The 104,461-nt window shown below is 41.1% G+C and overlaps 1 protein-coding gene and 1 long non-coding RNA gene across 4 annotated transcripts in view; one reads left to right on the top strand and one right to left on the bottom strand.

Moving 5' to 3' along the window:
* LOC139014561 (uncharacterized) overlaps positions 1-249 on the bottom strand; it is a 3,628-nt gene extending 3,379 nt beyond the window's left edge. Inside the window, exon 1 of the long non-coding RNA XR_011472243.1 lies at positions 158-249. This is a non-coding gene — a long non-coding RNA (uncharacterized lncRNA). The remainder of the gene's footprint in view (positions 1-157) is intronic.
* Positions 250-960: 711 nt separating this feature from the next.
* On the top strand, positions 961-85,328 carry RBL1 (RB transcriptional corepressor like 1). Of its 3 annotated transcripts, XM_070420279.1 has the most exons (22): positions 961-1,254; positions 5,700-5,833; positions 17,736-17,936; positions 18,307-18,371; positions 18,475-18,603; positions 18,711-18,871; positions 21,046-21,095; positions 21,880-22,066; positions 24,007-24,173; positions 28,931-29,043; positions 29,454-29,557; positions 34,937-35,074; positions 39,446-39,610; positions 43,932-44,064; positions 50,922-51,188; positions 51,967-52,178; positions 62,476-62,652; positions 65,010-65,081; positions 67,130-67,220; positions 78,926-79,074; positions 81,237-81,401; positions 82,867-85,328. In XM_070420279.1, exons 1-22 carry the CDS (start codon positions 1,099-1,101, stop codon positions 83,035-83,037), a joined length of 3,207 nt encoding a protein of 1,068 aa, XP_070276380.1. In that variant the 5' UTR covers positions 961-1,098; the 3' UTR covers positions 83,038-85,328. The 3 variants fall into 3 exon arrangements, with proteins under 3 accessions (XP_070276380.1, XP_070276381.1, XP_070276382.1); XM_070420280.1 differs by lacking the exon at positions 34,937-35,074; XM_070420281.1 differs by lacking the exons at positions 961-1,254; positions 5,700-5,833; positions 18,307-18,371; positions 18,475-18,603 and having other exon boundaries at positions 17,806-17,936.
* The last annotated feature ends 19,133 nt before the right edge of the window (positions 85,329-104,461 follow it).

Raw genomic sequence — 104,461 nt, 5'->3', positions numbered from 1 at the left:
AGGCCATGGAAAGGAAGTTTGGAGACTATTTTAAAGGCAAGAGGAATCTTTTGAAGGATTTTTAGTGAAGGAATGACATGCGGTCGCCAACTGGTGGTCCGCGGACCGCTGGGGGTCCGTGAGGTCCCAAAGGCTGGCGACCACAGCTCTGATTTACCTTTTCAAAGCTCACTCTGGTGCCTCCTGAAGCAGGGGTTTCAGTGGAGCAGAAGGTACGTCTCGATGCCAGTGCCATGCCTTCGGGTTTATGCTCAGGCATCCCTCAGCCTAGAATGACTGTACTGAGACGGTTCCCAGGGTCCAGGGAGCTGAAAAGAGGCCCCCTCACTGCATCTCTCTGAATCCAGGTCAAGCCTTGTTTAGCGATCAGGAAGATATGGGGAGCTGTCCCCTAAGATCCTTGCTTCACCAACAATTCAGTCATTAAAACGGCATGCTCACTCACCTGGCGCAGGAGACACTGAGGAGCGCCCCACAAGGTCCTCCCACCAACCCCTCCATCCCCTCCATCCCATCCCCCCGTCCGCTGTCAAGGGACCACTTTTTTCTGTTCCCTCCACCATCTCCTAACTCAAGAGGCAAGTCTCAGATTATGTTTGGCGCCGCGGAGCAGTGACACACCAGGCCCGAGCGTAGGCGGGACAGAGGAGCCTTCTCCCTAAGGTGATCGAGGCCACCTCGCAACAGACAGCCCAGCCACACCCAGGCCGGAGAGCCGCCGAGCCAAGGGCGACGCCGCCGGCTTCAGGGCAGTATATGGACTACAACTCCCAGCAGACTCTGCGCGCAAAGTGCTGATCCCTCCGCTTCCAATTTGCCCAGCCCGCTGCGCCCACCGTTGCCCGCCAAGAGCCAAGTCCAGGTTTGTATTCAGGACCCGAGGTCCATCTTCTTATCATATTTCCGAAGAGGGACCGCTTGGAGCCCTGGAGGAGAAACGGACTTCTTTGAGGAGAAACGCGGAGGCAGACCATCGAAGAGACGCCGCTCTGCAGCTGCGATTTTCGCGCGCTTTGGCGCAGGGGGTTGTGGGTAGCGCGCTCAGAAGGGAGCCAAAAGAGGGGGTTTGTGATCGTGCCGCCCGCAGGGCCTGCGAAGATGTTGGAAGACGAGTCCCACGCCGAGGGGGCGGCGGTGGTCGCCGCGGCCGGGGAGGCGCTGCAGGCCTTGTGCCAGGAGCTGAACCTGGACGAGGGAAGCGCGGCCGAAGCCCTGGACGACTTCACCGCCATCCGGGGCAACTACAGCCTAGAGGTGAGCGGCGGCAGGTGGGCTGCCGGATCCCACCCGCGCCAGGCCCCACCCCGGCTCCGCCCCCACCCCCACCCTTCCCTCTGGGGCGGTGGGAGTTTCCCCACCCAGAAGGGTCGCCGCCCAGCCGGGCGCCGCCGAGTGCGAAATTGGAAGGAAGGGCGAGTATAGATCATTCCGTCCATTTTTCATTTGAGGCGGGAAAGTGAAGTTCGGAAAAGGAGCAGTTTGCCCAAGGTCACAAGTTCCTCAGAGAATCCCTCGACTCCAGACCAGACTTCCCTCCACCCCGCCAAACTCTACAAACTTCCGGGCACTGCCCTTACATCTATTAAAAATCAATACGATAGTGATAAAAGCTAAAATGAATTGTGTGCCAAGACATGACTGCCCAGCGCTTTAAATCTCACTTAGTTCTCGCTACAACCCCTTGAGCACCTTCTGTGACCCCCTTTCCGCGGGGGCGAAGCTGAGCCCCAAGAGCTTAAGGCACTTCGTTGCCTCAGGTCACACCCGGGGTTGGCGGTGGAGCCAGACTGCGGAGTCGGAGCCTTTTAGCCTGGCCACCCTTCCGCCTCCCGAGGGCGGGGTATGGGTTGCTCGCTCAGCAGTCAGATCAAAGGCGATGTCCATACAAGCCCTCTCTCAGCTCCAGGTCCCTCCTCTCCCAGACGGGGACACTTAGATTGTCCTGATGCGTTAGCACCGTGTCTCTGGCTGTCATTATAGATGATAGAAAATAGAATAAATGTAGGCTGTCATTATTCGGTTTTCCCCCAGCCATTCTTGCATTTAATCCTCACAACAGCCCAGTGAGCATGGCAAAGCAGTATTATACCTGCTTTCCAGGTAATACCAAGGCCCAGAGGATTGCCTTGCCCTGGATCATTCTAATTATTATAGGAACTCGGGTAAGCACAGGCTCTGTAGAGGCGGTAGAATTGTGGTGGAATGTGTTTCAATAATTAATTACTCCAGTGGCTTGGCATTCAAAGGTTCTCAGGACCCAAGGGGCCTGGACTCACCCATAGAGTGCTCCACTGACTCACTAGCCAGTGGAATCATTAATTGTGCTGCATTGAAAGGCATGGAGTTGGGAATTTGCAGTTGAGTGTAAGTGTCTGTATATAAGGGCAAAGCACCCAAGAGTGACTCTTGTATGTCTCCAGGGTAGGACTGGATAGACTGGGTAAAGGACATACCCAGTATGCATCTGTGGGAAGCATGCCTGGAAAGCTGAGGAAAGAATAAGAAAGTAAGGGATATTATGAATTATGGCCTCCCAATGAAAACAAACTGATATTTTAAAATATTTTTTATTGATTTCAGAGAGGAAGGGGGAGGGAGAGAGAATCATTGATCGGCTGCTTCCTACATGCCCCCCACTGGGGATCAAGCTTTCAACCCCAGTAACCAGGAATTGAATCTGGACCTCCTGGTTCATCAGTTGATGCTCAAACATGGAGGTACACCAGCCAGGCAACAAACTGATTTTTAAAAGCCTGAGAAAGCATTTCTGACATATCAGGTCCTCATTTGGTCATAGTGAATAAGCATTTACTGAGTGCCAAGTCTAGGCCATAGTCTAGGCCAGTGATGGCAAACCTATGACACGCGTGTCAGAGGTGACACGCAAACTCATTTTTTTGGTTGATTTTTCTTTGTTAAATGGCATTTAAATATATAAAATAAATATCAAAAATATAAGTCTTTGTTTTACTATGGTTGCAAATATCAAAAAATTTCTGTATGTGACACGGCACCAGAGTTAAGTTAGGGTTTTTCAAAATGCTGACACGCTGAGCTCAAAAGGTTCGCCATCACTGGTCTAGGCATTAAACTAGGCACCTCTTTCAGATTCTTGAATATGCCAAGTGTTCCCACTTACGTGCTTTCTCCATTCCATTCCCTCTACCGGAAAACTTTCCCCTCACCCCCTATCCCAGGGAAAATTGAAGAGCTAGATTTCCAATTAAGGCAGAGTTGATCAAGACAATCTTAAATGCTTGATTTAGAAAGCATAGATGTGTGAATTAAGATTTCCTTTCTTTTTATTAAGATTTTCTGATTTTTTTTTCTACCCAAAGTGTTTTATTTTCTTCTGTCTTTGTTTTTGGTGAAAGGCTCTTGAAGTAGGCATTTTCATATATCTGCTGCTTCCTAAGAACCCCTCTCCCCAGGCATACTTCTCTAATCTACCTACTCGTAACAAACTCCTACTTACATTTTCCTCTATCATTTCTTCTTATAGCATAGTAGAGGCCCGATGCATGAAATTCGTGCATGGAGGCAGAGGGAGGTCCCTCAGCTCTGCCTACGCCCACTCGCAGTCCAGGAGCCCTCGGAGGATGTCCTTAGGGCTGCCACAGAGGATGTCCTTAGCACTCCTGCATTGAGCGTCTGCCCCCTGGTGGTCAGTGCACGTCATAGCGATTGGTTGTTCCACAGTTCAGCTGATTTGCATATTAGCCTTTTATTATATAGGACTAGAGGCCTGGTGCATGAAATTCGTGCACGGGGGCGGGGGGCGACCCTCAGCCCAGCCTGCACCCTCTCCAGTCTGGGACCCCTTGGGGGATGTCCTTCTCACAATCTGGGACCACTGGCTCCTAACTGCTCGCTTGCCTGCCTGATAGCCCCTCACAGCCCCCCCTGCCAGCCTGGTCGCCCCATGCAGTCTGCTGTTTGGTCATTTGGTTGCCCCACACTGCCCCCCACTGCCGGCCTAGTTGCCCCATGCAGCCTGCTGTTCGGTCGTTTGGTCGTCCCTCACTAACCCCCCTGCCGGCCTGGTCCCCCCACGCAGCCTGCTGTTCGGTCATTACTGTGAGGATGTCCTGACCAATTTGCATATTACCCTTTTATTAGTATAGATATCTCACCAGTTACAGATAATAGTGTTTGTTCTTCTTAGCTCTAGACTTGGAGTTCCATGAGGTCAGAAACCATCTTTGTATTTCTAAAACCTAGCATCAAGGACTCAAAATAGATAATATAGGTGACTTTATTTTTTAAAGGAAAAAACTCAAAGCAATAATTCTGGTACTTAAATTTTTTTATCTTAATGGTGTTTTCATATAGTAGTCTGTATCCAAAGGCTCTATAACACTTTCTATTCCCACATAATTCATTAGTTAAGTCTTTAAAAAATATTCAACCTTAAGCTTACCTTCCTCTCTTTTTTTTTTTTACCTCCCTTTTTTAATGCCTTGAACAAATAAGACTTTTTACTACTTTAGGGTAGGAACACTGGATTTTAGCTTTATTTGTGGCCACTCATTTCTTCCCACCCCTTTTGGATTATTGCAAGAAATCTATCAGTCTTTTCATCCTTCTAGAGCAGAAGTGAGGAACTTTTTTTTTTTTTTTGCTAAAGGGCCATTTGGATATTTATAGCATCATCTGCAGGCCATACAAAATTATCAAGTTAAAAATTAGCCTGCTATATTTAGTCAAACTTTTAATTAACTCACCCCTCATGCCTTGGCAGGGCCAGACTAAATGATTTTGCGGGGCTTATACAGCCTGAGGCCAGACATTCCCCACCCCCTGTTCTCCAGTCTGGTCTTAAAGAAGATCTGCAAAGCAGTGAATAGCAACAGTAGTATGCCAATGGACATGGACAACAGGGGGATGAGAGCATGAGTGTGTTGGGGGGGAGGTTGGGGGTTAATGGAGGGGATGAGGACACATTTGTAATACCTTAACGAATAAAGAATTTTAAAAAAACAAACAAAAAAATACAGTAGTATGTTGTGCTTTGAAATTTGTGTCTACCTCTTAACTTGAATTTCACATAGAGATCATCAATGAAATCATGAAGTGATTCTAGTTTGAATATATGTCAAGTCTACCTCAGAGAATTGTGTTGAATTATCAAATGCCATCTTTTTTGTAGCGTTATAAATTGAGATATCTGCTAAAATAGAGAGCCATACTTACTATTTTAAAGATTGGGTAAATAATTCCCCCAATTTTTACCTTACAAAAATGACAGTCTCCTTTATGTTGTTCAAGATAGATGTTTTTATGTGTGATTCCCTTGTCATCTTTCTACTGTTCTTTCCTTTCTCTGCCAAACTAGATAAAAAATGGTGGAAAGGAATTTTGGCATCATCAAGGCCATGACCGGTGTTTTAAAATCGAGAAAGCTAGTGCTGAGAAATTTTAAGACAACTCTTTCAGTAATATTATATTTGAGTATAAGTGAGAGATCTAGCTTTGGATTAATACTGATTTAGCATGTTATGCAGGACTGAAAATAAGAAGTTTTACACCTACTATTGCAGCTAACTAAGCTTTGTGACCTTAGGCTAATAATTCCTTTCTCTGGCCTGTTATATACAGAATGAATATTAGACTAGATAATTCAAAGATCTCTTCTGGTTCTAGAGTTCAAGCATTTTAACATAATAAATTCATTTTGCTACTTGTCTTTTGCCTGCCAGGGAGAAGTTATACACTGGTTGGCATGTTCATTATATGTTGCATGCCGCAAAAGCATTATTCCCACAGTTGGAAAGGGTATCATGGAAGGAAATTGTGTTTCACTTACCAGAATACTACGTTCAGCTAAATTAAGGTAAAGCGCTTTGATTTTTCAAACCTTGTTTTATAAGTCCTAAATTGGATTTTAGCATTTAATTTCTCTTTATTTTAAAACATTTAATTTCATTCTTTTTTTTAAAAAGTCATTGTTTTGTAAGCTTGTTATCATATTGATATTCTTTCCCAGTTCTCCTTTGTATTTCAAATCTTTGGCTTGATTCTTGCGATCCTCTAGTTTGCTGTTGGAACTCTGCTTAATATTCTTTATTTCAGTCAGTGTATACTTAATTTCTAGTTGGTCCTTTTCATACCCTCGATGGTCTCACTAGATTTCTTGAGGATCTCACTACATTTATCGGCGGTCTCACCTGTCTTTTTGAGGGTCTTATTAAATTTGTCGGCGGTTTCTAGAAAGTTCTTGAAAAACCTTAAAAGTGTGGTTTTGAACTCTATATCCAATAGTTTGCTTTCCTCCATTTCTGTCATTTGTGTCCTGTTTCTTTGTCTCCGCATTTTGGCTGCTTCCCTGTGTTGATAGAGTGGCTTTCTGTGCTAGATGTCCTATAGGGCCCAGTGGCTCAGCCTCCCCAATTACCTGAGGTGGACACTCTTGGTCCACCCCCTTGTGAGCTTTGTGCACAGTCTTGTTGTAGTTAAGCCTTGATTGTTGTAGGTATTACTGGGAGGAATTGACCTCCAGGGCAATTGGCTGTGAGAATCAGCTGTGTCTGCAGTGGGAGAACTTCTGTGCTGGAGACATCCATCCAGGGCAAGACTTGCTTCAGTGGGGCTTTGGTGCTCACTGAGTCTGCCCTCTGAGTGTGTCCTTTATGGGTCTGAGGAGCTGCAATTTGGATGGTCCCACTCTGACCACCAGGGACACTGGCTCCTGGATCTCTAAGGAGGTGCTAATTTAGCCTCTGCCTGAGGCTATCCAGCAGGAGCCAGGTGTGAAGCAATGCAAGTTACCTGGGGCCTTTGGCCAGCTGCAATTTGTTAGGTAATTTTCAGATTGCAAAGGGCCAGGCCTTTCATATGCAAAAGCCTCCGTGGGTGGCTTGCAGCTTGGGCGGGGTAAGCAGCTATGGCTGCCCTCAGAGGCCCTGCTTCTCAGTGTCCTGGCAATCGCTGCAAGCACCTCTGAGAGAAAGCCGCCCTTGAGTTCCCACCGATGCCATTCAGTCCAGTTTCTCCCGTATGAGTCTGGGTCCCCAGAGACTCGCCTGGAACTGGAGTTCAGAGCTTGAGACTCCCTCCCGATTGAAAAAGACAACCGTGTCCTCAGCCACCAGCCCTCTCCGCATGCGCCTCCGTACCTCTGTACTTCCGCACCACACCTCCTCTGAGTCTCGGTATGCTTTTCTCTTTCCTTCTAGTTGTAGAATTTCCACTCAGCCAGCCTTCCTGTGGTTTTGGATGATGTCCGTTCTGTCTTTTAGTTGTATTCTTGAAGTGGTTGTGTGAGGCAGCAATCTCCGGTGTTTACCTATGCCGCCATCTTGGTTTTCCTTCCCAGTTCTCCTTCCACTGCCTTTCTTCCTCAAATTCTTACTTCAACTAAGGCCTATGTGCTAAATCTTTTTTTCCCTATAATTTTTTCATTAATTTTTAAAATTAATTTCAAGCGCAAAGAATACCCATGTACGCTTGATCCAGATTCACCTATTATTAATATTTGCTTTATTATTTGATCTTTTTCTCTTAAATAATATTTTTTCCTCAAGCATTTCAAATTAAGTTGTGTACATTATAGCCCTTTACACCTAAATACTTGAATATGTGTTTACTGAAATAACTATAATACAGTTAACTCCAGCAAAGTTAACATTGATACAATAATTTTATATAATCTGTCATCTCTATTCTAGTTTTATTAGTTAAGCCAATAATTTTTCTTTATAGCATTTTTTTTCTTTAGGTACAATCTCCAATCTAGAATCAAACATTACATTCACTTATATCTCTTTAATTTCCTTTAATCAGCCTTTGTCTTTTATGACTTGACATTATTCTTTGCATAATCCAAAGAATCATAAATCATGCCAAAGCCAGTTGTCTTGCCAACACCAAAGTGAGTTCTGAATCCAAACACAAAGATGACATCTGGTGTGGTCTTAAACATTTTGGCTAGTTTTTCCCGAATTTCTGCCTTGGGTACTATTGCCTTCCCAGGGTGAAGGACTTCGATGACCATTTGCTTCTGTTGAAGTAGTCTGTTGGTCATGAACTTTCCAGTCCAGATAGCCACTGTGTCATTCATGATGAAGGTTCATCTTCAAGCAGCCACAGAGGGAAAAAGAGTGGTTTTTTAAATGTAGGCTGATCATTTTAAAAAGTTTTAAATCTCACATTCTTTTTTTTTTTTAATTCTCACCTGAGGATATATTTTTTTAATTGATTTTAGAGAGAGAGAAAGGGAGAGAGAAAAAAACATCAATGTGAGAGAGAAACATGGATCAGTTACTTCCTGTATGTGCCCCGACTGGGGATCAAACCCACAGCCTAGGTATGTGCCCTGACCTGAAATTGAACCGACAGCCTTTCTGGATATGGGATGATGCTCCAACCAGCTGAGCCATCCAGCTGAGACAAGTGTCACATTCTTTTCTTTTCTTTTCTTTTCTTTTCTTTTCTTTTCTTTTCTTTTCTTTTCTTTTCTTTTCTTTTCTTTTTATTGATTTCAGAGAGGAATGGAGAGGGAGAAAGAGATAGAAACATCAATGATGAGAATCATTGCTTGGCTGCCTCCTGCACACCAGCCACCTGGGACCAAGCCCACAACCCAGGCATATGCTCTGACTGGAAATTGAACCATGACCTCTGGTTCATAGGTCAATGCTCAACCACTGAGTCACTCCAGCCAAACAAGCATCACATTCTTAATTGCTAAAAAGACAGTAGACCAACATAATCATGTTCATTTAGAAAAATGAAAAAGAATTGCAAGTGTTATTTGCATTGATTTGTAATACTTTGGGCTATTGTCCAAATTTCAACTTTAAATGGTTATGTAGATCTTTATAGTCATGGGAAAATACCCATCAAATATTGTTAATAAATAATACTGCAAAACACTATACAGTGGAACCTCAGTTCTCATACTTAATTTGTTCTGGAAGGCTGTTCAAGAAGCCATTTGTTCAAAAACTGAATCTTTTTTTTCCATTAGAAATAATGTAAATTGTAGTAATCTATTCCAGACCCCTAAATTATTCCCTGTTTTAACCTTTGTTAAAGGCAATACATGTCTAATGTACTGTTTAATCTATAAACAAACAATTCTTGCCCTGGCCAGTGTAGCTAGATGGTTAGACTTGCAGTGGTTCTCAACCTTCCTAATGCCGCGACCCTTTAATATAGTTTCTCATGTTGTGGTGACCCCCAACCATAAAATTATTTTATTTTATTTTATTTTTTAAATATATTTTATTGTTTTTTTACAGAGAGGAAGGGAGAGAGATAGGGAGTTAGAAACATCGATGAGAGAGAAACATCAATCAGCTGCCTCCTGCACATCTCCCACTGGGGATGTGCCTGCAACCCAGGTACATGCCCTTGACCGGAATCGAACCCGGGACCTTTCAGTCCACAGGCCGGCGCTCTATCCACTGAGCCAAACCTGTTTCGGCCATAAAATTATTTTTGTTGCTACTTCATAACTATAATTTTGCTACTGTTATGAATCGTAATGTAAATATCTGATATGCTATATGTGTTTTCCAATGGTCGCGACCCACAGGTTGAGAACCGCTGGGTTAGAGCATCAGCCTGCACACTGAAGGTACCTGGTTTGCAGGTTTGATCCCTGCCCTGTGGGGATTTGACCAATCCATGTGTCTCTTTCACGTTGATTTCTCTCTCTCTCTCTCTCTCTCTCTCTCTCTCTCTCTCTCTCCCTCTCTCTCCCCCTCCCCCCCTTCTTCCTCCCTCCTTTCTACTCTAAGAAAGTCAATGGAAAAGATATCCTTGGGTGAGGATTAACAAAACAAAACAAAAAAACCCAGCGTGGCTTAGTGGTTGAGCCTCAACCTATGAACCAGGAGATCACTGTTTGATTCCTGGTCAGGGCACATGCCAGGGTTGTCAGCTTCATCCCCAGTGCAAGAGGCAGCCAGTCAGTGATTCTGATCATTGATGTGTCTCTCTTTCTCTCCCTTTCCCTTCCTCTCTGAAAGCAATAAAAGTATATATTTTTAAAAAGTCAAGCACTCCACATCTTTTCTTAAAGTTATCAAACCACCTCTTACAAAGCCTTAAAACTAATCACTTTCAGCACTGGTTCCAGGGGTGCAGCATCTTTGCTTTTTCACATATCATTTCCTCCAAAATACTGTCACAGGCTAAGGGCTTTTCATTTATCCAAATCAACAACAGTTTTTCTACCTCTTCAATTGCCTGTGATCATTGTTTTGTGAGCACTTTCACACCCTTAGCAGCATCAGCACACCTGATGGTGTCTTTATGCTTTAAAATTGTGCTAATGGTCCGTTTCATTAGCAACAAAAGCAAAAAAAAAAAAAAAAAAAAAAGCAAAAATTCACAGCACAATTTCCTGAGAGGTTAATAACATGAGGTTTAGCATTCTCTTATTTGTGGCCTGAGAGAGGCTTTTTGCCATGCTGATGCATCAACGTGAAAGGGTCATCAGGTCAAGAATGAGTTTTGTTAGAAAACAGACATTTTTTCCATGAACTTTGTTGAGAACTGAATTGTTCGAGAACTGAGGTTTGACTATAAATATAGATGCACATGTGAAACTAGAAAATTCTTATTGAGTATTTATCTGTGTGCCAGGAACCACTTATGTTCTAAGGGTTTGCATGTCTTTAACCATTTAATCTTCACAGTTAATCCCATGAAATCTTAAACTGAGTCACCAAGAGGTTAAATTACTTCCAAGTCCATGCTATATTACACATGTATCTACACACAAATATTATATTAGTATGTCTCTGTTTTGAACTTTATTTATATTCAGCTTCAGTTTGCAAAAAAACTTAAAGCACCCTATCCGGTTTTGCTCAGTGGATAGAGCATCGGCCTGCGGACTGAAGAGACCCAGGTTCAGTTCTGGTCAAGGGCATGTACCTTGGTTGCCGGCACATCCCCAGTAGGAGGTGTGCAGGAAGCAGCTGATCAATGTTTTCTCTCATCGATGTTACTAACTCTCTACCCTCTCTCTTCCTCTCTGTAAAAAATCAATAAAATGTATTTTTTTAAAAAATAAAACTTAAAGCAACTTCCAACTTTAAAAAAGTTTCATGTAAAAGTTTATTTTCCTATTAAGTGTAGTATTAAAAAGTAGTATCTGTTGTGCAATTTAAATTTTTTAAATATATTTTTATTGATTTCAGAGAGGTAGGGAGAAGAAGACAGAGATAGAAACATCAGTGATGAGAAAGAATCATTGATCAGCTGCCTCCTGCATGCCCCCTATGGGGATCGAGCCCACAACCTGGGCATGTGCCCTGACTGGTAATCATACCCAGGATCCTTCAGTTCACAGGTCGTCGCTTTATCTACTGAGCCAAACCGACTAGGCTAACTTGTGATTTACTTTTTTTAACTTGTGATTTAAACCAAGATTATTTTCATTTATTATTTTGATATTGTAGTAGAACCAGAATGAAATTTAGTTCATGAAAAATTAATTTTTATACATTTTAATTGGAACATTGATGATGTTAATTTTTTACAATGTAATATTTTTTATCTTTTGAGTGCTATTAAAATTCAGTATTGTGCTGCTATTGGGATATATGAGCCATATTTTTTATCTCTGCTCTATAAATTTGTTTTTCTTGTTTGTGGGTGATGAAATACACATAACGAAATCTAACTTTTTAAAAGTTTTTTGTTTTTTTTTTTTAAGAGAGAGGAACATCGATGTGAGAGAGAAATCGATCAGTTGCTTCCCATAGGCGCCCCAACCAGGGATTGAACCTGCAACCTGGGTATGTGCTCTGATGGGGAATAGAACATGCCACTTTTTAAAAAATATATATTTTTATTGATTTCAGAGAGGAAGGAGGAAGGATAGATAGAAACATCAATGATGAGAGTATCATTGATTGACTGCCTCCTGCATGCTCCCCACTGGGGACCTAGCCCACGACCTGGGCATATGCAAACCCAGGACCCTCAGTCCGCAGGCCGACGCTCTATCCACTGAGCCAAACCAGCTAGGGCGAACATGCCACCTTTTGGTGTACAGGACAACACTCCAACCAACTGAGTCATAGTGGCCAGGGCATAATTCATCATTTTAACCACTTTTATTTTTCCTTTAAAAAACCACTCCATGGCCTTGCAACAGTGCCAGGCTTCAGTTTCATTTTTTTAATCCTTATCCAAGGATATGTTTATTGATTTTTAGAGAGAGGAAAGGAGAGAAGGAGAAACATTGATGTGAGAGAGAAATGTTGATCAGCCGCCTCCCTTATGTGCCCCAACTGGGGATCAAACCTGCAACCTAGCTAGGCATGTGCCCTGACCAGGAATCAAACCTGCAGTCTTCTGGTTTATGGGATGATACTCCAAACAACCGAGCAACCAGCCCTGGCAGGGCCCATTTTAACCACTTTAAGTGTAGAGTTCAGTGGCAATAAATGCATTTTTATTGTTGTGCAAACATCTCCAGAACTTTTTCACCTTCCCAAACTGAAACTTCATAACAATTAAACAATATCTTCTTTCCTCTCCTGCTAACCCTGGGTAACCTCCATTCTACTTCCTGTCTCTGTGAATTTGACTATTCTAAATATCTACACCAGGGGTCCTCAAACTACAGCCCACGGGCCACATGCAAATACAAATATTGTATTTGTTCCCGTTTTTTTTTACTTCAAAATAAGATATGTGCAGTGTGCATAGGAATTTGTTCATAGTTTTTTTTTAAACTATAGTCTGGCCCTCCAACAGTCTGAGGGACAGTGAACTGGTCCCCTGTTTAAAAAGTTTGAGGACCCCTGATCTACACTAATAAAAGACAAACATGCAAATTGACCATACCTTCACTATGCCTTAAGCCATGCCCACCAGCCAATCAGCAACTATAGGCAAATTAACCCAGCCAAGATGGCGGCCGTGGCCACGGAGCTGGAGCAAGCAGGAGGCTTGTGTTGCCCCTGGCGATGGAGGAAGCCAAGCTTCCCGCCCCGCCCTGGCCGGCTCTGAGCTCCCCTCAAGGCTACAAAGTTTCAATTATAGAAGGTAAATAAATCCCAGAATAAAAAAAAAAAAAAAAAAAAAAAAAAAGAGAGGCTGGGAGCTTCCTTTGCTGGGCGGCTTGGCCAGTCTGAAAAAGGCCCTCAGCCCCTCACCCAGACTGGCCAGGCACCCCAGTGGGGACCTCCCACCCTAAAGGGGGTGTGGCCAGCCTGCAAACAGCCATCAGCCCCTCACCCAGGCTGGCCAAACCTCCATGGGGTGAGGGTCCCCCCTGGGGGGAGGGCTTGACCAGCCTGCAAACAGCCATCAACCCTTCACCCAGGTTAGCCAGGCATCCCAATGGGAACCCCCACCCTGAAGGGGGTGTGACCAGCTGCAAACAGCCATCAGCCCCTCATCCAGGCTGGCCAGCCACCCCAGTGGGGACCCCCACCTTGAAGGGGGTGTGACTAGCCTGCAAACACCCATCAGCCCCTCACCCAGGCTGGCAAGGCACTTCAGCGGGACCCCCAACCTGATCTGGGACACCCTTCAGGGCAAACCAGCTGGCCCCCACCCGTGCACCAGGCCTCTATCCTATCTAATAATAGACAAACATGGTAATTGACCATACCTTCACTATGCCTCCCATTGGCTAATCAGCGAGATATTCAAATTAACCCAACCAAGATGGCGGCCGGCAGCCACACAGCTGAAGCGAGCAGGAGGCTTGCTTGCTCCAGTGATGGAGGAAGCCAAGGTTCCCCGCCTACCACGGCCCGGCTCTGAGCTCCAAAAGCAACAAAGTTTCAATTATAGAAGCTAAACAAACCCCAGATACCTGCTTTCAGCAGGCCGTGGCCTCAGAGCTGGAGCAAGCAGGAGCCCGGCTCTCAGCTCCAGTTACGGCAACAAAGTTTCAATTATAGAAGGTAAATAAATCCCAGAATAAAAAAAGAAAAGAAAAAAAGGAGAGGCTGGTAGCTTCAGTCGCCGGCCAGCCTGAAAACGGCCCTCAGTCCCTCACCCAGACTGGCCAGGCACCCAAGCGGGACCCCCACTCTGATCCGGGACACCCTTCAGGGCAAACCAGCCGGCCCCCACCCGTGCACCAGGCCTCTATCCTATATAGTAAAAGGATAATATGCAAACTGACCCTAACAGCAGAACAACTGGGAATGACTGGTCACTATGACACACACTGACCACCAGGGGGCAGATACTCAATGCAGGAGCTGTCCCCTGGTGGTCAGTGCACTCCCACAGGGGGAGCTCTGCTCAGCCACAAGCCAGGCTGATGGCTGGCAGTACAGCGGTGGTGGCGGGAGCCTCTCCCGCATCCTCAGCAGCACTAAGTATGTCCGACTACAGCTTAGGTCTGCTCCCTGCTGGTAAGTGGACATCCCCCGAGGGCTGCCGGGCTGCCAGAGGGATGTCTGACTGCCAGCTTGGGCCCGATCCCCCAGGGAGCAGGCCTAAGCCAGCAGGTGGACACCCTTCGAGGGGTCCCAGACTGCAAGAAGGCACAGGCCGGGCTGAGGGACCCCCCGAGTGCACAGATTTTTGTGCACCGGGCCTCTATTCTCATATAAATGAAATCAAACAGTATTTGCCCTTTTGTCACCAGCTTATTTCACTTGGCATAACACCTTTAAGGAAGGATACAGCATATGAATACTTAGCATAATGTCTTTAAGAAAATGACTGATTTAAAAGCTAGGGCTGACCTATATATATTTTTCTCTTTTTAAAAAATTAAATTTATTGCAATAATACTGGTTAATAACATAAATTTTAGGTGTAAAACTTTGTAATACGGTATCTGTATACTCTATTGTGTGCTCACCACCTCGAGCCTAGTCTCTTTGTCACCGTAATATCTGACCTTCTTTACCCTCTTTCTTCTCCCCCCACCTCCTTTCCCCTCTGGTAACCAGCATTCTGTTGTCTGTATCTATAACTTTGGTTTTTTTGTTTGTCTGTTGCTTTTTGTTTTATATCCCACATATGAGTTGAAACTATATATAGTTCTTGTCCTTTTCTGACTTATTTCACTTAGCATAATACACTCAAACTTATTTTTTCTAATGAACCTGGAATAGCTTATTCTAGAAAGTAAGGAAGTGCTCAAAAAAAAATGTTTGGGACATATCCAAGGGACATAGGAGCTAATTTGAAAATGTTTCCAGTAGTAGCCAAACCTGGGATAATTTGAGCATCAAAATGAATAGGGACAGTTATGAATTATAATTAACTGAATGAATTTTATACTGATGATAAATAGGGGAGAAGGGAAAGCTCCTTTTTATATTAGAATGCCAATTAATAAATGTAGAAGAAATTATAGAGTTGGGGCAGGGGGAATCACCATTTCACAAATTCATAGTAATGATTGGGGGAAAAATTTTCAATGGGTGCTAAAACTAGGGAATAGAAGTTTGATGAGAAGCAGAATATTTACATAATTCCAAAGATTCTCCTCAGTTACTAATTACAAAGGGAAAGATAGTATCTTGGAGGTGGAAAACTGGGCAGATCCTACCTAAGTCAAGTACAGAGTTATCAATAATAACCTATGGATATGGTCCACTGAGAAGGATATGACATCACTTGTGCAGTACTCTGTCAAAAATACATGGCCTAAATCTAATGGGAGCATGAAACAAACCCAAATTACAGACATACTACAAGGTAAGATCAGTAAAATGATAACAATGTTTAAGTTTTTTGGTTTGTTTTTTTTTTAAACATTTTGTTGTACTTTGTTCCAGGTTAGAACAGCCCTTTGGGGGATAGGAATAAATACAATAGATTTATAAGGGGATGTATTAGTCAAGGCTCTTGTTTATAAAAAAACACACCTATCAATTCTGGCTAATTTGAGGAGAAAAGAAATTTACTAAAAGGATATTGGATAGTTGACAAAGTCTTGAGAATATCTGACAGAGTCTTAAGGATGACTTAAAACATTAAACTTGGAAAGAACAAAAGGAGGCTGACTACACAGCCAAAGAGCTTATCACAGGATACATCTAATAGGGAGTGATACAGTTTGCATGGCCAGCAGTGCCATCCCTGGACATTGATACAGTATTTGCTCCTAAGAGCTGAATATTGTTATTGATCCTACTATAAGAATTTACCACTTCCTCACTTCTCTGTACCACCAGGTCCTGATTCAAAATCCCAAACATATATCAAATCAAGGACCTCAGGTTTTGTGCCTTCACCCTAACTTCCAATGAAGCTGATGTATCTTGTAGAAGGCAAAACTCAAAAGTGGGGAATTACCCTAGCTGGTTTGGCTCAGTGGATAAAGTGTCGGCCTGCAGACTGAAGGGTCCCAGGTTCCATTCCAGTCAAGGACACATGCCTGGGTTGCAGGCTTGATCCCCAGTAGGGGGCATGCAAGACCAGCCGATCAATGATTCTCATTATTGATGTTTCTATCTCTCCCTCTCCCTTCCTCTCTGAAATCAATAGAAATATTTTTTTTTTTTAAAAAAAGGGGGAATTCCTCAGACAAGGAAAGGATTTCTTTCACATGCTGAGCATACCACATTTCCAAAAACAAAGTCCTCCATAAAGGACTAATTTGTCAGTCAAAATATTTAGTAATCTGTCAATTTTATTTCACTACTCTTGTTAAGAATCATTTAAAGAGACTCTTAGAGTCTCAGATTTCAATCAGTGGGAGGGGAGTTTGAATATCTGTGGACAATTAGCTGATGATGTCTTTCATCACCTTTTTAAAAAAATTTTTTACAATATATTTATTGATATCAGAGAGGAAGAGAGAGAAACATCAGTGATGAGAGAGAATCATTGATCAGCTGCCTCCTGCATGCCCCCTACTGGGGCTTCCATCACCTTTTTAAAAAAATTACAAGTATTGCCCAGTTGGTGTGGCTCAGTGGTTGAGCGTTGACCTATGAACCAGGAGGTCAGGGTTCAATTTCAATCCAGGTACATGCCTGGGTTGTGGGCTAGATCCCCCGTGAGGGGGCGTGCAGGAGGCAGCTGATCAAGGACTCTCATCATTGATGTTTCTATCTTTCCCTCTCTTTTCCTCTCTCTCTAAAATCAATAAAAACATATTTCAAAAATTACAAGTGCCATTCCATATATATATGTGTATGTGTGTGTGTACATATATATATAATAGATACATATATATACACACACACACAGTTAAATGCACTTTAACACTACAGATTTTTGATCTAAGACCATGCTAACATAGACATAAGAAATGTCCCCATAATTGAATAAGCCAGAAAAGAAAAGTAATAATCTATTAAGTTATTTTCTAGGTATGTACTACCTTCTTAGTTTATATTTAATGGTGGAACCACACATTGGAACATAAACACTTGAATTTTATTCTGAACCTGTAACTGTCTGATACTTTGTGATCAACTTCTAGAATCCACAACTTGGGATATTCTGTCTTTCCTCAAACTAATTTTGTAAACTCATCAATCTGTTGACTAACATTAATTTATATTTGGCTTATTGTCTAGGTGCAGTAGGTAGATAGGAGTTGTCACTCCCTGTATAGTAGAAGATATGGTATATAATGACCACTTATTCAAAATCTAAATTCCCATGATGATTCTGGGAACCAAAATAATTTCATAGCACTTGGGGAGTGAGGTTTTTTGCCTTTTTTTTTTTTTTTAAATAAATTCAGGCTGTTTAATAAAGATTCGTAGGCATAAATAGAAGTTTTCTTTTCCGTCCATTATATGGACTCATTTTAAAGTTGTTTTTTTCTATTTGTTTAGTTTAATACAGTTTTTTAGTAAAATGAAGAAGTGGATGGACATGTCAAACCTGCCACAAGAATTTCGTGAACGTATAGAAAGATTAGAAAGAAATTTTGAGGTGTCTACTGTAATTTTCAAAAAATTTGAGCCAATATTTTTGGATATATTTCAAAATCCATATGAAGAGCCACCAAAGTTACCACGAAGCAGGAAGCAGAGGTGAGACCCTTAATCCTTACATCATTGACATAAAAAGTATGATATAAAGTCATTAGGGCTATTTGCATTTTTAAAACTCTACTTTTAAAACTTAAGTTTCTATTAAAATCCATTTATAATTACCCATATCTGGAAATTCAGGGTAATAATTTCACTTACTTTTTTATGTTCTGATTATTTTATGCATATTGGAAAGACTTATTTAAGTTTGTTTAAATTAAGCAGAGATTGTCCTTTGTGAGTGGAATTTTATATGTAATTTAACTTTATTATTTGTTATTTATATTTACTGTTTCAGTTTAAATGGCAGCTGTGGAGTGATATTTAGCAAGTTAGTAATATAAAAAGTACATTTCCCCCCTTTTTTTAGGAGGAGTCCTTGCAGTGTTAAGGATCTCTTTAATTTCTGTTGGACACTCTTTGTTTATGCTAAGGGTAAGGTGATACTTTTCAGTGGTTTTACATTTCTTCTGTGGGAACTTGTTGCTATTTGATATTAGAGGTTTCTGGGTTTTGTGTGTCTCTTTTTCTTACAAAGGTAATTTTCGTATGATTGGAGATGATTTAGTAAACTCTTATCATTTACTTCTGTGCTGCTTGGATCTGATTTTTGCCAATGCCATTATATGCCCAAATAGAGGAGATTTGCTAAATCCATCATTTAAAGGTAAGACTTTATTTATTTTTGAAAACCGATTATCAGTTTTTAGAAAAAGTTTTAAAAACTGGCCATATTCTTTCCCCCCTGTTGCTTTTCATACCCTGTCATACTAGGATTGCCATCTGATTTCCATACTGCTGACTTCAGGGCTCCTGAAGAGCCTCCCTGCATCATTGCTGTACTGTGTGACCTGCATGATGGACTTCTAGTAGAAGCAAAAGGAATAAAGGAGCACTACTTTAAGCCGTATATTTCAAAACTCTTTGACAGGAAGGTACTGTACTTATTAAATGACCGAGATTTTTAGGAGTTAGCAGCAGTAACCTCAAAGGAAGAAATAATGTTTTAAAGATTCAGAGTCAAGATTTCCAGGTTTCAGTCTCTGCCATGTTGCAAAATTGGCCTATAATGTGAGGAACAGCCATGACCAATTATGTATACTATCAAGTAAAAATACACTGTCAGAGGTAACTATAGGAGGGTCTGATGAAAAATTATGAAAAACAGGAGGTCAGAGTAAGCTAATTTACTGCCACAATTTGAATAATTCCTATTTACTAGAGGTAGGATGCATATAACAACTATAGCTTTAATTCTTTACAAATAGAGCAGAAAATCCTGTATAGTTTTGTAGACACTTGCAGACTATATGTGTGCATTCTAGTTTGTTTTCCTCAAGAATTTACCTAGCTATTTCTATATTGTGAAGTGGCTTATTCCTTTAGGACTCAATTTTTCATTTCCTGAATATTCAGCCTTTTAATCCAGCTAGACCTTGAGTTTTCTCTTTAGTGAAAAAGGTAGTTTGGATTAGGTTATCATGTGGTTCCTCTCTGCCAATATTATGAGATTTTTCTTCAAGCATAAAGTCTTTCCTAACTGGATTCTTTGTCTCTTACACATACTTTTGTACTTAGTTTTATATTTCCTAAAATATGTATGTGTGTGTGTGTGTGTGTGTGTGTGTGTATCATGACTCTATATGTATGTTAAACATCTTCAGTAAACTTCTAAGGAAACTCAAAAGTTATGTCTGTTGTACTCTGCAGAAGCAGCACACTAGCGGCCTCTGAGTATGATGATTGTACGTCTTGGTTTCTTTGGATTATTTGGCTTTGGGCTGTTGTCTTAGCACAGGGGTGGGAAACCTTTTTTCTGCCAAGGGCCATTTGGATATTTTTAACATCATTTGAGGGCCATACAAAATTATCAGTTTAAAAATTAGCCTGCTGTATTTGGTCAACCATTTAATTAAATCACCCCTAATGCATTGGCAAGGCCAAATCAAATGATTTCCCACCCCTGTTTTGCATCATTATTATAGCATCTCCTTTCACCCTAAAAGTATCCTAGTTTGGACAATGGTCCTCCTGTCCATGGGCCACAGGTATTTTGCTTGGTCTTTGTAGGGTGTTATTTATTTCATTTTGTTTTGTTCAATTTTTAATTTCCAGATAAAGACCTTATATATAAAAACCTTTCAAAAATCAGAAGCTATAGCAATATTGGTTTGGAATTTCTACATGACTTTACATGGGTAACTGTTGTCAAGCTAGATGATGGTCACTTCTTTGAAGATGGGAAATACCCTTTCTGCTCTCATCATTTATGTGTATTGACCCCTGACCCTTAGGGCATTTGAGTTTACAACTCCTGATGTGTAGTAATCTTAAGTAGTGTGAATACACAAAAGTATTAACAACAGTATAGTTTTCCTCTCACCAATGATAGTACATATGTTTCCTTTGAATCTTTTGCTTGCCTAACACATTCAATATATGTTAGTTTACTTTCACCATAGACGAGTGTTTAAAATTGGATAGCTTTCATCAGAATAACTATGAAAATTTGCTAAAAATGCTGCCTCAGCCCAGGCCTTGAGGTCCATCAGTTTGCATTTTAAACAAGTTCTCTAAAATGATTCGTATATCACTAAAATTTGGAAACCTCTGCTTAAGACTGATTTTAAAGTATTTTCAAAACTGACTTTAGCCTGGTTGGTGTGGCTCAGTTGGTTGAGTGTCAGTCATCTTATGCACCAAGAGGTCACTCACTGGTTTGATTCCTGGTCAGGGCACATGCCTGGGTTGTGGGTTCAATCCCCAGTAGGGGGTGTGTAGGAGGCAGCTGATAAATGTTTCTATCTCATCAATGTTTCTATCTCCCTTCCTCTCTCTGAAACCAATAAAAACGTATTAAAATAATAGTAAATTTTTAAAGGCAATTTTCTTTTTAAAGAAGAAAAAAACCTTGACTTTAAATGGTTTTTAATATTTTATTTGCATGCTGATTTAGTTTTACTGGTCTGAAATAAATATTTAGTAATTTTGTTTTGTGTTTGTATGATTTATGACAACTGCCAATGTGAAAATTTAGATAAATATTGTTTTTATGTGTGTGCTAATATGCTCAATTATATGATGTCACATAATGACTTTTTCCTCCTAGATTTTAAAAGGAGAATGCCTCCTGGACTTTTCCAATTTTACTGATAATAGGTAAGTATCTACCACTAATGGTATCTAATATAGTATAGGCTGTCAATAATAATTTGTTGCAATTTATTAAGTGAAACATTATATTCAAGTTCCTACTGTTCTAGTGACATTGAGTGGGTGTTGTCACCAAGCCTTGTTGTCTTTATATTTATTTTGGGGAACCATTGGTACTTGACAGCTACTGTCCAGAGAAAGTCATAAACAGGCCCAATGTCTTCTGTATTTGAGTTTTTATTAATCAAATGTTGGCAAATTCAGAATGTGCTTATATTTCAAAGCCATTATTGCCTTAGAATCTTAATTAGGTTCAACTAGTTTTCAGATTAAGTATATATTCTCTTTCACTCACCTTTCAAAGTAATTTATTGCTGTGTATGTGAATGTGAAGAATGGTCATCAGGTAGGAGCCTCTGATATCATTAGATGAGCAGACTTAATAAAAATAAGAAGTCACCCTCGCCAGTGTGGCTCAGTTGGGTAGGCATTGTCATGCACCAAGGGATTGCTGGTTGATTCCTGATCAGGGCACAAGCCCAGATTGCAGGCTTGATCCCCAGTAGGGGTGGTGCAGGTGGCAGCTGATAGATGTCTCGCTCTCGCATCAGTGTTTCTCTCTCTAAAAATCAGTAAAAAAATATATTTTTAAAAAAGTAACAACACTAGAAAGTCATCAGCTTTTCCATACTGTGGAGTCTAAATCTATCTTCAAATCAAGATAAACCCATTGTGTTTTATTCTGTTACTTGGTTTTATTCTTGCAGCTTAAAGTAATTTTTTTTTTCAGCAAAGCAGTGAACAAGGAGTATGAAGAATATGTTTTAACTGTTGGTGATTTTGATGAACGGATCTTTTTGGGAGCAGATGCAGATGAGGAGATTGGAACTCCTCGAAAGTTCGCTGGTGACACCCCATTAGGGAAACTGACAGCACAGGCTAATGTGGAATATAACCTTCAACAACACTTTGAAAAAGTAATATAACCTAGACTGGCCTCAGTCTTGAATGATCTTTTTCTTTCTGTGTATGATTCTACTAACAGCAGAAGCATCTTTCAAGCTAAATCTTGGGTTTCTTCTACTAATTCATATTTCCCATGAAAGCCTTAAAAGGTAATTTTTTAAAACTATGGCATTTAGTATTTTTACCACATTTCTTACTATTTTTCATATTTTGGATATATTTTCCCAGAATGCCTGGGTTTTACAGTAGAGAATGTATCTTGACATAAAGGATTTATGCTTTCTTCCTAATCTTTTTATCACTAGCCACTATTCTACTGCTTTAAAATTTAATTTGCTTTCCTACCCATGATAAACTATGTGCTCTTTCTGTGCTTCAGCTATAAAACTTTGGACTTGAGCCAGGACTGGTTTGGCTCAGTGGATAGAGCGTCGGCCTGCGGACTGAGAGGTCCCGGGTTCGATTCCGGTCAAGGGCATGTGCCTGGGTTGCGGGCACATCCCCCATGGGAGATGTGCAGGAGGCAGCTGGTCGATGTTTCTCTCCCATCGATGTTTCTGGCTATCTATCTCTCTCCCTTCCTCTCTGTAAAAAATCAATAAAATATATTAAAACAAACAAACAAACAAACAAACAAACAAAAAAAAACTTTGGACTTGATTATTAATAGCCAAGGCTTAATTCTGTTTATAATGGATTGGAGGATAAGGTTTAATGGAAAAGTCACTAGTCTAGAACACTGATTTTCAACCTTTTGTCTCATGGCACACATAAACTAATCAGTATAATTCTGTAGCACACCAAAGAAATAAATTATTTTGCCAATCTGATAAAAAAATTAGTTATACTTTTGATTTACCAAAAAATCCTATATAATAAAAGGGTAATATGCAAATTGACCCTAACAGTGCAACGACTGGTTGATAATAATGCGCACTGACCACCAGGGGGCAGACGCTTAATGCAAGAGCTGTCCCCTGGTGGTCAGTGCACTTCCACTGGGGGAGCTCTGCTCAGCCACAAGCCAAGCTGACGGCTGCTAGCGCAGCGGTGCTGGCAGGAGCCTCTCCCACCTCCTTGGCAGTTGGACATCCCCTGAGGGCTCCCGGGCTACCAGAGAGATGTCTGACTGCCAGCATAGGCCTGATCCCCCAGGGAGCGGGCCTAAGCCGGCAGGTGAACATCCCCCGAGGGGTCCCGGACTGCGAGAGGGAGTAGGCTGGGCTGAGGGACCCCTCCCCACCCCACCCCCGAGTGCACGAATTTTCGCACACCGGGCCTCTAGTAATAATAATAATTGCCTACCCTTTTTGCTCCAAAGTGGCTTTTTAAAAAAAAATCAGGTGCTTATACTTGTATATAAGGATTTCTGGTATAATTAAACAGTCAGATACAGCCTTTTGCAATGTGGCCAGTGAGTTGAACTCTGTTATATACCTATATATTTATGGTTCAAGGCAGGGCATTCACGCTGGACAGTATTTGTTGTGTTGGCTGTTGTCAGTTTTTTGGGGGGAGTGGCTGTTATAATTTTTTTAATTTGACAATCTAAAGGAAAAAAGATCAGTGTCCCTGACTAAATAGTCAGGTATTGCATGCTTTAAAAATTCTTGCAGCACACTGGTTGAAGATCAGCTCTGCCATTAACTTCATCAGCTTAAACAGGGTTTTTAACTTCTCTGTGCCTGTTGTCTCATAAGTAAAATGAAAATGTATATGTTATTTTTAAGTGAATGTTAGGAAGAAAAAATGAGATTATGCTTTGAAAAAGTGTTACTCAAATTTAAGGATGTTATTAACATGATATTGCTAAAAATTTGGTGGATAACCAGAAGAGGAGGGGAAAAAGTCTACTAAATTTGAATAGAGAAGATGATATACATACTAAATTAAATACATAATGACGGGGAAGGTAACTTTTTAACCTCACAGATTTTTCTTTTTTTGACAGAAAACATCATTTGCACCTTCAACCCCCCTGACAGGACGGCGATATTTACGAGAAAAAGAAGCTATCATTACTCCTGTTGCTTCAGCCACTCAAAGTGTGAGCCGGTTACAGAGTATTGTGACTGGGCTGAAAAATGCACCAAGTGAACAACTTATAAATATTTTTGAGTAAGTTCAATACTATTACTTTTCTAAATTAAATTAGATTTTGTATTCCATTTTGTATTCAGTATATTCAGAATTCTTAAGATAGTGGATATACATTGGGAAAGTTTTACCATACCATTTCAATCACAAAATATGTTGACCTAATATCAGAAAGAAGTACCTATTAAAAATTTCATATCAGTATTCATATTATTATAGACTTTTAAGGTTAGATATACCTGAAAGGTTATTTAGCTCTGACATTCCATTCTGGTAACTATCCCTAAGTTATACATTATTATTTTTCTTTTTACTTGACCTTAAATGGGTTCAAGCTAAATGTTTATCAAATGGAGGAATTACATATTGATGGTGCAGCCAGAAAATATATTTTTTTGCGATTGTTTAAAAAAAGACCATTATAAGAACCTGGTGGGATTCCTGAAGATAAAACCCAGGAAAGTTTGGGGCCACCCCTAAGAATGTAGCACCAGGAGTCTCTCACTTCTCACTCAGCTTCTAGCAATTCATTAAAATGACCATTTAAGTATCCTTACAAATTTATGCTCCTTCTTCTACTCCAGAAGTATGGAACAATGAGATAGCTTTCCTGATCAGCAGGAGGACACTGATAGCTGGGAAGTTTGATGCTCAGTGATAGCTTTGCTACCTCTGAATCCTAAAAACGACCCTGTCCTTCAAGAGCAACTGAAGCCCTTCAAAGATGCACTGATTGCCCTTTATCTCCTTGTGTTTATAATTCTCATACCTATCATCTGAATAGTGGTAACAAATGAGTAAACTAGAGGATTGCATGTATAATGCATCAGCAGAAATTATGTCTATGAAAGAAAAACAAGCACATTTGGAATAGGAAGTAAAAGGAGAAGTGAAAAAAAAGAAGTAAATCCCTCCCTTCCTCTCTGAAAGCAATAAAAATTAAAAAAAAATAATAATGAAGAAGTGAAACTATTGAATAACATGACTAAGGCTGAAAGACTGGGAACATTCTCAGACTTTGAAAAATACTACTTATATTCAAGGTCCTCCTGGACACCCAGATGAAAGGAAATAGAGATCTCACACTGGAAAAGATGCATTCCAGATCTAATAACAGGTCCTCCAGGTTCTAAAGGTGATTAGAGAACAGTTGGCTTTCCTGGAAGTCAAGGATTCTCAGGACTAGTGGAGAAGACTTAGAGACCAGGAAATCCTGGACAAAAAGGCCAGAACGGGGAGGAAAGAGGGAGAATAAGCATGCTAAGACCAGTACCACTCCCTGATCTTATTAGGCAGAACCCTTTTAGGATCAGGTGGGTTAGGACATCTGCTACCATCTCATTAAAAGGCCCTTCACCTCCAGACAAATCAGCACAACTGATTCCAAGATCCCTTTATGGTTCCTCCAAACGACCAGGTAGCCAAGCTTCCTCATGGTTTTCTCTCCCGGTCCTGGGTGCTGCTGCTAGGGCCTCTGCTTTCATGCTCAGACCTCTACCCACTCCATACCCCTGCATCACTATCATCCCCTAACCTGGACACCTTCCATTGGCTGTTCTAACTAGAGCCAGGCTAGGAGTTCATTGACATCCCCTCAACTAGTATCTTGCTAAACCAGTTTAATCCATTGAGTTCTAGAAATTTTATGGGTATTGACTTATGTGGGTTCATTAATTAAGAAACACTATTCTCAACCAACAAGAGGAATGACATAAAAAGAAAATTCATTCAGCATATGTTCATTGTGAACCTCCTGGAACTGGACTTGATAGCTAATAAGATAGCTATTGTGTCTGGCCTTACAGAGCTAATTGTCCTGAAAGACATAGAAATGTAAACAGACAATTATACAGTACAGCAGAGCTATATTGGAGGAAGAATAGGGCTCTATAGGTGCTTAGAGGAGATCAATATTTTTAAATCCCTTAGAATATTAAAAAGATAATTGATTTTGATTTGCATAGTTTACCTTCTTGTCTTCTTAGGCTCTAAATTACAGCTTTTTTTTCAAGTTTTATGGTGAGGTAAAGTGGAGCTTGGACAGTTCATTCAACACATTTGAATAAAAAAAACAAAACTTGTGGTTTTTTTTAATTTCCTGCTCATTTCAAGCAAAAATTTTTTTATCAGGGTGGCTGCAAAAAAAAAAAAAAAAAAAAAGAAAGAAAAGAAAGGAAGAGAGAAAAGAAAAACAGAATTTCATGAAAAAAATAAAACTGATAATTTTTTTATTCTAAAAAGTATTTTATGCTTTAATTATCCAGTGTAGGTCCTGGAGGAAAAAGACATATTTCAGTAGCACTAGAGATACTTTGTGTAGGTAAAGAAAGGGCTGAAACAATGAAAAAGGAGAAAAGTTAAGAAAAGGCAGACAAAAAAAGGAATAAGAGGGCTAGCACAAAGATGATGGCATAGGTAAATGTGGCATTCACCTTCTTCCACAACCACATCAAAATTACAACTAAACCACAGAACAACCATCATTCAGAACAGCCTGAAATCTAGCTGAACAGAAGCCCTACAACTAGAGAATTAAAGAAGGCACATTGAGATTCTCGGTGGGGCAGGGGCCAGAATGGGCTGGTCGGACATCCACATATGGCAGTTAAAAATCAGGAGGAATATCTTGGCAGTGGAACTACCCCAGTGAGGAGCAAAGGGTCCCACCCCCACATTAGACCCTCAGCTCAGTATTCCAGTGCCAGAAAGAGTAGTCCTCATAACTTCAGGCTGTAAAAGCCAGTGGGGATTGTGGCTGAGTGACAGAGGCTGCTGAAGTCCCAGGCAGTTCCTCTTGAAGGACCTGTGCACAGACTTACTCAGACTCACTGCCTCTGAGCTCCAGCACTGAGGCAGCAACTTGAAAGCATCCAAGGACATACAGAGAGGAACTAAATTGTCTGGCATCAGGACAAGAACTGAGGCCAGCCTTCTCCCAGACAAAATTGCTGGCAGAGGTCATTGTTCCTTGGCTGAGACCTCCCCTACCACAGAGCCAATAGGCAGGAGCCATATCTAAGTCTCCATCAACCTGACCAACACTGTTCACCAGTCCTGGTGATACCCCAAGGCCCCACCCCACCCAGTTTGCAGTCCCACCCAAGCTGTTTGCAGTGGATTTTCCATATGAATGGGCTGTCCTGGCTCAGGCTTCAGACTTTTCTAAAATCTCTCAAACAAGCAGCAGCTGGCCTCATCGTGCCCCATATCTCTGGATAAGTGGCCACAGGCCCAGCACTAGCAGCAGCTTTCCAAGGTTCAAAGCTTGGCCTCCTGGGCACCTCCAAGCCCAACACAAGTAGCACCTATCTGCAGATCATTCTGTAACTCATGTCGGGTGGCCCCAGGCAGGGCATAGGCAGCAGTTGACTTTGCACCTCCCAGGAGGCCCTAGAGCCAGTGTACCCGGTAGTCAGTTTCAGACCATGACAGTTTTCAACCCTACCACATCCACGAGCAACACACTCAAGGGGAGGACTTGGTGAGCACCAAAGCCCCATTGAAGCAAGTCCTGCCCCATAGGGGTGTCTCCTGCACAGCAGCTTTTCTGCTGTTGTCATAGCTGTTCCTCACAGCCAATTGGCCTGGGAGTCAACCCCTCCCAGTGACAACAATTAAGGCTCAACTACAACAGGACAGTGCACACAGCTCACGTAGAGGCTTACATAGAAGTCTCAGCTCAGGTGTCTAGTAAGGCTGAGCCACTGGGCCCTACAGGACACCTACTACACAAGGTCACTATACCAATTCCAGGAGACATAGCAGCTCTACCCAATACATAAAAACAAACACAGGGAAGCAGCCAAAATGCGGAGACAAAGAAACATGTTACAAATGAAAGAAATGGAAGCAAGCAAACTGCTGGATACAGAGTCAAGACAATGGTTATAAGATTACTCAAGGATCTTAATGAGAGCTTCAAGGGACTTAGTGAGATTCTCAAGGATCTTAGTGAGAATGTCAAAGACATGAAAAAGGGCCAGTCAGAAATTAACTAACTGAAATAAAGAATAATTTACAGGGATTCAACAGTAGAGTAGAGGATTCCAAGAATCAAATCAAGGATTTGGAATATGAGGAAGCAAAAACCGCCCAATCAGCAGAGCAAAAAGAAAAAAGAATCCAAAAATATGAAAGCAATTTAAGGAGCCTCAGGAACAACTTCAAATGTACTAATATTCGCATTATGGGGATGCCAGAAGGAGAAGAGAAAGAGCAAGATATTGAAAACCTACTTGAAGAAATAATGACAAAAACTTTCCCTACCTGGTGAAAGAAATAGTTTTGCCTTTTCTAGAATGTCATAAATATAAGCATAATATAGTGGCTGTTGATTCTTCTAATATTGAAATTCCTAAACATAATGTCAAATTATTTCATTTAGAGGCTGTAGACTTGTTTGAAATATGCTAGTTTACATATCTAAGTTGTAGGTCCTTGCTTTTTATCACTTTGAATATTTCTTGCCACTCCCTTCTGGCCTGCAAAGTTTCTGTTCAGAAATCAGCTGACAGTTGTAGGAATGCTTCCTTGTAGGTAACTAACTGATTTTCTCTTGATGCTTTTAAGACTATCTCTTTGTCTTTAACCTTTGGCATTTTAATTATAATGTGTCTTAGTGTGGGTCTCTTTGGATTCATCTTTTTTGGGACTCTAGGTTTACACCTGAGACTAGAACTTTGATCATGAAAAACCAAGCTAATTCTTAAAAGAAGAAATGTTGGTAGGCTGGGTTGTTCTTTTTTTTCTGGTAATTGAGTTCCTATTGTATTTTATAGATCTTGTATGCGTAATCCTATGGAAAATATTATGAAAATAGTGAAAGAAATAGGAGAGACTTTCTGTCAACACTATACTCAATCAACAGATGAACAACCAGGATCTCACATAGGTAAGAAGACAAAACTAAAGCAATAAAAATAGACAGATTGTCTCCCCCAAAAAAGTAGAAATTCAAGTTTTTCCTTCCCCGCTATTCTTTTTTTTTTTTTTTTGAGAGAGAGAGAGTGGAGGTGAGGGAGGAGGGTTGGGAAAGAGAGAAAAACATCAATGTGAGAGACACATTAATTGGCTGCCTCCCATTTGCACCCCAACCTGGGCCAGGGATCAAACCTGCAACTGAGGTACATGCCCTTGACCTGGAATTGAACCCCTGACTCTTTGGGCTGTGGCTCTAACAACTGAGAAACCAGCCAGGGTTCCCTGCTTTCTTAATTTATCAGATTTAAGTTTATATGTTTTGTTCTTTAGCCCTTAACAGCTATGTTTTATTAACAAATTTTCCCTTTTTTCCCCCCTAAGACTTTGCTGTAAACAGACTAAAGCTTGCAGAAATTTTGTATTATAAAATACTAGAGACTGTAATGGTTCAGGAAACACGAAGACTTCATGGAATGGACATGTCAGTAAGTAAATTGCCTCTCTCAGCCTCTAGCAAGGTCCATAAATCTTAAGCCTGGCCCGGCTGGCATGGCTCAGTGGTTGAGCATCCACCTATGATCCAGGAGATCCTGGATTCGATTCCTGGTCAGGGCACATGCTCAGATTGCAGGCTTGATCCCCAGTAGGGGACATGCAGGAGGCAGCCCATCAGTGATTCTCTCTCATCATCGATATTTCTATCTTTTCTCGTTTCCTTTCTGAAATCAATAAATATATATTTTAAAAAACATATATACTATATATATGTGTGTGTGTGTATATATGTGTGTGTGTGTGTGTGTGTGTGTGTGTGTGTGTATCTTAAGCCTGGAAGCAATGTGTTGTGAGGTTCTACAGTATAATTCATTGTGGAGGTCAGCGGTTAAGGTAAACTTAGCCAAGATGACATATTAGTTGGCCTTAGTTATCTTTGGCACATCAAGAGCTAGTCACATCTAGGAAGGAATGTGAAATGTCTAAAATTCGTCTTTGGTGCACCATCAGTATCCTTTCCATTCAGGTACTGTTTTTTTGTCCTTCATTTGCAGTTAGCTAATAATAAACCCCCTTCCCTCAAACATTAAAGCCAACTGATATTAAGGTATTTGTCCATACCTCCCAGGGATTTTAGAGGAATAAATTCTTGCATATTGGTTTTTTTTCTCTCTCTCTCTTTATCTGTTTTTGTTTTTTATTGATTTCAGAGAAGGAGGGAGAGGGAGAGAGAGATAGAAACATCAGTGACGAGAGAGAATCATTGATCGGCTACCTCCTGCATGCACCACACTGGGATTTGAGCCCAGAACCCGGGCATGTGTCCTGACCGGGAATTGAACCGTGACCATAGGTCAATGCTCAACCACTGAGCCACGCCAGCTATGCTGTACATCCCCATAATGTTTTTTAGACTCACATTTGATTGGCAGTTACATGTATTTAGAATTCTAGATTAACAGTCATTTTCCTTTGGCATTCAAGTCCAATGGCATTCTAATTCTCATTATTGGTATGTGTCCTGTGTTTACTTTCTGGAATATTAATATTCTGTTTTTGTTTTTGTTTGTTAATCCTCACCCAAGGATATTTTTCCTATTGATTTTTAGAGAGAGTAGAAGGGAGGATTGCAGGGAGGGAGGGGGAGAGAGAGAGAGAGAGAGAGAGAGAGAGAGAGAGAGAGAGATTGAGAAAGAAACATCGATGCCATAGAGACACATTGATTGGTTGCCTCTCACATGCACCCTGAGTGGGGCGCAAGATCAAACCTGCAACTCAAAAACAAAACAAAACCTGCAACCCAGATACATACCTTTGACTAGGAATTGAACCCACTACCCTTCATCTGTGGGCCGATGCTCTAACCACTGAGGACCCAGCCAGGGCAATATCCTCTCTCTCTTTTTTTTAAATTGATTTTACAGAGCGGAAGGGAGAGGATGTAGAGTTAGAAACATTGATGAGAGAGAAATATCAATCAGCTGCCTCCTGCACGTCCCCTACTGGGAATCGAGCCCACAACCAAGGTACATGCTCTTGACCAGAATCGAACCTAGGACCCTTCACTCCCTGGGCTGATGCTCTATCAACTGAGCCAAACTGGTTAGGGCAATATCCTCTTTTTATCACTGATGTACTGAAATTTATAATAAAGTGCTTTATTGTGTGTCTTTTCATTTATGTATTGGACATTCTTATAAAATTGTTCTTTTGTTGTTTTTTTAAATATATTTTAACTGATTTTAGAGAGTAAGGGTGTGGGAGAGAGAGATAGAAACATCAATGATGAGAGAATCATTGATTGACTGACTCGTACATGCCCCACACTGGGGATCGAGCTTGCAACCTGGGCATGTGCCCTGACTGGGAATCAATCCGTGACCTCCTGGTTCATAGGTAGACACTCAACAACTGAGCAAAATTGTTCTTTTAATCCCAAAAATATGTCCAGCAGTTTGGGGTCATTTTATTGCATTATTTCTTACATAATATATTGCCCACTGATTTATCTCACTGTAGATTTTATTTTTCAGATGAGGGATGTTCAGGATTATTTTTCTTCTCTTGTTTTTCTTTTACTTTAAAAAATATGTTTTATTGATTTTTAGAGAGAGAGGAAAGGAGAGGGAGAGAGAGATAGAAACATCGATTAGCTGCCTCCTGCATGCCCCCTACTGGGGATCAAGCCGGAAACCTAGGTATGTGGCCTGACTGGGAATCTAACCAGTGACCTCTTTGTGCTTGGAATGACATTCAACCAATTGAGCCACACCAGCTGTCTCTTCTCTTATTGTTATTTTGTTTTTTGTCTTTTTGTTATAATTGTAAGGATATTTATTCAACTTTTCATCATTCAATCCTAATAAAGTTTTTTATTTTAGCTATATTTTAATTTCTAAGATCTCTTTCTTTCTCTCTGAGGTTATTAATTTAGATTTCTTTGAAGTTGTGTTCTGTTGCTTGAATTGTCTGTTTCCTCTGTGTTTCTTTTCTGTTTATTTTGATCTTTGTCTTTCAATGGGAGGGTTTCCTCAAATGTTGGATCATTTTTAGATGTTTACTTTTACTTTTATTTGGATGAGGCACTAAAAATGAGACACTAATAAACCCTTGTGTTGAAAGACAGTTTGATTCAAAAGCTCTGTATGCAAGAGTGGGAATAAAAGTCCACCAGCCTTGCCCTAGCAATGTAGTTCAGTTGGTTGAGCATTGTCCCGAAAGTTTTGATTCCCAGTCAGGGCACATGCACAGATTATGGGTTCAGTCCACAGTCAGGGCATGTGCAGGAGGCAACTGATAGATGTTTCTCACATCGATGTTTCTCTCTCTCTCTCTCTCTCTCTCTCTCTCCCCCTCTTCTTTCCTCTCTCTCTAAAATCAATAAAAACATATTTTAAAAAATAAAAGCTCACCAACCTCAGGTGATTATGTAATATTACAGACCCTCAACTGTTTTGCTAATATTTTGGTTTCTCTAGAGAAATATCTGCTAATCTTTTGCCTCACAGTTGCTGTGGTTGAGCAGAACAAGGAAGGGAAACTTGATGTCACAATTTAGTCTGCAAACTTCTACCTAAAACCTCAATCTTCTATGCCTTGTGTTCTCAAGTTTCGATTCTCTACAGTTCAGTTCTACAGAAATAATTCTTAGGTTCTCTGTTGGGATAGACTAGAGGCCTGTCTTCTGACTCCTTAGAGTGGGGGTTGGGTAGGTATAGTTCTAACTACAACATCCATCCATGTTGGCCCCTTGCCCAACCACTGCTTTCTATTCTGCTCGTGCCTTTGGTTGCTTTGTTTCTTTTCAGGTTGCATAGAGCAAATTTGTTTTTAGTGTGTCTCTTCAGGCCCTTATGTTTGACCATTCTACTTTATTCTTAGTAATTTGTCATCCTTCCATCCACTTCTAGTCTTTATAAATATACTAGAGGCCCGGTGCACAAATTCATACATGGGTGGGGTCCGGCTGGCCCCACCCCCGGTTGGGTTGGGGGGGCCTATCTGGGGTGCAGCCAGCTGCGGGGAGAGGCCTGGAGAAGACCCACTGAGTTGGAGCTGAGCATGGACCCCAGGCTTCTCAGGGAGGACGGTCTCAGCAAGGAAACAGAAACCAGGAGAAGGCTCTGCAAACAGGCCCTGAGCTCCCTTTGGCCGGGCCGACTCAAAGCTGGTGTCTCTGTGTGTACATTAGACATAGCCCGGCACTCACCTTTGTCTGTTGGTCAAATCCATTGCATTGAAAAACTTGTTCTCCTTCTTCTCTTTGGGGCCTTACAACAAATACAGGCCAATTGGAAGACATGGGCCCCAGTGGCAGAGCCAGGCCCCACAATCACCCTGAATTTAGGCCTAAGACAACTGGGTAGCAATCTCCAGGGAACAGAACACACTATTTTAGAGTCTTAATTCTCCCCTAAAATGTGCCCAGCTGCTCCTCTTTAGCTGGGATAGACTGAACTAAGGAACCAAAGATCGAGTTTCCTTTGAGGTGGGATCCACCAGGAGCCAGCTGGTGGCAAGGCCTCTCACAGGCGGCTACCTTCCCCCTCAAGCTTGGTGTGCTCTGAGCCAGTCCGTTTCTGGTGGTCCTGGACCCTTGGCGGCAGGTCCACAGGGTTTCTCTCTGTCACCTTCCTGGCCTCCCGAGCAGTACCCTCCAGCCCAGCGCACCAGGCGGCTGTCGCTAGAGCCGGGACTCAGAGAGTGAAGGAGCTGGCCCACGCCGAGAAGGACCCGCAGGTGGCCAGGCTGTGCCCCCCACCTCACTTCTCAGTCTCGCTCACGTGGATTGAGCCAAAGCTTGCTGCCTAAGACAGGCGCCATGTGGGGAGAGTCACAGCGGGGAGAGGGGTGCCCTGACCTGCCAGCCTTGGTGATGTTCATCTCAATGCCCAGCTGATTGAATTCGTCCCACAAAGCCTTCATCTCAAGCTGCGTCCTCACGCTGGCCACCTTCGCATTCTTTACCAGTGCCTTGGCGGTGGGAGCACAGTTGGCCCCAGGGCCCTCGGGCTCTGCAGCAGCACTGGTGGCAGCAACCGGTCGTTCCACTGTAACAGTCGCTGGGCTTTTATTATATAGACTAGAGGCCCGAAATTCATGCAAGGGGCTCAGCCCTCGCAGCCTCAGCCCTCACAGCCCCTCACAGCCTTGGCCCTTGCAGCCCCTCGTAGCTTGGCCAGCCCTCATAGCCCTGGCTTTGTCCAGAAGGTCATCCGGATGGTTGTCCAGAATGTCATCTGGACGGTCGTTCAGCTGTTTGGTCTAATTAGCATATTAGCTCTTTATTATAGAGGATGGTTTGCAGTTACGATGTCTCCTAGTTTTCTACAGAATAGTTTCTGTTTCTTATTCTCTTTGTTGATTTGGAGTGATATTTAAAAGAAGGATGGCAATAAACAGCCTGTTTAAAACTAAAAACTGATGTTGAATCTTAAACTCAATGATGAAACAAGAATTTATCTTAGTAAAATAACTCTTTCTCTGAACTTTTTAAAGTCTTAGCCATGATATTATAATACCTTTGATTTTAGTTTTTTGATTAATAAGCCCTTTTGTTGACAAAACACTGGTAATAAAACCCATTAAAAAATTCTTAGTGCTTTTCTTTTAATGGGAATATTTACTATTTGGTTATTTGCTCAATTTTCAAAGCAGGTTGTGATGTATGCCTCATTTAAATATATCTACCATTGAGCAGGATTATATAAGAAAACTCTTTACCAGTTTGAGAATTCAAATTTTTATCTCTGATAATCTAGTATAATATAATGTGTACAAGTGATTTTTTCTTATTTCTATAGTCTTTATAGAATGACAAAAGCTAAACTTGTTAGAAATATTAAACTGTGGTCTTTCTCTTTTCCAAGGTTCTTTTAGAGCAAGATATATTCCATCGTTCCTTGATGGCCTGTTGTTTGGAAATTGTGCTCTTTGCTTATAGCTCACCTCGTACTTTTCCCTGGATTATTGAAGTTCTTAATTTACGGCCATTTTATTTTTATAAGGTGAGATGAAGACAGTTCTGTTTATGGTGTACCTCACATAGAATTCTATTATCTTAATGCTGAAGAAACAAGCTGTACTGATGTTTGGAAAATATTCCCAGAGGTATTCTGAAAACATATATTCCTTTTGGGTGGAATCAAGGACAAAAGGGAGAGAATGAAGGGTATATGTAAATTAAGCCAATCTCACAAGTTTGGTTTTGTTTCTGTCACTGGCGAACACAACCAGAAACTAAGTAGTTAACTTTGAATTTTCCATATTTATGAATGAAAATCATAATCCTGGGCTTCCTCTCAAGATGGCAGGGTAGTTAAATGCAGTACTCCCTTCCTCCCACAAGCACATGAAAATGACAACTGAAGTACAGAACAACCATCATTCAGAACCATGTGAAATCTAGCTGAACAGAAGTCCTATAACTAAGGATGTAAAAAAAGATGCCACATTAAGACTGGGAGGAGAGGCAGAGATGCAGCATCGGCTGGTCCTCACTCAGTGGCAGTTAAAAATCAGGAGGGATAGCTCTGCTGCAGAGGTTCCCAGCCCCACACCAGGTACCCCAGCCCAGGGTTCTAATGCTGGGAAGAGAAGTCCCCATAACTTTGGCTGTGAAAACCAGTCTGGATTCTGACTGAGTGAGATGGAGGGCTGCTGGAGTCCCAGGTGGTTCCTCTTAAATGGCCTATGTATGGACTTATTTGGATTCACCTCTCTGGATTCCATTGCTGGGGCAGCAGTTCAAAAAGCCCCAGGGACATATGGGGAAGAACTAAATTGTCTGGCTTTGGAATGATGGTTGGAAGGACGGCTTTCTTTCAAACAGAAGTGTTGTCAGAGGCCATTTTTCCTTTGCTGAACACTCCCCCCATACAGCCAGCAGACAGGCTCCATATCTGGGTCTTCATCAGCCTGGCTAACACTGTTCACCCCACTCTGTTGATTCCCTGAGACTTCACCCCATACAACTTTCAGATACACCAAAGCCATTTCCAGTGGCTTTTCCAAACAAATAGCCTGTTTGGGCTCATGCTGCAGATTCTCCTAAAATTTCTCAAAGGTTCATAAACCCCAAACAAGCAGTAGTCTGTCCTTGGCCTTCTCTGAACCTCTTGCTAAGTGTCCCTAGGCTAAGCACCAGCAGCACCAGTTGGCCTCGGTTCATAGCTTGGTCTCTCCCAGGCACCTTGAAGCCCAACAAGTAGCAGCCATCTGCAGATCGGTCTGTTAGCTCATGCCAGGTGACCCCAGGCAAGGCCCAGTGGCAGCTAATCTTGGCCTGCACCTTCTAGGAGGCCTCAGGGACAGTGCAATGAGTAGATAGCTTCAGGCCAGGCCAAAGCACCACCCAACCATGAGTGACACACGTAAGGAGAGGTATCAATGGACACCAGAGTCTTGCTGAAGTGAGTTTTGCTCCATAGGTTTGGCCCCTGCACAGCAACTCCTGCACTATAGTTACAGCCATTCTTGCAGCCAATCGGCCTTGAGGTAAATCCCTCCCTTTAACATGCCAACAGCAATCAGGCTCAATTACAACAGGAAGGTGCATACAGCCCATTGGGAAGGGTGAACCTAGAGCCCCCAGCTTGGGTAACCAAGAAGACTGTGCCATTGGACCCTATAGGACACATACTACATAAGGCCACTCTCCCAAGACTGGGAGACATAGCAGCTCTATCCAATACATAGAAACAAACACAGACAGCCAAGATGATGAGACAAAGAAACATGTCCCAAAACTCCAGAAAAAGAACTAAACAAAATGGAGATAAGCAATCTACCAGATCCAGAGTTAAAATCACTGGTTATAAGAATGCTCAATGAGCCCTAGCCAGTTTGACTCAGTGGATAGAGCATCAGCCTATAGACCAAGTGGTCCCAGGTTTGATTCTGGTCAAGGGCCCATGCCCGGGTTGCGGGCTCGATCCCAAGTAGGAGGTATGCAGGAGGCAGCCGATCAATGATTCTCATCATTGATGTTTCTGTCTCCCTCTCTCTTCTTCTCTGAAATCAATAAAAAATAAAAAATATTTTTCAAAAAAGAATGCTCAATGAATGTAGGGGAAGAGTAGATGAACTTAGAACTTCAACAAATAGATAGGAAACATAAAAATGGAGATAGAAAACATAAAAAAGAACCAGTCAGAAAAGAATATAATTTCTGAAATGAAGACTACAGTACATGGAATCAACAGGAGGGTAGATGAAGCAGAGAATCAAATTAGTATAAGGAAGCACAATACATCCGATTAGAATAGCAAAAAGAAAAAAGAATCCCAAAAAATTAGGATAGTTTAAGGAGCCTCTGGGGCTTCAAATGTACTAACAGTTAACCTCATGGGCATGCCAAAAAGAGAAGAGAAAGATCAAGGAATTGAAAGCCTATTTGAAAAAATGATTCCCTAACTGGTAAAGGGAATAGACATTTAAGTTCAGAAAGCATAGTAGCCCAAACAAGATGAACCCAAAGAGGCCCACAGCAGGACATCATAATTAAAATACCAAAGATAAAAGATAAAGAGAATCTTAAAAGCAGTTATCCATAAGGGAGCACCCATAGACTGTCAGCTGATTTCTAAATAGAAACTTTGCAGGCCCAGAGATTGTCACAAAATATTCAAAGTCATGAAAAGCAAGGATCTACATGCTTGCATCATGGTTGTGTATCAACCCATGAACCAAGAGGTCACACAGGTTAAATTCCCGGTAAGGGCACATGTCCTGGTTGCAGGCTCGATCCCCAGTGGGGGCTAGCAGGAAGCAGCCAGTTGATGTTTCTCTCTCATCAATATTTCTAACTATCCCTCTCTGTTCCTTTCTCTTAAAAAAATCAATAAAAACATCAATAAAAAAAAAGCAAGGACCTACAACCAAGATTATCCAACAAAGTTATCATTTGGAATGGAAGGGCAGATTAAGAGATTCTCCAACAAAAAAAAGCTAAAGGAGTTCTCCACCACCAAACCAGTATTACAAAAATGTTAAAGGGTCTTGTTTAAGAAGAAAAAATTTGAAAATATGAATAATAGAATGGCAATAAATACATAGCAACAATTAATATCAACAATTACTTTAATGCAGATAGATTAAATCCTTCAATAAAAAATATGGAGACTGAATGGATAATAAAACAAGACCATTTCGTATGCTATCTAAAAATGTAAATATTAAAATCACATTAAAATTCTAATGATAATCAGTATTAATACTCTTGTGTATATACTTACATTGTCCTAGATATTTACTCTTTTTTTTTTTTTCTTAATCCTCACCTGAGGATATTTTTTAGAGAGAGCAGAAAGAAGGTGGGGGGAGGGGAGAGAGAAACATGGATGTAAGAGAAACGTATTAATCGGTTGCCTCCTGCATGTGCCCCGACCCAGGGACAGGGATTGAATCTGCAACCCAGGAATGTGCCCTTGACCGGGAATTGAACCCTCCATCCTTTGGTGCGCAGGCCGATGCTCTAACAACTGTGCAACACTGGCCAATTTAATTTTGCTTTTCTCATCACCATTTATGCCCTCTTCCTCTTCCACCCACCCTCCTTTCCCCAGCAGTCACCACACTGCTGTTCATGTCCATGAGTTCTCTTCTTTTTCTTCTTCTTTGCTCAATCCCTCCATAGATATTTACTCTTATTAAAATGTAATTATAGTATATAAAAACAAAGTTCCTTCTAAATATATTATTCATTTTCTCCTTTTGAGCTATTAGGAAGAATAATATGAATTCAAAATAGCAGTAAATTCACAATAGCAATAGGCTGGGAACCCAAAACCTGACTTCTACCATTATTGGGCTGTTACCCAGTTTTCACCTATCATTGTCTTAATTTTCCATGTATAAAGAAAACATGAAAAACAAATATATGTGAAAATATTTTGAAGATCTTAAAAACAGCCCTGACTGGTGTGGCTTAGTTGGTTGAGCGTTGTCCCATGCACTGAGATGTCCCCAGTTCAATTGCTGGTCAGGGCACATGCCCAGGCTCCATTCCCAATAGGGGGCCTGCAGGAGGCAGCTGATCAGTGTTTCTCTCTCATACATGTTTCTCTCTCTCCCTTCCACTCTAAAATCATAAAATCAATAAAAACATTAACCAAAGAAATTATATGCATAATCAAAGGACACAGACAATAATGTGGTAAAGGCTTGGGGTGGGAGAAGGTGCAGGATAGAAGGGATCAATGGGCAATAAAGGGTACATCTGTATAACTTTCAATAACAATGATAAATTTAAAAAATCTACTTCAACGATATCCTTGATTTTATGTCATTAATAACAGAGCTATTCATACATGCAAGCCCACCCAGTCTAGAACTGATTGCTTGAGAGTTCATTATCTTCTCAATTTTCTTGTCACCAGGTTATTGAGGTGGTGATCCGCTCAGAAGAGGGACTGTCCAGGGACATGGTGAAACACCTGAACAGCATTGAAGAACAGATTTTGGAGAGTTTAGCATGGAATCACGATTCTGCACTGTGGGAGGCTCTCCAGGCTTCTGCAAACAAGGTTCCTACTTGTGAAGAAGTGAGTCAGGGCAAGGCTAATAATCCTCTCATTTTATAAAATAACTAGAGGCCCGATGCATGAAATTCGTGCAAGAGTAGGCCTTCCTTCCCCCAGCTGCCGGCACCAGCTTCCTCTGGCACCCGGGACTTGGGCTTCCCTGTAGCTGCCGGCAGGCACCTGGGACCTGGGCTTCCCTCATAGCCCCAGTTTCGTCCAGGAGGACGTCTGGTCTAATTAGCATATTATGCTTTTATTATTATAGACTAGAGGCCCAGTGCACAAAAGTTTGTGCACTTGGGGGATCCCTCAGCCCGGCCTATGCCCTCTCGCAATCTGGGACCCCTCCGAGGATGTCCACCTGCTGGCTTAGGCCTGCTCCCTGGGGGATCGGGCCCAAGCTGGCAGTCAGACATCCCTCTGGCAGCCCGGCAGCCCTCGGGGGATGTCCACTTACCAGCAGGTAGCAGACCTAAGCTGTAGTCAGACATCCTTAGTGCTGCTGAGGAGGCGGGAGAGGCTCCCGCCACCACCGCTGTGCTAGCAGCCATCAGCCTGGCTTGTGGCTGAGCAGAGCTCCCCCTGTGGGAGCGCACTGACCACCAGGGGACAGCTCCTGCATTGAGTATCTGCCCCCTGGTGGTCAGTGTGTGTCATAGTGACCAGTCATTCCCAGTCATTCTGCTGTTAGGGTCAATTTGTATATTACCCTTTTATTATATAGGATAGAGGCGTGGTGCACGGGTGGGGGCTGGCTGGTTTGCCCTGAAGGGTGTCCTGGATCAGGGTGGGGGTCCCACTTGGGTGCCTGGCCAGTCTGGGTGAGGGGCTGAGGGCCGTTTTCAGGCTGGCCAAGCCCCCCAGTGACGGAAGCTCCCAGCCTCTCCTTTTTTTCTTTTTTCTTTTATTCTGGGATTTATTTACCTTCTATAATTGAAACTTTGTAGCCTTGAGTGGAGCTCAGAGCTGGCCAGGGTGGGCGGGAAGCTTGGCTTCCTCCATTGTCAGGGGCAACCCAAGCTTCCTGCTTGCTCCAGCTCCGTGGCTGCCGGCCGCCATCTTGGTTGGGTTAATTTGCATATAGTCGCTCTGTTTGGCTGGTGGGTGTGGCTTAAGGCATAGTGAAGGTATGGTCAATTTGCATGTTTGTCTTTTATTAGTGTAGACTAGAGGCCCAGCACACGATTAAATCGTGAGGGTAGGGTCCCTAGGCCTAGCCTCCTGCGATCAGGGCCATCTTCTGCCCATTCACCAGTCCCCAGACCAAATGCTCCCTCCACCATTGGGCTGTCAGGCCGTTGAGATCACCAGCTCATCCCCAGCTACTCCGGGGCTCAGGCCTGCGGGAAAGTGGGCGCTGGAGACTTCACCTCCATGCACATGTGCCAGGCTGGCCACTGATGGAATGCAATGCCCGCTCGGGGCCATTCATGTGGGCACCGCCGCTGCTGCTGCTGCTGCTGCTGCGGCTTGAGGCATGCCCGCAACCTACCCGCCCTGGCGTGAGCGGCCCTGAGCAGGCAGCACATTCCGTCAGCAGCAGGCCCGGCACACGTGCATGGAGGTGAAGTTGCCGGTGTCCGCTTTCCCGCAGGCATGAGCCCCTGAACAGCTGGGGATGAGCTGGTGATCCCAACAGCCTGACAGCCAGCCCAGTCTTCCTGCCACCCACCCCGATTCCCCCGTTCACCATCGCTGATCCATCAGAGCCTGCGGGTGGGTGGAAGGGACCAACAAGTGGTCAATGCCACCTCATGGCAACCAGTTGTTTGGTCATTCCGGTCGTTAGGGACACTGGTTTATTATATATAGAGATAGCTTTATCCTATATAATAAAGAGGTAATATGCAAATTGACCATCACTCTAACACATAAGATGTCTGCCCCCATGTGAACACAAGATGGCCAGCAGGGGAGGGCAATTGGGGGGGACCAGTCCTGCAAGGGAGGGCAGTTGGTGGGGACCAGGCCAGCAGGGGAGGGCAGTTGGGAGGGACCAGTCCTGCAAGGGAGGGCAGTTGGGGGGGACCAGGCCAGCAGGGGAGGGCTGTTAGAGGCAACCAGGCCGGCAGAGGAGGGCAGTTAGGACCAATTGGGCCAGCAGGGGAGCAGTTAGGCATCGATCAGGCTGGCAGGGGAGTGGTTAGGGGTGATCAGGCTGGCAGGCAGGCAAGTGGTTGGGAGCCTGCAGTCCTGAATTGTGAAAGGGATGTCTGACTGCCCTCGAGGGGTCCCAGATTTGAGAGGGTGCAGGCAGGGCTGAGGGACACACATCCACCCCCATCCCCCCACATGAATTTTGTGCATCGGGCCTCTAGTTAAGATATAATTCACATACCATACATTCACCCATATAAAGTGTACAAGCCCATGGTTTTCAGTATGAGCATAGATATGTACAGGCATCACTATAGTAAGTTTTGGAACATATTTGTCACCTCAACAAGAAACCATGCCCTTTAGCTATCACTTCCTTACCCTCTTTCTTCCCCCCAGTTCTAAGCAACCAGTAATCTACTTTCATTTGCCTATTCTGGACAATTCATATAAATAGAATCATACAAGGAATATATCATATTTGTTTGTGAGTTGGCTTCTTTCACTTAGCACGTTTTCAAGGTTCATCCATGTTTACCTACCAGCAATTCATTTCTTTTTATGGTTTAATAATAGTCCATTGCATGGATATATCATTTATCAACTGATGGACATTTGGGTTGTTTCCATCTTTTGGCTGTTATGAATACTACTGCTATGAACAGTCATGCACAAGTTTTTGTGTGGACATACATTTTTATTTTTCTTGGGTATATGTGTAGGAGTAGAATTGCTGGGCCATATGGTAACTGTTTAAACTTTTGAACTGTCAGACTATTTTCCAAAGTGGCTGCACCATTTAACCTTCTCACCATCAGTGTATGAAGATTTCAGTTTCTCCACATCCAATCCAACCCACTTATCTGTCTTTTGTATTCTAACCATTCTAGTAGGCATGAAGTGATATGGTTTTTATTTGCATTCTTAATGATGGCTAATGATGTCCAATATCTTTTCATGTGTTTATTAACCATGTTATATCTTCCTTGGAGAAATATCTATTCAGATCCTTTGCCCATTTTTAAATTGGGTTATTTATCTTTTTATTATTGAGTTATAGGAATTCTTTATATATTGAAGATAGAACTCCCATATCCAACATAAGATTTGCAAAACTTTTTCCCATTCTTTTAGTTGTCTTCTTAACTTTCTTGATGAAATCCACTGGAATACAAAAGTTAATTTTGATGATGTCCAGTTTTTTTTTTCTATTGTTGCTTCTGCTTTTGGTATATCTAATAAACCATTAATTTCATCATTTTTAATTTTTCAAATGTACATGTAAAGAATTAAATACTTCTTATTAATAGTATTTAGAATACTAAGCTAAATCTTTGTGACTAATACATACAAATAACACATTTAACGTTTTTGTATCATGTGAGAAATTGAGATTTTTCTTTTATCTCTGTTATTCTTTTGTAACTCTTATCTTTTTATTCTTCTTTGCTTTTCTGTGTCTCCTGATTTAATCTTTTTAAAAAAATTTCAGCTCTTTATTGTTTAAAGTATTACATATGTCTCCTTTTTCCCCCATTGACCTCTCTCTGGCCGCTCCCCCCCGCCCCCCCCCCCCCCCCCCCCCGGAACATACCCTCACCCCCCTGCTGTCTTTGTCCATTGGTTATGCTTATATGCATGCATACAAGTCCTTTGGTTGATCTTTTACTCCCCCACTCCCCTGCCTTCCCTCTGAGGTTTGATGGTCTTTTCCCTAATCCCAAACTACTGAAGGAACTGTCCAAAACCAGGAAGAACTTAAAAGAAAATGTTTTCTTGAAAATCTCTCTTCCACGTATCTTTTGTCTTTTGCAGCACTGTGATTAATGGGGCAATCTTTAGTATTCATCAATATTTCCATTGTAGAATCCATTGGGAAAGTAAAAAGAAACGTTATGAATTTGAAAGAAATGGATTTGAGTTAATGCTCTTGCTCTATTACTTTGTAGCAGTGTGCCCTTGGGTAATCACATTTTGAGCCTCATTTTTCTCATCCCTAGGTGGAGAGTGATAGTGCCTACCTCATAGGTTTACTTCTAATTGTCGATAAACTTACATAGATAGATAAGATTAAATGTGATTAATTCTACACACAATTTAACAATATTAACTATTGAGCAATTTTGTGAAGAAAAAAGGAAAGAAATTACATAGTTAAAGAAAAGATTTTTCTCATTTTTTCTGTTACAAGTTTTCATCAGTAGGTTTATCTGTATGTAAAGCAAATGGTTTTTGTTTTCAACAGGTTATATTTCCAAATAACTTTGAAACAGGAAATGGGGGAAATGTACAGGGTCATCTTCCCATGATGCCAATGTCTCCTCTAATGCATCCAAGGGTCAAAGAAGTTCGGACAGACAGTGGGAGTCTTCGAAGGGGTAGGTTCAACATTAGTAAAATAATGAAAAATAACAAATAATTTTTTTCAGAGAAAATGTCATCTTATTAATATGTTTTTTATTTTTTCATCAGGATTTTAAAGAAGGATTAATGCTTATGTCAACCTCATAGTGTGGCTCGTTTTATACTTTTTAAAGTTAAAGTAATAAGATTTCCAACCTCATTTTGAATATAATTATTTTTCATAATTTCAGTGTCAGTTATTGTGAAAATATATCTTGGCCTTTTAATAAACACACGCCTTTTCTAAATGATGGTGGAAAACTATTTCTTTATAAGCTAAATACCTAATTTTTAAGTGTGACAAAAGTTATATTCTCTCTCTGTCTATGCATGTCTCTATGAGAGATAAGTATTTAAAGCAGAGCAGAGAACTCATTGGGATGCTAAAGTTTATCTAATGACTGACTTATTTATACTAAATTCTTAAAATAGTTCATTTGAACTTTACTAATAGGAAGATTTTAGTGCATCTTTCCTTATTTTCTTTTGTGATATAGCATACTGATGTGTACATTTTCTGGATTATGTAGCTCTTGCTTTATTTTTCCTTAAATCAGTTAAGAAAATCTTTTGACTACAGAATATCTCTGAACAAACCTCAGATGAACAAAGTATTCAGTGTACATAGTAAAATAGCTCAAGATCCATTTTTGAACTATAGTTTTTTATGTGTGTGTGGATGCATGCATGCATGCATGTGCTTTGCTATACATGTAGTGCAAGATTATAAAAATGTGCAAGCTGTGCATATAAAATCTCAAACAAGAGGAATAACTAGGATTGTTTTTTAATCTTTAAAAGTCTTGTCAAAACTTTAAAAATTCTCTATCAATTACTTGATTAGAGAAATGAACAAGTAAAAATATTTACTTAGTATGGTATAATTTAAAACATTAAAAAACATTGACAATAAAAGTGTTTTAAAGGATCATACCTCAACATAATAAAAGCCATATATGACAAGCCCACAGCCAACATCATACTCAATGGACAAAAACTAACATCAGGAACAGGAACAAGACAGGGATGCCCACTCTCACCACTTCTGTTCAACATAGTACTGGAAGTATTAGCCATTGCAATTAGACAAGAAGAAGAAATAAAAGGCATCCAAATTGGAAAAGAGGAAGTAAAACTGTCCTTATTTGCAGACGACATGATATTATACATACAAAACCCTAGAGACTCCATCAAAAAACTACTAGACTTAATACATGAATTTGGCAATGTAGCAGGATACAAAATTAACCCCAAAAAATCTGAGGCATTTCTATACACCAATAGTGAACTTTCAGAAAGAGAGATTAAAAAAAAACAATCCCATTTACCATCGCACCAAAAAAACTAAGCTACCTAGGAATAAACTTAACTAAAGAGGTAAAAGACCTCTACTCAGAAAACTACAGGACGTTGAAAAAAGAGATAGAGGAAGACATAAACAGATGGAAGAACATACCATGTTCATGGATTGGTAGAATCAACATCATTAAAATGTCCCTACTACCCAAACCAATCTATAAATTCAACGCACTTCCCATTAAAATACCAACGGCATACTTCACAGATCTAGAACGAACGCTCCAAAAATTCATCTGGAATAAAAAAAGACCCCGAATAGCTGCAGCGATCCTGAGAAAGAACAAAATAGGTGGGATCTCAATACCAGATATCAAGCTGTATTACAAAGCCACTGTTCTCAAAACTGCCTGGTACTGGCACAAGAACAGACATATAGATCAATGGAATAGAATAGAGAACCCAGAAATCAGCCCGAACCAATATGCTCAATTAATATTTGACAAAGGAGGCAAGAACATACAATGGAGCCAAGATAGCCTCTTCAATAAATGGTGTTGGGAAAATTGGACAGATACATGCAAGAAAATGAAACTAGACCACCAACTTATACCATAAACAAAAATAAACTCAAAATGGATAAAGGACTTAAATGTACGACAGGAAACCATAAAAATTCTAGAAGAATACAAAGGCAACAAAATCTCAGACATATGCGGAAGCAATTTCTTCACCGATACAGCTCCTAGGGAAACTAAAGAGAAAATGAACAAATGGGACTACATCAAAATAAAAAGCTTCTGCACAGCAAAAGAAACCATCAACAAAACAACAAGAAAACGCACCTCGTGGGAAAACATATTTGCCAATGTCATATCTGATAAGGGCCTAATCTCCAACATTTATAGGGAACTCATACAACTCAACAAAAGGAAAATAAACAATCCAGTCAAAAAATGGGCAAAGGATCTAAATAGACACCTTTCAAAAGAGGACATTCAGAAAGCCAAGAGACATATGAAAACATGCTCAAAGTCACTAATCATCCGAGAGATGCAAATCAAAACAACAACGAGGTACCATCTCACACCTCTCAGAATGGCTATCATCAACAAATTAACAAACGACAAGTGCTGGAGAGGATGTGGAGAAAAAGGAACACTCGTGCACTGCTGGTGGGAATGCAGACTGGTGCAGCCACTATGGAAGACAGTATGGAGTTTCCTCAAAAAACTAAAAATGGAACTCCCATTTGACCCCGTGATCCCACTTCTAGGAATATATCCCAAGAAACCAGAAACACCAATCAGAAAGGATATATGCACCCCTATGTTCATAGCAGCACAATTCACCATAGCTAAGATCTGGAAATAGCCTAAGTGCCCATCAGTAGATGAATGGATTAGAAAACTGGTACAGCTACAGGATGGAATACTATGCTGCTATAAAAAAGAAGGAACTCATACCATTTGCAACAGCATGGATGGAACTGGAGAGCATTATGCTAAGTGAAATAAGCCAGTCAATGAAGGAAAAATACCACATGATCTCACTCATTCATGGATAATAAAGACCATTATAAACTTATGAACAATAATAGATACAGAGGCAGAGCTGCCTCAAACAGATTGTCAAACTGCAGTGGGAAGGCCGGGGAGGGTTGGGGGGCAGGAGGGAAGGGGGTAAGAGATCAACCGAAGGACTTGTATGTATGCATATAAGCATAACCAATGGACATAAGACACTGGGGGGTAGGGGAGGCCAGGGGATTGTCAGTGGCGGGGAAAAAAAAGGAGACATATGTAATACTCTTTATAATACTTTAAGCAATAAAACAATAAAAAAAAACAATAAAGAATAAAGTAGACTTAAAAAAAATTAAAAAAAAAAGATAAAACCAAAAAAAAAAAAAAGTGTTTTATTTGTCTTTTTTTAAAACTTACAGAAAATAATTTAAACAGTGTTTGCTCCCTTCTCATACTGAGTGGAGCATCTATTTTGTGTCTTTTAAACTCATATTGGATCAGTTTTCAACATTTTATTTACTTATTTACTTTTGAGAATTTTTATAAGAGTTTATTTGAGCTGAAACTGAAGATAGTGCCAGGAAGCAAGATATCAAATGCTCCCAGCTTTCAACATTTTATTCTTTGTGCTTTCAATGCTGTGAAATATCTGAGTTTCTCTGATGTTAAATTTTTGCCATCATTACTTCCTGTTGTATATCATCTTTTTTGTAACAAAAACTTTTCTTTTATACCCATAAGTTTCATCTTTACAAAGTACTTCTAACTACATACGTAAATCTCTTGAACAGTGGCAGTGTCAACAATATTCCCAGAGTCAATTTTTCTTTTATAACTTTATTGACACTCTTATTTTAATTTCACTTTCAGCACTATCACTTTTTATTTATTTGTTGCACCTTCACCTTTTTTTTTTCCCCCTGATGATTCCCTCTTTCATTTGTCTGTTTATAAAATGTTGTGTGAGTTTACCACTGGGAGATAAGGAAGCATAACTTGGTATATGTTTTGTTGTCTGCATGAATTGGGTAACAGATATGCCCTGACCAATCACCGACAGACAAAGAAGTGACATGATTGATCACTGATCATGATGCACAGCTATTATTTATATAATGATTTATGGACTGAAGTTTTTAGTTTATACAGTTACTCACAGTTAATATACCTTTTCAACTGAAATTTGAAATTTGAACTGTTTTGCTAGAGCTGTTGTTAAACTGCATATTGGAACTATACAAAACATGAAGTGTGTGTGTGTCTGTCTATGAATGTATCTTTGACTATAATTTATATGTATATTATATATATAAGTGTGTGTGTGTGTGTGTGTATTTGCCACCCAGCTAGAAATCTGAGAAAATCATAAAGAATGGTCACCAAAATGTGATTCTTTCTATGTGTAGGGATTTTGAGTGAGTGTTACTTTATTCATTACAGTTTTTAGTGTTGTTTGATTTTTTTTCAGTGAATTTTTCAAATTGAGGTATAATTCACATGCCATAAAATTAACCCTTTAAAAGTATACAATTTAGTGGTTTTTAGACTATTCACCAGACTATACAACTATACCATTGTCTAATTCCAGAATGTTTTCATCACCCCCAAAAGAAATCCCATACCTTATATTAATCACTCTCCAGTTCTTTCTCCCCTAAGCCCTTGGAGCTACTTTTTATCTCTATGGATTTGCCTATTCTGGTCATTTCATATAAATGGAATTGTTTAATATGTGGTCTTTGTTATTGGCTTCCTTCAATTAGCATGTTTTCAAGATATATCTATGTTACAACATGTACCACCACTTCATCTTTATGACTGAATAATGTTTTATTGTGTGGACATTGTTTGTGTATTCATTAGTTGATGGACATTGCGATTATTTACACTTGTTGGCTGTTATGAATAATGCTGCTGTGAACATTCAGGTCATACATTATTTTTATGATTAGAGGAAAAAGTTATTTTCTTGTAAAGATTTAGGCATGAGAATCAAATAATAGAAAAGCCTTAGAAAACAATAATATTGAGCCTTATCTCTGGAGATATAAAAATATAAAACTTCTACTTCTAACATTTGGCTCCTTTAATATAGGCAGAAGAGGTATGCTATCATTTTCACATTTTGTTGTAAGGACCTATTTCAGGCCACTCTCTCCTACTAGACTTGATATGAGCTATATTGGACAGACACTCAATAAAAACCTAATAACATATTATTAAATTTTTATTGAGTGTCCTCTATAGCTTTCCCAGTGCTGTGTAAGGAAAAGATTATTTCAAGGGGTTTGCAGCTAACTTCATGGCTATAATGTGAGTCCTCCTTTGAAATGTCAGCTTTGAAAATTCCTAGTCAGATTCAAGGGCCGAGATTTCTTAGATGTAAGACATCCAGGTAGAGTCCTGTTAAGGGGTAACAGGAGTAACAATAGAACTTTCCACTTGTTAGCTGAGGACAGGAGTCAGAGCTGCTTTCATAACCCCCAGGATTATGGAGAGATAGTTATTAAGCCATGACTCTTTCCCCACTCCCTTCAGTAGTGGTAAGTTTTATACTTTATAAGCATATTTTTAAAATAGACTACATGGCTGTCTAATTATCTAGTGAAAGTAAAAATAAATAATAACAAGCTTTTACTTTAATAACTTATTATATACCTGTATAGAAACAATGGTTTGGAGGAAATGAGGAAGAATGTGGAAAAAGATGTAGAGTTGTAGGAGGCTAGAAGAACCTTTGCACCTAGTGGAGAGACATAGTTTATACCCTAACTTCCTTTTTAATTAACATACTACTGTCAACCCTCAAATTAAATCACATTAAGCAGAGTCTTATCACCTTTACCCATTTTCATCTTATAAAATACTAGAGGCCTGGTGCATGAAATTCATGCACGGGGTCGGGGAGGGGTCCCTCAGCCTGACCTGCACCCTCTCCAATCCAGGACCCCTCAGGGGATGTCCGACTACTGGGATCGGCTTAAACCGGCAGTTGGAAATCCCTCTTGCGATCCGAGACCACTGGCTCCTAATAGCTCACCTGCCTTCATGATTGCCCCTAGCTTCTCCGCCTGCCGGCCTGATTGCCGTTAACTGCCCTCCCCTGCCAGCCTGGTCGCCCCTGACTGACCTCCCCCACCGGCCTGGTCACCCCTAACTACCCTCCCCCACTGGCCTGATCACCCCTAACCGCCTCTGCCTTAGTCCCCGCCACCATGGCTTTGTCCGGAAGGATGTCCGGATGAATGTCTGGTCTAATTAGCATGTTACCCTTTTATTAGTATAGATGATTCTGTATCTACTAAACTAGAAAGTTACACCATTGCCTTAAACTGCTAGAAGTGTGAGGGTATGGGTGAAGGCAAAACTGTGAACCAGCCGAAACCGGTTTGGCTCAATGGATAGAGCGTCGGCCTGCGGACTGAAAGGTCCCAGGTTCAATTCCGGTCGAGGGCATGTACCTGGGTTGCGGGCACATCCCTAGTAGGAGATGTGCAGGAGGCAGCTGATCGATGTTTCTCTCTCATCAATGTTTCTGACTCTCTATCTCTCTCCCTTCCTCCCTGTAAAAAATCAATAAAATATATTAAAAACAACAACAACAAACAAACAAACAAACAAAATAACTGATTTTGTGAACCAAATAACTGATTTTTCCTTAAGTGTTATTTACTAGATAAGATTGGGAGACAGAAGCTAATTGGACTACTACTTAAATTTAGGGGTCACCTCATTCTCCCTCTCAGCTTCTACTTTACCCTTAACATTTTTCTCCTTTAATATAGGCGAGGTTCAAGAAACCAGAGGGTGAGCTGTCGTTTTCACATTTTATTGTAAGGATTTATTTCAGGCCTCTCTCTTAACACTTGACTTCATATGAGGACAGATATCAAGATATATCTATGTTACAGCATGTACCACCACTTCATCTTTATGACTGCATAATGAACCTGGTTCATTATTTTAGAATACACATCAAACTGTTTTAAATTTATTTTTTTCTTTATTAGATATGCAACCATTGTCTCCAATTTCTGTCCATGAACGCTACAGTTCTCCTACCGCAGGGAGTGCTAAGAGAAGACTTTTTGGGGAGGACCCCCCAAAGGAAATGCTTATGGACAGGATCATAACAGAAGGAAAAAAATTGAAAATTGCTCCTTCTTCAAGCATTACTGCTGAAAATATATCAATTTCACCTGGGCAAAGTCTTTTAACAATGGCCACAGCCATAGTAACGGGGACAACAGGACATAAAGTTACAATCCCATTGCATGGTAAAATTTCAATGAATTTCTTTTATATTTTTTCTGAGTTGGATAAAATTTAAGAAATGTCTTTACTGTATTGGATCACATAGCCTTGCTTACCCAGTATTTTTTCTTGAACCTAAAGACTACTTTTTTTATTTTGATTTTTTAGAGCAGTTTTAGGTTTATAGCAAAATTGAGTGGAAGGTACAGAGATTTTCCATATACCCTCTTCCCCCTCCCCTACACACAGACTCCCTCTCCATAACATTCCTGCACCATAATAATACATTTGTTACAATTGATGAACCTACACTGATATGTTATCATCATCCAAAGTCCAAAGTTTATATTAGGGTTTACTTGATATTATATATTCTATAGATTTTGACAAATATCTAATGACACATATCAAACATAATAGTATTATAAAGAATAATTTCACTGCCCTAAAAATCTTGTGCTCCACCTTTTGTTTTGAACCTGTATCCTTTTTTTTTTTAATTTTCACATTTTATAAATTTACTACTCTTCTTGTTAGGACTTATTTTCTTAGCTTTACAAATGAGTATATTGAGCAAGAATTTTTTTTTTAATTAACAAGTCTCCTTAAGAACTCAAAACAAAACAGAGCAGAAATAGAAAATAATGTTATAGACTAGAATTAATATTTTGTAGCTTTCCTCTTTTTTTTTTCCCCTAACATATATGTTTACACACATTAATGGGTAGACATAATGACAACCTTTCTGGAATACATGCAGCTTTTGCTAATAAAGAACTCTTGCTTGTATTGTACACTTAGGTATTGCAAATGATGCTGGAGAGATCACACTGATACCAATTTCCATGAACACAACTCAGGAGTCCAAAGTTGAGAGTCCTGTATCACTTACTGCTCAGTCATTAATTGGTGCTTCTCCAAAACAAACCCATCTGACTAAAGCACAAGAGGTACATCCAACTGGAATAAGCAGACCAAAGAGAACGGGGTCCTTAGCACTGTTTTATAGAAAGGTATGTGTTTTCATAGCATCTAAGAAGATTTCATTTAGCCCTACCGACATGGCTCTGGTTGAGCATCAACCTATGAACCAGGAGGTCACAGTTCAATTCCCAGTCAGGGTCTATGCCTAGGTTGTGGGCTTGATCTCTGGTGGAGCAGGCAGGAGGCAGCCGATCAATGATTCTCTCTCATCATTGATGTCTCTCTCTCTCTCTCTCTCTTCCCCTCCCCCCTTCCTCTCTGAAATCAATAAACAAAATATATATATTTTTTTTAAATAAAAATAACCCTAGCCAGTTTGGCTCAGTGGATAGGGTGTCAGCCTGTGGACTGAAGAGTACTGGGTTCAATTCTGGTCAAGGACACATGTCCTGGTTGCAGACTTGATCTCCAGTAGTGGGTGTGAAGAAGGCAACTGATCAAGGATTCTCATCATTGATGTTTCTGTCTCTCCATTTCCCTTCCTCTCTCAAATCAATAAAACTATATTTAAGCCCTGACCAGTTTGGCTCAGTAGATAGAGCGTCGGCCTGCGGACTGAAGGGTCTCAGGTTCAAGTCCAGTCAAGGGCATGTACCTTGGTTGTAGGCACATTCCCAGTAGGGAGTGTGCAGGAGGCAGCTGATTGATGTTTCTCTCTCATTGATGTTTCTAACTCTCTATCCCTCTCCCTTCCTCTCTGTAAAAAATCAATAAAATATTAAAAAGAAAAACAACTATATTTTAAAAATAAATAAATAAAAATATCTTGTTTATTCAATGCAAGAAAGATTGAATAACACGGCAGCTTTAGCTTTCTTTTTTGTGTGTGTGGTAATATATATATAAACATAAAATTTATGATTTTAACTATTTTTGTGTCATTAAAAGTACATTTACATTGCTGTGCCACTTTCACCACCATCCATCTCCAGAATATTTTTATCTTCCTGACCTGAAATTCTGTATCCATTAAACAGTAATTCCCCATTCCTCTTTCTCTCCCTTTCCCCTCCCCCACCTCCCCAGACCATGGTAACCACCATTCTACTTTCTGTCTTTGTGAATTTGACTACTCTGGGTACCTCATATAAGTGGAATCATACAATATGTCCTTTTGTGACAGGCTCACTTAGCATAATATCTTCAAGGTTCATTCATGTTGTACATGTGTCAGAATTCCCTGCCTTTTTAAGACTAAATAATATTCCATTTTATATATATACATACACAGTATAATATTTTATTTATCCATTCATATATGCTTGACATTTGGGTTGTTTCTACCTTTTGGATATTGTGAACAACACTTCTGGGAACATTGGTGTACAAATACCTATTTAAATCTCTGCTTTCAGTTCTTCTGGATATATACCCAAGAGTGGAATAATAATTCTAAATTTAATATTTTTAAGAAATGCCATATTATTTTCCACAGTGACTGTGCCATTTTATATTTCTGCCACATTACACAAGGATTCCAAGTTCCCCACATTCTTGCCAACACTTATTTTCAGGGTTTTTAATAGCGATTGTAATGAGTATGAATTACAGTAATTTTTATTTGTGTTTCCCTAGTGATTAGTGGTGTTGAGAATCTTTTCATGTCCTTATTGTCTCTGTATGTCTTTTTTTAGACAAATGTCTATTCAAGTCCTTTGCCATTCCCCCTCCCCTTTTTTTGTTTTTTTGTTAATCCTCACCCGAGGATATTTTTCCATTGATTTTTAGAGAGTGGAAAGGAGAGGGAGAGACAGAGAGAGAAAAATATTGATATGAGAGAGACACATCCATCGATTGGTTGCATCCTATACACACACCCAACCAGGGCCAGGGATCGAGCCTGCAACCCAGGTATATGCCCGTGACCCTAATCAACTCAGGACCCTTCAGTCCCAATGCTCTATACACTGAGCCAAACCAGCTAAGGCCCTTTTGCCAATTTTTCATTTGAGATTTTTGTTGTTGACTTACAGAAGTTCTTTGTATATTCTGAATAATAATCCCCCATTGAATATATGATTTGCAAATATGTTTTCCCATACTGTAGGTTGCCTTTTCATATGTTGGTCAGGTCCTTGGATGCACAAAAGTTTTTTATTTTGATGAAGTCCAATTTATCTGTTTTGTTGTCTTGTGTTTTTGGTGTCATATTTAAGAAATTATTGCCCATTTCAAAATCATGAAGTTTTCTCCCTATTTTCTTCTAGCAGTTTTATAGTTTTAGCAATTATATTTAGGTATTTGATCCATTTTAAGTTAATTTTGTATATGGTGTAAGGTAAGGATTCCTTTTCATTCTTTTGCATGTGGATATCCAGTTTTCTCAACACTATTTTTGAAAAGACTGTTCTTTCCCCCATTGAATGATCTTGCACCCTTGTCAGTGCTCATTCAAATATATTTCAGGGCTATTCTGTTTATTGACCTCTTTATGTCTGTTTTATGCCAGTACCATACATTTAATTACTGTAACTTCATAGTAATTTTTGAAATCAGGAAAATTTTGAAATCAGGAAATGCGAGACCTCCAACTTTGTTTTTCTTTTTCAAGATTATTTTGAAATCAGGAAAGTTTTGAAACCAGGAAATGTGAGACCTTCAACTTTGTTGTTCTTTTTCACGATTATTTGACATCAGGAAAGTTTTAAAATTAGGAAATGTGAGCCCTCCAACTTTGTTCTTTCTTTCTTTTTTTCTTTCAAGATTATTTGTCTTTTCAGTAACTTGAGATTCCATGAATTTTAGGATTGATTTTTCTATTATTGCAAAAAACATCATTGAGGTTTTCATAGGGGTTGCATTGAATCTGTAGATTGCTTTGAGTAGTGTTAACATCTTAACAATGTTAAGTCTTCCATCCATGAATATGGGATGTTTTTCCATTTATTTATTTATGTTTCTTTTCTATCTTTTAGTAATGTTTTGTAGTTTTCAGTGTATAAGCTTTTGCCTACTTGGTTAAGTTTATTTTATTTTTTTCATGCTATTATAAATAGAATCATTTTCTTAATTCCATTTTTTGGGTTGTTCATTGCTAGTGATGTAGGAATAAAAGTAATTTTGTGTATTGATTTTGTATCATGCAATTTTGTTGATTTATTTATTTATTTTTAATATATTTTTGTTGATTTCAGAGAGGAAGGGAGAGGGAGATAGAAACATCAGTGATGAGAGAGAATCATTGATCGGCTCCCTCATGCATGCCCCCTACTGGAGTTCAAGCCCACAGCCCGGGCATGTGCCCTTGACTGGAATTGAACACTGGACCCTTTAGTCCACAGGCTAATGCTCTATCCACTGAATCAAACCAGCTGGAGCTGAATATATTTTTTCTAATAATTTTTTTATGGACTTTTTAAAGGTTTTTCAGTTTTCTACACATAAAGTCATGTAATCTGCAAATGGAAGTGACTTTACTTCTTTTCCAATTTGGATGCCTTTTATTTCTTCTTCTTGCCTAATTGCTCTGACTAGAACTTCCATACTTGTTGAATAGAAGTGCTGAAGTAGGGTATCCTTATCTTGTTTCTTAGAGGAAAAGCTTTCATTGTTTCACTTTGAGTATATTAGCTGTAGATTTTTCATATATGGCATTTATTATGTTTTATTCTATTCCTTGTTTGTTGAGTGTTTTTATAACACAAGGGTGTTAAATGTCAAATGCTTTTTCTGCATTGAGATGATCATATTTTTCTTCATTCTAATAATATAGTATATTACATTGATTTTCATGTATTAAACTATCCCTATATTCAAGGAATAAATCCTACGTGGTCATAGCATAAGATCCTTTTAGTGTATACTGTTACATTCAGTTTGCCCGTATTTTTTTAAGGATTTTCACGTTACTAATCAAAGAGATATTGGTCTGTAGTTTTCTTATAGTGTCTTTGTGTAACATTAGTATCAGGTAATGTACTTTTAGTCTTTTTTAAAAACATATTTGAGCCCTAGCCAGTTTGGCTTAGTGGATAGAGTATTGGCCTGCGGACCAAAGGGTCCGGGGTGTGATTTCAGAAAAGGGCACGTACCTTGGTTGCAGGCTCCTCCCAGCCTGGGCCCTGGTCAGGGCGCATGCAGTAGGCAACCAATCAATCTGTTTCTCTCTCGTTGATATTACTGTCTGCCTTTTCCTCTCTCTAAAAATCAATGGGAAAATATCCTCAGGTGAGGATTAAATATCCTCAGGTGAGGATTAAAAACAACAACAACAACAACAACAACATATTTGACCTCTTAAGAGAACATTATGATCTTGATGAGTTGTGTTTAGACTCATATTCATATGGTTTGATTTACTTTCCCGATAAACTTGTTTTCTGTCAGCTTATGTTCTTATATAACTTCTTATATAACATAAGCAATTAATCATCCTCTGGAATTTACTCAAATTCCATTGTGTTATATTGTTTTAGATGGGAGTTTATTGTGGGACAGTTACATCTTAGATCATATGGATAAGCTTAAATTACTTTATTTACATGTATATCAGATATTTGTAAGCAAATATGACTCTACTTAAAAAAATAAAAAATTCCAGAAATGGAAGATAATTCTTCAATCCACAACTAAATGCCAGGCTAGCCCATTCTTAAGAATTGTAAAGAAAAAGAAGGCAGTGTTTTTTGTTTTCTTCTTACATTGTGATTAGGGTGTAAGACTTTACAAGTTTAAGAAATTCATGATTTTTCCAAATTATCTTTTGATGCAACTCTAAGTTTATTTCTTCTAGTCTTTTTTATGATCTTTATTGAGAGACTTGCCCTTTTTTCTACCACCCACTGCCTTCTCTACTCTACCCACTACCGCCCACCTCTTACGCCTAAGGCCTGTTTTAAAAACAATTTCAAGTGAAGCCTTTTCCCTATTCATTCCCTATACTTACTGATTTTTTTTTTTAAGAAAGAAAGGAAGGGAAAGAGAGAGAAACATTAATTTGTTGTTCCACTTATTTATGCATTCATTAGTTGCTTCTTGTATATGCCCTGACTGGGGATCAAACCCTCAACCTTGGTATATCAGGACAACTCTAACCAACTGAACTACCTGGCCAAGGCTTCATTTCCTACTTTTAATTTTCAAAATGGCAAATTACCGCCATTGATAATGAATCTAAAATTAAGAAAAGTAAGCCTTTATTTCTGAATTTTTAATTCATAATTTATTTCGGAATCTAGCTTGTCCCTTTTTTCCATTTAATTATAGTTTACTTAATACAGATTAAAAGCTAGAAAAATTTTATCCTAAAGGGAATAGGATATCCATATCTATAATTAATTTAAAATAACCATTTCTTGAATAAATTGCAACTACTAAACATGCTGAACTTGGTGTGATGCTGGTGTTTTATGCCTAAATAGAATTTACTTTGAATTTTGTGTTAGCATCAGAAGCCTCCCAGAATATGCATATCTTTAAGGCATTGAATGAGCTCTGTAAAAGACACCTAAGAAGTATTACTTAATTATATATTACTATTGGCCCGGTGCACAAATTTGTGCACATTGAAAGGAAATTAATTAGAAGAAATATTTTAATATCGCTACTTGCTCTTTCTCTATAATACAAGTGTCAACCAAATTCACGATCGACAATGACAGATCAAAACACACACGTGCAATTGGCACCAGCAAGAGCTTTATATATGTAGATAAACTTGCTTAATTAGACCTGCTTTCTGATTTAGCTAAACTTTTTCCAGCCCAGTGAAGCACCCCAACTTCTTTTTCAGGTAATTATCAGCAACACAGCAGTAAATGTCAACACAAAGCAGATTATTATTGTAGATCACACAGGGAGAACAAAGGGTAAAATATTTAACTGCAGCAGTGCTTGACTATATTCTGCACAGTGAGAAAACCTGAAGTCATTTTCAAGGTCCACCATTTCTTCTTTTCAGTCAGGTCAAGATTCTAAGCTTTCTAAATCTCTCTTTTCCAGCTAATGGAAATAGATAGGATTCCATCTAGTCTCCTATCTAGCTACTCCAGGACTTCTGTGAGGATCAAATGAGATGAGGCACAGGAAAACACTTCACAGACATTTGGTTAAAGTGTAAAATGTTTGCCCCTGGCTATATAGCAAGTCGAGTTCCTGGGCTGAAGAAACTCCAAGTAGGCTAGTTGCTAGGTAGAAGAAGCCTGGCGTTGCTACATGACGTCATTATCTGGTGCCCACAGCCACCATTCCAGACTGGGCTGGGCTGGGCTGTGGGCCGCATTTTGCGCCATGGGGTCTCGGCAGCGTTGGCTGCAATTTGGTGGGCTGTCACTCTGGGGTGGTGGTGGGGCCTGTGTCCCACTTGGGGGAAGCCGAGTGTTGCTTTGTGGGCACCAGGTCCACAGTGCCGTTTCTCTGTAAATGGCCAGTGCATGTCATGGCAGCTTCTGCATTGAGCGTCTGCCCCTGGTGGTCAGTGCACGTCATAGCGACTGGTCATGGTCAGACATTTAGCATATTAGCCTTTTATATATATATAGACTAGAGGCCCAGTGCACAAAAATTTATGTACCCAGGGGCGGGGGGTCCCTCAGCCCGGCCTATGCCCTCTTGCAGTCTGGAACCCCTCGGAGGATGTCCACCTGCTGTCTTAGGCCCGCTCCCTGGGGGGATCGGGCCCAAGCTGGCAGTCAGACATCCCTCTGGCAGCCCGGCAGCCCTCGGGGGATGTCCACTTGCCAGCGGGGAGCAGGCCTAAGCTGTAGTCGGACATCCTTAGCGCTGCTGAGGAGGCGGGAGAGGCTTCCACCACCACCGCTGTACTGCCAGCCATCAGCCTGGCTTGTGGCTGAGCAGAGCTCCCCCTGTGGGAGCGCACTGACCACCAGGGGACAGCTCCTGCATTGAGCGTCTGCCCCCTGGTGGTCAGTGTGTGTCATTGTGACCAGTCATTCCCAGTCTTTCTGCTGTTATGGTCAGTTTGCATATTACCCTTTTATTATAGGACTAGAGGCTCGGTGCACAAAAATTTGTGCACTCGGGGGGGAGGGAGGGTCCCTCAGCCCGGCCTGTGCCCTCTTACAGTCTGGGACCCCTCAGGGGATGACCACCTGCTGGCTTAGGCCCGCTCCCTGGGGGATTGGGCCTAAGATGGCGATCAGACATCCCTCTGGCAGCCCGGCAGCCCTCGGGGGATGTCCACTTGCCAGCGGGGAGCAGGCCTCAGCTGTAGTCGGACATCCTTAGCGCTGCTGAGGAGGCGGGAGAGGCTTCCACCACCACCGCTGTACTGCCAGCCATCAGCTTGGCTTGTGGCTGAGCAGAGCTCCTCTCATGTGAGAGCGCCCTGACCACCAGAGTGCAGCTCCTGCATTGAGCGTCTGCCCCCTAGTGGTCAGTGTGTGTCATTGTGACCAGTCATTCGCAGTCTTTCTGCTGTTAGGGTCAGTTTGCATATTACCCTTTTACTATATAGGATAGAGGCCTGGTGCACAGGTGGGGGCCGGCTGGTTTGCCCTGAAGGGTGTCCTGGATCAGGGTGGGGGTCCCGCTTGGGTGCCTGGCCAGCCTGGATGAGGGGATGATGGCTGTTTGCAGCTGGTTACACCCCCTTCAGGGTGGGGGTCCCCACTGGGGTGCCTGGCCAGTCTGGGTGAGGGGCTGAGGGCCGTTTCAGGCTGGCAGGTGACTGAAGCTCCCAAACTCTCCTTTTTTTCTTTTTTTTTTGTTCTGGGATTTATTTACCTTCTATGGCTGTCACTGGAGCTGAGAGCCGGCTTTAGCTCTGAGGCTCGGCTCTAGCTCTAAGACCTCGGCTGCTGAAAGCAGGTATCTGGGTTTGTTTGGCTTCTATAATTGAAACACTGTTAAAGCTCCAGCTCTGAGGCCCAGCTGGCTGAAAGCAGGTTTCTGGGGTTTGTTTAGCTTCTATAATTGCAACATTGTTTCTTAGAGTGCAGCTCAGAGGCCCGCAGCGGCAGGTGGGGAACCTTGGCTTCCTCTGTCACTGGAGCAAGCAAGCCTGTTCGCTTCAGCTGCCTGGCTGCCGGCCACCATCTTGGTTGGCAGTTAATTTGCATATCGCCCTGATTAGCCAATGGGAAGCATGTCAGAGGTGTGGTTAATTACCATGTTTGTCTATTATTAGATAGGATAGAGGCCTGGTTCACGGGTGGGGGCCGGCTGGTTTGCCCTGAAGGGTGTCCCGGATCAGGGTGGGGGTCCCGCTGGGGTGCCTGGCCAGCCTGGGTGAGGGGATGATGGCTGTTTGCAGCTGGTCACACCCCCTTCAGGGTGGGGGTCCCCACTGGGGTGCCTGGCCAGCCTGGGTCAGGGGCTTATGGCTGTTTTCAGACTGGTCAATCCCCCCCCAGTGGGGACTCTCACCCCATGGAGGTTTGGCCAGCCTGGGTGAGGGGCTGATGTCTGTTTTCAGGCTGGCCACACCCCCTTTAGGGTGGGGGGTCCCCACTGGGGTGCCTGGCCAGTCTGGGTGAGGGGCTGAGGGCCATTTTCAGGCTGGCCAAGCCCTCAGCAATGGAAGCTCACAGCCTCTCCTTTTGTTCTTTTTTTCTTTTTTATTCTGGGATTTATTTACCTTCTATAATTGAAACTTTGTAGCCTTGAGAGGAGCTCAGAGCCAGCCAGTGTGGGCGGGAGGGAAGCCTCCTGCTCGCTCCAGCTCCGTGGCCACAGCCGGCTGAAAGCAGATCTCTGGAGTTTATTTATCTGCTATAATTGAAACTGTTGCTTTGAGTGGAGCTCAGAGCCTGCGGGAAGCTTGGCTTCCTCAGTCATTGGGGCAACCAAGCCTCCTGCTTGCTCCAGCACCGTGGCTGCTGGCCGCCATCTTGGTTGGGTTAATTTGCATGTAGTCGCTCTGATTGGCTGGTGGGCATGGCTTAAGTCATAGCAAAGGTACGGTCAGTTTGCATGTTTGTCTTTTATTAGTGTAGAGTTTTATTCCTAGCTAGGACTATATCTGATCTATCATGAATGTAAAGTTCTAGCATCTTTCTCACTGCTCTGACCCCAATAGTTCTAGGAACTAAGAAATGGGATGCAGAAAATGAGTTCCTATACAATGAATCACAAGTAGCTTTGGAGTCACCCACTTGTCTCTCTATTAGAGTAGTATATTGGATAACTTACATTTGTTTTTAAGTTCTGATTTGAGGATTTTACCCCCTGCCAAAGATACTTTTCTGTAAGTGATGCCTTACTCTTTTTCATGTACATTTAAATATAAAGACTTAGTTCATACGGAATAGTCTCGTTTAGGAATACTACAGCAGGGTTACCAATCCTTAAAACAATAAAACATAATGCTTCTAAAATTATTGAAACCATTTTAGAATCTTGCAAGATCTTCTGGTCATTTGCATTAGTGTCAATTCATATAATGACTATATATGTGTGTGGATATATACAGTATATGTATGTATATATATATATATAGTATATGTATGTATATATATATATATATATATATATAAATAAAAGGTTCAGAGCATTGCACTGAATTTACTCTGACATACTTAAAAATAACAAAAAGGAAAAAGGTTTCTCATTTAACATTCCTTTCATGTGTTCATAAAAACAATGTAGACTATATGGGAAATTATTTAAATGGTTTTACTTTCTGACTCATTTTTCAAGTCAAACATTGATTTTAGTTCTTTACTTTCTGACATTTTAGGTTTTCTAGCAATTTTACCTGAAACCAAAAAAAAGAGATTTCTGAACACTTGAAAAATTATGTATTCATAATGCTTGTAATGCAGGTAAATTCTGCATTGTAGTGTTTCTTACTTTATATAGATGGCAGCATAAAGCAGTAGAAGACATCTTTTCAAAAATAATTATTAAGGTGCCCTGGTTGATGTGGCTAAGTTGGTTGGGCATTGCCCAGTGCACCAAAATGTTGCCAGTTCAATTGCTGCTCAGGGCACATGCCTGGGTTATAGGCTTAATCCCTAGTGGGGGCATGCATGAGGTAGCTGGTAGATGTTTCATTCTCACATCGATGTTTCTCTCTATCTCTTTCCCTCCCTCCCTCCCCCCCCCCCCCACCTCCCTCTCCCTTCCTCTCTTTAAAAATCAATAAAAAAATTTTAAAATTGTTTAAATAAAAAATAAAGTAGGGTGGTTGCCATCTTATAATAATAATTTTAAAGGTAGTTTCTTAAAGAGGATTTTGTTTTAATCTATATCCTTCTGCCATAGCAGTGAACTAGTACTATAGAACAGAAATTTTATATAATTTAAGGTATCAACTGCCTAGGTGCTTGTTAATCTTGACATGAAAGCCCATGTTCATGGTAAGGCATAAATTTAAGAAATTTTTACTTGTTTTTTTTTGCATCAATGTGCTACCTTCCATCTCAGGTTTATCATTTGGCAAGTGTACGCTTACGTGATTTATGTTTAAAACTGGATGTTTCAAATGAGTTACGAAGGAAGATATGGACGTGTTTTGAATTTACTTTAGTTCACTGCCCTGACCTAATGAAAGACAGACATTTGGATCAGCTCCTCCTTTGTGCCTTTTACATCATGGCAAAGGTAATGTATACATTGGGGGGAGTTCTTGGCCCTAATTGCATGAGGTGAAACACTGTTGGAACTTGATTCTTGGTTTACCTTAAGTGCTATAAGCTAACAGTGGCCATCATCATTGATTAGGTAGTAAATTCCAGCTACTGTATCTATTCTCTGGATTCTCCATTTAGTTTTATAATAATCAGCCTTCCCACTTCTTAAGTATATATTGGTTGTAAAGAAGTTGGGAAAGGTCTTAGAGACTATTTGTAGTAAAGTAGCTCTCCCTATTATTAATGTGGCAACACCATTTTCACGCCCACCCCTGTGATACCTCTAATCTGGCACTTTAAGGTAACATGATCATTACATTGTAGGCGAATAACTGAGGCCCAGAGCTGAGCAAAGTTACATAATAAATAGCAACCTAGGATCTCCTGATTCATAATTTAGTGTAAAATAGCTTCTATAACATTCCTTTCCAGTGACTTAGTATGCCACTTAATGTGAAGAACATTTACTCTCTAATTGCTACATCATGTTTTAGGTTATGAAATCACATATCTTGTTTTTTAAATTTCTAATGTATCTGAAACAGTCATCTGTAATTTTGGTCTTAACTATATTGGCCACACTGGCCAGCCTAACAGACATACATAGTTAAGACCTCATTTTTAAGCTTTTTGAGGCAGAGGACATGTTTTCAAATTCCTTAGTGGCACCTGTTTCACAGTGCCTCACAAAGTAGATATTAATAAATGTTATTAACTAACTAGAGGCCCAGTGCACAAAAATTTGTGCACTCGGGGGGGTCCCTCAGCCGGGCCTGGACCTCTCGGGGGATGTCCACCTGCCAGCGGGGAGCAGGCCTAAGCTGCAGTCAGACATCCTTAGTGCTGCTGAGGAGGCGGGAGGGGCTCCTGCCACCACCACTGTGCTGGCCATCAGCCTGGCTTGTGGCTGAGCAGAGCTCCCCCTGTGGGAGTGCACTGACCACCAGGGGGCAGCTCCTGCATTGAGCATCTGCCCCCTGGTGGTCAATGTTTGTCATTGTGACCAGTCATTCCCAGTCGTTCTGCTATTAGGGTCAATTTGCATATTACCCTTTTATTATATAGGATAGAGGCCTGGTGCACAGGTAGGGGCCAGCTGGTTTGCCCTGAAGGGTGTCCCAGATCAGGGTGGGGGTCCCGCTGGGGTGCCTGGCCAGCCTGGGTGAGGGGCTGATGGCTGTTTGCAGGCTGGCCAAGCCCCCCAGCGGGGACCTTCATCCCATGGAGGTATGGCCAGCCTGAGTGAGGGGCTCAGGGCCATTTTCAGGCTGCCCACAGCCCCTTCAGGGTGGGGGAGTCCCGCTGGGGTGCCTGGGTGAGGGGCTGATGGCCGTTTTCAGGCTGAGCATGCCCCCCAGTGACCCAAGCTCCCAGCCTCTCCTTTCTTTCTTTTTTTCTGGGATTTATTTATCTTCTATAATTGAAACTTTGTAACTTTGAGTGGAGCCCAGGACCGGCCAGGGCATGCGGGAAGCTTGGCTTCCTCCATCGCCAGGGGCAACCCAAGCCTCCTGCTCGCTCCAGCTCCGTGGCCGCCTCCATCTTAGTTGGGTTAATTTGCATACTCACTCCTGAGGGGCTTGTAGGTGTGGCTTGAGCGTAGCAGAGGGACGGTTAATTTGCATGTTTCTCTTTTATTATATAGGATCATTTGTGTTTTTCGGAGAACTATCAGAGTTCAAGCTTTGCCATTTCTAGCTCAACATTATGGAGAATGGGTTAAGTGCTAATGCACAGTAAAGCAGAGAAAAGGAGTATTTAAGTGAACTTTATGGATAACAAATAGACTAGAAGGTATTCCTTTATGGGTCACTAATCCATTTTCTACCTTTTAGCCACCATTGTGTCTTTTCAGTGTAAGCATTAGAAACTATACAGTCTGTCCTGACATATTAAAAGCCTAATTCTATGATAACCATTCATTTTTATTGTGTGTCAACACAAGACATTTCCTATCATTTAGTATGTAGTTAATTTATTTTTAAATACTTAAAAACTAATAAAACTGGAGAGTGTAAGGGATTCAACAGATCTGGGTTTTCTTATATCATTCTTTTTACAAAGAAAGGCTATTTTCAGTAAAGTTATACCATAGCAGTCTTGGTGCTTTTGATTAATGAAACTATTAGCTGAGTCCCCACAGGCCACAAAGGCTGAACTTTAAAGGTAGTAAAAATCATATACGGTAGTGGTTTTTAGTCATGGACTGGCCTAGGGTTAATGGCTTTCTGCAAGACTGCTCTCGATCCCAGTCTTTAATTGAAGTGTTTGTTCAGGGCCATTTTTCTTTTAGGAACAGTTGATAAATGCAGTTTTTCTTTTCTTTAGGTAACAAAGGAAGAAAGAACTTTTCAAGAAATCATGAAAAGTTATAGGAATCAGCCCCAAGCTAATAGTCACGTGAGTTACATTATTTTTCTTCTTGTCCAAAATAGACTTGTACTATTTTTCTGATGAAAAGTCATAGAAAAGATAAGCTTCTTTTATAGTTTTACTGTATTTTAGATTTGTCGGTTTAATGGATATCATTATATTCAAGAGACAGTTTTGTAGAAGCCGGGAAATTGGCTGTTCCTGACTCGTGCATATATTTGTATATACTTCTCAGATTCTCTCTTATTCCATTTGTTAATCTGTTAAGTGGGGACATTTTTCACTAGAATATTTAATGAAAAAAATATATATATTCTTTAATTGTATGAGATTTGAATCTCTGATGATGTTTAAATCCAGTGAAATTTGAGAATTTATTAACCTCAATTCAGCTTCTTTTGCCATTTTCTAAGAATCTTAATGTTTGTATCTTTGAAGAGATGTTAAACATCTCTGATAATGTTATAATAACCATGGGTGAGAATCCTGTACAACTTTTCAGTCATCCTATTAATAAAAGCCTATGTGGTCATGGCGCCCTCATGCCGTAACGAGCAATCACCAGGAGGCTGCATGCATAGTGGGCGCGCGTGCGGGTGGACAGGGGCTTGACGCTGCGTGCATGGCGCGGAGACAGGTCCCGCAGCTCTGTCCTACCTCTTTGGGACAATCCATTGAGGAGCCCCGGATGGTTGGGTGGGGCCTACCTCTTTGGGGCGATCGATCGTGAGGCTCCCACACTGTGAGAGGGCACAGGCCAGGCTGGGAGACACACACACCCCCGCCCATGCACAGATTTCGTGCACCGGGCCTCTAGTGGAAATATAAAATGTTAGCGTAGTGGCCTGGCACATAGTAAGCATTAATGACTGTTAGATCCATATTATTATTGTTATTATAGCTGAGAACACAGGGTTGGTTTACCTTAAAACCATTCAAGAGCTTGGTTGTTCTACTCTAAGAGAGCCTAATGGCCTCTTCTCTGGCCCCCATGATCTGCTATCTGAGAAAGAAAGGTGGTGGCCCAGATATCTCAGGTGGGAGTACTAGTAGTGATATCCCCTTCTAGGAGAGCCCCACCAGTAGTTTCACTTCTTTACTTAAGCCCCCAAATGGTGAGTGATTTCCAGATATTAGAAGAGCCAAGTACAAGTGTTCGTTATATACTATGATAGGCCAAGCATTTCTGGGCCTCTTCAGAAAAACCCCTCAGGAACAGAGCCAAAAGAGGTCCAGATTGTCTTTAAAGATCATTAAGATAAACTTACTGTGTGTCAAAATGAGCCAAGCCAGAGTTCCCTAAATGTCTTTTAAATACTAGTCCCCGCCCTGACCAATTTGGCTCAGTGGCTAGAGCGTCGGCCTGTGGACTGAAGAGTCCCAGGTTCACTTCTGGTCAGGGGCATGTACCTTGGTTGCGGGCACGTCCCCAGTGGGGGGTGTGCAGGAGGCAGCTGATGGATGTTTCTCTCTCATGGATGTTTCTAACTCTCTGTCCCTCTCCCTTCCTCTCTGTAAAAAATAAATAAAAAATAAATAAATAAATACTAGTCCCCATGGGATGAGGGAGAAATGGTTCATGCCTATCAGCTATCTTGGAGGTAGGAAAGAGTTTCGGGGCAGGAACGGAACAAATTTTCATATGTCCATCTGAAAGGAGATGGGAATGGGATGAGAGCAGGAAAACAAGCCCCAATGAGAGTAAATTGGTTCTCAGGTAAGGAGTTAAAAAGGAGGAAGAACAAGTTCATATTTTTGAAGTTATTTTATTTGGCAAAACCTGCTCATCAGCGTTTAGTTGCTATTTATGTACCTAACTCTTCTGTTTGCATTATAAACTCCTACAAGGGCATATTTTAGATGTAGGCTCAGAATCTGCTTCAGTATACCCTCTTCTAAGATGTTTGTTATAACCTGCATTTATCAGACTAATAACATCTTCCTCTTGATTGGTGATCACCTATACAGACAAATACTTTTTAATTGGCTTGATATTTTGTTGTTCTTATTTTGGTTTGGCTTAATCTGTGCCTTTTTGTGACTTAGCAGACCTTTTTTTCCCCTATGACTTATAGGTCTATAGAAGTGTACTGTTGAAAAGTATTCCAAGAGAAATTGTGGCTTATAATAAAAAAGTAAATGGTGATTTTGAAATGACCGATTGTGGTAAGTTGCCCAATTTAACATTCTATAGGTAATATACCTTTGATTACATTGTACATAATACTAAAGGCCCGTTGCAGGAAGATTCCTGCAAGAATAGGGCTTCCGCAGCGTGCTTCCCTCCCTTCTCCCCTGCCTCGCTCCCTCCCTTCTCCCCTGCCTTGCTCCCTCCCTTCTCCATTGCTTCGCTCCTTCCCATCTCTTGCTACCTCACTCCCTTCCATGTCCACTGTCTCAGCTCCGCTCTCATCTCCATTCCCTCCTCTGCCTTTTTGCTCCCTTCTGCAGCACTTGGCTTCCTTCTACACTGTCTTCAGTCTTCACTCCGGGTCGGGTCGCACACAGGACACCCAGATGGCGGCCAGGCGGGCCAGCGGATCGCTGCTGTCCTGCCCCGCCGCCCCAGGTCACCTCGCAGATAGCAGGCCCGGATGGTGGCAGGGCAGGCGGCGGATGACGCTGTCCCGCCCTGCTTGCAGTATGCAAATTTAACGGCCATCTTTGTTGAGTTAATTTGCATACTCTTCTGATTGGCTGGTGTGCATAGTGAAGGTACGGTCAATTAGCATCTTTGTCTTTTATTAGTGTAGATAGTGAATGCCAGGCAGCATGGATTCAATGATATAGGTGATTGACTGCCTCCTGCACACCCCCTGCTGGGGATCGAGCCCACAACCCAGGCATGTGCCCTTGACCAGAATCAAACCCAGGACCCTTCAGTCTGCAGGCCAACACTCTACCCACTGAGCCAAACCAGCTAGGGCAAAGGCGCTTAAATTTTTAAAATACAGTAGTCCTCCCTTCCCATGGTTTTTCGTTTCTTGATTTTAATTATCATCAGATAATGGAAAATTTCAGATATGAGATTTAAATCTCTGATGATGTTTAAATCCAGTGAAATTTAAGGAGTAAGAGAGAGACCACATTCACATTTTTATTACAGTAGATAGTTATAATTTTTCTATTTTATTATTAGTTATTATTCATATTTTACTGTCGCTAATTTATAAGGTATGTATGTATAGGTCAAAAGAGTATATGTAGGGTTTGGTACTCTCCACTGTTTCAGGCATCCACAAGGGTCTTGGAACATTCCCCTGTGGATAAGGAGGGACTGCTGTAAATCTAAATAACAGGGAAAGTAAGATAGCTGTCAGTGATCTGTCTGAGGAGACAATTAAGGAAATATTCTTTTTATTAAAAAGTATACAGATATTTTGTCACCACTCGCAAGGCTGCTACCTTGTTGCTTCCAGCATACTAAGACTTATGTTGATAAATTATGAAAATGCCTCCTCTCCCCATCTCCTTTTCCTTGTCTCCTTTTTCCATTTCTTTAATGTGTATATCTGGGTGGGACAAAAGTAGGTTTACAGTTTTGAGTATAGGAAACATAGTTTATTCTTTTATTATTTATTAATTATTCTATTATTTTCTATACAAACATCTGTAAACCTATTTTTGCCCCACCCTGTATGAGTGCATATGTATTGTATGTACTGTGATTTATTTGCTTATACAATGTGGGGCATTTAGACTGTTTCTAATTTTATACAGCTTTGTGAGGAAATCACTTGCTCCACATGCCTAGGATAAATTCTTAAGAGTAACTGGCTGGGTCAAAGACTTTTTTTATAAAATTACATAAATATTTATGATCATTATGGTATCTACCAGGATCTGAACTTTTAAGATCTTGTTTAAAAACTAGAGGCCAGGTGCATGAATTTGTGCACGGGTAAGGTCCCTAAGCCTGGCCGGCGATCGGGACCAGCAGGGGTACAGGAGGTTGGCCGGCTGGGGGTAGGGGCCACAGGAGGTTGGCCAGCTGGGGGGAGGGGCTGCAGGAGGTTGGCCGGCCACCCCGATCAGAAATGATGGGGGCTGACCAGCTGGTGAGGGGGAGGAGGGGAGGACCAAGGGAGGTTGGCTGTGGGAGTGCACTGACCACCAGGGGGCAAATCCTTCGTTGAGCATCTGCCCCCTGATGGTCAGTGTGTGTCATAGCAACTGGTTGACCTGTGGTTCAGTCATTTGCTCGTTTGGTTGTTCGGTCACTTAGGCTTTTATATATATAAATCCTTTAATAATAATGACCTAGAATCCCCATTTTAGGATACTTTTAAAAAAATTTTTTTAATTTTAGAGAGAGAGGAAGGGAAAGGGATAGAAAGAAAGAAACATTGATGAGATTGGCTCTCCTGCATGCCCCCTACTGGGGATTGAGCCCACAAACCTGGGCAGGTTCCTTGGACTGGACCAGTGACCTTTTGGTTCATGTGTCAGTGCTCAACCACTGAACCACACTGGCTGGGCAGGATACATACTTTTTACATAAATATATTATTCCTGAGCCTTTCTTTTTTTAAAAAAATTTATTAATTTAATTAGTTTTAGAGAAAGGAAGGGAGAGAGAAACATCAATTTGTTGTTCCACTTATTTATTTATTCATTGGTTGATTCTTGTATGTGCCCTGACCAGGGATTGAACCTGCAACCCTGGCATATCAAGATGACACTCTAACCAACTGAGCTACCCAGGCATGGCCTGAGCCTTTTCAAGACAATGAGAAGTATATTAGACAGCAAACCTGACCCAAAAAACCTTCTATTTTTTTACAAATTGGTGATTTTTCTGCCCCTGCAAAGCCAGGCATCAACCTTGACCGGGTGGCTCAGTTGGTTGGAGTGTTGCCCATGCTTCAAAAAGTTGCGGGTTCAATCTCTAGTCTGCGTTAATACAGGAGACAACCAATCAGTGTTTCTCACTCACATGGATGTTCCTCTTTCTCTCTCCCTCCCTTCCTCTAAAAGAAATCAGTAAAAGCACATATCCTCAGGTGAGCATTCAAAACAAAACAAAAAAACACAAATATTAGAGATTAAGTATGGGAAACAATGTGCTCTATGAGAATCAAAGTAACTGCCAGCAACTATCTGGGATACAGGACCAGTGAAGTTCAAGACTATATAAGTAAGCAAAAGGAAATATATTATGGTTTCTTTTTTCCTTTTCTTTACTTTTAAATTTTTTTTATTGATTTAAGAGAGTGGAAGGGAGAGAGAGAGTTAAAAAACATCAATGATGAAAAAAACACATCAGTGATGAGTAAGAATCATTGATTGGCTGCACCCTGCACACCCCACACTGGGGATCAATCCTGCAACCTGGGCATGTGCCCTGACTGGGAATCGAACTATGACCATAGGTCGATGCCCAACCACTGAGCAACACTGACCAGCTTTTTAATTTACTGATTGGGGAAAGAGAGAGAGAGAGGAAAGAAGAAAGAGAAAAACATCAACTTGTTGTTCCGCTTATTTATACATTCTTTGGTTGATCCTTGTATGTGCCCTGACCAGGGATCAAACCCTCAACCTTGGTGCCGGGGTTCATGTCCCAGCATCAAGAAGGGTTCAGGAATCGGGAAAAGGGGCTGCGTGTAGATGACATAGGAATCCAGAGACTAATAAAGAATCTGGAGACAAGATATAATTTTGAAAGGCATTGGGGGTCAGAGGACCTTCAGCTAAAGGAACTGAAGACTCCCTCCTTGTCTAGGACCCTTGCTTTTATTAACACAATTTGTCCTAAGGCAGGGTGGAGATAATACACTTCAAAGGGTAAGGTTTCAAAGGGTACAGAAGCCTACGGGTTGCTTTAAGACTATATTTTCTATGATGGGATAGGGAAATTAACTTATAGCGGCTGAAGTAAGAAACATATCCTTCTCATTTCTCAGCTTTTGGCTCTAGATAGCCTAATTTAGCCTAATCAGGTCTCTTCCTACCCCGAGATACTATAAATCCAAGACGAAAAAAATTCAGTGTGACTAGAATCCTAACCAGCATAGCCTGGCAATATTCTAATTTAGAGTCCTTTGGCAGTTGGAACAGTGAAGAAATCCTTAGGAAGTCACTGCTCTCACATGACAGGAAAAGGTCTGGAGCCTAGATATTTGCAGTCTCGCATTTCACAATTTTTTTTTTTTTTTAAATTTAAATAATTTTTATTTCTTAAAGTATTACAAAGAGTATTACATATGTCTCCTTTTTTCCCCCCCCTTGACATTCCCCCGGCCCCTACCCCCCGCGCCCCCCCCCCCCCGCCCCGTGTCTTGTGTCCATTGGTTAATCTTATATGCATGCATATAAGTCCTTCAGTTGGTCTCTTAATCCCCCCCCCAACCCTCCCCAGGCTTCCCACTGTAGTTTAACATTCTGTTCAATGTTGCTCTGCTTCTGTATCTACCCCTGTTCATCAGTCCATACTGGTCCCCTTTATTTGTCCCAACCTCACTGGAGTAGTCTCAACCTCACCAGGGCCGTCTGAGCCTCACCAGGGCCGTTTCAACCTCACCGGGGCCGTCCCTACCTCACGGGGGCCATTTCAACCTCACCGGGGTCGTCCCTACCACACCAGGGCCGTTTCAACCTCACCGGGGTTGTCCCTACCACACCGGGGCTGTTTCAACCTGACTGGGGTTGTCCCTACCACACCGGGGCCGTTTCGACCTGACCAGGGTCGTCCCTACCTCACGGGGGCCGTTTCAACCTCACCAGGGTCGTCCCTACCACACCGGGGCCGTTTCGACCTGACCAGGGTCGTCCCTACCTCACGGGGGCCGTTTCGACCTCACCGGGGTCATCCCTACCTCACGGGGGCCGTTTCGACCTGACCGGGGTCGTCCCTACCACACCGGGACCGTTGCAACCTCACCGGGGCCATCCCGACCTCACTGGGGCCATCCCAGCCTTACCGGGGAAACAGGAAGTTTGGCCCTCTGTCCCCTGCCGGCGGCTCCCCACCAGACAAAATCTCCAGGCGTTCCTGGTGGTTGAACATCCAGCACTCCTGCCCTCCACCAAGTGCACAGACTGCCTGTCTGCTGTCCCCCAGCGCCCCACAAGAGACTGGGACCAGTGGGCATGTTTGTGCGCTTGCTGGTACAGCAGTTCCACAGTGCCGGCCGAGTCAGGCCCAGCCCTGGCTGGCCCCGGACCCGACTCTGCCCCCCGATTGTGTCCCTCCCAGATGCAAGGAGCTGAAATCTGCAGCCTGCTGGGATGGGCTCTGTACTTGGTGCCTCTGCACATCCTACTCAGTCTCAATGCGCTTCTTTCTATGCGAGGAGTTGAAATCTGCAGTTTGTTGGGTTGGGCTCTGTACTTGGTGTCACATCCTACTCAGTCTCAATGTTCTTTCTCTCCTTCCAGTTGTAGGGCTTCCACTGGGCCAACTTTCCCATGGTTCTGTATGATAGGTGTTTGTCTGATATTTGGTAGTTTCGATGTTGTTGTGTGAGGTAGCACGCACAGGTCTCTTCCTTATGCCGCCATCCTGGTTCTCCTGGGTCTGCTTCTTGAGTGTGTCTCCCATGGCTGCGAGCAGTTGAAGTCTGCAATTTGTTGGGATAGGCTGCAAAAGCGCAGGTGGGTCTTTTTGTGCACCTGGCACAGCTTGGATGGGGATGTAAATTGATTAGGGCTGAGACTCAGGGAGTTGCCATTGCGGAGCAAATAGCACTGGCTGAGTCTCCGCAGCCCCTTGAATCTCTGCCAGGGCTTTGTGTCCCCCAGTGCCGGTGAGCAGCTGTGCAACAGAGTCTCCCTCGCTTTCTGATGGTTGCAAGGCCGTGCTGCCTCTCCCCGTAGGGTCTGGTGCCTCATGATCCCGCCTGAACCAGCTCAGTGGATTTGAAAGTTTGCAGAAGCAAAGGCGTTTCTACTTGTGAGTCTGGCACAGCCCAGATGGGAATGTAAATTGCGTAGGGCGGGGTCACAGGGAGTCGCCGGGCGGAGACTCAGCGGCCCCTTGCCTATCCAGGACTCCAGGACTTTGTGTCCCCGAGTGCCGGCGAGCAGCCGAGCGCCAGAGCCTCCCTCGCTTTCTGACGGCTGGAAGGCCGTGCCGTCTCTCGCCTTGGGGCCTGGGGCCTCAGAGACCCGCCCGAACCAGCTCAGTGGATTTGAGAGTTTGTAAAAGCACAGTCATTCCCTCTTGTGCCTCTGGCACAGCCCTGAGGGTAGGGCGGGGTCACAGGGAGTTGCCAGCATGGAGGAAATAGCGATGGCGGCGTCTTCGCGCCCCTCGCCTCCCCGGGACACCAGGACTTCTTGTCCCTCAGTGCCGGCGAGCAGCCGCGTGTCAGAGCTTCCCTCGCTCTCCGACCACTGCAAGGCCGTGGCCGCCTCTCCCTGTGGGATCTGGGGCCTCAGAGACCTGCCCCGAGCAAGCCCAGAGGATTCGAGGGTTCGTAAAAAACCGAGAATCCATTTGCAGCCCGAGTGGCGTGTGACTGCGTACCTCTGGTTTTGGTGCCTCCGTAGCTCCCACTCAGTCTCACTGCGCTTCTTTCTTTTCCTCCAGTTGTAGATCTCCCACTGGGCCAACTTCCCCATGGTTCTGAGTGGCGGTTGTTTACTTCATAGTTGATAGTTTCAATGATGCTGTGAGAGAGCAGCACACACAGGTCCGCTCCCTACGCCGCCATCTTGATTCTCCCGCATTTCACAATTAGTGGTACTAGGGAGGAGTTCCTGACTGAAAGGAATGAGGCAAGAATTGGAGCCCTTGGAAATCTGAGAAGTCAGAGACAAGGCATGAAGAATAATAAGAGCAAATGTCACAGGCTGAGAACTGTGAAAAAGGAAAAACTGAGACCACTCTTCCAGTGTCTGGTTTGCATCAGTAATTCCACAAATTCTGATATGTTCAGAGCCTTCTGGGATAAACCTTTGCTTTATTAGGATTATTTAGTTAGTACCAATAGTACTTTAGCTTTAGCTATAATTCTCAGAGTTTTACCTCCTTCACAGAAGAGCCGAAAAGCATTTTCTTCTGAAACAGATGTTTTAAAAATTGCTTTCTTTTTTTGTTTTTTATTTATTGATTTTAGAGAGAGAAAAATATCGATTTGCCCCACTTGTTTATTCATTCATTGGTTGCTTTTTATATGTGCCCGGAACTGCAACCTTGGCGTAGTGGGACAAGGCTCTAACCCAGCCGTGGGCAAACTACGGCCCGCGGGCCGGATCCGGCCCGTTTGAAATGAATAAAACTAAAAAAAAAAAAAAAAGACCGTACCCTTTTATGTAATGATGTTTACTTTGAATTTATATTAGTTCACACAAACACTCCATCCATGCTTTTGTTCCGGCCCTCCGGTCCAGTTTAAGAACTCATTGTGGCCCTCGAGTCAGAAAGTTTGCCCACCCCTGCTCTAACCAGTTGAGCTACCCAGCCTGGGTCCAGAGAATTGCTTTCTATCTGAAGGCTTTATCAAACACAAACCGAGATATGACTTGGCAGAAATCAAGAATCAATTGTGTGTTTGAATTTCTAAGGTTACTAAATATTGACAGATAATCTACTGGTACTGAGTTGGCACAGGGCTTAGAAACGAGAGATTAAACTCAAGATTTAATTAAAGTCATGTGTTTACTCAATTGAAGATTACCCTCCCAGACACTCTGATGCTTCTCATCCACTAACCACTGACCACATGACCACAGAAAGTGACCACGACATTATTTGTAGAAAACTTATCATGTAGTAGAATGACTCCCTTTCTTGATACTTGAAAAGATGCCGGTTTGATCCGCAGTCCTTCTTGTATGTTCTGCTGTAGCTGATTCTGCATTGCGATGATCTTCTCCTTGGTGTTGGAGACAATGGGACAACTTTGCACAGCTGTCTATTCATCAAATATAGGAATATAGGAAACAGACTTAGCAATAGCATATTACAGCTCGTTTCTAGAGTCTCTGCTGCTCATTTCATCAGCCTCTGCTAGAGAAATGTATCTGAGGAGGACAATCCCCAAGAATGCAATGAGAGAAAATGCCATGATTCTAGAATCTCACTAATTTTATTGCATAGAAATTCATTCCTGAAGCACAGTTCTTTCCCAGAGTGGAGGAACTGCCTGCCTTCATCCTATTTCTCCAACCTCTGTGTCACCCACAAGGTCACCTGGTTTAAGGCAATCTTATAGGAAAGGTAGGTTTTATACAGAAAAAAAAAAGTATCTTCAAATATTGAAAAGACCACCACATGGGGATGTAAAGTACAGCCTAGGGAATACAGTCAATAATCCTATATAATAAAAGGTTAATATGCAAATTGTCCCCTCGGGAGTTCTACCCGGAGTTTGATCACTCACTATAACATGCGCTGACCACCAGGGGTGGTGCAGAACATGGCGGGCAACCAGCGGTGGTGGCAGGGTACTGAGGGGAGCAAGAGAAGGGGGAGGCCAGGAGGTGGGGAACCGCGTGGTGGCAGCATGCAGGCAGTGAGGGAAGGAAGAGGCAGGGAGGTGGGAAACCTGATCGGCCCTGATTGCTGGCCAGGCCTAGGGACCCTACCTGTGCACAAATTTCATGCACTGGGCCTCTAGTATTGGAATAACTATGTATGCTGTAAGGTGGGTACTAAAATTATTGGGGGGAATCATTTCTTAAGTTAAATGTTCATTGGTTCATTTCACAAACATATTACCATGTGTCTCTAATTATATTAGGTGGAAGTTCCCTCCTACCCTCTGAGGGGAAACAGATTTGTAACAGTAATAGCACCAGTCAGGCAAACCTTTAATCTCATTCTCTCTCCCAATCCTAATGTATATGTGGTAAGATAGTCACCAGGCCCACTAAGGCTTTAATTTCAGAGTGCTAGTGTCCTTACAGAGTCTATAAGGTAGAGATCTTTGTTCTGCATAAAGGATAACTGACATTTTGTTTTCTTTTTTTGAAATGAAAAAAAAAAGCTAAATAAAATCATGTTTAGTTAGAATTCAAGGTGCCAGACTTCTTTTTCATTCTATCTTTTTTATTTATTTTTTTTTAATTTTCTTTATTGATTAAGGTATTATATATGTGTCCTTATCCCCCCACTTTCCCCCCATCCCCATCACACCCTGGCTCATGCCCTCACTCCCTGGTGTCTGTGTCCATTGGTTAGGCTTATATGCATGCATACAAATCCTTTGGTTGATCTCTCTCCCTTACCCCCACCCTCCCCTACCTTCCCTCTGAGGTTTGATGGTCTGATCGATGCTTCTCTGTCTCTGGATCTGTTTTTGTTCATCAGTTTATGTTGTTCATTATATTCCACAAATGAGTGAGATCATGTGATACTTATCTTTCTCTGACTGACTTATTTCGCTTAGCATAATGCTTTCCAGCGCAATCCATGCTGTTGCAAATGGTAGGAGTTTCTTCCTTTTTACAGCAGCATAGTATTCCATTGTATAGATGTACCACAGATTTTTTGGTTCTTTAAAAAATATATTTTATTGATTTTTTACAGTGAGGAAGGGAGAGAGATAGAAACATTGATGAGAGAGAAGCATCGATCAGCTGCCTCCTGCACACCCGCTACTGGGGATGTGCCTGCAACCAAGGTACATGCCCTTGACCGGAACTGAATCTGGGACCCAGGCCGACGCTCTATCCAGTGAGCCAAACCGGCTAGGGCTGTAACTCAGTTTTTTAATCCACTCATCTGCTGATGAAGGTGCCAGACTTTTAAATGTTTGGTTCCTTCAAACTTAGTATAGCCCCTTATCTTATGTAAATATTAACAACTGGAATTGGGATGAAAGAAATATGATGACTATATAGTCTCTGCCTCCAAAAATTTCTAATCCAAGGAGAACATTAAATAATTTTAATCAATCCATGAGAATACTGTAACCTGCAATAGCTATTATGCAGTATACCTTGGAACGCTGTTCCCCAGGATGGTAATAAGTATTATGGGGAAGAGGGACTGTGCATTAAAAAAAAAAAAGTGATAAATATGGAATTAAAGTGAACATGTGGTTTTTTTCCCAACTGAAAAAACTTCTCAAAGCCTTTAATATACTAATATGTATTCTGAATTTCCAAGAGGAGGATATAATATGCAGCATTTCCTCAAGTTATTTGACCACATAGCTAGCAAGAGTGCAAAAAAAGAAAAAAAATAGCAAGAGTGAAAAGGACATCCAAATTGGGACTCAGATGCCTGTGAAGATTCCCTGGGCTGCTTGGCCTGTGGACCATGTTTGAGTTTACTGGTTTTGCTAATGTGGAAGCATGCTTCTATCCATGTTCTCGGTGTTTGTAAGCCAGTGTACTAAGAATGAGAACTTTTTTTCATAAGCTGCATTAATTTTAATTGCCAGTGGTTTTCTTAACTGCTATAAGCAGATGACTTGTGTATGTACAAGTAAACAATGGTTTGTAATACTCTTCCCCCAAAAAAAGAGTAAAGTTTTGCCTGTTGTCACAAGCTATCTCAGAGTTACATCAATAAATAGAAAAGTACTTTTGCGCAAGCTGTCATTTTACAACTAAGGATACTAGCTATAAACTGAGCACTAAAGTTGCTGTTGTACATGGGAAAGTTGGCTCTTTGAACACCTATCAACTGCCATGTATTTGCACAAAAAATAAGCACAAGCAATTTATCATGCTTCTTAATTTATGAGGATATGCCTTACCTTTTATTTATTTTTTTTAATATATTTTATTGATTTTTTTACAGAGAGGAAGGGAGAGGGAGAGGAATAGCGAGTTAGAAACATCGATGAGAGAGAAACATCAAGTCAGCTGCCTCTTGCATGCCCCCTACTGGGGATGTGCCTGCAACCCAGGTACATGCCCTTGACTGGAATTGAACCTGGGACCCCTGAGTCCACAGGCCGACGCTCTATCTGCTGAGCCAAACCAGCTAAGGCTGCCTTACCTTTTAGAGTCTTTCCACCTTTCTGCAATGTGAATATATGCAGGCCCTTTAGCTAAACCCCAACCCAAGGCTAGTGCTTCTCTAAGAGCCACCAATGACAGTGAGTTCAGACAGTTGGTTAGAGCATCATTGTAATACATCAAGGCTGTAGGTTCTATCCCTGGTCAGGGTACATACAAGAATCAACCAGTGAATGCATAAATAAGTGGAACAACAAACTGATGTTTCTTTTAAATCAATAAATTGTTTTAAAGCTGTGTTTTATTGATTTCAGAGAGAAGAAGGGAGAGGGAGAGAGGGATAGAAACGTCAGTGGTGAGAGAGAATCATTGATCCGTTGCCTCGCACACTCCACACTAGGGATCAATCCTGCAACCCGGGCATATGCCCTGACTGGGAATTGAACCTTGACCCCCTGGTTCATGGGTCACACTCAACCCCTAAGTCACACCAGCTGGGCTCAAATCAATAAATTTAAAAAAAAATTTGTAAAGGTATCTAAAGAAAAGTGTATCTAGAGAAAAGAGTACCATGTTAAGTTTACATGTTTGTATTTCTCAAGATTTCAATTTAATTTATGCATAATAATTATAGATTTCTGAACCTTTTCTGAAAACACTGATTGCTTTACATAAAGATGTGTCTACTTGATGTTTTTTTAAAATATATTTTATTGATTTTTTACAGAGAGGAAGGGAGAGGGATAGAGAGTTAGAAGCATCAATGAGAGAGAAACATCAATCAGCTGCCTCCTGCACAACCCCTACTGGGGATGTGCCCACAACCAGGGTACATACCCTTGACTGAAATCGAACCTGGGACCTTTCAGTCCGTAGGCCAACACTCTATCCACTGAGCCAAACCAGTCAGGGCAACTTGATGTTTTTTTATATTATAGAGAGAGTTATAATTTAAATAATTGACTTACATATTAAAGTAGTATATCTATCACAACACTGAATTCTTTCAACAGACTTGGAAGATGTTACAAAAACACCTGATTGTTCCAGTGCACCAGTGAGAGAGGAAAGGGGCGATCTTATCAAATTTTACAATACAATATATGTAGGAAGAGTGAAGTCATTTGCATTGAAATATGACTTGTCAAATCAGGACCATATGGTACGTTTTATATTTTATTGCTTTATTAATATCTTAGTCATAGTTAGATTATTATGAGTTTATTTTGCTAGATAAGTATTTCACTGATGTATTATATAGGACAAAATATACTAGTAATCACAAGTGATTAAGGGTATGATACAGCAGAGACCAGAGGAAAACAGGGAAATTTAATCCATACTATCATTATGTTGCTAGAAATTATGTATACATGTGGGCAAGGACTAGATGGGAACAGGAAAAAAATTTTTTTTAATATGTTTTTATTGATTTCAGAGAGGAAGGGAGAGGGAGAGAGAGATAGAAACATCAGTGATGAGAATCATTGATCAGCTGCCTCCTGCATGCTCCCTTCTGGGGGTTGAGCCCCCAACCCAGGCATGTGCCCTTGACCGGAATCAAAACCAGGACTCTGCAGTCCGCAGGCCAACACTCTATCAACTGAGCCAAACTGGCTAGGGCAAAACAAAACAAAAAAAATTTCATATGGTAACTGTTCTCTTGTTTTTTATTTCTATTGTTGTATTAATGAAATAAATGTGTTTCGCAAAATAAAGAGCAAAGGATATAGATAGGCCTGAATTATAAATAGAGGCAGTGCTAAGAAATTTTTATGCAAATCCTAGCTTTAGCAGTCGAACCAGTTTGTGAAAGTAGTATTACCAGTATGAAAACCAACTTGATTCCCAATAGATAAGACTTTAGTTTTAAGAAAGAGGGACATAGTAGAAGCTATACCCAGCCAGTAGCCACGTACGTTTATCTGTGTGTCTCTTCACATTTCTGTTCTTGTTCCTTCCAAGGAATATGCTCTCTATCTGTCCTCAGAGGCCATGACTACTCATCCTAAAGTTCTCGCTCCCATCATATGCTATGCTAGATGGAAGCTAGATAGAGAAAAGAGTACCACGTTAAGTTTACATGTTTGTATTTCTCAAGATTTCAATTTAATTTATGCATAATAATTGTAGATTGCTGAACCTTTTCTGAAAACATTGATTGCTTTACATAAAGATGTGTCTACTTGATGTTTTTTTATATTGTAGAGAGAGTTATAATTTAAATAATTGACTTACATATTAAAGTAGTATATCTATCACAACACTGAATTCTTTTAACAGACTTGGAAGATGTTACAAAAACACCTGATTGTTCCCGTGCACCAGTGAGAGAGGAAAGGGGCGATCTTATCAAATTTTCTGAAAACATTGATTGCTTTACATAAAGATGTGTCTACTTGATGTTTTTTTATTTATTTTATTTTTATTTATTTATTTTTAAAATATTTTATTGATTTTTTACAGAGAGGAAGGGAGAAAGATAGAGAGTTAGAAACATCGATGAGAGAGAAACATCGATCAGCCGCCTCCTGCACATCTCCCACCGGGGATATGCCCGCAACCCAGGCACATGCCCCTGACCAGAATCGAACCTGGGACCCTTCAGTCCGCAGGCCGACGCTCTATCCACTGAGCCAAACCAGTTTCGGCTTGATGTTTTTCTATATTGTAATCTCTATCATCAGCCAATTGCAACTAATTTTATTAGCTTCAAGATGAAAATGAGTAATAATTAAGGAACCATCTCTATTCTTGAGAAGGAAACATTGTAACAAATATTAAAGAAAAGTACAGACTCAGCTCACCAAACTCTGTTTCTTTTTTTTTTCCTAAATCTTTTGTGTTTTATTATAAAGTTTTAATATTTCATTAACAGACTTGTTCTATGTTGAACTGAGCCTTCTGGCTCATAGAATTCTCCGCCTCTCTTTTATGCTCTCTACTATTGCTTTGGCTGTGGGTATGTGTGTGTTGAGAGAGATTTTTTGTTATAAGTATTAGGACATTGATTATTTTTTGCCCCTACTTTCTGAGAATGGATGTGGGGTTCCTATACTCTTGGCTTAGTGTTGCTGGTGTCTTACGCAGAATTCTTCAGGGTTTCCTGAAAGATCCAGAAAAATACATTTTAGTTTGTCTCTTAGTAATTGTTGAAAAATAAGGGGTAATGGACCATTTCTTTGCTTTTATTCAGCCATAAATAAGTTCCTACAATATAACTGACTCCCACCTAGGAGATGCCAGTAAGAATAAAAATATGGTGGAATTCCAAAAAGAAAGAAAACTTTTATCTTAAAACAACTTACTTTTGGGTTATTTCAGATGGAAGCTCCACCACTCTCTCCTTTTCCACATATTAAGCAACAGCCTGGCTCACCACGCCGAATTTCCCAACAGCACTCTGTTTATGTTTCCCCACACAAGAATGGGTCAGGCCTTACGCCAAGGACTGCTCTGCTGTATAAGTTCAATGGCAGCCCTTCTAAGGTAAGGTACACAAAAACTTTACTCCAAAACAACGTATGTACATTTGTTAAAAATTGGATTTCAGATTACCAGTTAGTAATTTTTAATCTGCTCTCTCTGTTTTGAATAGTTACTACTAATAAATATGAACTGATACTATGGCAAATTTCCTGTGAACAAGAGCATTGTATTCAGTTGAGGTAGTTTAATCCATTACCATTGACATGGTATTGGAGGAGTTCAGTGCAAGAGTCGTGTGTCTTCCTGCTCCAGCTTAATCTTGAGAAAGGGCCACCAGTAATGCAACAGCTGTTAGTGGTCAGAAATGGGGAACAATAAGTTTAAAGAAAGGCTTTGAAAGTGAAAGCTCATTTGGTGGATGATAACAAGGATAGTAAAGTCTGAAAAGAGGCCTCCTCTTATTTACATCGACAGCTCTGTTATCTCTCTTTATCCTGTACCATGATGAAGATGTGACTGGGACATGATTGCTGTTTTTTTATATTTGAAGGGCTATCAAGGAGATATGTTCAGTATGTCTCCAGAAGCCAGAATCACTGCCAACTGCAAAAAATTGTACTGGGAAAGATTGTAACTCAATCCAAATACAAGGGCAGCTCCTTAACTCATGACTTTCTCATTCAGTTCCACAAACATCTGTTGAGTTTTTACTGTACTTAGCAAACAAAACACTGAGATAGAGCACCTCACAGATTTACATTTCCTCTTCTTAGAAGTCGATTTCCCATAAGGATGTTTAGAAGATGCATGAAATCAAAGATGGCACCAATTGATTTCTAAGGCAATGATTTCAAAACATGGGTCAGGATCACCTGGGGAGCTTCTTGAAGACAAGATACCTGTCCCATAGACCTACTGAGTGACAAAGTTTTAGCAGTTAGCTCTACACAGTTGTGATGCACAGCTTTTAGGAAACACTTCTGTAATGCCTTGCTATTGAGAGTGTGGATTTCAGACCAGCAACATCAGCATCACTTGGGAGCATTTTAGAAATGCAAGCTCAGGCCTCACACTAGCCCTACTGAATCTGAGTCTGTATTTTCAACAAGATCCCCAGATGATTAGAAGGTACATAAAATTTCAAAAGCATTGCTTTAAGAGGAGGACCTCAAACTATAGGGAGCATCAGAATCAACTGGAGGGGTGAAACAGATTGCTAGGCCCCACCCCCAACATTTGAGTCAGTAGGATTATGCATGAGAATTTGCATTTCTAATACATTCCTAGATGCTTCTGCTGCATCTGTTCTATGTTCACACTGGGAACTACTGCTATAAGGTAAATTCGTTTTTTTAAAAAACTCCTGAAAAGATTAGTTCTAATTACCCTTATTCAGTTAACCTTGATTTTTAAAAAATAATCTGTACCCCAGCAGGATAGAGGGCAGGAAAAAGCAGTTAGCTTCGTTCTTTGGTGCTAGTTCCCTTTTCCCCTTTGCTCATGCATGTCCTCTATTTTTGCACAGAGTTTGAAAGATATCAACAACATGATAAGGCAAGGTGAACAGAGAACCAAGAAGCGAGCAATAGCCATTGATGGTGATGCAGAATCACCTGCCAAACGCCTCTGTCAAGAAAATGATGATGTTTTACTTAAAAGACTACAAGATGTTGTCAGTGAAAGAGCAAACCATTAGTGCCTTTCCTGTTTTGTGGTAAAAGCACTTTCAGGTTGTTTTGCATAAAGTTGGGGCTCTATCCTTCAGAACTTTCAACCTTGTATATGGTAAATATCACTGAATTATAAGAAAAATTGCACGAAAATTATACACTTTTTTTTAAACATTCATGCAAAATGTAGTTGACAGAGATGTATTTTGAGTTGGATTAGAAAGGAATGTTTTTGCCCTAGCTGATTTGGCTCAGTGGATAGAGCATTGGCCTGGGGACTGAAGGGTCTGGGGATCGATTCCAGTCAAGAGCATATGCCTCGTTTGCAGACTCGATCCCCAATTGATGTGTCTCTTTCATATCCATATTTCTCTCTCTGTCTCTCCCCCTCCCTTCCACTCTCTCTAAAATCAATGGGAAAATATCCTTGGGTGAGGATCAACAACAAAAAGGAAAGAAAGGAATGTTTTAAGTGCCTTTAAACATATTAATTGTCCTAGAATTTTTTTAATGTTTGTTCCTTGGGTTCGTTTTTAAGATGAAGTAAGGAGAAATCTAATTTTTTAGCTTACTTTTTAAAATAATCAAATGTCTCCTCCTTCTGTGCTTTGTAATATGAGGGTCAATAGTCTATTTTTGGTAAACATGCTTTGAGATATTTGTGTTCTCAATTTCATATTGAGTAGGGGTTGGTTCCCATGGCAGTTGGGCCAGAGGTTGTTGCACCAGCCTGTTTCTGACCCACTGTGGTAACTCCACATCCAGGTGCCGCTACTATTCTTGGTTCTCTAGATCCCTTCCTCTCCTTGAGCATAAACAGATTTAACCTGAGCCCATGCATTACCCACACTTCTTGCTTTCCAACCCTAAGCCCTCTTAGCCTGGTGTCACAACCTAATGAAAAGGGTCTTGCTCCTTTTTTTAAACTATTATCATTTTGCTTCTGAACCATTAACTTAACTATATATGATTATATTATATCATGTAATTCTCAAAACAGAAAGCTGCTTCTCAAACCAGTAAAATAAAATGCAGATAAGAGTTTTTAGAAACTAAATTTCCTATTTAGTGAGTTAGCACCCTGATAATGTGTGAAATACTACTTTTGAGGTCATCATAAGATGAGTCATTCTCAATGTCTAATTAATTCCCTAATAGTTAAATCTTTTTTTTAAGATTTTTTTTTAATTTGAGAGAGAGAGAGAGAGAGAGAGAGAGAGAGAGAGAGAGAGAAGGAAAAGGAAGAGAGACAAAGAGCAAGAGCGAAACATTGATGTGAATGAAACATTCATGGACTGCCTCCTGCATGTCTCCTACCTGGGATTAAGCACTCAACCAGGGCATGTGTCCTAATCAGAAATCAAAGCTACCAACCAACTGAGCCACACCGGCCTGGGCTAGTGGAACCTTTTTCTAAACTACATTAATATCTTTTCATACCTTATAAGTTACATCAATAAAACAACTGGTTATTACTTTCTTCTCTTTGTTTTCAGTATTAGTTTTTCATTGTGAGTTTCCCATTAGGATCTGATCACTGGGGCCCCATAAGGATGTTTTCCAGTCAGTACTAGGTAGGGGTAGTGCAGCTTTCCAAAGAATCAACTATTCGATATTCACTTTTTCTAGTGTGTTTTCAAAATCTGGAAGAATATGGTTAAGCCATTCTTAATTATTTTTTTTCAGAAAATGTTATCAATTGTATATTTTTTGGACTGAACATCTTATTTTTAAGAATGTAAAGTGTGCCCTAGCCGGTTTGGCTCAGTGGATAGAGCGTCGGCCTGCAGACTGAAGGGTCCTAGGTTCGATTCCGGTCAAGGGCACATGCCCAGGTTGCAGGCTCCATGCCTAGTAGGGGGCCTGCAGGAGGCAGCCAATCAATGATTCTCTCTCATCATTGATGTTTCTATCGTTCTTCCTCTCCCTTCCTTCCTGAGATCAATAAAAATATATTTTTTAAAAATGCAAAGTGTTTAATTTAACCTATGTCTAACCCTGGCTAATTTGAATTAGTCTAATATTTGCCTATAAATTAGTAATTATTGTCAGGAATTTTATTTTTAAATTGTAAGAAGAAAAGTTATTTTGTTCACATCTTACTTTTCTTAAAATTACATCATCCTTTTTTGTGTGTAGTATCTACACAGTTATAAGCCAAATAACATCAAGTGTGTGTTGAATCCTTGTATATATTTTAATGTAGCTATAACTATTGTGTCATTTTTGTCTTCATTATTAATGTGCAGAATATAAGTGAGTATTTGTACATTAACTATATAAGAAACTCTGGAAATGTTTATCAGTCAGTTTTCAAAACTTGGTATCAATTGTACATAAAATTATTAATAAAACATTAGAGTTTTTGAAATTATTGAAAAACTATACTTGTGCTCTTTTCTGTGTATCTAGAAGCAATTGTGCAGCCATTTTAGAATCTACATCTCTTTAAATATCTGCTTTGTATCTTTTGAACAGTTTAATGTAACCTAAAAATTAATGTTCTTGGTGGTTTCTAAGAGCTACGAAGAGAATGGGAGTGAGTGACTGCTTGAGGGGTGCAGAGTTTTCTTTTGGGTAATGAAAATATTTTGGAGCTAATATAGGTGTTGGTTGGGTAACATTGTGAATTTACTAAATGACATTGAATTTTACTTTAAAATGGTTAATTTTATGTTAGGTGAATTTCATTTTGATTTTTAAAAGGCCTTAGAATGAACATGTGGACTAAATTAATTGATACTGGATTAAGGAAAAGGCTTATTTCTCTCTTAGGAATGCTTTTGGGTATATTTATCCAAGTGAGATTCACAGCTTAAAAATTCTTTTCTAATTAAGATTTTAATGGGGGGAGGTGAGTAGGTGGAGGTGGGAGAGGGTATGGGGATGATAAATGGTAATGGCGGAAAAAATATTTTGATGTGGCTTTTTAAAAAAGAAAAAGGAAAGTAATAATCCTGCTTGTTTTGTTTTTGTTCCTTTAAGTCAACAAATATTAATGGCTGCATACTCTATTCCTGGCCCTTTGCTAGGTGTTAGGGATGTAAACATGAACCACACATAGTTCCTGTCCTCAAGATATAATATTTGTAGCCCATTAATATAATGTGATAATTACAGTAATAAAGCTCTATGAAGAGGAATGGTGTTAGCACAGAGAAGGGAATGATTCACTCTGCCTGGGTAAGTGTGTCAGGTCCCTAAAGGGAAAGCTAAGTGGTAATTTAGTTCTTAGGGATACATAACTGTTTGCTAGGGCAGTAGAAGTATTCAGAGAGCACAACCTGTACAAAGACCCAGAGGCATGAACGTACTATAGGTTTTGAGAGTTGCAGGTAGTTTAGTGAGGCTGGAGTGTAGTGTGCATATGCAAAAATGTGCAAAATAGGGCTGGAAGGGTAGGTAAGGCTTTTCATAGTCAGGCTTTTTAAGCCAGGTTAAGGAGCTCAGGCTTAATCATTTCCACTGTTTCCACTGTTCCACTTGGCCGCAACTTGGAGGCTTTGAAAAACACACCAAAAGATGGGTCCCTTCCCCAGAGATTTCTGATTTAATTTATTTGAAAACTGCCTAGCATCAGGATTTTTAAATACTCCTTAGGTGTGAACACCTAAGGCTGAGAACCACTGCAATAGGCCATGGGGAGACACTAAAGAGGTTTTAGCTTTAAGTGGATAATGACAAAATCTGATGTCTATTTCAGAGCAGCAGTTTTCTAGTCCTTATGCTTGCCCAAGGATAAGGATTACCCTAGACACCTACCTGTATTAACAATACAGATTCTTAGGCCCCACCATTGACCAATAGAATGATAATCACCTGGGGAAGGAGCTAGGGATTTTGTTTTTAACTTCAGTTCCAACCCTTAAGCACTTAAGAGACCTGACTGTGCTTCTCAAAGTTTACTGATTATTAATCGTGTTTAAAATGCAGTCTAACTCAGTAGATCTTAGGTTGGGCCTGAGATTTTACTTTACCAACAAGCTCCCATATAACGCCAGTGTTGTTAGTTTTCAAAAGAGTACACTTGGGCCCTGGCTGGTGTAGCTCAGTTGGTTGAGCGTCATCCCGTGCACCAAAAGGTTGCCAGTTTGATTCCTGGTCAGAGCACACGCCTGAGTTTCGGACTTCATCCCCGTAGGAGGTGTGCAGGAGGCAGCCAATCAACGTTCTACTCTCAAATCAATGTTTCTCTCTCCCTTAAAAAAAGTGTGAGGCGTGCAGCCTATCAATGATTCTCTTTCATCATTGATGTTTCTATCTCCCCCTCTCTGAAATCAATAAAAAAATATTTTTTAAAGTACACTTTGAATAGCAAGGTTTAGAAATGTGGAAGATGGGCAAAGAATGAATTAGAGGAAGATTTATATGATAGACTAATTAGGTTAGTGAATTTTAACTTGGGGTAATTTTGCCCCCTTATAGGACATTTGGCAATGAAGAGAGACATTTTTGCAATTTTGAATGTCATACCTGGATGGGGCAGGGTGAGTGGTAGTGCTACTGGTATCCAGGTTGTAGAAGCCAGGAATGGTGCTAAACATGGTACAATGCACAGTAAAGCCCCACAACAAAGAATTATCCAGCCAAAGATGTCAATTCTGCCAATTCCTGAATTAAGGAAACACTCAGGCAAGAAGAGCTGTACACTAAGATAGATACTGATAGTGGGGACCAAAGAGGAACTATAGAGGGTCACCTAATTTGGCCTGTATGGGGGAGAGGGGGGGAGAGGTGGAGGGGTCCCAGTCAGATATGGCTTAATAAGGAAGATGACTTTCCAGACAGGATTAATGGTAATAAATTCCAGGTGGGGTGACTGATAATACAAGAGAGATTATTTGGCATCAATGACAGACCCTTAATATGTTAAGAGAATAAAATACTCCTAAGGTTTCGGGTACTATATCTAAGTGGTGGTTCCAACAAATTTCCCAATGGTAAGATTAATCTTTGAGGACTTATTAACCAAAGAGATTCAATACTGTGGCATACGAACAGTTTTTTAAGCATCCTAGGCTATTTTTTTAAATTGTTTTTTAATTGATTTTTAGAGAGGGAAGGGAGAGAGAAAGAAAGAAACATGGATTGGCTGCCCCCCTCATGCACCTGGACCAGGGGTATGTACCCACTGCCATCACTGGCCCCACTCGCACCCACAGCTGGTGCCAGAGCCTCCGCTTGCACCCACTACCAGCACCCAGCGCCGGTCCTGATTGCTTAGCGCTGTCGGTGGGTGCGCATGGCGGCTGCCAGCCCCAATTGCCCCTGAGGGCTTCTCTACCTCCCCCTGCTCCTGGGGGAGCGATTGGGGCGGTGCCAGCACTGGCCCCAATCGCTTCTCGCCATCAGTGGGTGTGAGCGGGGCCAGCGCCATCAGTACGTGGGAGCAGCAGCAGGAGAGGGACTGCTGTCAGACAGGGGACCGGGGCTGGGCAGGGGCACAAAGGATGGGCCAAGACCCACCCCAGTGCCCACTGAAGCCTCATGGCCCACAGTTTCTTTCAAGGTGCACGAATTCATGTACTGGGCCCCTAGTATCTCAATAAAGCTGTTATTTTAAAAAACTAATTCAAGTTCAGCTGTTAACCCAACTTTATACAAAGTTACCCAACCTTATGGCAAACCATCTACTTATATACAATAACTTCAATTTAGAGTTGAGGAAATTTTGGATATTAACTCCTTATCAGATGTATCATTGATGAATGTGTTCTATCATTCAGTTGGTTGTCTTTTCATTTTGTTGATGATTTCCTTTGCTGTGCAAAAACTTTTTAGTTTGATGTAGTCACGTTTGTTTATTTTTTCCTTTGTTCCCTTTCAGAAAAAAAAATATTACTAAAAGCCATCTCTAAGATTTTACTGCCTATGTTTTCTTCTAGGATTTTTATGGTTTTACGACTTACATTTAAGTCTTTTATCTATTTTGAGTTTATTCTTGTATATGGTGTAAGTTGGTGTTCTAGTTTCATTTTTTTACATGTATCTTTCCATTATTCCCAACACCATTTATTGAAGACTGTCTTTCCCCATTAAAAAAAAAAGTAGATTAACCAAGAGTATGGAAATCCAAATTCAAATATCCTCCCTGACACTGTATCACCAAACCAAGTTAAGACCTCTCTATTCAGTTAAGTCATCAGCACTTCAGAAAATAATTGACTTACTATAGAAAATAACATTGTAAAAAAAATTAGAATATATAGAAGCAAAAAATAAACACTATATTCCCACCAGTCAGAGGTCACTTTTTATTTGTTTGTTTGTTTGTTTGTTAAACTTTTACCTCTTTTTAAAAAATATATTTTTAGTGATTTCAGAGAGGAAGGGAGAGGGAGAGAGATAGAAACATCAGTGATGAGAGAGAGAATCATTGATAGGCTACCTCCTGCACGCCCCCTACTGAGGATTGAGCCTGCAACCCCGGGCATGTGCCCTGGACCAGAATTGAACCCGGGACCCCTCAGTCCACAGGCTGAAGCTGTATCCACTGAGTCAAACCAGCTAGGGCCAGAGGTCACTTTTTAAATGTTTTTAATGTTTTATTATTATTATTTTTCACATGAAGGGAATTGTACAAATCTTATACATAGTTTAAACTATGATTTTTTCAAGCTTTATTGAAGTATAATTTACATAGAATAAAATGCATTCGTTTTAAATGTACAGTTTGATGAATTTTATTAATTGTATATAGTTATATAATTCTGCACCAAACAATGCACTACACGTTCTCTGTAGGGTGGGACGTTTTTGCCACGTAGGAGTGGAGCGAAGCATGGAGGCTATGAGCAGGGAGCAGCTGAACGTATATTTTAATTTCTTTTTTATTCCCTAAGAGTAATTGGTTTGCTGGGCCAAATGGTAAATATATGTTTAATTTCATAAGATATTGCCATGTCCTTTTTCAAAGTGGACCATTTTACATCGCCACCAGCAGTGTGTAAGAGTTCCATTTGCTCCACATTATAGCCACTTCTCGATGTGAATCTTCCTAGACTTTTTTCAATGCATATGTCATATATTGTTTACTAGTAGCTAAAAATGGATGATATGTATCACTTAATATATCAGAGTCATCTTTGCAATCTCTAAAGTATTCTATGAACAAATTCTAATACTTGTGTTCTCACATATGAGTATACCATTATTTATGTTATTTTATCATCAAACAAAGAAAAATTAACAGGGTTGGGGGGGGTTGGTTAAAGTTCTTTCAGATAATGGCATTTGGACTAAATTTTGTTTAGTGGGTCTAATGTTTGCAAAGTTAAGAATTGGGCATAAAAAAAAATCAGGCATTATTTGTAACATCATGATGCACAATTGTTAGAACGCTAACGTTAGTCATCACATAGTGGAGAACCAAATAGGCTCCCTTACTTCATTTGGGTCTCTGCTCAAGTGTTAGGTCACAGCACTTTTTAGACCAACCCAGCCTCTCCTATAATCTTAACTTGCTTTATTTTTCTCCCCAGCACTTATAAGCTACCCATGTATTATCTGAATTCCACCACTAGTAGTTTTAGTAATTGCATATAGTTGAATATGGTAATAATAATAAAACAAATAATCAAATAGATAACACAATAATAATAATAATACAAGAATAAACTCTGTTTCAAGTACTTACAACTGTAAGCCTACTTTTGCCCACCCCTGTATATAAGCTTCATGTGGTACTTTTTATTTCCTTGTGATTTTCCCAGAGTGCAAAATGATGCATTAAAGAAAATATAGGCTTGCTCTGGCCAATGTGGCTTAGTTGGCTGGAGCTCGTCCCGTGCACTGAAGGGTTGTGGGTTTGATCCCTAGTTGGGGCAAATAATCGATGTTTTTCTCTCTCCCTCTCCCTTCCTCTCTCTCTCTAAAAAAAAAAAAAAAAAGAGCAACTATATACTTGACATTTGTTGAATTAACTAGTTGAAGAAGGAGACTCAGAAATGCTTTTTATAATAACTATATCTCACATGTATTGAGCATTTTCCATGTGTCAGTCTCAATTCTCATAAAACCCTACAATAAACCTGTTTTATACAAGAGGAAATTAAAGCTTAGAGATTTTAAGTAACTTGCCCCAACTTTTAAAAAATTCAATGAAGTTGGGATTTTTGTGTGGTAAAATATGTATAACATAAAATTTACCATTTAACCATTTTTAACTATACAGTTCAGTAGCATTAAGTACACTCACAGTGTAGTGCAACTAATCTCCAGAATTTTTTCATCTTGCGAAACAAACTCATTGGATGAAACCCAGTTTTTTTAATATGTTTATTTATTTGTTTTTATTAATTTTAAAGAGAGGAAGGGAGAGGGATAGAAACAGAAACATGGATGAGATCGGCTGCCTCCTGTAAAACCCCCACTGGGGATAGAGCCTGAGGCCTTGGAATGTGCTCTGACCCAGAATCGAACCAGCGACCTCTTGGTTTAACCACTTATTAGCCCCACTAACCAGGCCCCAATTTTTATTCTGTAAATTCTACCATGTTTTTTGAGAATAGTCTTGGGTTGACTCAGATTTACCTAATTCTGTTTTTTCCTTTTCTTACCCTCGTCCCCCTCCCACCACAAGCTTATTCTGGGTGGTCTCAGGCTGTTTTCTCCCTCAAGCTTCTCTCTTCCTTTTTCTTGGGAAGTTCCCTCTGAAAGGGCGAGGGCTATGCCCTCCATCTTGCCCCGTATCCTCCATGTTGGGGCAGTAGCCATGTGCTCAGGAAGGTACCTTCTTCCCGGAGGCCCAGGCCTCTGCTGGCCACACCCGGGATTTCTTTAAACTGACCAATTACAATCAAAGGACATGCGCGCCATAGCCTGTGTAACAAGACCCGACTTGCGCCTGGCCAATCGGCAGGGCCCACGGTCATCTCTCCTCCCCTCACTCCACCCCCCTGTTAAAACCCCATTTTTTCCCACGGAAGCCTCTTTCTCCTCTTGCCGTTGTGTCGGAAGAGGCTGGGAGCCAGACCCGGGTCTGTAATAATAATAAAGGACTCTCTGCTTTTGCATCGGACTTGGCTGGCTCCCTGATGGTCTATTGGGGATCTTGAAATCTGGGCATAACACCCTCATTTGTTGTTTCTGTTTTGGAGCAGATCTTCCTACCCCCATCACACACAGAAAAAACTCAGCTTGTTGAAAGATTTCCATGTTCCAATGACAGTCTTTTTCCCTTTATTCAATCCTTCTCTTCCAACCCCTCTGTGAAAAGTCAAATAAAACAGAGTCACTTAAAAAGCTTTAAAATGAGTTGGAAGGCCATGAAGGAAGTGGGTCTTAAACTCTTGAACTGGGCAATACCATAAATATTCCAAAACGAGAACATCTGCAGCTTGTCACAGAGACAGATTTTTACTTAGTGATGACCCTAGCAATCAGTTTTGTTTAGCCACGCTTAACTTTCTGCTTCCAGCACCAATTAGAATTCTTTGTGAATGACATATGCAAACCTCCCCATTTTGCCTTTAAAAACCTCTGATTTTGTTACCCAGTGGGACACTGTTTGGATTGCTACCTGAATCAGTATGCTGTGATTGTAGTTTCTTTTTTATTTTTTAAATATATTTTTATTGATTTCAGAGAGGAAGGGAGAGGGAGAGAGAGATCAATGATGAAGGAGAATCATTGATCGGCTGCCTCCTGCACATCCCACATTGGGAATCTAGCATGCAACCCAGACATATGCCCTGACCGGTAATCAAACTGTGACCTCCTGGTTCATAGGTCTGAAGAGGAAACTGGTCTTGCAAGGTGTGTCAGACCATAGAAACTGTGAACAATGCACTGCCCTGGGGTGGGGAGGGTTGTTATGAAACTGTGAACAATGCACTGCCCTGGGGTGGGGAGGGTTGTTATGGGGGTGCCAGGATGGACCATCAGATGTGGCCTGACACCTGGGGGCCTTCCTGTAGGACCACGAAGGGGGCAGGGGGCATATCTGCAAGACAAAGACCCCAGCGGGATAAATATAAACAGGCTCTCTGCATGTTTCTTCACTCTGATTTGGAAATTATTCCCGGAGTCCACTAGTGTTAATAAATGGGGTCCCTCCCTTTCTCTAGGAAGCGTGTTTGGTATTTCTTTGGCCTTCTGCAACAGGTCAATGCTCAACCACTGTGCCACTCCAGCTGGGCTGTAGTTTCTTTTAATACCAACTAAACACTGTTCTTTTTCTTTATGTGATTTTTGCCTCTCTTCCAGTTGCCTCCTAGGAAGCCCAAATTCCTCACCTTTGCTGTACTTTCCATAAACTTACCACCTTAGACGCTTTCCACCAATTCCCTAAAGATGCAGTGCCACCTTAACCAGTTCCCCAAGGAACACTGTTTTCCTCCCCAGAATCTAATATCAATTTCCTTCCTGATTTTCAGAACTGCACTAGAAGGGGAAGTTCACTTCCCTGCAACTACCTCAACTGTAAATGAGCATCTCTAATAGGGGTAATCGAGCTTTTCAGTCTTGTAAAAAAATGTGAATAAGAGCATCTTAAACACTATCATGTTTATTGGTCTGCTTTAACTCACAATATAGGTACATACAATATGTTTGTTATGCAAATGAAACGCCAGAAGCAAATCTTCTGGTCCCACCCAGGTTACTGACTTTAAGCACTACCTTTATAGAAATTCTGCAACTATTTTCCTAGTTAAAGAGGTTTAACTTTGAGGAAGGAATGTAAAAAGAAATGATAGAAGGGTCCCATAACATTTGAATCAATATGTATTGTGTCAATAATGATAGTGTAACCAGACAAATAATTGGTCCGTGTTGCCTGTCACTGCTTGGGTCAATTAAGCAGAGACAGGGTTGAATCATTATGAGCGTTTATTCCAATACTGCCTGCAGTACGGGAGAGCAGCATCCACAAAAAGTCATCCACAAAAATCTGCTCTGCACCCCACGAAAAGCCACCTACTTATATTGGGTAAAAGGACAAAAGATTACATGGGGAAGTAGCCAAAGGGTATGCCAAATGGGCAGTTAACAAGTAAGCAGAGGGCTAGGGATCTTCAAAGGGTTTAGTGATATGCAAGGGCTGGGGTCTTCAAAGGGATGCAAAAGGACAGGGGTCTTCAAAGGACTTAGTGATACAAAGGCTGGGGGTCTTCAAATGGCTGGCAATTCTGGTTTCTGCAGCAAAGTTGTTAATCTTTCCATGATAATAGGCAGCTCCCTGATGAGGAGAATGGGCTACATTTCCAGGTGAACTCCTGGGTGCAGCTGCCAGCCAGGTTAGAAAGTGCCTTCTGTCATTAGAACTAAACAATCACGGCTAACAGAGCATGATTAATATTTCTTACAATTCTAGCTGGTTCCCCAACATTCTATTTCTGCCCCTATCAATAGCACACTTAGACACAGACAAGTATGTGTGAGACTATTTTGCATGATATCCAATAGTACAGGGATTCTTGGGAATAACCAACCCCATGGCCATCAGAAGCCTGGGACCCAAGCCTGGCTGGGTTGCTCGGTTAGAGCATGGTCCCAATATGCCAAGGTTATGGGTTCAGTCTCCAGTCAGGGCATATACAAGAAGCAACCAATTAATGCATAAATAAGTGGAACTGTGGTAGGCAGTTAGACACGAGTAGAACAATGATGATGGGCCAGGTACAGAAGGTCACCAGGGTGGAAAGCCCCAGGTGCCTAGCAACGGACATTTGTAGGATGGGCCCTCACCCCCAAGGTGACTTTTCCTCCCCTCAAATAAGGTCATTCGGTTTGGACCCCCTGATCTTTCCTCCCTAGGGATAACATCTAGACCTCGGTTGTATTTCAGCTCTAGGCCCAGAAAAGCAACAAAACCAGCCAGAGCTGACATCAGGACCAGCTGTATTGAGTAATGACCTCCCCTGCCCTGGTGCTGGTCAATCAATCAGTGGAGACCACAACCCTGAAAGGGCACACCTAGAAAACTGCTGAATATTCTATTAAGAACTTTCCCTGGGACCTCCCCTAAAATCTCCACCCATAAAACCCTTAATGACAGATGGCCCAGAGGACTCTACCTTCCTGGAGCACACCCTGCCTTGCCCTTTCCCTTCCCTTCCACCCTCCACCCCTCCAGGCGCCTTACCATACTTCCTCACTCTCACATTTCAAGGTCCCTTCCTTTATCTCTTATTTCCTAAGCCCATTCCTTCTAGTAATTACTTTTTCTATCTCTCTGCTTTACCAAATAAATGTTCTTTTATAGTTAGAGTCTTGGCTTTGAATTCTTTCCTAGCCACAACTCAAGTACCGAGGTTGCTGAACCCAAGTTTGGTCTGACTCCACCGATCTAACACCTGGTGCATACAACAGAACAAACAACAAATCAATGTTTCTCTCTCCCTTTTCTCTCTCTCAAATCAATCAATAATTTTTTTTTTTTTTTAATGAAAGACAAAAGAAGAAGCCTGGGACCCAAAGACTGGGAACCACTAAGTCAAAATGTCCAATCTTAGGTCATCAACACAGGATCGGATATCACACAGTACAAATATGTTGTCCCTGTATATTAGTTGGCTAGAGCTGCTATAACAAAATACTATAAACTGGGTGGCTAACACAAAGAAATTAATTTTTCCCAGTCTGGAGGCTGGAAGTTCTTCAAGGACAAGGTGCCAGCACAGTTGGTTTCTGGTAAGACCTGTCTTCCTGTCTTCCAGATGGTCTTTCCTCTGTGTGCTCACGGAGAGGGAGAGATCTCTGGTGTCTTTTCTTATGAGGATACCTGTCCTATTCGGTCCCCACCCATATGACCTCATTTAACCTTAATTACCTCTTTAAAGGCCTTGTCTCCAAACGATAGATCCTCCCTTCCCCCAACTGGTGGGCAGAGTATGACACAACCTGCAGGCCGGAAATACCTGAGTGCCTAGCCATGTACCTTATATGGCAGTGGTTCTCAACCTTTTAGCCCTTTAAATACAGTTCCTCATGTTGTGACCCAACCATAAAATTATTTTCGTTGCTACTTCATAACTGTAATGTTGCTACTGTTATGAATCGTAATGTAAATATCTGATATGCAGGATGGTCTTAGGTGACCTCTGTGAAAGGGTTGTTCGACCGCCAAAGGGGTCAAGACCCACAGGTTGAGAACCACTGTTATATGGACTATACATTGAACCACCAATCAGCATCTGCCAAATACCCTAAGCCTAAGCAAGGGGTGGGCAACCTTTTTGTGAGTGTGTGCCAAAACCAGCAAAATCTCTGACTCAAAATTCTTGTGTGCCAACCCTAATTTTTTGAGAACATGTTATGCCTACTTGATATCTCATTAAGGTGTATGTATGTGAAGAACCTTGAATAAATAATAAAATTCATTTGAGTGACAATAACACAGAATATGATGATGAAAAATAGATTTATTTTTTAATGTATACATGTACACTGATAGTCCAACAGAAAACTTTATGACTCTGTTTGATATTATCAGTGGAACTTTTGCTGCTGCATCACTGATGACAGAGATTTTACATCAGGTTTATATTTCGTGACCTTCAGAAATATGCACGAGCTACTACTTTCATCCATCAGGCTACTCCTATTACGAGACTTAACAAAATTCATAACTGAGAACAAAGATTCACAAATGTATGTGGATGAAAACATGGAGAGTAACGCTGTTGCAAAGTTTTTTAAACAGAAAAAGTTTTCTGGAACGTCATTCCAAGTCCTCAATAGTTCGTTTTCAAAACTTCTCTCTGGTACTCCTGTCTCTACTATCAACAATAAAAAATATATGAATAAATAAATTAAGCATGTGGAATTTAAAGATTTCATTTTTTAAATGGCTGAGTAATATTCATTTAATCCATTTACATTTAACATAATTGTTAGGTATTTAGTTATTGCCATTTTATTATTCATATTTTTATATTATTTTTTTCTTCTGCTTAAAGAAGTTTTTTTTAACATTTTCTTGTAATACTGGTTTGGTGGTGATGAACTCCTTTAGCTCTCTCTTGTCTGGGAAGTTCTTTATATTCTCTGCGATTCTAAATAATAGCTTTGTTCAGCAGAGTAACCTTGATTGTAGTTCCTTGCTTTTCATCACTTTGAATATTTTGTGCCAATCTCTTCTGGCCTACAACATTTCTGTTGAGAAATCAGCTGACGGTCTTATGGGAGCTCTCTTATATATAACTGTGTTTTTTTTTTCTTGCTGCTTTTAAGATTCTCTCTTTGTCTTTTACCTCTTTGCATTTTATTTATGATATGTTTTGGTGTGGGCCTCTTTGGGTTCATCTTGTTTGGGACTCTCTGTGCTTCCTGGACTTGTATGTCTATTTCCTTTGCCAAGTTAGGGAAGTTTTCATCATTATTTCTTCAAATAAATTTTCAATTACCTGCTATCTCTCTTCTCCTTCTGGTACCCCTATAATGTAAATGTTGGTACACTTGATGTTGCCCCAGAGACCCCATAAAATTATCCTCATTTTTTAAGTTTCCTTTCTCTTTTTGTTGTTCTGACTGGGTGTTTTCTGCTCCCTCCTTCTTCCAAATCAATAGGTCAATCACCTCTTGCCCCTCCCATTTTGCCTTCCCTTGACTCAAATGAAGACTGAACTCTGTACTTTCTTAAGATGGATTTGAGGCACCACTAGGACTCCCATTTTGTCAATTGGCACTTTCTTGATCAGTAAGCCTTTCCTTACTTCAAACTCTGACATTTTGTTGTTGTTTTTTGTTTTTTAATATATTTCATTATTGATTTCAGAGAGGAAGGGAGAAGGAGAGAGATGGAAACATCAATGATGAGAGAGAATCATTGATCGGCTGCCTCCTGCATGCCCCCCACTGGGGATTGAGCCTGCAAACCAGGCATGTGCCCTTGGCCGGAATCGAACCCGGGACCCTTTAGTCTGCAGGCTGATGCTCTATCCACTGAGCCAAGCCGGCTAGGGCTGACATTTTGTTTTTTATTAATCCTCATCTGAGGATATTTTTTCCATTTATTTTTTTCTTTTCTTTCTTTTTTTTTTTTTTAGAGAGAGTAAAAGAGAGAGGGAGAGACAAAGGGAAACATCCATGTGAGAGAAACACATCAACTAGTTGCCTCCTGCATGAGCCCTGACGAGGGCCCATGCCAGGGAGAAGCCTGCAACCAAGGTACGTGCCCTTGGTCAGAATTGAACCTGGGACCCTTAGGTCCACAGGCAGACGCTCTACCCACTGAGCAAAACCAGTTAGGGCAAACTCTGACATTTTGAATTCTGGCTTTTCAAAGCATTGGGCACATGGACTTTGGACCAATAACAATTGAATTTGTACCCAGGTCAAGTTGTAGAAAAGAACAGTGGTTTTCAAGGCAGATCTAGTTTCAAATCCCCATAACCTTAATACATGTATGTGACCCTGGGAAAGTCATTAGACATCTCTGAGCTTCCTTTCCTTATCTGTTGAAAGGGTATAATATTGGGATTTTTGACCAGAACAATTTTCTTTTTCCTGATAAAAACTTTGTCCTCTTACCCAAAGGGTAAGATGTAACATGACTAAGTCAATCATTTTATAATACAGCAATTGGCCCAGGAATTAATGCAATCCAAACTTGTTGAAGTGATCTACACAAATAAAAGAGAAACATGCAAATTAACCATCACTCATCACTTTGCCACTCTGCTACACCCACCAATCAGAGCAACTATGCAAATTAACCCAACAAAGATGGCGGTTAATTTGCATACGCAGGCACAGAGCTAAGACTGAAGATGACTGAAGAAGGCGGTGGCCACGAAGCTGGAGCAAGCAGGAGGCTTGGGTTGCTCCCAGAGACGGAGGAAGCCAAGCTTCCCACTGGCCCTGAACTCCGCTCAAGGAGGGGCTGGGGGCCTGGGCTCCGCTCAAGGAGTGGCTGAGGGCCTGGGTCACCAGGGGAGACCCAGGCTTCCAGCCTGCCCTGGCCTCCACTCAAGGAGCTGGGAAAAAAAAGGAGGGGCTTGAGCAGCTGGAGTGGAGAAGCCAAACTTCGCTGCTGCGGCTGGACCAAAGGCCTGGGTCCCGGGTGCCGGAGGAAAACTGGTGCCAGCAGCCAGGGGAAGGAAGGCCTATTGCGCGAATCTTCGTGCAATGGGCCACTAGTCTCTATAATTTTCTGTTGTAACTGGAGAAACAGAGGCTTTCTTTCATCTCTAAATGTGGAGGCATAGAGATGGGATCTCAGAGCTGCTTGCAGCTTTTAAGTTTTCTTATTCCTACATGGTTTGCATTCAACTTGACCTCATTTCTTAGCACTTCCCCTTACTCACTTTGTCCATCATCACTTACTGTTTCTCAACTCTGGGCATACTTCTGCTTCAATGACTTTGCACTTTTACACTTTCAAAGCCTTTGCTGTTCTTTTTGTCTGGAATGCCTTTCTTCCAGGTAACCACATAGCTGACCCCTTCATCTCCTTCAAGTCTCTGCTTAAATGTCACTTTTTCAAAAGGACAATATGACAACTGAATCCAAAACTGTGACCCTATTCTCCTCCGCTCCTCTTTCTTTCTTATTTTATTCAACTAGTGGCCCGGTGCACGAAAATCATGCACATTAAAAGGGATTAATTAACAGAAATATTTTAATATTGCTATTTCCCTTTCTCTATAATAGAAGTGTGAGAGATGAAAGGAAATTAGTAAAATGTATATGAAAATAATATATAAATCTATTAATAAATAAACAGTAACAAATGATATAACAACAGAGGCATGATATAAGAACAACAAAAACATGCCCTAGTTGGTTTGGCTCAGTGGATAGAGCATTGGCCTGCGGACTGAAGGGTCCCGGGTTCGATTCCAGTCAAGGGCACATGCCTGGGTTGCGGGCTCCATCCCCAGTAGGGGGCGTGCTGGAGACAGCTGATCGGTGATTCTCTCTCATCATTGATGTTTCCTATCTCTCTTTCCCTCTCCTTTCCTCTCTGAAATCAATAAAAGTATATTTAAAAAAATTTTTTTTAAAAACCAACAAAAACATGAAAATGACAAAAACATGATGTGAAAACAACAAAAACATGATATGAAAACAACAGTGATGCAAACACTGCTTTTTTCGAGAGAAAGCAACATATAACTGACCATGTGCAAAAATGGGTTCAGGTAGGAATATACCTACTCTGTCTAGAGTTTTTCCTTGTGATTTATTAATAGTCATCGCAAATGCTGGCATCATGGGAAACTGTTCTTGAATCAATTTAAATGGGAGCCCAGTGTTAGATGAGGACAAATAAATTCTTGGAATCAGAACAACCTCTCCCTCTGCAGATCCTGTTAATACTTCAGCTTTGATAATGTTAGGTTGTAATCTTTTGGTAATAAATCTGGCACCATTACAAAGACCCCATTTACTATTAAGATTTCTCAATAGCATGATGATTGCACCCACTTTCAATTTTAATTTATGACACGGCATTCCCGAAGGAGTAATACTATTAAGAAATTCGATGGGAAAATTTTCCTTTTCAGCATCATCTGTTGAGTCAATGGAATCATCACTCAAATATATGTGAAAATCTCCATTGAGTATATCCAAAATTTCTTCATTTAATTTTTGAACGTGCTCATTTTTTGGACAAAGAATCACACGTTTAGATATATTTTTAATATTAACTATAGATAAACTATTTCCAAAGGTAGCTTCAATAATAGATCCATTGCCGAAACCGGTTTGGCTCAGCGGATAGAGCGTCGGCCTACGGACTGAAGGGTCCCGGGTTCGATTCCGGTCAAGGGCATGTACGTTGGTTGCGGGCACATCCCCAGTAGGAGATGTGAAGGAGGCAGCTGGTCGATGTTTCTCTCTCATCGATGTTTCTAACTCTCTATCCCTCTCCCTTCCTCTCTGTAAAAAATCAATAAAATATATTTAAAAAAAAATAATAGATCCATTACAAATTATTTCACAGGGGATTTCAATATCCATTCCTAAATGAAAACTGCTATCAAGTTTGCCATCTCCAAGTTTTACTAACCATTCACTATAAGCAGAATCCTCTGATCTCATATTTGTTGTAAGAGATAACTTTCTGAAACATCCCCAAATATTATAGTACTTTAAACTCGTTTGTACTATGGCTGATTGCATAGCATGCGGTACAATACTGAGTCATTGTCAAAAATCCCCTCCAAAAAGGAGAACTTTCCCACCAAGTTCATAATTTCTCTTAGTAATCTGTCTATGGCGTTTATAGCATGACTGGATGAGAAGTTGGGCCTTTTTAATAGTTTTAGCAACTTCACTGTTTATATCAAGTCTAGAAATTGAAGTTTCATTTAATGGAATTGGTAATTTATATTGGGAATGAAAGGTCCTTCGACCGAGAAGTAAGTTTGTAGCAATTCCTGTAGACGCTGTGGGTAAAACAGTACCACCACAACCTCTAATAGAATATATTAAAACTTTATAAAGATATGCCTCCACACTCCGAGGGTGGGTTCCTGCCTCAAACCTTGCCCTCGCGGGAAACAGCTTGGGGAGGGCGCAGCCATTTCCAAGGCGACCCCTGCAGGTTTGACTTCCCTCCGGTTGGTCGAGCTTCGGATATGACGCATTACACCCAGGGTTTTTATATAAATAGATCCCCACCCAAGGACATGTTTAATGATTTTAGGTAGAGGAGAAGGGAGAGAAACATTGATCAGTTGCCTCCCATACAAGCTCTGACCAAAGACGGAACACACAACCTAGGTATATACCTTGACTAGGAATCAAACCCAGGATCTTTCAGTATACAGGATAATGCTCCAACCAACTGAACCACCCAGCTAGGTCTCCTCCTCTCCTCTTAAAAAATTATTTTTCCCAGAGCAACAACTTCTAACATATAAATTTATTATTGCTAATTATATTATTACTTAGAGACCTGATACATGAAATTCGTGCAAGAGTAGGCCTTCACAGCCCTGGCTGCCTCGGCTCTTGCGGCCCTGTCTGCCTCATGGCCCTGGCTGCCTTGCGGCCACAGGAGAGAGATAGAGAGAGAAACATCAATGTGAGAGAGACTCATCGTTTGGTTGCCTCCTGCATGTACCATGACTGGGGCTGGAGATGAAACCTAAAACCCAGGTAGGTGCCTTTGACCTGGAATTAGACCTGAGACCCTCCATTTTCCATGCCTACGATCTAACCATTGAGCCATGCCAGTTAGGGCTGATGATGCTCATATCAGGATGATGCTCTAACCAACTGATACCCAACCAGAGACTTGAGCATTATTTTTATCAGACAAGAAAATAAATACTTTTAAAACATATACATGTTTTATTGATTTCAGAAAGGAAAGGAGAGGGAGAGAGAGACATAAATATCAATGATAAGAACCATAGATAAGCTGACTCCTGCAAGCCCCAGCCGAAGATTGAGCCTGCAATCCCAGTATGGGCCCTGATCAGGGATTGAACCATGACTTCCTGGCTCATAGGTCAATGCTCAACCACTGAGCCACACCAGCTGGACTTTCTTTTGTTTTAATATGTGTTTTTTTTAATTGATTTCAGAGAGAGGAAGGGAGTGGGAGAGTGGGATAGAAATATCAATTATGAGAGAGAATCATAGATCAGCTGCCTCCTGCATGCCCCCTACTGGGGATTGAGCCCACAACACCAACATGGTCCCTGACAAGGGATTAGAATCATGACCTCCTGGTTCATGGGTCTACGCTCAACCACTGAGCCACACGGGCCGTGCAAACACCGTCTTTTAAAGTGAATTTTTGCTTGGCTTTGGGATTTGGGCAGATAGGTAAAAAAGAAAGTCTTGAGGAAGTTAGGTTTAGTAAAGGTTGAAGAGGAAGTGATAAGGGACCAGGACTGGCACTGAGATCCAGTAGCACTGGTTGAAGATGAAGTTGGGGAGAGATGGTAAAACCACATGTTAATGCTGCCAGAAACAAAATTGCTTAGCTCATCTGGATGGGTGGAAAGTAGTTGGGGAAGGGCAGGGAAGAACTGCTCGGAATATACAAGGTCATCAAGCAATGGGTCTTAAATTAATTGAATGTATAGTCTTTTCTAGTCCTAATATGGTGAGATCAGAGGAGAGCTTAAGCACTTATTTTTCTCAATATGAACCAAGCACAGAGACTGTTTAATATATATATATAGATATAATTGATTCTTTTATAGAGAGGAAGGGAGAGGAATAGAGAGTTAGAAACATCGATGAAAGAGAAACATCCATCAGCTGCCTCCTGCACCCCCCCCCCACTGGGGATGTGCCCGCAACCAAGGTACATGCCCTTGACCAGAATCGAACCTGGGACCCTTCAGTCTGCAGGCCGACGCTCTATCCACTGAGCCAAACCGGTTAGGGCCAGAGACTGTTTTTAGTAAGTATTTGTTCCCAGATTGTGGAGTATGGATGGAATAAGAACACCAGGACTGTAAGTGGAGTTAAATGCACTGGCAATCTAGAAAGTGCCCAAGTTTTGGAGTCAGCTTTAAAATTCAATTCTGTCACTTGTCCACAGGGCCGTGAGCAAGTACCCAGCCATCAGAAGATTGAGGGCCCCTAGAAAGTAGGGGATTAGAGGGGAAATAATAAATACAGCATTAAATTACACTCTTTAACAAATAAAAACAAATGGAAAATTAAAGTTCTGAAAAGCAATTTGTTTTGAGCAAACCCAGGGATTAAATGTTTATATCACCTGCTTTTATCTTACTAGGAAATCTTACTGTCAGGGCAGATTTCCTCACAAATCTTATAAATACAAGTTTTCAAACCAGCTGTTTCCAAGTTACAATGTAAGTCTTTCAGATGTATGTTATTTGTTATTTTACCCTCTTGTTTCGGTTTCACAAGTCTTGACAACTGTCTGGTCTTTTCTCAAATTATTCTAGGGCTTATGGGTGTGGTTTTCCGGACCTTGGCCCTTCTGTGCAGATTGAGGGCCAGTAAATCACTCTATACTTTCCCCTACAGGTCTATAGGACAAGGAAGCCATACAAAATTTTGATTTAACTAATGTAAAATAAGTTTATATCAAAACTCTCATTAACAAACAATTGTTGGCAAGTGATTAAGAGCAAAGATTTTGGAACCAGGCTAGATTGCATGGATTTGAATCTTCTATGTTTCATCACTTTTTAGCTGTGTGATCTTTGGCAAATAATTTACTTTTTTCTCTTTACCTTATATCCTAAGATCATTGTGCTATTTAAATGAATAAATATTTGTAAAGCCCTTAGAACAGTGCCTGGCACACATTAAAGCTCTGTTTGCTAAGAGTATTTTGTTTACCTTTAGCCTGCTATTTCATACTGTTTGATTATTTGCCTCATTCATCCTTTATCCCCTAGCTGGGTCTATGGCTGGGTTGATATAAAGTTGTACTGGCTTTAGTAGTGGTAGTAGTTGTCCTTTTACCAGTTAATCACATGGACAGGGATTTATAGGGAACTTTGGGTCCTGTCCCAGAGTGGCTAAAGTGAGGGGGAGATGCCTGCCATTTTCTCAAGCTGT

Source organism: Myotis yumanensis, unplaced genomic scaffold (assembly GCF_028538775.1).
Source record: "Myotis yumanensis isolate MYYU_CA2020_CCGP unplaced genomic scaffold, mMyoYum1.0.hap1 SCAF_7, whole genome shotgun sequence".
Taxonomy (NCBI): domain Eukaryota; kingdom Metazoa; phylum Chordata; class Mammalia; order Chiroptera; family Vespertilionidae; genus Myotis; species Myotis yumanensis.
Note: the sequence above shows the minus strand (reverse complement) of the source record. Positions and strands in the feature narration are given on the sequence as shown.

Bases quoted from the DNA above. Each gene is read 5' to 3' on its own strand.
- RBL1 (XM_070420279.1), top strand. From the start codon at position 1,099: ATGTTGGAAGACGAGTCCCACGCCGAGGGGGCGGCGGTGGTCGCCGCG. The intron at 51,189-51,966 runs GTAAAATTTCAA...TTGTACACTTAG, and splicing joins AGTTACAATCCCATTGCATG to GTATTGCAAATGATGCTGGA. The intron at 65,082-67,129 runs GTGAGTTACATT...TATGACTTATAG, and splicing joins AGCCCCAAGCTAATAGTCAC to GTCTATAGAAGTGTACTGTT.